At 45.4% G+C, this 144,179-nt stretch overlaps 1 protein-coding gene across 9 annotated transcripts; it reads right to left on the bottom strand.

Annotated features, from left to right (window-relative positions):
- Positions 1 to 26,169: 26,169 nt before the first annotated feature.
- GAPVD1 (GTPase activating protein and VPS9 domains 1) lies at positions 26,170 to 127,696 on the bottom strand. 9 transcript variants are annotated; one of them, XM_073590738.1, is made up of 27 exons: positions 127,516 to 127,695; positions 101,026 to 101,237; positions 98,872 to 99,715; positions 88,129 to 88,215; positions 87,012 to 87,146; positions 86,312 to 86,498; positions 85,441 to 85,521; positions 82,468 to 82,619; positions 62,044 to 62,173; positions 59,871 to 59,996; positions 59,615 to 59,788; positions 55,756 to 55,896; positions 55,232 to 55,366; positions 55,025 to 55,144; positions 53,348 to 53,500; positions 49,701 to 50,062; positions 49,364 to 49,451; positions 48,168 to 48,245; positions 47,955 to 48,077; positions 40,484 to 40,613; positions 39,699 to 39,808; positions 36,360 to 36,519; positions 34,947 to 35,134; positions 34,138 to 34,351; positions 32,428 to 32,500; positions 31,755 to 31,952; positions 26,170 to 29,865 (listed from the first exon to the last, which is right to left on the bottom strand). In XM_073590738.1, exons 1-27 carry the CDS (start codon positions 127,693 to 127,695, stop codon positions 29,725 to 29,727), a joined length of 4,722 nt encoding a protein of 1,573 aa, XP_073446839.1. In that variant the 3' UTR covers positions 26,170 to 29,724. The 9 variants fall into 9 exon arrangements, 8 of the variants coding, with proteins under 8 accessions (XP_073446839.1, XP_073446841.1, XP_073446840.1 ...); XM_073590740.1 differs by having other exon boundaries at positions 53,348 to 53,431; XM_073590739.1 differs by having other exon boundaries at positions 55,232 to 55,363.
- Positions 127,697 to 144,179: the final 16,483 nt, after the last annotated feature.

Genomic DNA, 144,179 nt, shown 5'->3' with positions numbered 1-144,179 from the left:
TCATTCGTTTTTGCATGCGTTTGCAGTTTTTATGCGCATTTGTTCTCTAGGTGTTAAACCAGTGTCTACACATGTTTACTCGTAAAACACATGCGTACGCAAACGCAGACGTACACATGTTCATGCGCACGCCTGCGTTCCCATAGACTGTAATGCATTGTTATGACGCATTCCGTGCGCAAGCGAATGCATGCTTTTTTTGACGCTTTTGGACAGACCCAAAAATGCAGCAGGTTGCTTCTGGCGCGTCTAGATGCACACCTTGAAAAAGCACATGCGCACGAAAATGCAGACGAACGCATGCAAACGCAAGACCATGCGTACGCCATGTTAAACATAGGTACGCATGACGGATGCGCACGATGTGCTGCGCAAAAAACGCTAATGTGAAACCAGCCTAAGCAGTACTCTACAGCCACATATGTGGTATTGTGACGTTCAGCAGAAATTATGGGACAGATTTTTTTACCATTTTTTACCATTTTCCCTTGTGAAAATATAAAATCTGGGGCTAAAACAAAAGTTTATGGTAAAAATGTACCGAATTATTTTTTTTCTCCACTGCCTAATGGTATAAAATTCTGTGACCTATCTGTGGTGTCAATATGATCACTGCACCCATAGATGATTTAATTGAGAGGTGTAGTTTGTAAAATGGGGTCACTTATGGGGAGTTTTGCTCTTCTGGCACCTCAGGGGCTCGGCCAATGTGACATGGCACCTGCAAACCATCCTTTACATACTAAAAAATTGAAAAATTAAATATTCATCCCAGAAAATTATTGCAGTTACATATGTTTTGTTATTCACTTGTTTATTTCGTTTGTGTGTATTGTAACAACACAAAAAAACTGAAAAAAGAACAAATTGGACATAATTTCACACAAACCCCCATAAAGTGGAGATGTTGACTCAGTCTTTGTACTGTGTGTGCCACACTAAGTGTGGAGAACAAAAAGAGAAGAAGAGAACTGTTTGAGGACTTGAGAACCAAAATTGCTGAAAAATATTAACAATGTCAAGGTTACAAATCCATCTCCAGAGATCTTAATGTTCCTTTGTCCACAGTGCGCCACATAATTAAGAAATTTACTATCCATGGCACTGCAGCTGGACGTGGATGGCAGAGAAAAATTGATGAATGGTTGTAACGCAGGATAGTCCGGATGGATAAGCAGTCCCAATCGAGTTCCAAAAAAATTCAAGCTGTTCTGCAGGCTCAGAGTGCATCAGTGTCAGCGCAATCTATCCGTCATCATTTGAATGAAATGAAACGCTATGGCAGGAGACCCAGGAGGACCCCACTGCTAACACAGGGACATATTAAGAAGCTAGACGCTTTGCCAAAATGTACGCGAGTAAGCCAAAATCCTTCTGGGAAAGCGTCTTGTGGATAGATGAGACCAAGATAGAGCTGTTTGATAAAGAACATCATTCTAATGTTTGCTGATAACGGAATGAGGCCTACAAAGAAAAGAACACTGTACCTACAGTCAAATATGGTGGTGGGTCAAAGATGTTTTTGGGTTGTTTTTCTGCCTCTGGCACTGGGTGCTTTGACTTTGTATAAGGCATCATGAAATCAGAAGATTACCAAAAGATTTTGAGTTTGTAATGTCCAGTGGGTTTGTGTCCTATGTTATGGGTCTTCCTGCAGGACAATGACCCTAAATATAATTCAAGAAGCCCCCAGAAATAGATGGCAACAAAGCGCTGGAGACTTCTGAAGAAGCCAGCAAGGAGTCCGGATCTAAATCCCATTAAACACCTGTGGATAGGTCTTTAAATTGCTGTTGGGAGAAGGCGCTTTCAAATATGAGAGACCGGGAGCAGTTTGTAAGAAGCGCGGTCCAAAATTCCAGCTGAGTGGTGTAAGAAGCTTGATGATAACCATCAACAAGCTTCTTACATAAGAAGTGATTGATTGCAGTTATTTATTCCAAAGGGTGTGCAACCAAATATTAAGTTGAGGTTGCCATCAATTTTGTCCAACCCATTTTTGGGGTTTTGTGTAAAATTATGTCCAATTTGCCTTTTTTTTTATTCGTTTTTTTTTTCACTTATGAAAAAAATTGTCTGACGTCTGAATGAGTACTAAGAGTTAGTCTGCAGTCAGATGGCCGTATTAGTTGCAGGATGATTGCATTGCATTGTATTGCATCGCAATCCTCAGACTAGCTGCCTGCTCTCCTGACCTGAGTGTCACAGCTGCATAGAAATACATGCTGTCACACTCCGGTAAGGAGAGCAGTCCAAGAATTGCGATGCTATCAGTGCGAGTAATGAGTCTGACTGACTATCCACTTATCCAGTCACTTGACAAAATGGAGACTGGTCTAGCCCAGTGGCCAGTTGGTGTGGGCATTTCTCGCCATTCTGATTGAGTTGCGATAGTAGCAGATAAGTGTTGGAACTGGGGTTGGGTGATATCGGAAAGGGTGAGCACAGCTTATTTTGTATGTTTGTTACCTAGCGCTGTGAGCTCCTGTTAAAATTTATTTGCACCTGCTGGACAACCCCTTTAAGGCTGTTGATTGTGGAATTTCTTTCAATCTTCAGGCTATGTGCACACGTAGCGTTTTAAAACGCTCACTAAAAACCGTACTCCTTCCCAGAAATCGCGCGTTTTTTTCCGCGCGATTTCACCACGATTTTACCGCGATTATGATCGCGATTTTCGCGTGCGTTATACAAGCACTTTCCAAGCGATTTGAAGCATCTCTTGGAAAGTGATTGACAGGTTGGTCACACTCGTCAATCATAGTGTTTGACAAGTGTGACCAGGTTTTTACTATTGAGGCCGCCTATGCGGCCTCAATAGTAAAAGATAGGATGTTAAAATGCTGAAAAAAATAAAAAAATCGGGGTATATTTACCTTCCGGCGTCCCGCGCTGCCATCCCGGGCCTCAGCGTTCCCAGTAATGCCTTGCGGCAAGGTCCTGTGATGACGTAGTCTCACGTTGCTAGAGCGATCTCGCGAGACCACTAGAGTCACGTGAGACTACGTCATCACAGGACCTTGCCGCAAGGCATTACTGGGAACGCTTAGACCGGGAAAGCTGTGCGTGACACCGGAAGGTAAATATACCCCGATTTTTTATATTTTATTTTTTTTTTTACAGGGGGATGGTACCCAGGGCCTGGAGGACAGTCTCCTCTCCTCCACACCGTGGGTACCAACCGCACATGAGACGCTTATCTTCGCACATGGTGGGCATAGCCACATGCGGGAAGTAAGCGATTCTCATGCATTCCTATGGGTGCGGAATCGCGGCAATTCTTTGCGATTCCGCACAAAAGAATGAGCATGCTGCGATTTTTTCCGTGATGCGATTCCGCCACGGAAAAAAGCGCAGCATTAGCACAGCATGTGCGGAATACCATAGGAATGCATGGGGGGTGTTCTGTACACGATTTTTAAGCGTTTTCGCGCCGAAAATCGCGGCAAAAACGCTTAAAAATCGCTACGTGTGCACACAGCCTCAAAATGGACCTTGGTCTAAACCTCTGAGTTCAAACAAGTGTCTCGGAAGCAGCCTCTTCCTGTGCATGGCAGGCATAATCTTCCGGTTGTATGTGCTTGCAGATTAATGTATGTTTGTGTGTGGTTTTTGTTCATTTGTTCTATCAGTTTGATGGCTAGAAGATGATGGTTGCATCAACAGACCACAAGATTATGGACTGTATAGAAATTAGCACGTTATAAAGCAGATCTGTCACCAGATTTCAGTATATAAACTGCTTACACTAATAAATAGGTATCTTAGACCTGATAAGATAGGTGTACTTACTTTGAAAATTCCCATCTGAATGACAGTATAATCCTGCTATTAAAATGAACATAATACAAGTCCAGCTAAGGAGGAGAGAGCTAAGGGGTCCAAGCCTATTCAGTCTCTCCCAGCCGCCCCTCCTGCCCGACTAACAGATGCAGTTTGCCTTGTGCAGTGGGAGACCTCAGCAGCAGCAGGGAGGAGGGACACTGAGCAGCTGTCAATCAGGATAGGTGCGCAGAGATTGAGTTTTAGGCCACGCTCACACTATCTGTATTCGGTCAGTATTTTCCATCAGTATTTCTAAGCCAAAACTAGGAGTGGGTGATAAATACAGAAGTGGTGACGTGTTTCAATTATTCTTTTCCTCTGATTGTTTCACTCCTGGTTTTGGCTTACAAATACTGATGTAAAACACTGACCAAATACTGATAGTAGGAACATGGCCTAAATATTTGAATAAAATTAACAACCATTGTGATCTGAATTCTCACAGTAAGTACACCAGCCTCATCAGGTCTAAGATATTTCCCATGAAGTCTGCATCTTGTATTGTGAGATCTAGTGACCGAATTGCTTTCAAGTGCATCCATCACCTTTCTCCCTTTTCCGTTTCTGGATGTTATTACACATTTCATGAATCGTTCGTGTGTCTTCTTAGTGGGCTGCTGGAATAGGACTTGAACGTATTCCCTTCCCAACCTACGTATACCCGGGAAATCTGAAGGCTTTGATCAGATCACTGTTCCCAGAGAATATCTGCAACTATCCTGATCCTGATCATGAAAAGGTAACGCTTCAAAACCATTTCCAGAATCCTGCACGTCCGAGTTATTTTTATTGAGATGATCAATGTCGCTTTCTAATTATCATTATTGTACAATCCTTGATTTTTTGGTGGATTCTATTCCCCATTCAAGGACTTCTCCAAGTATTTGTGCTTGTTATCTGGAAAATGGTTTCTGGAAAAGTAATAACCAAATAATCGTCCCCCTCCTGGATCCAGCGCAGGTCACTCCTGCCACGGACATGTGACCTGAAAACATCCAAGTCACCTGACTGCTGAAGCAGACCAATGGTGCAGACCACAGAGCAAGCTACGCTGCATCCAGGAGGATGAGTGGTGGTTATCTCTGCTTTAATATGTGGGAACCAGGAACCAGGTTCAGATGTGGGGTGGGGGGTACAAGAGAGGTTCACGCAAATCTGATGGAAGCAATGCTGTCGACATTGAGACCTTGCGCAAGCGCCATCAGTCCCCGAGAGGCACATGTGCAGTTAGATTCCGATGATGATGCCAGAGCCGGACTATCATCTTCCAAAAACTTCTTACACGGTTTCTCTCAAGTATGGCATGCCCTACATGTGGGGGATCTTCTATTACTTCAAACATCCCCCGTTATTACGTTATACAATTAATAATTAATATTGAGCATAATTAATTTTGATCTATTGGTCTGTCCCTCTACAGCAGTCACGGTCTCTCATGTGGCCTATTGGGAAAATTGCCCACCCCTACTCTAGAGGAATTCCTTGAGGTCTTTTTGGAGTTGTATGTTTTGGCACCTCAGGTCCTTTACAAATCTGCATGGTAAAATATCCTAATGAAAAGAAGACCCCAAAAACCCACAAGATGTTCCCAGTGGCGGATTAAGTGGACCATGGGCCCGGGGCTGTTCATAAAACCTGGGCCCTAGTACCCCCCTTCCCAGGAAAACATTTTCTGTCAAAATTTTGTGGCTCTTCTCACAAAAACACTGCATATGCTGATTTTTAGGTATACAAATTGTAACATTTATTGGACCATAAAAACAAAGAAAAATTACTTTTTTCTCACAAGAAATTGTATTGTATGGTCAAACAATATAAATAATATTAAATATTCCTCAAAATCAACAGTCAAAGTATATAATGTGGTATATACTGGCCTGTATTTCTTCATACAAGGTAAACATAAGGCTACATTCACCGTACCACATGTAAGTGCAAGTAAGAACATTTAAACATAATATTAAACAATAATTCAACATAATTATTTATCTATACAGATGTATATCTGTGTGGGTGGTAGCCTAACAGGAAAAGTGCAATGAGCACAGGCAACAATTTCTTAATGGACTAGAAACTCGGATTTTTTTTGACACTGAAGATCATAAACTGCTCACAGACTTTTTCGGCGAGATTTTTTGGTGCTAAAGTCGTTGATGATTTCTGAGAGGTCTAGACTCTTCAAAAGCTCTTGTTCAATGCTCATTAAAGAGAGATGATTGAGTCTGTCTTGTCCCATTTGACTCCTCAACTCATTTTTAATTCGTTTAAGTTTTGAAAAGGATCTCTCACCTGTGCAGTTTGAAACCATCATGCATAAATACAGCTAGCTGAGCGCTGCGGTCCTCGTGCGGGAATTGACAGCCGTACGGACCGCAGCACTTGGTTTGCTGCGGGTCCGTACGGAAAACCCGCCACCATTCCGCCACGTGTGGACATGGCCTAAAAAGATGTTGCACATAAGCTGTAGGCCTACAGCCAATACGCACAAAATCGCCCAACGTGAACCTGGCCATAGGGGACGTGATGTGAGGACCTGAATGGGTTACGTTACATAATGCGTGCAGTGCACTGCTCACTGGTCCAAGGCTGTTCCTAAAGTCTGGGCACCCGGCACCCCTCTTGACCAAGGCCCCCCCTGCCCACCCCCCCCATGCCCCCCACATCCACATAAAGTAGGTGAGAGAAAGATGTGGTAGGCAACTAAGGGCTAAAACACGTGTGCCGGCGATCAAGGACGGAGGCCCAGATGTTATGCGGTGTACTCTTAGAGGGTAATCATCAATAGGCAGGAAATGTACATTCAGTTTATAATATTTAATGAGCAATCAACATAGGGCTAAAATACATGTATAACAAAGAGTGTTTTTCCCCACATCCACATGAGTCAGTCATGACATACCTCCGCTCCACCCTGCTGCGACTTACCCCCAAGTTCGGAGAGGTGAGGAACAGGCAGTGCTGCTGCTGCTGCTGCAACACTGTCCACCAGGCACCAGAGAGTTCTTCTTCCTCCTGTGATACACGGCGTCGACTGGGCTGTCAGTTGCCGTGCCCCGCTGTATCTATGGACACCAACGAAGGGGAGGGAACAGAGGAGCCGCTGCCAGAGTGTGAGTGGCCAGCGTCAATCTGATGCAGCCACGTGATGCCAGTTGCTGGCCGGAATGAGCGCGGACACTGCGGAGAGAGGGGAGGAGGATCAGGTGACTGAGCCAGCCATTCAGCGCGCCGCAGCCGCCGACAATTGCCGCAACACGCGACTATTGGGGGAAGCCAAAAAGCTCCGGATTGGCCCCTGGGCCCCCAAAAAACCTTGGGCCCGGGGCGACCGCCCCATCCGCCCCTATTAAGATCCGCCACTGGATGTTCCTTCACTTTATGAAGCCTGCGTTTGAGTCAGTTAGGGCCACGTCGGGCACATTTAATCAGAGTAAATATTACGCCGTGTTTCTATGCTTTAGTATCAGCAAAATAATGTCAACATTTTAAAGGATAAAATTATTTTTGCAGTTTTTATTAAAAATGTAGAACCTTTTGACTTTTGCAGTGTGTGCTTCACAGTATATACTGTAGAAGACTGTGTAATGAGCTAGCAGTGAATCTGTCAGTGAGCTCCTTCAGGCGGCAGGGACTTGAGGGGAGTGAGACCACCGGATATTTCTAGGGGTATGTTCACACCTTGGAGCAAATCCGCTTCAAAATCCACATAAAGAGTCTGCTATGAGCAAATAAGCTGTTCGCTTCCTCCAATAGTGACAGTGATTAATATGACATTAATAGGAAATAGGTGCAAGATTGCCAAATATCCAAAGTTGTCAGAAAAATTTGAAGTTTATGTGTAAGAGTAAAGGGAATATTAATATTTTTTTTATAAGGTGTATTTTTTATCAAGCAAAAAGTTTTTTAAATAGTGTAGGAATCTTATAGTTTGGAGGCAATTTGGAGGAGTGCTCATATAGGGTCCCTCCCTATTGCTGAAGCTGCACAGTTCTCTCTCTTTCTTTTCCAGCTCCACACTGATCTATCCGATACGTGCGGGGCAGGAGGGGAAGCTGAGTGGACCATGCACAGGTCCCACCTTGCTGCAGTTCCTAAAAAGCACAACCACCCAACATCTTCACAGAAGGAAATCAATGGTGTCTGTATTCATGAGTCTGGTGGGCGGTCCTAGTAAGTGGTGGCTGTCAATCACCGAGTAGGACCGCCCAATGGACTTTGGCATAAAAACACTTGGAATTTCAAGGAGTATAATATCAGTAAGTGAAGAGTCAAACTGCCGCATAATTTGGATAGGGATCGCAATGCAATGCTCAGACTGGCCGTCGGCTCTCCTGACTGGATACTGACAGCTGCATAGAAATGCATGCTATCACTCTCTGGTAGGGATAGCCGACAGCCAGTCCAATAATTGGCTGGGAAACATTAATGCATCCCCCTCTGAGATTGTGTTAAAAAAAATCTAATTTCTGAAGTGTTATTTGATCAATGTCATTGCCTCCATCTGCTTAGAAGACGATGGTTAGTGTAGGGTACAATGCAAAGAAAATGAAGGGTGACTACTACTAGTGATGAGCGAGCATGCTCGGCCCTCGATCATGCATCGGGGTGCTCGAGCGCCATGCTTGAATCCCCGCCCTGCAGGTTTTCGCGGCTGTTAGCTAATAAACATGCGGGGATTGCCTGCTGTATGACAGGCAATTCCGCATGTTTGTTGGCTGTCTTACAGATGTGAAACACGCGGGGGGGTGGAGACTCGAGCATGACATTTGAGCACCTCGATGAATGATCGAGGGCCGAGCATGCTCGCTCATCGCTAGTGGCTGCCTAAAATATCCTTCCATGCTGCAGGGGATTAAGTAGTATTACAGAATTGCCATTCTTGATGAATTTAGAGGATTTTTCAGCCGCAGTGCGCCGCAATCAGAAATGAACACCAGTCCCAGATAGGCGTAAACTGTTGTAATAGTACTTTTATTTTTGGCATAAATGATGAATTTGTTGGATGCTCTCGCCCACGACCGCTCTCGACAAGCGTAAAAAAAAAAAAAAAGCGATATTATGCCAGAAAACTAAATGATGAATCGGAACCAAATATTTGAATGACTCCAGATCAGACCAATTGAAGGTATGACTTATTTTATATCATTGCCTTAGATATTTCAGAAATCAGTAAGAACGCTCCAGCTTTCCATATTTACTTCTACATCCAAAATAATTCTGAGAATTTGTCTTGACTTCAGACATAAAATGGTCAGCACAATATAAAATACTTATTTAATAGATGTTAAAATATATATTTTTCTTATCTAGCCACACTTATAACATTATCTACTTGTGTGTTCCTAACAGGTTGTAAAGGTGACGATGGAAGATCTGTTCCTGGTGAGCAATGAAAAACCTTTTGAGCCTTTGGTGAAACGTGTGAAAGCAGATTCAGAATCGCAACAATAGAAGTAACAGAAGAAAAGGTGTAAAAGTCAATAAAATCCAAATTTCTTACAAATACCAGGTTACTTTACCATTCAAGTGTTTCATGGATTGAAGTTGGTTGTGATCAGGGAGAAATTGGTCTTCTGTATACCGGCCTTACATAGATTTGCATTGAAGATGCTCCAATTTTACTTTGCCCGCCTTGTGATAACTTGTCGCTTCTTTCTCTTCATACAGTATCTTCGCCTGTATTGGAGATATCATTTATGTCTCTAGCTGGCAAATCAGACTGATGTTGGCTCAGCCCCTTTCTGCATTGGTAGAAGTTAAAAAGTTGCACATTTTGCACAAGTTACGCAACCTTTTTTAGAAGAAAACTAGTGTAAGCTATTTCAATTCTTTGCCCATCAGGGTCTACAGCGACATCACCACTGCCCCCCCCTCATGGTGATAAGTTCAGGTATGTAATACTAGTTGCAGAGTTGGACTGGCCCACCATAGAACCTCAGGTGGGCCCTGGCTTCTTCTTCAGGAGAGTTCATAGTGCAAACCTTGAGTGGGGGAGGAAGGTGGGCAGGGGCGCCCCTATAATGAGGCAAGTTGAGCCAGCTTAACACCACAGAAAAATCAGTATACTGTGCCAGTAAAAACATGTACTTTATTAATATAAATAAAAAGTGATTCACAAGTAACAATGCAAATTTCAGATAGATATAGTTACAAGGTCACTATTTCATAAAAGTGGAGGATTCCACCATCAAAAAAGGGCCTGATCAACAACCCATGTAATGAATACATGTCCATTTGTTCAAAGATAGCCACAGCTTCTCTATTACCCGGTACCATGAGCGTCCGACCAGGGCTACATACTGAGTCTGCGAGGTGTACGGAGAGAGCCGTGTGTGTACGAGGTGTACGGAGCGGAGCCGCGCATGTACGAGTTGTACGGAGTGGAGCCGCGCGTTTACAGAACAGAGCCACGTATGTGCGAGGTGTACGGAGCAGAGCCGCACATGTGTGAGGTGTACAGAGCGGAGCCGCGCGTGTACGAGGTGTACGGAGCGGAGCCGTGCGTGTACGAGGTGTACGGAGTGGAGCCGCGCGTGTACGAGTTGTACAGAGTGGAGCCGCGTGTGTACGAGGTGTACGGAGCAAAGATGTGTATAGAGCGGAGCCGCATGTGTAGAATCATAGAGTTGGAAGGGACCTCCTGGGCAATCTGGTCCAACCCCCTACTCAAAGCAGGATTCGCTAAATCATCCCAGACAGATGTTTGTCCAGCCTCTGTTTGAAGACTTCTATTGAAGGAGAACTCACCACCTCTTGTGGCAGCCTGTTCCACTCATTGATCACTCTATCAAAAAGTTTTTTCTAATATCTAATCTGTGTCTCCTTACATTCAGTTTCATCCCATTGCTTCTAGTCTTTCCTTGTGCAAATGAGAATAAAGATGGTCCTTCTACAATATGACAACCCTTGAGATATTTGTAGACAGCTATTAACTCTCCTCTCAGTCTTCTCTTCTGCAAGCTAAACATTCCCAAATCCTGCAACCTTTCCTCATAAGACAGGGTTTGCAGACCGGTCACCATTCTGGTCGCTCTTTTCTGAACTTGCTCCAGTTTGTTGATGTCTTTTTTAAAATGTGGTGCCCAAAACTGGACACAGTATTCCAGATGAGATCTGACCAAAGAGGAGTAGAGGGCAATAATGACTTCACGTGATCTAGACTGTATGCTTCTGTTAATACATCCTAGAATTGCATTTGCCTTTTTTTGCTGCTGCATCACACTGTTGACTCATATTCAGTCTGTGATCTATTAGTATACCCAAGTCTTTTTCACATGTGCTGTTTTTTAGCCCTATTCCTCCCATTCTGTATATGCGTTTTTCATTTTTATTGCCCAGATGTAGTACTTTGCATTTTTTCCTGTTAAAAACCATTCTGTTAGTTGCTGTCCACTGCTCCAGTTTATTTATATATTTTTGAATCCTCGCTCTCTCTTCTCTAGTATTAGCTATCCCTAACTTTGTGTCATCAGCAAATGTAATCAGTTTACCCTCAATTCCTTCATCTAAATCATTGATAAAGATGTTGAATAATACAGGGCCCAGGACAGAGCCCTGTGGTACCCCACTTGAGACATTCTTCCAACTGGATGTGCAGCCATTTACGACCACTCTTTGGGTCCGATCACTAAGCCAGTTATGTATCCACCTAACAGTTGCCTTGTCCATTCCATACTTAGCCATTTTTTCAATAAGGGTTGTGTGAGATACTTTGTCAAATGCTTTGCTGAAGTCAAGATATACTATATCTACAGCATTTCCCTGATCCACCCAATCAGTTATTCTGTCATAGAAGTAAATTAAGTTAGTCTGACATGACTTATCAGTTACAAACCCATGCTGACTCTGTTTAATCACTTCATTCTTATCCAGGTACTGACATACATGTTGTTTAATATTTTGCTCAAAGATCTTTCCTGGTATAGAAGTCAGACTCACCGGCCTATAGTTGCCTGGGTCCACCTTTCCCTTTTTGAAGATAGGAACAACATTTGCTCTTGTCCAGTCTTCTGGGACTTCTCCTGTTCTCAAAGAATTTTCAAAGATTATGGAGAGGGGGTTCAAAAATTTCTTCTGCTATCTCCTTCAGTACTCTGGGGTGTAATTCATCTGGACCTGGAGACTTGAATTCATTTAGGTTAGCTAAGTGTTTCCTCATTATCTTTCTGTTTATAGATATCCTGGATTCTTCTATTCCCTTAATAGGACAGTGAAGAACAGTTGATGTTACATTTCCTTTCTGAGAGAAAACAGAGGCAAAATAGGAATTTAAAAGTTCGGTTTTCTCAACATCCTGTCTTACCATTTCATCATTTTCATCCTGTAAAAATCCTATAGCATCTTTGACTTTTACTTTTGACATATCCCCCAAATCCTTTATTATTGCTTTTGACGTTGTCATGATTTGTAGTTTTGCCCTGTCCTGTATTTTGTATAATATGTCATTTAACTTTTCCCTGGTTGTATTTGCTGTAAATTAACCATGTCTCCTTCCCCCAATACTTTGCAATGTCTTGTTATGTACCTGGACCATAATCTAATTTAGGCTTGTGTCAACAGCTAGTGGAACTGTGGCTATTGTTTTCCTAAGCAAAAGATAGCCTACAATACACATCCTGTAGACTCAGTGGAGCCCTTACATTTCTAGAATCTTCTGATGGACCAAACCATTGAATAGTAGGTGTGACCCTTACCCCCCTTCAGATGGGCTGATCCCAGGAGCCCTGACAATACATTCTTCTTTTAAGATCAGTTGTGATTTGAGTGCGAACGTGAAGGAGTCACGAACTGAGTTGAGGCCAGCTCGTGACGTTCGTGGGATTGTGTGGAATCCTGTGGACTATTGCAAGGATTGTTGTTATCGTATCTGGCACAAGGACTATCGTGAGGTGCCCAGATTTGTTTCCATTGTGTGGACTTATTGTGGACTTCTCATGGACTCCAAGGACATTATGGATATTTGATGTTGTATGCTCCCTGCCTTAATAAATCTCGTTGGATCGTCCCTCGGCCTGTTGTCCCTTCTTGCTCTGTTGTATACCCCGTCACAGATGTCTCTTGCAAGCCTCAATTCATTGTCAGCTTTAGTAATCTGATTTGTGCCCTGCAAGTTCTGCAGACAGCATTATATTCTTCTTTAGGTGTACGGAACGGAGCCGCGCATGTACGAGGTGTACGGAGTGGATCTGTGTGTGTATGGGGCATGCAAAACGGAGCCCTATGTGTACGAAGTGTACGGAACAGAGCCGTGTGTGTACGGTGTGAAGCCGCGTGTATATGGAGCGGAGCCGCATGTGTGCGAGGTGTACATAGCGGAACTGCATGTGTACGAGGTGTATGGAGCAAAGCCGCATGTGTACAAGATTTACGGAGTGGAACCATGTGTGTTATGAATGGGAAACCGAGGAGGAAAAAAAGACAACAAGCTAAGTCTCAGAAAACCAGAGAAGTTGGTAACTATGCAGATTGCAGATCCCTGATCTTAAACGCACAACTAGCAGCAGTCGTGGAGCGTTCCTACGTTGGTCCTAGATGCCTCATCACAACCGGAGAACTACATAAGCCTAAAGCAGGAAAAGAGGAAAGCTAACTGCCCCAGAGCAGACCCCAAAGGAAAGACAGCCCCCCACCTGTATTGACGGTGAAACAAGATGAAAATACAAACAAAGGCAGGAAAATAGGCTGAGCAAACGATGGGGCCTGGCTAACTAAAAAGGACAGAAAAGGAAAGACACTGTCTGCAATCTGCCAAAAAAAACCTACAAAAATATTGTCCAACACTTCTGATAGCAAAATTAACCCTGAAGTCACTAGACTTCTAAACCTATATCAGCACTCTGAAATATTCTGAGACAGAGCGAAAAATGAGGCCAATCTAATAAGGGACAAAAAGCAGATTGGCAAATACTGATTAATAGGAGTGGAATTTCAGCATAGCCCCAGCAGAGGCAGGCTGATTACACAAAAAACTGAATTGACCAACAAGCGCAAGTGTGAACAATATCAAAAAACAAACTTAACTTGAGAAGACTGGAAGAGAGCTGAAGTCCAGGACCTGAGAAGCAGACTGAATCACCAGCACCCGGATAGGGCGTCGGCTGTCTTATATCCAGTCTGATACTCCAGAGATCCAATCGTTATCTTCCTCATCAGGTGGCAGATCACTACCACTTAAACCAACCGCACTACCTCCTGTCACCACCAGAGGGAGAACGGAAGGGGAACTCTCAACTGGTGGAGCAGAAAATGAGTTCATGACACATGTGTGTACAAGGTGTACAGAGCGTGACCACGTGTGTAAAAGGTGTACGGAGCAGAGCCGCATGTGTACGAGGTTTACGGAGTGGAGCCATGTGTCTACGAGGTGTACAGAGTGGAGCGTGTGTGTACAAGGCATAAAAAGTGGAACCGTGTATGTATGAGGTGTGCAGAGCCATACGTGTTCAAGGTGTATGGTGAGGAGCTTTCATACCTCCCAGCGGGACAGTCCCGATTTTGAGAGTCTGCCCCGGCCTGGAGCTTACTTTTCCCGCGATCACAGGAGTACACAGCAGAGCCCCAAGGAGCACTTTAAAATTCGCACGTGATATTTCACTGGAAGTGACGTGCTAAAACCTGACCGGAAATGAGGTCATTACAGGAGGAGATTGTGACGGAACCATGGAGGCACTTCAGGTAATGCTTCAGATCCATCACCGTGTCCTCCGACAGCGTGGAAAGCGGGATTGCCTTGGACTCGGGGATGCCGGCCATGTGAGCGGATCATGATATTTCCTGCATCGGGAGGCTCAGGTGGACACTACAAAGGGAGGCGGGCTGCTATAGTATCTTTATGGAATCTTTCTCTGTTACTTTCTCTCTCTAATCTTTCTTTTTTTTCTTTCTCTCCCTCTCTGTTCTTTCTTTCCTCTGTTCCTTTCTCTCTCTGTTTTCTTTCGCTCTGTTCTTTCTCTCTCTAATCTTTCTTTTTCTGTTTTTTCTTTTTCTCTGTTTTTTCTTTTTCTCTCTCCGTTCTTTCTTTCCCATCTTTCTTTCTCTTGCTCTGTTCTTTCTTTCCCCTCTTTCTGTTTTTTTTTTCTTTCTCTCTGTTCTTTTTTTCTGTCCACTCTTTATTTCTGTTCTTTTTCTTTGTTTCTGTTCTCTATTTCCCCTCTCTTTCTATTCTCTTTTTTTTTTTAAACTTCTTTTTTATTGAATTTTTATCTAATACAACATAAAGACCATTATATACAATGCAATAGTATAGAGCGTATCTCTTACATGCTAAACGTATATAGGCTTAGGTCAAACAAATTTAACTTACCCAAACATCCAAAACTTATCCTCATATGCCCATAATTCTACCAGCCACACATTGACCAATCAATTTTCTGTCTGTAAACTTTCTGATGTAATTACTCAATGACATATTTAAGTTTACCCAAATTATCTCTTAAGTTTTCTAATAGATACCAATCTGAGTTAATGAAAGACACCATTATCCGCTGTATTTCTCCAGTAGACAACATCAATTCCATGAACATTCTCCACGTTCTGAAAAACTTTTCTGTCATTTTATCTTTATGTCTTTCTGCCTCTTTTTTTTCCAAATACAAGACAGAAAGCAACCCTGCCTTACCTCCTTCATCCCTGGAAGCGTTTTGGCAAGCCAATATTGCAAAATTAGATGCTTTGTTACCAGTGTCACAGTGTGAAATAGCTCGTACAGTTTTCCACCTCTTGTTTTGCCTGTCGTATAGTGGAACAGCCAGCTCAATGGATCGATATCCACCCAAATCCCACACATCTGTAAATACATGTCTTGAATCTTAACCCAGAGTTCTTGTGTTTTAGGGCACGACCAAATTCCATGCTCCATGTCTGTTTTAGGTGTGTTACATTTAGGACCACTCGTTTGCCTGTCAGGTTTCTGTGGAGTTGGCTGTATATTGAATCTGCATATTATTTTGTGCATTATCCTAAATTGGTTGTCCCTCCACTGTTCATTGATAATGTTTCCTTACCAGTTCCCAACCCTGTAGTATTTTATGATCAAGGTTGCCATCTTGTATGTGTTTTCCCCATTTGTGAAAAACTCTCTCTGTTCCCGATGGACGTAGCGTGTTCCTCAGTTCCCCATATATTGAGATCGATACTTCCCCAATGTCCCTGGTAACCATGTTGCCCCATACCTAGGAGTCAATTTCCCTCCACATCCTGTAAATTATCTAATACATAGTACTTTATTTGACTATAGAGCATCAGATGGAAGCGTGGCAATTTATATTTGTCTATCACCTCTTGTCCCGTCAGCCAACGACAGTCCTGAACGTGTATTAGGTCATCTAGCGTCTGTATACCTTTTTGGATCCATTCCGTGTATAATTTATTTTCTCTACCCAATTTAAAGGCTGGGCACGCCCAGGGATTAAGATGCTTTGATACCCTCCATGACATTTTCAGTTTTTTCTGTACTGCCTTCCATGTGGCAATGGTGTCCTTACAAATTACCGAGTGTTTAATATCTGGAGGAATATGTGACAATGGTGTGTGAAGCAATGCCGTAAGGTCCCATGGACCGCAAAATTCCGATTCTAGCGCATAGTCGGTGTAACGCCCCGTCTTTTTAACCCAATCAATTACATTTCTCATTAGACATGAGAGATTGTAACCTCTATTGTTTGGAAATCCTACCCCCCCCCCCTTCGTTTGAGCGCATTAAAACTCTCAAAGCAAGTCCCGCCCTTCTCCCTCTCCATATGAACTTAGAAAAGGCCTTATTCAGTCTTAGCACATCCACGTGTCTGATCAGCATTGGAATAGTCTGCAATGGGTACAGCAGTCTTGCAAAACTTGTCATTTTGATTAGGTGGCATCTTCCTAATAGTGAGAGGGGTAAGCTCCCCCATCTTTCCAATTCTTTTTCCATTTTGTCAATAATTGGCTTATAGTTTAGATCATATATCTGTTTCGGCGATCTCCCCAAATTTATTCCCAAGTATTTTATAGATGTTGTCGCTTTCGGAATACCCACTATATTATTTTCCTGGCTTAGTTTCTCTACATTTCTCATGAACAAAATCTCACATTTACTCTTATTTAATCGAAAGCCCGAAAAAGGAGATTTTTGTGTGCTCACCGTAAATTCTCTTTCTCTTAGCCTCTAATTGGGGGACACAGAACCATGGGTGTTATGCTGCTGTCCACTAGGAGGCGACACTATGCATAATCTGAAAAAGATTAACTATGGCTCCTCCTCTGCAGTATACACCCCTGGACGGCATCAGCTTTCTCCAGTTTTGTGCAAAAGCATTAGGAGGAAGTTAACAGAAATAACATAACCATGCCTGTAATAAGGCCACCATGTACGAGCTCAAATAACAATATGAGAACTCAACCGTAACAACAGCCCGTAAGGGCAACAGGGTGGGAGCTGTGTCCCTCAATTAGAGGCTAAGAGAAAGAGATTTTACGGTGAGTACACAAAAATCTCCTTTACTCTGTCGCCTCTTTGGGGGACACAGAACCATGGGACGTCCCAAAGCAGTCCCTGGGTGGGAAGCAATGGACGAATATTGTGCAGACAGGTCCCTAAACTTGGGGCACTGCCGCCTGCAGAACCCGTCCACCCAGGCTCGCATCCGCTGACGACTGGGTATGAACTATGTAGTGTTTCGTAAACGTGTGTAAGCTAGTCCAAGTGGCCGCCTTACACACCTGTTGTGCCGAAGCCTGGTGCCAAAAGGCATAGAGTGTGCCGTGATACCGTCCGGAAGAGAATTGTTAAGGCGGTAAGCCTCTTGTATGGTGGACTTGATCCACCTGGCAAGGGTAGCTTTGGAAGCCGGCAGACCCTTGCGAACAACTTCCGGAAGAAGGAAAAGGGAACCAGACTTCCGGAAGGGTGCAGTCCTAGACACGTATATACGCAATGCCCTGACGAGGTCAAGCGTATGCAGAGCCTTCTCCACTCTATGAACCGGAACCGAGCAAAGGGATGGCAGTGAAATTTCCTCACTGACGTGGAAATTGGACACAACCTTCGGAAGGAAGGATGGGACTGTACGGAGAACCACCTTGTCCTGGTGAAAGGCTAGGAAGGGCTGTCTGCAGGAGAGTGCTGACAATTCAGACACCCTTCGAAGCGAGGTGATTGCCACCAGAAAAACCACCTTCTGTGATAGAATGCGGAGTGGGACTTCCTTAAGGGGTTCGAAAGGTGGTGCCTGCAATGCTGTCAGGACCAGGTTGAGGTCCCACGTTTCCAGTGGACGTCTGTAGGGGGGAACCAATCTGGAAACCCCCTGGAGAAAGGTCCTTACTTGCGGCTTGTTAGCGATGCGCCTCTGAAAAAGTACTGAGAGCGCTGACACCTGGCTCTTAAGCGAGCCCAGGGATAGCCTGGCGTCCAGGCCCGATTGGAGAAAGCCAAGGACTTTTAGGAGGGAATAAGGGAGTGGAATCTGGTCACGAGATTCGCACCAGGTGAAGAAAGCTCTCCAGGTACGGTAATAAATCTTGGCGGAGGCTGGCTTCCGTGCCCTGATCATGGTTCTAAAGACGTCCGTTGAGAGTCCTGCCTGGGTTAGAACCCAGGTCTCAAGGGCTACGCCATCAAATTGAGAGCCCCTGAGTTCTGGTGGTAGAACAGGCCTTGTGACAGAAGATTGGGATGGTCGGGGAGACGCCAGGGGACGTCTGCTGTAAGTTGTACAACGTCGGCGTACCATGTACGTCTGGGCCAGTCTGGCGCGATGAGGATGGTTGGAACTCCCTCGTGTTTGATCTTCCTCATGACTCTGGATATCGGGGAGAGGTGGAAAGATGTACAGAAGCTGGAACTGGGTCCAGTCCTGAACCAGTGCCTTGTCTCTGGGAAGAAGCACCAGACCCCTGGAGGTGTCGAATAGCATCCCCAGGAAGGTCAGAGACTGACTCGGGGTAGTCAATGACTTTTGTAAGTTGACTAACCAGCCCAGGCGACTCAGAGTGTCGATTGTGATTGAGACGCTGACCTCACAGTCCTTGAAGGTGGAAGCCTTGATGAGAAGGTTGTCCAGGTATGGAACGACTACTATGCCTCTGGAGTGTAGAACATCCATGGTGGCAGCCATGACCTTGGTAAATGTTCTGGGAGCCGTGGCGAGTCCGAACGGGAGAGCCACGAACTGGTAGTGGTCCTGGTCGATTGCGAACCTGAAAAATCTCTGATGGGCGGCAGCAATCGGTATATGCAGGTATGCGTCCTATATATCTATGGAGGCGAGATATTGTCCTTGCTCCATGGATGCAATGATGGCCCGAAGGGACTCCATGCGAAAATGACGAACTCATACATACTTGAGTTGTTTTAGGTGTAGTATGGGCTGGACGCTGCCTGCTTTCTTGGGGACTACGAATAGATTGGAGTAGAACCCTCGGAAACGTTCGGCTGCGGGAACTGGTACTATGACTCCTGCTTGAAGGAGAGAGGAAACCGCTTGGTGGAAAGCACGAGCCTTTTCTGGCGGTTTTGGTGGAACAGAGAGGAAGAACCGGTTCAGTGGACTGGAAGTGAACTCTATCTTGTATCCAGAAGACACTATTTCCCTGACCCACCTTTCTTCTGTAATAGGCAGCCAGACTTGCTGAAAGAGTAGAAGTTGTCCGCCTACGGGTGGGGTGTCTTTTGGAGTTCGTGAGTCATGATGAGAAATTCTGAGGTTTTCCTCCTTTGGGCTTCGCCTGGCCTGTTTTCGACTACCAGGTCCTGTCTGGCCTCTGCGCTGCCCGTGGGTTGTCCCTGCATGGAGAGCGGTTACGATTTTGTGCTGGACACGAGGCGGACCAGCCCGAAGAATTCCGAAAGGATCGGAATCGTGTTTGGTTACGCCATTTGAATGTGCGTTTAGGTTTTAGTTGAGGGAGGGGTACTCTTTCCCCCAGTGGCATTGGATATCATTGTGTCCAACTTTTCACCGAAAAGCCGTCCACTGAGGTACGGGAGATGCGTGAGGGACTTCTTTGAGGCCGCATCCGCTTTCCATTCCCGCAGCCAGAGGATACGCCGAAGCGTGATCGCGTTTGATGCTATCCCCGCTACACCTCTTGCGGAATCCAGGGCTGCATGAAGCATGTAATCTGCTACCACTGCTATTTGAACCGCTTGGTCCGACAGCTCAGGATTTGAAGCTTGGAGGCCAGTTTGCAATTTTTTGGCCCAAGCCAGAATGGCCTTGGCCGCCCATACTGAAGCGAACTCGGGAGCCAGGGAGGCCCCTGCCGCTTCGAAAACTGAACGAGCCATGCGTTCTACCTGCCGGTCTGCATCGTCCCTGAGGGTTGAGCTATCTGGCAGTGATAGGAGGGTCTGTGCTGCTAGCCTAGAGACTGGTGGGTCCACTTCAGGCAGATCTGTCCACTCCTAGGTGTCCTTTTGTGGGAAGGGGTACCTAGCCTCCAAATATTTGCGATTGGTGAATTTCTTCTCAGGCTGCGAAAACTGCTTAGTAAGGATCACCTGAAATTCCAGGTGGTTAGAGAAGACCTTAGGTGGTTTCAGAACACCTTTAAAGCAAATCTTGTGTTCTGGGGCTTCCGGGGTTGGATCGGAAATGTCCAGCACCCGAATGATGGAAGAGATTATGTCCTCAACTAGCGCTGTATTGCTAGGGGGACAAGGGACCAGAGACCTCTCTGTTTTGTTGTCTGAGTCAGTCACAGATGCCTTCCGAATCCTGCGTATCGCTGAGGCGTTCCCTGGTGGGCGAGCTGGGGCGAACCCCCCTGTATCTATCCTGATCATTTAGATATCTCGACAGGGGTTCTATTGCCAGGTTAAACAAGAGGGGATAGAGGGCACCCCTGCCTCGTTCCTTTTTTCAGCTCGAAGGTTTCTGACAAAAATTCGGGCATATATATCCTTGCTCTTGGGTTATGATATAGAGCTGTCAAAAAGTCCCTAAATAGACCCACCAGATGTATTCTATCTAGTACTTGACCCAGCCATGGCCACCTCACGTTGTCAAATGCTTTTTCTGCGTCTAGTGTGACCACGGCAGGTTCTTCTCCCCTTTCCAGGCGCTTATTTCTAGTCACGTCTAGTAATAGTATAGCTTTCCTAATATTAGTAACGGCTGACCTTCCCTTCACAAAGCCTGTTTGATGTTTCAAGATTAACCTAGGTAGTATCCTAGCCAGTCTATCGGCCATTATTTTTGACAGGAGTTTGACATCTTGGATTATTAATAATATTGGCCTATATCCCGAGGGATCTTCTAGGTCTTTCCCTCCCTTCGGGAGGGGTTTTATGTAAGCCGTATTCATAACTTCTGAAAGGACTTCCCCTTGCAGAATACTGTTAAATAAATCTTAAAGTATGGGGGTTATATGTCCATTTAATGCTTTATAGAAGGAACCATTAAACCCATCGGGTCCAGGAGCTTTATTGGGCCCCAACCCCTTTATTACCATACTTATTTCTTCCTCTGTGATATAGCCATTTAAGTCTTGTAGCTCCTCATCCGTAAGTTTCGGGATATTAATTTTGACAAGCCATGAGTCTCCTGTTGCGTCTTGTTGTCCTCTATTCTTTCTTTCTCTCTGTTCTTTCTTTCCCCTCTTTCTTTCTCTCTCCCTCTGTTCTTGCTGTCCCTTTTTTTTCTGTTCCCTTCCTTCTGTTTCTTTCTCTCTATTCTTTCTTTCCCCTTTCTTTCTGTTCTTTCCCCTTTCTCTTTCTTTCCCCTCTTCTTTCTTTCCCCTCTCTTTCTCTGTTCTTTCTTTGTTTTCTTTTTCCTCTCTCTCTGTTCTTTCTTTTCGTCAGTACCAGTGTGCCCACAGTACCAGTAGAATAAGAGGGGTAGGAAACTAAGTGGCACTGGTCACATAGAGCCTCTCATACTTTTTAATGGTGTATAATCATATGCCCTGAGCACCCCCTTAAAGTGGGCCAGCCCCAGACAACAGGGTACAAACAATTCACTATTACTATCAGTCCAAGTGGACAATTATATACGTAAAGTTAATGATGTCCCTGTGCCAAGCAGTGCGGAGGATCAGAATACACTGAGACCAGAGCAGCGGGGTATGGGGAGAATTATATGGGGCCCATTATGCTGTATGAAGTAATATATGGTGCCCATTATACAGTATGAATATATGGGGCTCATTATGCTGTATGAAGTAATATTTGGGTCCCAATATACTGTATGGAGCATTATATGGGGCCCATAATACTGTAAGCAGTAATATATGGGGCCAATAATACTGTATGGAGCATTATGTGGGGATAGGGGATGACTTTGTTGTGGATCTGACCACTGGGACACCCATGATCCTGGGAAACGTAGCTTTGAAGAGCACCATGTAAATGAAGCTGTGGTCAATCATACATACTGTGGTGCCATTCACATGTGGCTCTTCAAATAACTCCTTTGAGTGATGAGGGGACGACAAAGTATAGCAAAAATTTACTGATCGGGGCTGATGAGTGTTATAGTTTGTGGGCTGGTGGGATTTGTGTGGCAGGGCTACATTCCTGTCCCAGTCCGGCCCCGTGCCAGGCCTATTATTGCCCTTGTTCTGGATACTTCTGTGTTGTTCTTGTATGTGCGTGTGTTGGCGCTGACATCCTTGTGTTTGGACACTTTTTTTTTTTTTCTTTTTTGCCATTTATCTAAATCAAAATGTCCACTATTGTACTCAGTTTTACAGGATAGATATAAAAATTTACTTTGTGTGCGCGGGGGGTGAGGGGGGCATCATTTTGCTGTTCGCCTCAGGCAGCAGAGAAGCTAGGATCACACCTGAAGGTGGGCCCTCAGAATTAAATCCTCTGGTGGGCACAATGTTCTTCAGTCTGACACTGACTAGTCGTATGTTACAGCCACTTACCCTTAACTTTTATAGGAAATAGTGCACCTGTCTTCACTATGTTGTATCTGTTGCCCCAACAGCCATAAAGAACTTTTCCCTGCTCATGACATATCGGTAAGACAGGGGGAGGCAATTTTTCTCTTCCACAGAGCAAAGTCGTACTTTAAGCCATTACCTACTTACAAAATTGCAGTTTGGCCCCATTGAAGTAAATGGAGCCCAGTTTGTGACCAGGAGTGACGCCATGAATGGCAACTTACTCACGTAGGGCTTAAAACTTATCATGGGGCCACCTTTTTCAGATTCAGTGACAGCAGCTGGGCCAAAACTGAGGACATTCGATGATATACAATTCTGCAAACACTTATTTATTTTTTTTTTTTTAAATTAACTAATTTGTGGTTTATTATTAACCCAGAAAAGAACCATTAGCATGAACAACAGTAAGGGCTTGTACCCTTCTTTATTAGGATAATTATTCTATGCCTCAAAAGGTTCGATAATGATGGTGGCTTACATAAATATACCGTATTTTGCGGATTATAAGATGAACACAAATGTAGAGGAGAAAAATAGGAAAAAAACTTTTTTATTAATAAAATAGCTGTGGTACTCTGTGGTGAGGGCTCCTCCGACATTTTGTGAAAGCCTGGAGTCCCCGGCATATCCATTACTGAGATGCGGTAGCCTCCGGGAAAATGGCCTCTGGTGGTGGCGCATGCTCAGATTGAGGTCTCTGCAACGAGATCTCGGGTGTTGAGATATTGTCTCCCGAGATCTCGGGTGGCGAGATCTCAATATGAGCATGCGCCACCACCAGAGGCCATTTTCCCGAAGGCTACCGCATCTCAGTAATGGATATACCGGGGGCTCCAGGCTTTCACAAAATGCACAGAGCTCCGTAGCCATTTTCAACCGCAGTGGCGCACATCAGAACACCCACTCATCGCAGCCTGCAGCAACGCGCCACTCTTTCCTCCTCCAGCAGCGACCCTGGGACCCTGCTCCACCACGGCCACTAAGGTATTTCCACATTATAAGACGTACCTCCATTGTCCCCCAAAATTTTTGGGGGAAAAGTGCGTCTTATAATCCGAAAAATACGGTACTTTAATTTATCCGTTCGATCAGATTCCACCCCAAAATATATTCTACACTTTCTGTAGACCTCCAATGAGGGTGGCTTTCCTTATTCATCTTTGGATGACACATGGCATAGCAGGGTTTTGGAGACCCCAATTCTGCTAACATTGTTTACGGGCTCAATGGACCCAATTTCAGAGACATGAATATCGTCAAGCATAGCCACGTTAGGCAGTTGAACTGGTAACCTAAAAACAGAACATGGACACCTCCATGGGCCAGTCAACAATGGGTGTTTTGGGTTTTCTTTTCTAAGCATTATTGGTGATTTACATATTTGCTTGATTATACAAAGAAGCAATGCCAACTTCATTAAAAGGCGAACAACTCGGAACTTAGTGCATATTGCTCCAGCGAACCACTGATCAAGATTGGTGCACTAGTCACCAATCTTTATCAGGACGATGGATGTTTCATTGCTATAGACTTAGAGGGAACCAGTCATGTAACAAAAAAAAACAACACACTATTAACCTGTAGAATAATCCCAAATCTGCAGGTTAATGATGTTCCAAAGCTGCTCAGCTACTGGGAAAAAATGAACTTTAATCCTCCCTGCAGCTTCTGGCTTTCAGTTATAGAGGCACAGCTTTAATTACTGCTCAGTGCATAGTGAGCGATGGCTGTAACCACACACCGGCACTGACTGACAGCCGGATCTACAGTGCATCAGTGCAGAGGCGGTCGTCAGTCAGTACCGGTGTGTGATTACAGTCTCCCTCACAATGCACTGAGCAGTTAATAAAGCCACGCCTTCATGACTAAAAGCCAAAAGCTGCCAGGAGGAATAAAGTTAATTTCTTCCTTGCAGCCAAGCAGCTTTAGAACATCATTAACCCACAAATTAACACCATATTTAAAGGATTTTTTTTTTTTTTTTTTTAAATGACTGGTTCCTTCTAAATAGAATACGACAGATTCCAGCGATGTGGCCCTTTACTGGGCTGTTTTGATAAAATCAGTGTTTAATCATGTAGTGATAATTTCCTGCTGATAAATTGTCTTGTGCCTCCTAGTCCAACCACGCCCCCACCACTGATTGGCTGCTTTGAGTACTATGTGCATAGGCAGAAATCTGCCAATCAGAGGTGTGGGGGTGGTTAGACAGAGCTCAACATTCAAGAGCTCTGCAGCAGAGCAAACTGATTCCATCTAAACTGCACTCAGTAAATTGACTCATCACTGGAATCAGGGTCTCTGCTGTCAGATTACATAGCAAAAACCTGCTTATAAATGCTGTTTAAAAGTATGGTAAATCGCTCATGTGAAAAAAATGTGTGCATGCATTGATCTTCTTTTGATACTACTTTCTCCCCCATTCTTAGACTGTAGCTTTTCCCCATATTATAAAAGAAATATCAGACGCATGTGAAATAATAACGACACTGTGCATTACCGATCAGTTTTTATTTCAGGTTAATCATCAAAAAATATATAATTTTTTTTTATTACAGCAAAGCAGAGGAATCAGTTTAGTTTGGAAACACTTCCAGATTCTCTCTAGAAACCCTTTATGAAGGACTATGGGAGAATCTGAACCAGACATGAACTACTTCTTGGCAGTTACATGACATAAAAAAAAACAAAAAACTATCTAATCCTTTGGGAACATGTGAAAGCATGAAATCCCTTACCAGGTTGTCCCTTCGATAAGATTGTGCACCATTATTCTGAAAATTAGGAGACTAGAAGAAACCTTCAGAGTTTGAGTACAGTATTGTCCAAGATAAAATGAAAAATGTTGTTGTGGATCAGGCATGTCGAAATTCTTCTGTTCTCCAGAGGTGTCTGGCAGGAAGGGATTGGCCATGTGGAAATCTTTTCTCTCCCAGACACCTGCTGGCAGGAGAGAGTCAGTACACCCCTATACACAGTAGACCTGGCTCAGAAATTGCCTGGTGTAGGAACACCAATTCATGCAATGCAGGTGGAACGGCGCCCTCTTAGGTATTTTAATGGACAGCACCATTGGTATAATATGTTAGATTCCAGTTTTTAGGCTTGGAATAAAAATTATTATATACACCTTACATAGCTGTTACCAGCTAATCTTACGCCATTGCAGGATCGAAAAACGAGATAACGACGAGTTCCTGTAAATGGAGGAAAGTAAATGTTTAGTGCCAAGACAAGCTCAGGATATTTCTGAGGATTTCCCGATTTGGCAGAGATGTAACATGTGTGCCGCTGAACGGAAATGACAAAAAAAATATTAAGGCCGGTTTGACCCATCGATGGAACATGGACCGTGCTCGGATTAGAAGACCAGACTGCAGGGTCTCCAGGCGCGAGCTACATGCTTCATATACGGCTGTGAGATCGGGAGACCTGGCGGTCGGGCGAAACCTTCCAATCTGACCACGGTCCGTGTTTTGTTTTTTTTTTAAAGAGAACCAGTCAAGCTTCGATGTCCTATCTGCTGGCAGCAATGTGCTTATGTGTCCAGTGGGTGGCGCTGTTCTTCACGGTTCCTTTATAAGGGGAATGCTTTCAATAAATAAGTGTTATAGCGATGTGGGACATTAATCTGCGGAGATCCCTCCTGCTCTACTCCATGCTGTCTGCAAAGAGAAACCCTTAGCTCAAGGAATCACAAAGTCAGAACTTTGAAAATTTGGTGCAGTAATAGGAGGTACAGGAATGATTACATTTCCCTTGGTGAACCACCATAGATGTGTCACTTTCTAGCCCTACAATGAGCCCTAGAGAGGAGCATGTTAATGTAATGTAATTGTACCACCTAGTTCAGTGGCATTAGGACATTATAGATATATAATGTCTAATACATACACCTTGTGTAGCAAGATCTTAAAGAAAAAAAAAATTGTCCAGGATTAGAAAAAGTTCTACTTTTCACCCCAGAGACAGCGCCACTCTTGTCCACAGATTGTGTCAGGTATTGAAGCGTCTCTTGTGAGATAAAACCGATTGAACGATAGAGCTGGAAAGTTCCTTAGAAACAGCAGTCATCTTTCACAACTGAGTAAAGAATTGTAGGTGACAGGATGGGTTTCCTTCAGAATGTTTATTAGAGCAGCGGAGACACTGGGAGCTTCTTAGGAAACATTACAGAAAACAACCATCTGTTCTTCGCTACCTCAAGATTACTGATTCTACATGATAAATTCTGTAATATAGAAAAAAGTTACTCAAACTGTGCAGTGTGTGTGTGCAGATAGAGATACGGGAACATAGAAAAATCCTTCTATAGAGAACCTGTCCGGGCCCCCGACTGTTCCCACCCACTAGTATAGAGGTATACACAGGGACTACTGAGTGAACGTGCCTTGGGGCTTATGAACTCGGCAGGCTTTGACACTGGCAGATTAAAAGATAAACTTCACATTCACTAATGAAGCAGGACTAGTCCAAAATGGCATGTCTTCCCCCTGGACTAGTCTTGCCTTTCCACGTGTGATGGACAGCCTGCATAATGATCCATCTTTCCCAGGACACGTGATTAAAAGATCTAAGGCAGGAAAAGCCCAGGGGAAGAGACGCCCTTGCTGGACTCGGCCAGGGGAAGAGACGCCCTTGCTGGACTCGGCCAGGGGAAGAGACGCCCTTGCTGGATTCGGCCAGGGGAAGAGACGCCCTTGCTGGATTCGGCCAGGGGAAGAGACGCCCTTGCTGGACTCGGCCAGGGGAAGAGACGCCCTTGCTGGACTCGGCCAGGGGAAGAGACGCCCTTGCTGGACTCGGCCAGGGGAAGAGACGCCCTTGCTGGACTCGGCCAGGGGAAGAGACGCCCTTGCTGGACTCGCCCAGGGGAAGAGACGCCCTTGCTGGACTCGCCCAGGGGAAGAGACGCCCTTGCTGGACTCGCCCAGGGGAAGAGACGCCCTTGCTGGACTCGCCCAGGGGAAGAGACGCCCTTGCTGGACTCGCCCAGGGGAAGAGACGCCCTTGCTGCACTAAGCCCAGGGGAAGAGACGCCCTTGCTGCACTAAGCCTAGGGGAAGAGACGCCCTTGCTGAACTCGCCCAGGGGAAGAGACGCCCCTGCTGCACTAAGCCCAGGGGAAGAGATGCCCTTGCTGCACTAAGCCCAGGGGAAGGGACGCCCTTGCTGGACTCGCCCAGGGGAAGAGACGCCCCTGCTGCACTAAGCCCAGGGGAAGAGACGCCCCTGCTGCACTAAGCCCAGGGGAAGAGACACCCTTGCTGCACTAAGCCAAGGGGAAGAGATGCCCTTGCTGGACTCGTCCAGGGGAACAGAAGTTCTGTCTCAGAGAATGTAGTGCTTGGAAGCAGTCAGGGGGCGGACAGATTCCCTTTAACCCAACATCAGTTATGACTATTCCAAGAGTCAAGCACCGACACGCCTATTAATCCAGACTCTTGCACGTCTAGAGTTGGAAGACTGATCGCAAACTTTGTTAAGCTTTACCTGGATTCAGATCTTCCTAAAGGATCTGGAACATCTTTCACCAGATTCCAAATATGAACGGCATACATTATTAAAGGCGTTGTCCGGTGAAAAAAAGTTATTGCCCATTGACAGGATAGATGACAACTTACTGAATGGGTGGCAACCCCGAGGACAAGCACCAATTGGAAGGACGGGGAATATTTTTCCCAGTGACAAAATGGAACGACCGACTGCCTATTAATTTTCTATGGGGCTGTGGCAGGAAAAAGCCGTGCGCTGTGCTCCACGGCCCTATAACTATGAAGGGGGGGGGAGTCGAACATGTGCACTGCAGCTCCATACAAAATTCCTTTAATGTCAGCATGTCCCGGCGGTCAGATCTCCACCGATCAACCTATGGACAGTTGATAACTTGTTTTCAATAAATAACCCCTTTAAATAGATCTCATATCTCCAGGGACTGTTGTACTTACTTTGAAAAGCCTTCTTAATATGGTTGTATAAGACAGTATGAAAATTTCTCCCTAATGCCAAAATCAAAAAGCTGTGTTTTGTTTCCATGAATACATTCACTCTGATATGGATTTTCAAAGTATGTCCAACTGCCTCATCCGGTCTGAAATCCAGATATTGTGAAATCTGGTGGAATGATCAAGTAATGTCAGATTAAATGAGTTTCACCATGTGTACATATGTCCAGACATACACACTCTACACTTCCACCTATGGTACAAGATTTACAAGGCATTTGTATAGGACCAGACTGGGCTTTTGACCAATGAGTATTTACTGGCCCTCGACATGTACAATAAAGAAAACCCTGTGATAGTTCTTCCGTAGAAGTGCTCGGATTCACACCTCCCGGCGGGCATGTAGTCATATAGTAATCTTTATACACAGATTGTGCCTCAGTGATGTCAATAATTAACATTAAACTGCATTCTGACTATATCAATTTACAGATGGCTACTAAGTAATCTAGAGTCCTGCCATCTTTTATGTCAAAGACTAGAGAAGCAACCGATAAAAAAAAAACAAAAAACATCTCGTTCACATTCTACTTTCGGTAATATTTAGGAGGAAGAATGGTCAACCACTTCTCATTGTAGCCGAGCGTAGGTGCGCTTTACTTTACTCCCAACAGGCAGTAAAGCGAGACTTTCCTGTAATTGCCGCTAATCCCTATAGATACTCTGATAATAAAGTGATCACAATCATGAAGTTGTGGATCTGCAATCTAAAATACTTGAAAACATGGTCCCTTTTTTTTTTTGCATTTAGAAACCCCCTCTGCCCCCACCAAAGAAAAATAAATAAAAATCCAAGCAAAATAAATGTTATTTCTGTATTAAGTTTAAAAGGATGTAATATTAGAAATGGGGACGGGATGTCATGAAGCAAAAACAAAACCCCAACCCAATGCACCGCAGGCCTCTCATACCCAGAAAGGGTCCGCTAACGCCTCTCTGTACAGCTATGATACAAGACGCGGGGCTCTGCTGCCCTCTGCTGGCAGGCAGATGTCACATCCTTTCTGAAAGCAGTCGGCCGTCATTACTTGCGATCGTCGATGGTTTTAATGAACTCCACAGCAGCCGTGAACTGCATCCACCAGTACGACTCTTCTCCGGTTAGACGGTTTGAGTAGAAGTTGTTGATGTACTGTACAGTGGACAGGAGGCAGGGCGGGTTAGCCTGAAAAAGGGAACATAGGTAAAGTGTTATCTGCACATAAAAGCATCCATAGAAAGCCCCTCACGTGGGGCGACGTGGTTCCTCGTCATCGCTGCCCCTACTGCATCGCAGTCCCATTAGCTTGATGCCAAATCTAAAAGTGTAAGGGATAGGGAATCAATATAATACCAAGAAAACACCTTTAACACCAGTTTACCCCTACCTGACCGGGCAAAATTTTACAATTCTGACCAGCGTCAGTTTATGTGGAAATAACGCTAATATCATAGATTCTTAGAATGTTTTTTATGACACATTGTACTTCACGTTAGTGTTATATTTTAGTTGCAATAATGTGCGCTTATTCATGAAAATATCTAATATTTGAAGAAAACATTTTGGAAAATTTTGCCAGTTTCAAATTTAGAATTTTTATGCCCTTAAAACCAGAGAGTTATGTCACACCAAATAGTTAATAAATAACCTTTCCCACATGTCTACTTTTACATCAGTATCATCAGTAACATTTTTTTTTTTTTGTTAGGAAGTTAAACAAGTTAAAAGTTAATGAGCAGTTTCACATTTTTCCAACAAATTTTACAAAATCTATTTTTTTTTTTTGGATCATCACGTTTGAAGTGACTTTGAGGGGACTATATGACCAAAAAAAAAAAAAAAGTGACACCATTCCTCAAACTGCACAGCTCCCAACCAAATTCAAGAAGTTTGTTAAACCTTCAGGTGCTTCACAGGAATTAGAGCAATGCGGAAGGAAAAAAATGAAAATGTTAATTTTTAACCACAAGCAAATGTTGCTTTAGCCCCAAATTTTTAATTTTTACAAGGGTAACGGAAGAAAATGGATCACAAAATGTGTTGTGAGTTTTCTGAGCCGATACACCATATGTGGGGGAAAACTACTGCTTGGATGCTCAGCAGAGCTCGGTAGGGAAGGAACAGTGTTTAACTTTTAGATCACAAAATTGGCTGGAATAGAATGCGGATGCCATGCGGCGTTTGGAGAGCCCAAGATGTGTTTAAACAGTGGAAACGCCCAACAAATGACCCCATTCTGGAGACTACACCTCTTGAGGAATTCATCCAGGGATGTAGTGAGCATTTTAAAGGGAATCTGTTACTAGGATCAACCTTCCTAAGCTATCTATACTGGCATGTAGCTAATAGAAAGATCATTAAAATGACCCTTTGAAATCTGCAATCCGATGTTTTATTCCAGAGAAATTCATGGTTTTTTTTTATATGTAAATGTTTTTTATTTTCTGATGTTTTTTTCTTTAAATATGTTTTGATAATTTCTCTCCCAGTCTTCCAAATGCTGTTATTGCTGGAGCTTGGCTACCATTTAAACCGAGCCCGGTGGCAATTGTGTATTGACATTTCCTGTGCCCGCATGATCACCATGATGTACTGGTTCATCCATTTGCGGGAAAGGGGCTGTCTTGTCTAAATGGGTGAAATTGTAATGTCTTTGTAAAAGCACTTTGCAATGCAATTTACCACTAACTAAAAGTATAGATTTATTATCATATGTTGTTATTATAACAGAGGGTTTTTTTTATTCTATAGCTTACTGCTCATTAAGTACCAACCACCTCTATCATCAGTGGTCAATCTCCTAGGCAAGGAGTGCAGAGTTTACAAGCTCTTTGATATAGATCTTGCAAGCGACGATCTGAGACAGCCTCAGCTACTCGGAAGGGTCACAGCCAAAGTGGTCTCTGCTTGCAGCATGGGAGAGGGCACAATTTGGATCCCTCATTAAGGGAAATACAAGAATCGGCGCATTGTAGGGGATGTGGAGGGCTGTAAAAATAGTGAAATTCATGTAGTATGTATTGTGTCAATGCAAAGTAAAGTGGTACAAGCAAAGCAGCCCTCTAGATCCTCACCTTAATGAGGACGAACACCAGAACAGGGACAAAATCATCCGCTCCGGGGACGGAGTACTCGTTGGCGAGACTGAGAAGGTTCATGATGGTAGAGCACATGCGCATGATACACTGCACCTTATCGCTGGGGGTCTTGTATGCACTAATAGTGCGGATCTCAGCCTGTGCCGAGGGCCAAGGAGCCTCCCTCAAGTAAACCTAAGGAAAACAGGAATTATTAATCAGAACCTGTGAAGGAAGCAGCCATACACTATATCAGCCACCCCTTATGCTAAACTACACACCTCCCCTTATGCTATGCTGAACAACATATCTCCCGCTTCCCATGACACTAACCCCCATACGCTATACAACACACCTCCCATGACACTAACCCCACCATATGTTATACAATACACTTACCATCCCGACAGTAAACCCCCCATACGCTATACCGCACACCTCCCCTCCTGCGATACTAAACCCCCAATACGTTATACAATGTACCTCCTGTCCCGTAACACTAAAGCCCCCATATCCTATACAACACACCTCTCATCCCGTGACACTAAACCCCCATAAGCTGTATAACATACTTCCTGTCCTGCAATACTAAATCCCCCAATACACTATACAACACACCTCCCTCCCGTGACCAATATGACTGCACTTTACACATGATCTGGGAACTGACCTCCGGGATCTGCAGCGCTCTGTGATTGGCGGTCACCACTTTGGCCAGTCTTTGGATGTGCTCGTAAAGGACCCTGTTTGGGGGGGGAAAGGCAATGAATGAATGGAGAACAAGTCCTAGTAAATCAGAGCCGGACCAGACAGCTTGCTCCACATCTTACCAGTCTTGGTTAATCTTCCCTTTTGAGTGAACTAACTATAATAAAACCTCTAAATCAGCGCTGTGCAGTCAGTCTATGATATAAGGGGGTCTCGGTCAATTAAGCATTTTTAAAAACTGCTCAGAAGGGTGGAAAATCACATGTCATCTTACATAATTCCTCTTCAGAAGACTTCCCAGGTTTCCTGCTGGACTGACATGTGACCGCTGAAGCCAAGCCATTCACTGGTTGTAGTGGTAAGGTAACTTGTGAGTTACTGCTGTGTACAGTGATTGGCTGCAGAGGTCACATCTGTACAAACACAATTGGAATATTAGAGACCAGTAGGAAAACCTGTGAAAATTTGGACGGAACAGGAGTAGTGGGGTGGGGAATGGGTAAAGTATAACTTACAATACCTTTGGTAAGCACCAGGGGGAGCCATAACTAGTCTAACAGCAATATAATTTTTTTTATTTCTATATCGCCAACATATTCCGCAGCACTTTACAATTTTTAAATGATTAAAATTGCTTTTTTTCTATGTTTCATTTTATTATTTTGCAAGATTCAATAGCAAGAAGTAAACTAATTGTGGGCCAACTCCTTAAAGGGACTGTCAGCAGATTATGGCTATATAATTTGACAGCAGAATAACATAGGTGCAAAGACTCAAATTCTAGGGATGTGTCACTTGTTCAGCAGTTTGCTGTAGTTTCAATACAATAGTGTTTTATCAGCAGAAGATTATCACTGCAGGACTAGGACTCATGTGCAAGGCAGTCAGTCTGTGTAACCCTGCCCCCACCACTGATTGGCAGGAAGCTGCCAATCAGTGGTGTGGGTGGGGTTATACACAGATCAGCATTTGAGCAATGCTACATCTACAACAGACAAAAAAAAAAAAACAAGAATTTTATCAAAACTACACTAAGCAGACCAGTAAAGGATACCTTGCTGGAATCAGGGTCTCAGCCACTACATCATAGTGTTCTTAGATTATATAGCAAAAATCTATTCCCTTTAAATGAAATGTTCTGCAATTTTCGTATATGCTTTTGAGGTATAGTAGAACGTTGCAGAACTGTATGATGATTATTTTGCTAGATCTGGAAAATCCCTTTCAGAAGTAACTCTGGTTTTTAAAGGTGTTTTCCCCCCTAACTCTGTCCCTATGCCGCTGATCTGAAGGGAACCCTGCTCAGAACTAGCAGCCCCTCTGCAGGAGCAGTCCCACCCATACATCTCACGGACAATAGTATGAATGTCGGCCATGTAAGGCTACATTTCCTTAGGACTGCAAGGTAATGTGCAGCTGCTTGAGGCTTCTTGGTCCTCACAGTCGATTGATGGGGCAACAGAGGCAGGACCAGTGGATCATCGTCTTCCAAGACTAGAACTGGCTTTTCGGATTACTCCCATCAGCTCGAACAAAAATCTTAAATATATTGGAATATTGCTGTGTATACCCTCAGTATAATGCCCTAAAACCAAAGGTACACCCCAAGAGTCTTCTGCCCCTCTTGCTGTCACTCACTTCTCCCATCTGCCTCCTTTTCCCTCCAACTCACTGGTCACGTAGGATGTCGGCATCCTGGTTGGGGTAGAAGGCTAGCTTGAAGATGCGATTCATCACGCTCCTCTCAATGGCAATTTGCGCATCTTGTAGCTGCTCCTCGCTGGCGTTTTGCCAAATCACATCTTGGGCCATAGCGCCGTACAGAGACTGTAAGAACTCCTCCACTTGTGCAGTTTTATCATCAGCGGCTGTTAGTTTCTGGAAGTCTACAAACAGAGAATAGAAGAACACAAAGTACACCCCTTGCAGCAGTACTCATACCTAGGGTTTCTCAGCTTCTGTATGCCAGTGCTGCAGGTGGAGTGAGGACCGGTGTCTGGATGGGCCAGGCGGCACGTGGATACAACAGAAAAGGAAACCGCTCCGGCATCCAGGCAAGTCAAATTAATGCAACTCAGATCTCATAAAATCCAGACACCCAGGTCCATGGTAATAGCAGCCGGAGCGGTCTCCTTTTCCAACACATCAGCAGCTCCCAATTGCATTGTATGGGCTCCAGAAGTGGCAGCAAGGGCCGGGTTGTGCGGCTGGAAAGTCAGTCATTGACAGCAGCATTTTAGGGGTTAGTGTAGTAAAAGTATAAATTGATGTATATGTAATAAAAACAAATGTACATCCATCACCAAACCACTTCAATAGATGAATTAAATAGTGTGGACAAATGCAAATAAATGCAGATGTGGCCACTAGTGATGGCCGCCGGTCACTTATGGGGTCTTGTAGGTGAAGAAATGTTTACCCTCCGACCCAAAACACAAAAATGACTTTTTGTGAGATAAATGTGCGAACAGAAACAATTACCTTGAATGAACTCCTGGATCTTCTTCTCTTTGCTCTCTAACAAGAGCCGGACGCAGACTGTGGTGAAGTAGCGGGTGGAGACCTCCTTGTCGCGCAGAACTCTCTGCAGTAGTCGTTCCAGGTGAGCCTGTGTGCTTTGTAGCCCCTGCCGACATCTTGTTAGATATGCAATGTATGAGGCTCTTTTCCTACAACGAGCAGCGGATCAATAACAATTCAGTGCAAAGCAAGTGTGAATAAGTATTCAGACAGATTTGACCCGACAGCCCCCTACTCTGGACCTTGTGATCAGCGGGAGCAGACCCCACTCTAGTAGACCTGTCCATGTGATACAAGTATTACTTCTTACACCCTCTGATAACAAATAAGTTCTGATTGCTGCAGTTAACCATTTACATGCGGCTGTTAATCTCTAAATCTCTTAAAACTGAACAGATGCCAGGTGAATTCAACTCCCATCGAATCCCCCAACACATGATCAGGGGCCACTGATAATTAACCATGGCAGTCGGGGGCCTTCTTGCTGCCATCTTGGCACTACTCTCTAAAAAAATACACTTAAAAGAAATCATGTAAATGGAACAATTTAAAAAAATTTAAAAAAAAAAAGTTATGGTTCTTGGAGGAAAAAGTGAAAGAACAAAAACGAAAAATCGCCCGGTCCTTAGGATTAAAGAAGAGGTTGCGGATTTAATTACCTGTGTGTAGTTAGTAAAAGAACAATCTGAGCCAAGACCCCAGGTACCTGTGGACAGGTGGGAGAGCACATTGCTATTTATCAGCACCACGCCATCCTGCTAAGCATGGACATGGATCCTCAGTCTGGATCGCAATGTGGCTTTCTTCAGCTAGAGGCGACTGCTCCAAAACAGACAACCTGCAAACCCCCTTCTACCACCACCTCTTATTGCAAGTCCACACAGGAAACTAGACATGCCAAATGTGCGGAGAAAGCGGAGAGGTGTGGAGGATTCTGCTGTCACAGATTTTACTTTACTCTTAGCAATTGTATTGAAAATCTCTCACACATTAAGATGCTGTGTATTTAATCTCCGCGCCATTTGTCAATTTTTTTGTCCACTTTGCTGGTACTATAAACCCCCCCAGAAAACATGCTGGGGGGTTTCCATTCTGACCTGCTCAGTGGAAGCATACTTTAACAGTTATATTAAAGGGGGTAACCGGCTCTGCTCACTTCCTCATGTGGAGGTTATCGGGGCCAATGACATATCTACAGACATCTGGCTCCTGTGCACATGTGGAAGGTGTCACCCCCTCCTGTACTGATTGTTAGCTGGGTAGATCTCTCCAAGTGTGATGGCACCAACCACGCTAAACTCCGATTTTTAAGTGATCGAAATCGGATTACCACTTTAACAGCCAACTTTTCTAAATGCCCGAGCCCTTCCATACCTGTAATCCTCCGCTATGGATGCAAGGATCTTGCTGCAGGTCCGGTTGTCAAATCGGCTCACACAGCGCATGGTCTCCTGAATCTGGGCCATGAGGTTCTTGTCCTGTAGATTAATGGCTTCTGCAAGCTGAACTTTCAGAAAGCACACAATCTCATTGTCTGTGGAACAACAAAAAAAAAAAATATTATATATATATATATATATATATATATATATATATATATATATATATATATATATATATATATATATATGACCACTGCAAAATTTTAAGTTTGAATGATTTTTCTCCTTCTAGGTATATTTTTGAGTAAAATGTAAATTGCTCTTTTATTCTATGAACTACTGACAATATGTCTTCGAATTTCCAAGCACTAAATTTTGCATTTATTTTCAGAAAATGAGAAATGGTGAAAAGAACAAAAAAATGCAGTGCTTGCAGACCTCAAATAATGCTAAGAAAACAAGTTCATAATCATTTAGAAACAACAATACTAATGTTTTAACTCAGGAAGAGATCAGAAATCAATATTTTGTGGAATAACCATGATTTTTAATCACAGCTTTCATTCGTCTTGGCATGCTTTCCATCAGTCTTTCACACTGCTTTTGGGTGACCTTATGCCACTCCTGGTACAAACATTTAAGCAGTTCTTTGTTTGCTGGCTGGTGAATATCCATCTTTCTCTTAGATTACATTCCAGAGGTTTTCAATGGGGTTCAGGTCTGGAGATTGGGCTGGCCATGACAGGGATTTGATGTGGTGGTCCTTCATCCACACATTGATTGACCTAGCTGTGCGGCATGGCGCACTGTCCTGCTGGAAAAAACAGTCCTCAGAGTTGGGGGAACATTGCCTGAGCAGAAGGAATCAACTGTTTTTCCAGGATAACCTTGTATGCGGCTTGACTCATACGTCCTTCGCAAAGATTAACCTGCCCAATTCCAGCCTTGCTGAAGCATCCCCAGATCATCACCATCTTCAACCAAATTTCACAGTGGGTGCAAGACACTGTGGCTTGTACGCCTCTCCAGGTCTCCGATTAACCATTAGACGACCAGGTGTTGGGCAAGGCTGAAAATTAGACTCATCAGAGAAGATTAGCTTACTCCAGTCCTCTATGGTCCAATCCTTATGGTCTTTGGCAAACTTCAGCCTGGCTCTCCTTTGCTTCTCATTGATGTAAGGCTTTTTTCTACCTTTACATGACTTGAGCCCTGCCTCTAGGAGCCTGTTAGGGACTGTTCTTGCCATGCACTTCACCCCAGCTGCCATTTGCCATTCCTTTTATAGGTCACTTGATGTCATCCTGCGGTTGTTGAGTGACATTCGAATAAGATGACGGTCATCCCGGTCAGTGGAGAGTCGTTTTCACTCTCTGCCGGTCAGTAGCTTTGTTGTCCCGAATGTCTGCTGCTTGACCTTGTTGTAATGGACTGCCGTCTTAGAAATTTTAAAGGGAATCTGTTATCTCATTTTTCACATATAAGCTGCAGCCACCAGCATTAGGGGCTTATCTACAGCATTCTATAATGCTGTAGATAATCCTCCGATGTAATCTGAAAGATAAGAAAAACAAGTTAGACTATACTCACCTGGGGGGGGGGGCCCGATGACGTCCTCTTCCTTGCTTCTGTCGCGGCTCCTACGCAGGCGTACTGATTTGCCCTGTTGAGGGCAGAGTAAAGTACTGCAGTGCGCAGGCGCCGGGCCTCTCTGACCTTTCCCGCCACCTGCGCACTGCAGTACTTTGCTTCTGCCCTCAGCAGGGCAGAGAATTACACATGCGCAGGAGCCGCGACAGAAGCAAGGAACAGGACGTCATCGCATGAAGATGAGAGGTGCCGGACTCGGACCTGCAACACTCATCGGTACCGGACCGCCCCTGGGTGAATAGAATCTAACTTGTTTTTCTTATCTTTAAGGTTACATTGGGGGCTTATCTACAGCATTACAGAATGCTGTAGATAAGCCCCTAATGGCGGTGGCCGCAGCTTATATGCGAAAAATGAGGTGACAGATTCCCTTTAAGGATGGAGGCAACATGACGCTCACAGTATCCCTCTGCTAGTAATGCTAGAATTGAGTCCTTTTTCTCACTCAAGACATTTCTGTTCTACGCCTTTGGCTTTGGTTAAAAGTTATTTTTTCATTCCTATTACTTTTGGAATATTACTAGCACTTGTTTTGCCATCCAGCTTGTCCTATTGCAAGAGGATTGTGAACACCACATCAGGGTTCTTCATACTTTCCTTCGTTAAATAAGATTTGGTTCAGGTGATCACCTAATCAGAAGCACATTAAGGCTGTGTGCTCACGTAGCGTTTTTTTAAGCGTTTCCGCAGCGTTTTTAAACGAGCAATTCTGCCGCGGAAACGCTTAAAAAAAGCATTCCATGCATTTTTAATACAAAACGCACATGTTGTGCCAATGGTGCGTTTTTTACCGCTGCGGAAAAAACGCAGCATGTTCATTAATACACATGACAAACGCTTAAAAAAGCGTGTCAAAAACCGCATGCGTTTTCCCGGGAGCAGGGTGTGCGATTCTGCTCAGGTTTATTCTGCATGAGAATCGCTACGTGGGCACATTGCCTAAGTAGAAAGAGGTGTACTCTGGTTGAAATTCAACTGACACTGGAATGGAATGACTGTCAGACATGTAGAGAAGCTGATTTTTATAAGGGTATCTGTGCACACGATGAGGATTCTGCTGCGGATTTTTCCGCACGGATTTTGCTAAATCCACAGGTAAAATGACCTGCATTTTACCTGCGGATTTAGTGCAGTTTTTGTGTGGATTTCCCCTGCGTTTTTACACATGTGGATTCCTATAATGGAAGAGGTGTAAAAACGCAATGGAATACGCACAAAGAATTGACATGCTGTGGATTCAAAACCACAGTAAATCTGCGCGGAAAAATCCGCAGCATGTGTACAGCCTTTTTCATGTTACATTGGTTAAAATGGTACTGTACCCCACAGCAGAATCAGCAACGTGTGTACATACCCTACATCCGGACCATGATGCACACAGCAGTTGCATGACTCCTGACCTGAAACTCTCGAGTTTGGGTCAGGAGACCGGAGGCCAGTGCATGTATCATTGTCCAGAAAAGGACTGCAAAACACAGTGTGAATCCTGCTTTATGGACAAAGTTTATAAAAATAAACAATGATGTCTGTCAGGACATGCTGGAAGTTGTAGTTTCACAACAGTTAGAGGATAGCAGGTTGGAGACTAGTGCTTTTATATATTTCTAATCACATAATATTTTGGGCACTGTTAAAATGCAATGTTAGTTGTAGGGGTAGTTATAAACATGTAAAGGTGTACCATCCGGGTCAGTATGATCGGGCAGGCCATTCCGCGTAGAGTGGGAAAGCATCGGGAATGCTACAGAGTCCGCAGAGCACAACGCTAATCGCAGCTTCTTTTTTGCATCCCTAGAGAAACAGAAATAGGATGTTTGAACCATTATACACTAATTATGTGAATACACCCCTCTTCACTACTATTCAAGACCAATTAAAGGGTTGTTCACCACACTTAAAAGTAACTTACAGATCGGTTTTGTGTATGACCCCTGGGACCCCACCGATCCAGAGAATACCACTCCACTCATTTTCTCTGTCACTGCTAAAGCTAGCAAAGAGCTGTACTCCATCTCTGGCAGTCCCACACAAAATAAATGGTGCATGTGCAGCCATCACTTCATGGGGACGAGGATGAGTGAGAACTAGTGATGATCGAGCTTGCTCGGATAAGGTGTTATCCGAGCATGCTCGTGTGCTAATACAGTGTCTACGGCGTGCTCGAATAATATGTTTGCGTTCCAGTGGCTGCACATTTGGTTGCTGTTCAACAGCTGCAACACATGCAGGGATTGCCTAACAAACGACATCCCTGCTTGTGTTGTGGCTGTCGAATAGCTGGGAGACCTGCGGCCGTGGGGACTCAAACATAGTATTCGAGACAGGCCGAAGTCACTCTGTTAGCGCCTGAACATCCTCAGATAACACATTATCCCAGCACGTTCGCGTGATAACCCTTAAATTGAATATGGAGACAACGAATTGAAGAGAAGGGTAATCACTTATTACCTGGAGTATTGCACCTACCTATACGAGAAGGAGGAGTCTGGAGGATGAGCTGTCTGGCTGGCAGAGTCCGGAAGATCGTCAGACGTCATATTATGCAAGGCTTCATCTCTAGGTGACTCATGAAGACTTTCTCCATCACCAACCACATCTGCAGACATTAAAACTACAGATTAGAGAATGGCAGATCAGTCTCCTTTGAAACAGTTAAGATACTGTGACAGCACAGCATTTTCTTTGAGCTAATTGTCTATTTTCAGCAAGCCATAAAGAATATTCCTAAGTGTTGACTTTTGAATGTGTGTTTCTTTCAGGTTGGTCAAGAAAACAGATTTTCTTTCGTGTAAGCTTGTAATATTGACTTGTAAGTTGACAATTTGTTGCAACATTGTACTTTTATCCTGGATGACTAGTGATACAAAGTGTGGAGACACAGAATTGTATCTTAATTAACCAGACAATAGACTTATCTATATGTTGACTAATAGACTTATCTATATGTTGACTTTTGAATGTATGCGTTTCTTTCTGGTTGGTCAAGAAAATAGACTTTTGCTTGTGTAAGGGTACCGTTACACCTAGCGATGCACCAGCGATCCCGACTAGCGATATGACGCGGTCAGGATCGCTGGTACATCGCTAGGTGGTCTCTAGTGAGCTGCCACACAGGCAGATCTCACCAGCGACATCGCTGGGGACGGGGGTCGCTACTTAACTGTCAGACGCGGCGATCCTGCGTCCTCCCCTCCTCGTCCACGCGTCGCTCGTCTCCACAGCAGGAAGCGCAGCAGGAAGTGGCCGATGAGGAATGGTCCAGGAGCTTCTCGCGCGATCAGCGATAACCAGCGGGGGAGTGGTCGGAGGTAAGTATCACACGTAGCGATATCGCTAGCAATATCGCTGCAACGTCACAAAATCGGTGACTATACAGCGATATTGCTAGCGATATCGCAGTGTGTAACGGGGGCTTTAGCCTGTAATCCTGACTTATAAGTTGGCATTTGATGTAAAATATTGTACTCTTATCCTTTATGATTAGTGATGTTTACTGATATGCCCATTATCCATTGTGTAGGCCAGATAGGTTTGTTGACTTTCAAAACAGAGGAGGAAAATCTATGCAAATAGATTACATAATCAAACAATACAACTTGGTGGTCACCATTCTTCCCCTTATCTGTGATGCTGAATTGAAGGACACTTGTTAAACATAAAATGAGGTGATATGTTTCTGAGAGAGAGAGATTCAGCCAAGACATCCAGAGACAGGACAGCAGCCAATACATCATGGCTCCATCATGAGGGACACAGATTTATTATTCTACAGGATGCCAGCTTAGGTGACCTCGGCCCCAGCTGGAAGCATACAGATCTACTCCATTGACCATCGTGAATCCATGGATACGTTTGAAGAAAGCAAGGATTGGGACCTGCTGGTCGACTATGGAGATGGCGATGTTCAGAGAAGCCAGATTGTGACTCTCAGGTCAACTAGCATTGTACCTCAATGGACTGTCATCTTCCTACACTTGTCATTACCTCCTCTCTGTGTGCGTGCCAGAGGTGAGGTAGTCAACCCTGAAGCTCAACAATAATACCTGCCATTATCCTGGCAATTCAACGGAAGGGTGAGACTCTAATGTGCACCATCTTGGGGGTATTTTGCTGGGACTGTTCTATGTGTTATCTGCCTGTTTTTTGGTTCAATAAAGCATTGCAACTGTTTTACCCTCACTCAGTGTTGTCCGAGTAGCGCTATGCTCATGTTAAAAGGAGAGTGGGTTTTCGGCGTGACAATCCCTGGTCCATGCGGTTCCTGTTAGGAGACCAAGGCACCTGCCAACCTGCCGTGTCTCCACACAAGGTCATGGAACAATGATGTTTGCTGATATGTTGATTACACATTGTCCAGGCCAGCCAGTTTGTTGACTTGTAAAATAGGAAGAGGAAAATCTATGCAAATAGATTACCGTATATACTCGCGTATAAGCCGAGATTTTCAGCCCATTTTTTGGGCTGAAAGTCCCGCTCTCGGCTTATACGCGAGTCATATCTGGGGGTCGGCGGGGGAGGGGGAACGGGGAGTCAGATCATACTGACCCCCCCGATGCGGTCTCTGCAGCCCCCCTGCTTGTCCCATGGGCCTGCCTGACTCCTGACCTGAAACTCTCGAGTTTGGGTCAGGAGACCGGAGGCCAGTGCATGCATCATTGTCCAGAAAAGGACTGCAAAACACAGTGTGAATCCTGCTTTATGGACAAAGTTTATAAAAATAAACAATGATGTCTGTCAGGAAATGCTGGAAATTGTAGTTTCACAACAGTTAGATGATAACAGGTTGGAGACTAGTGCTTTTATATATTTCTAATCACATATTTTGGGCACTGTTAAAATGCAATGTTAGTTGTAGGGGTAGTTATAAATATGTAAAGGTGTACCGCATATTCATGTCTTTAATGAGCGGTATCACATGGCCACTGAAGGCAGACGCCGAAGAACGGGGCTGCAGAGACCGCGCCAGGAGGGGGTATGTAAGTATATGCGATATTCACCTGTCCCCGTTCCCACGCTGCTCCCCGCTGTCTGCAGCGTCCTCTGTCAGTGATGTTCAGGTCAGAAGGCGCGGTGACGTGGTTAGTGTGCGGTGACGTGGTTCGTGCTCGCAGCGCCCTCTGCTGGCTGAATGTCACTGACAGAGGACGCTGCATACAGCGGCGAGCAGCGTAGGAACAGGGGACAGGTGAATATCTCAGGTGCCGTGTCCTGAGCCAGCAGCGACACCGGCACCTGGCCCCAGCGACGGAGGGGTATGTCATTTTTTTTTATTTATTTGCAGAAGCAGCAGCTTCAGCATATGGGGATTATTCTATGGGGCATCTTATGGGGGTATAATGTATGGAGCATCTTATGGGGGCATATTCTATGGAGCCTCTTATGGGGGCCTATTCTATGGAGCATCTTATGTGGGCATATTCTATGGCGCATCTTATGGGGGCATATTCTATGGAGCATCTTATGGGGGAATATTCTATGGAGCATCTTATGGAGGCATATTCTAAGGGGCACCTTATGGGGCAGCATATGGGACCTATTCTATGAAGCATCTTATGTGGCAAATTCTATGGAACATCTTATGGGGCAGCATAGTCTATAGAGCATCTTATGGGGCCATAACCTTTATGGAGCAGCATATGGGGCATATTATTCTATGGAGCATCTTATGAGGCCATTATTAACCGTTGTGCAGCATTATATAGGGTGTATTTTGTATGGAGCTTCTTATGGGGTCATCATGAACTGTATGGAGCATTATATGGGGCTCCTGATTGATATGGATATTCAAAAACAGTTAACCTACTGATGTCTCAATTAATTTTACTTTTATTTTTGAAATTTACCAGTAGCTGCTGCATTTTCCACCCTAGGCTTATACGCGTCGAGAAGTCTTCCCAGTTTTTTGTGGCAAAATTAGGGGGGTCGCCTTATACTCGGGTCGGCTTATACACGAGTATGTACGGTACATAATCTAACAATGCGAGATGGTCTTATCACCATTCTTCCTCTTTACCCGTGAATATTGGAAGTAGGACAGTTGTGAACTATAAAAAGAGGTTATATGCCTCTGTAACATGAGGCAGAGATTCAACCAGAACATCCAGACATCAAACAGAACCAGAGACTCCCTACAGGACAGCAGCCAAGACATCATGGCGCCATCACGAGGGACACAGACTGGTCATTCTACAAGATACCAGCTTTGCGGACCACCTCCCTGGCGGGAAGAATATAGATCTGTTCCATTGACCATCACAAATCCATGGTTATGTTTGTCTGGGCCAGTAATGGGACCCACCACTTGCCTAGCTCCATGGAGATGTTCGGAGAAGCCAGGTCGTGACCCTCTGGGTCAACTGGCCTTGTATCTCAACTGACTGTCAGCTTCCTAAGCTTGTTGTTACCTATTCTCTGCGTGTGCCACAGGTGGGGTAGTCGGCCCTGGAAGCTCTGAAGTCACGACTGCTCTTATCCCGGGGCAAGTCAGCGGAAGGGCGAGACTCTGTAATGTGCACCACCTTGGGTATTTTTCTGGAACTGTTCTATGTGTTATCTGCCTACTTTGTGGTTCAATAAAGGATTATCACACTGTTTCACCCTCCCGCTGTGTTGTCTGAGTAGTATTATGCCCCACATTAAAAGGAGAGCGGGTGTTTGGTGGGGTGATACCTGGTCCATGCGGTTTCAGCTAGCGGACCAGGGCACCCACCGAACCCCCCCCCTCCCCCGTGTCTCCACAGATCAGTTTCAGCAGATTTTTAACTGCAGATTTATGAGTGAAAAATCCGATGTCTAATGCAGAGAAAGTATTGACTGCCAGGGGTAACCAAGTTGTGCTTTGTTACCTCTGTCAGTTTCACAGAAAGGGATTTCAATGCTGATTGTAATATATAATGTAATAAATAATAGACTAGCTGAAAAGCCCGGCACTGCCCGGGCACAGTAACTAACTACGGTTAGTTATAACAAATTATAATGAAAAAAAAAAAAAAAAAATTATATATATATATATATATATATATATATATATATATATATATATATATATACACACACATATATATATATATATATATACACACATATATATACACACACACATACATACAGTTAGGTCCATATATATTTGGACAGAGACAACATTTTTCCAATTTTGGTTCTGGACATTACCACAATGAATTTTAAACAAAACAATTCAGATGCAGTTGAAGTTCAGACTTTCAGCTTTCATTTGAGGGTATCCACATTAAAATTGGATGAAGGGTTTAGGAGTTTCAGCTCCTTAACATGTGCCACTCTTTTTTTAAAGGGACCAAAAGTAATTGGACAATTGACTCCAAGGCTATTTCATGGACAGGTGTTGGCAATCCCTTCGTTATGTCATTCTCAATTAAGCAGATAAAAGGCCTGGAGTTGATTTGAGGTGTGGTGCTTGCATTTGGAAGGTTTTGCAGTGAAGGAAACATGCGGTCAAAGGAGCTCTCCATGCAGGTGAAACAAGCCATCCTTAAGCTGCAAAAACAGAAAAAACCCATCCGAGAAATTGCTGCAACATTAGGAGTGGCAAAATCTACAGTTTGGTACATCCTGAGAAAGAAAGAAAGCACTGGTGAACTCATCAATGCAAAAAGACCTGGGCGCCCACGGAAGACAACAGTGGTGGATGATCGCAGAATAATCTCCATGGTGAAGAGAAACCCCTTCACAGCAGCCAACCAAGTGAACAACACTCTCCAGGAGGTAGGCGTATCAATATTCAAATCTGCCATAAAGAGAAGACTGCATGAAAGTAAATACAGAGGGTTCACTGCACGGTGCAAGCCACTCATAAGCATCAAGAATCAAAAGGCTAGATTGGACTTTGCTAAAAAAAAAACATCTAAAAAAGCCAGCACAGTTCTGGAAGAACATTCTTTGAACAGATGAAACCAAGATCAACCTCTACCAGAATGATGGAAAGAGAAAAGTATGGCGAAGGCGTGGTACAGCTCATGATCCAAAGCATACCACATCATCTGTAAAACACGGCGGAGGCAGTGTGATGGCTTGGGCATGCATGGCTGCCAGTGGCACTGGGTCACTAGTGTTTATTGATGATGTGACACAGGACAGAAGCAGCCGAATGAATTCTGGGGTATTCAGAGCCATACTGTGTGCTCAGACCCAGCCAAATGCAGCCAAACTGAGTGGTTGTCGTTTCATACTACAGATGGACAATGACCCAAAACATAAAGCCAAAGCAACCCAGGAGTTTATTAAAGCAAAGAAGTGGAATATTATTGAATGGCCAAGTCAGTCACCTGATCTCAACCCAATTGAGCATGCATTTCACTTGTTAAAGACTAAACTTCAGACAGAAAGGCCCACAAACAAACAGCAACTGAAAACCACCGCAGTGAAGGCCTGGCAGAGCATCAAAAAGGAGGAAACACAGCGTCTGGTGATGACCATGAGCTCAAGACTTCAGGCAGTCACTGCCAACAAAGGGTTTTCAACCAAGTACTAGAAATGAACATTTTATTTACAATTATTTATTCTGTCCAATTACTTTTGGTCCCTTTAAAAACAGGGTGGCGCATGTTAAGGAGCTGAAACTCCTAAACCCTTCATCCAATTTTAATGTGGATACCCTCAAATGAAAGCTAAAAGTCTGAACTTCAACTGCATCTGAATTGTTTTGTTTAAAATTCATTGTGGTAATGTCTAGAACCAAAAGTAGAAAAATGTTCTCTGTCCAAATATATATGGACCTAACTATATAAAGCTGAGTGTAGAGCCCCGCCCATTCCACATAGCCACATTCACTGTAACATCCCACATCATCCCGTCAGCCAGAGCTACCGGACTACTACCCATAATATCCCACATCATCCTGTCAGCCAGAGCCACTGGACTACTACTCCTAATATCCCACATCATCCCATCAGTCAGAGCCACCGGACAACTACCACTAATATCCCACATCATCCCATCAGCCTTGAGTCAGAACCAGAGTGCTGAGTGGATTTACCCTGACTTCCATACCAATGATCCCTTTAATAGAAGCGTGAGGTGAGAATCAAAGCGCTGAGGGATTTACCCTAACTTCAATACCGGGGATCCCTTTAAGAGAGGCCTGGGGTCAGAACCAGAGCGCTAAGTGGATTTGCCCTAAGTTCCATACCGGGGATCCCTTTAAGAGTCGACTTGGGTCAGAACCAGAGCGCTAAGTGGATTTGCCCTAAATTTCATACCGGGGATCCCTTTAAGAGAGTCTGGCTTCAGTACCAGAGCATTTGAAGGCAATTGCCCTGAATTCCATACCGGGGATCCCTTTAAGAGAGGCCTGGGGTCAGAATTAAAGCGCTGGATGGATTTGCCCTGACTTCCATACCGGAGATCCCTTTAAGAAAGGCCTGGGGTCAGTACCAAAGCGCAGAGTGCATTTGCCCTAAATTCCATACCAATGATCCATTTAAGAGACCCTGAGGTCAGTGCCAAAGCGCTGGATGGATTTGCTCTGACTTCCATACCAACGATCCCTTTGAGAGGGAAGATGTGCCTACGGGATGGAGGATGTGTGATGGGGATATAGGCACGGGAGGGGGGGATTCATTTCTGTCATGTGATCTCTGCTCCTTTCAATGGCTGGGAGCTTATGTTCCCAGGGATGCTATATTTCTCCCACCATGTCAAGTGTCTGCTGAGGTGTTGTCAAGTGGGAAAACTGTTGGTCATAGCAACCAATCACAGCTCAGCTACTTTTAACCAGCTCTGGTGAAATGAGAGATGCTTAATGATTGTTTGCAAGAAAAACTGTTGCTCATAGCAACCAATCACATCTCAGCTTCTTTTGAACAGCTCTGGTGAAATGAAAGATGCTTTGTGATTGGTTGTTGATACACACATACACATTCATTTTTATATATAGAGATGAAGAAATGATACATGGTTTTACCTGCTCCCTCATAAGAGCCTGTAGCTCCATCACTTGGGCTGGTCCTCTTGATGGCATTCCTATACTTATCGAGAATGTCTTCTGCCGCCTGAGAATGGGGACCAAGTCTAGAGGTTGCATCATCTGTAAGTAAAAGGCCCAACGTCCCGTCAGGTATTCTGTGGCTCCTCTAATGGACATTAATGTACAAAAACCCGGAAACTGAACCTGCACCTGGCATGGAGAATCTGTCAGCGCCCAGTTCCTCCTTCTCTTTATCCTGCTTTTCCTTCTTCCTGAAGGGAATAGGAGCTGAGAAAAGATAGTCACTTAGAAGGAGGGGTGCCAGGCGCCATCTACAATCGCAAATGAAAATATCAACCCTCCCGCCCCCACATTGCAAGCCAAGTTTATTGAAAACAGCAGAAAGTTTGTCAAATTAGTTAATAAACAGCTAAAATATAACTAATACGTGACTTCTCCAAATTCACCATAAAATGCTAATTTTTACAGACTACTGTAGTATCAGAATTATTCACCCCTTTTATGGCAAGCATCTGTAGTACTTCAGGCGCCCTTCTGGCTGTTATAACCTGCTGCAAACGTGGCAACAGCTTCTAGCAGCTTTCCAGAGGAATCTTAGCCCATTCCTCATGGGCAATGGTTTCCAGTTCAATAATATTCTTAGGTTGTCAAGAAAGTGGTTCAAATACTGCAGGAAGCATAAAGTAACAGGACACTGACGACACTACCTAGATGTGGCAGAAAAAGGAAGCTGACTGCCACTAGATTACTGAGGCGGCAGGTGTTGTCACAAACCCTAAAGTGACTGCAAAAGACCTGCAGCAAGATCTGCTGGCAACAGCACTGAAAGATTAGTTTCCAAAGTAAGGCTGCTTTCACAGATTTTTTGGTACATGTGCACATAACAATAATTGTGCTAGTTCAAATGTGGGTTGTCTTTTTTTCTTTTTTTACGGACAGTCTGCAACAAAAACAACAACAACAAAAAAACACAGGGAAATGGCCCCATGAAACATAGAAAAAATGAGACTAGATATATGTAATCTGTGTGCAGCCCCCGTCTTGTATGGGTTAATGGGTGGAAGAATCTAAGAATATTTTCTTTTCATAAACGATAAACTTATGCAGCAAAGATACTTAAAAACCTGACAAAACAAAAAACGAGTCCAGCACACTGAAGAAATATGGATTCTGCATTTCATCTAGAACAGAAAAACAAACAAACTGAGGAGTGCAACCAATCTAAGGCGCCTATGACGAAGCATGGCGGGGGCGATGCAGCGCTTATGACAAAGCATGGCGGGGGGCTCGGCGGTGCCTCAGAAGTCTTGCAACACCTGTCACAATTGTCTGACTTGAAATTGTGTAGCAGGTTCAATAAATAAGCTGACCGAATAACAATGTACCTTTGGGCATCGCTGACACAAAGCGTTTCCTCCACCAAGGCTTGTTACGGTCTGAACGCTCGTCATCACTGTCTTTCCTCTCTTCCGGCTACAAAAATAATACATTTTTCTATTATCGATAAAATAACAAATTTTAGATGAGTAAAAAAATAAAATGACAAAGTGAAAACTGGTTTCTGACAGTCTGTTGGGGGGCTTTTTGCATATGTGCTTTCTGATGTCGATCTGTGGGTACTACCATTGGTTGTAGCAGATCAGTCCTGACCCTCAAAGCCAAAAATTGCAATACGCATCACACGTAAGATGGATGGATAAATAAGATTCAGACAGGATGTACCTCTCCCCTTGAAGAGTCCTTGCTCGGCGAGGAGGATGAGGACTGCGAAGCATTGATCCCGGCATATGCCCCCAATATGATTCCTCCAGGCGGCTGCTCTCGCTCTTCGTTTCCTGCTCTTCTTGCCCAGCCGGGATCACTCATGGGCCGCCGTATGGATGTGGCGATGTCGGAACTGCGGCTACGCACGAGCCTCTCGGGGCAAGAGTGCCTTTGTCTATAGGCATCGGAGTCCGTGGGAACAAAGACATGGGAGCCGAATGTGGGCAACCGAGCTTCATTGCCTCCTATAGCACCTTCCATGATGGGTGGATCTGGAGGGGGGTGAGAGGGTCTGGCATAGTGTACCTTAGGCCGTACCACTGAAAGAAATCCAAAAATAAGAAGTGGTTAGAAAAGAAATATACAGGGTGGTCCAAAAGTAGGTGACAGTAAGTAATAACAATTATTTTGATTTATATATAAAATTATATTTAGTAACACAAGCATAACATTGTGACCAATAATACAAAAGCCCTTAAATGTTATCAACACAGGTGCTCAAACTGTTTTCCATCACAATTTGCACAACTCTGAAGTCTGCCTCTTACGCTTCCACAAACATTTCTGCAGAAGTCTCTTTGGGTATTTCTTGAAATGCATCTCTTATGTAATTTTTCAAATCACTGACACTTTTTTGTTTTCGACTATAAACTTTGTCCTTGAGTACTCCCCAAAAGAAAAAATCCATTGGGGGTCAAGTCTGGTGAACGTGCCGGCCAATCCAGTGGTCCTCTTCAGCCAATCCATTTATTAGGAAATGTTTCATCAAGATACTCGCGGGCTACTCTTGAATAATGTGGAGGGGCCCCATCTTGGTGGAAATAAAGGTCATTTGAATTAGGCTGTTGCTGTAATTGGGGAACAACTTGATTCATTAGAATTTCAATATACTTATCTCCTGTGACTGTTCCATCAAAAAATGGTCCAAAAACACCAAAACTTGAAATACCACCTCAAACATTGACACCAGGCTCACTTAGTTGTTGCTCTAATGTTAAATGCATGTTCTCATTATACCAGTAAATACAATTCTGTCTGTTAATATGGCCAGATAATTTGAAAGTAGCTTCATCACTCCATAATGTTATCTAAAATTACTGGATTTTCTTCAATTTCGTTAAGCATAATCTCACTAAATTGCAGCCGCCTGTCTGGATCATCCTCCAATACACCATGAATTAGACGTGGACGATGAGCTTTCCACCCAATAGATTTCAGGATTCGCATGATGGAAGCTCGTGAAATTCCCAATTCTAAAAAGACTCTTCTGGTGGACTTTTTTGGACTCTGAACAAATGTTTCAGCAACAAGTTGTTTCTTATTTTCTGTACAGGCTGTTTTGGGTTGACCAGTTTTTGGAGCATTAAGGATTGAGCCAGTGGCATCGAATTTGTCACGAATGCGGTAAATGGTATGTCTCTTTGGGGTTTGAGTACCAAATGTTTCCAACCAATTTGCGCTACCTGTTTCAGCATTTTAAGATTTCCAATACTCTTTTAAAATCCATTTTCTTTGATCTGTATTTAAATTATCTGCCATTAGGGGTTATCTGAATTATCTGAAAAGAAAACAGATTTGGGGGAGATTTATCTGTGAAAACTGGATCTGTGAAACTGATTCAGTTGCCCTTAGCAACCAATCAGATTCCACCTTTCATTTTCCAAAGAGTCTGTGAAGAATGAAAAGTGGAATCTGATTGGTTGCTAAGGGCAACTGAGTCAGTTTCACTTTACACCATGTTTGATAAATCTCCCCCTTCATAACCCTATTACACATACTGTCCACCCACTTTTGGACCACCCTGTATATGGAGGACACCCCCCCACAGACCCCCGCATCGTGGGAGAGACGCATCTGTCTGGATAGTGACATTATATAAAGGGGAATTGCATATGGAGCACTTTCTTAATTTCGTGAACAGGCGTCTATACAATTGCCTTATAAACACTGTGTTCCAAATTATTATGCAAATGATATTATTCTCTGATTTTCCTAAATAGTTGGTACAAATGACAGTCAGTCTAATAAAAGTCATCACCTGTTAGAGTATACAAATTTTATTGAAGAAACCTCCCAACAATAACAGTATAATCTCCAAAATGAATAAAAACTCAAATTGCACTGTTCCAAATTATTAGGCACAGTAGAATTTCTAAACATTTGATATGTTTTAAAGACGTGAAAATGCTCATTTGTGGAATTTGCAGCATTAGGAGGTCACATTCACTGAACAAAAAGGATATTTTGGCGTTAAATAGCTTAACAGGCCAAGTTACATGTTAACATAGGAACCCTTCTTTGATATCACCTTCACAATTCTTGCATCCATTGAAATTGTGAGTTTTTGGAGAGTTTCTGCTTGTATTTCTTTGCATGAAGTCAGAATAGCCTCCCAGAGCTGCTGTTTTGATGTGAGCTGCCTCCCACCCTCATAGGTCTTTTGCTTGATGATAATCCAAAGGTTCTCTACAGGGTTGAGGTCAGGGGAAGACGGTGGCCACACCATGAGTTTATCTCCTTTTATGCCTATAGCAGTCAATGACTCAGAGGTATTCTTTGCAGCATGAGATGGTGCATTGTCATGCATGAAAATGATTTTTCTCCTGAAGGCATATTTCTGCTTCTTATACCATGGAAGACAGCTGTCAGTCAGTAACTCTATATACTTTGCAGAGGTCATTTTCACACCTTCAAGAACCTTAAAGAGCCCTACCAGCTGTTTCCCCATGATTCCGGCCCAAAACATGACGACTCCACCTCCTTGCTGACGTCGCAGCCTTGTTGGGACAGAGTGGCCATCCACCAACCATCCACTACTCCATCCATCTGGACCAACCCTGGATGCTCAACCCTCATCAGTAAACAAGACTGTAAGAAAATTAGTCTTCATGTATGTCTGGGCCCACTGCAACCATTTCTGCTTGTGAACACTGTTTAGGGGTGGCCGAATAGTAGGTTTATGCACCACAGCAAGCCTTTGAAGGATCCTACACCTTGAGGTTCGAGGGACTCCAGAGGCACCAGCAGCTTTAAATATCTGTTTGCTGGTTTGTAATGGCTTTTTAGTAGCCACTATCTTAATCCAATGAACTTGCCTGGCAGAAACCTTCCTCATTTTGCCTTTATCAGCACAAACATGTCTGTGCTCAGAATCAACCACAAATCTCTTAACAGTACGATGATCACTTTTAAGTTTTTGGGAAATATCTAATGTTTTCATCTCTTGACCAAGGCACTGCACTATTTGATGCCTTTCAGCAGCAGAGAGATCCTTTTTATTTCCTAAATTCCTTGAAACCTGTGCCCTGCTTAATAATGTGGAACATCATTCTTAAGTAGTTTTCCTTTAATTGAGCTCATCTGGTAAACTAATTATCACAGGCGTTTGAGATTGATTTCAGTGATCCAAAGAGCCCTGATACACAATACCATCTATGAGTTTATTTGAAAAACAAAAAATTACATCTTTAGGACACTTAAATCCAATTTGCATAATAATTTGGAACACAGTGTAAAAAAGCTGTATGGCTTATTTTTTGCGAGTTTTGCAAAAACAAGAAAACGGAGGTTACAATTCACAAACGTCTGTAACACTGTTATGTTACCTTCATTAGATGCTGGTGCTAAGGGATCAAACATGGCTAACAATGACTCTGCCTGGGATTGGGGAGACGTGGTATGATGGATGCCTGGAAATAAACAAGGCATATTACTCGTCTTTTTTTGCATGGGGTCCGTGGATGATCTCTGCGAAAACACTGAAGAACAGCAGCAAGTAAGAACTACAGTACTGGAACGTATTAATTATTCACTGTGCATTAGCCACATGGACATAGGAAAGTAGAGTGTGTGGAGGACTCAATAGTATCTACTGGAGAGTGCTGTGGGCATGTTCTATGATCTGTGCAGAAGTCACTGTGCAGGGAGGTGGAGGACACCACCTAGAATATTCTCTTCTTGTCTACATAAGCAATAACTTTCATTGTAATCCAATCTGTGAAGATGAGACTGCTGAAAGTGTTAGGTTTTTCTCCAGAAGAGAAAAGGGTCATACTAATATTAAAGGAGATGACCGGGGTTGGCTGGGACTTGTACCAATCGGCAGAATGGGGAAGTTTTATTCCTGTTAGAATAGAGCGGCAGTGCACATATTGGAACCTGCCCCATTCCTTCTCTATGTGGCTGACAAGAGCTTTTTGTGGCGCCGCTCCATTCCTTCTCTATGAGGGTGCTAAGAGCTTTATCCAATGCTGCTCCATTCCTTCTCTATGAGGCTGCCAAGCGCTTTTCCGGCACCACTCTATTTCTTCTCTATGAGCGTGCCAAGAGCTTTTTCAGGTGCTGCTCTATTCCTTCTCATTGAGGGTGCCAAGAGCTTTTTCAGGCGCCGCTCCATTTCTTCTCAATGAGGGTGCCAAGCGCTTTTTCAGGCGCCGCTCCATTCCTTCTCAATGAGAGTGCCAAGAGCGGTTTTAGGCGCTGCTCCATTCCTTCTCAATGAGGGTGCCAAGAGCTTTTTCTGGCAATGCTCCATTCCTTCTCTATGAGGGTGCCAACAGCTTTATCAGGCGCAGCTCCATTCCTTCTCAATGAGAGTGCCAAGAGCATTTTCAGGCGCTGCTCCATTCCTTCTGAATGAGGGTGCCAAGAGCTTTTTCACGCGCCGCTTCATTCTCTCTCTATGAGCGTCCCAAGAGCTTTTTCGGACGCCGCTCCATTTCTTCCCTATTAGGGTGCCAAGAGCTTTTTCAAGCGTTGCTCCATTCTTTCTCTATGAGGGTGCCAACAGCTTTTTTCGGTGTTGCTCCATTCCTTCTCTATGAGCGTGCCAAGAGCTTTTTTTAGGCGCCGTTCCATTCCTTCCCTATGAGGGTGCCAAGAGCTTTCAGGCGCCGCTCCATTCCTTCACTATGAGGGTACAAGAGCTTTTTCTGGCACCGCTCCATTTCTTCTCTATGGGGCTGCCAAGAGCTTTTTCCGGCACCATGCCATTCCTTCTCTGTGAGGGTGCCAAGAATCTTGTCCTGCAGCCCCATTGAAAAATATTGGACAACAAATCGAGCATCTGAACTGCCGCTCCATTTTATAACACAGGAATAAAAGTGCCCAGTCGGTGATTAAAAAAAAAACAAAAAAAATTGTCGAACCCCCACCAATCAAGTTAGTTTTTCAAGCCATTTAAAAAAAAGTTATTGGCGAGAACCAGATTTTTTTTTTTCTTAAATCATAGATTGTAATAATGAAAAAAAATACAAAAAACTCATAGGACCAACATTACTTACTGTGAACACAGTCCTCCACTTCAGGACTTGTTACTGAATCCTTTCCTCCAAAATCAGAGCTACACTCGGAGCGGAGGTCTTCGATCTTGTTGGGGATGTCCTCAGAAGTTGCACTGATGCCTTTATTAAAAGAAAAAAAGTCATCCATTTGGTAACTAATCTCTTATCAATGAGATCTGAGCATTATTTTTTCTTAATGTATCTTACCAGACACGACGCTCAGGCCTGGCGTGCTGGGTCTGGAGCTGACCTCTCGCACCTCGGTGTCGTCTGACGTACTCCCCAACCCCGAGCAGCTCTCCAGCTCCTGCAGCCGCTCTTCCTGCTTCAAGTCTGGTGCTTCTGGGAAAAAAGCTGCTGCGTCATCAAGACTGTAGGACTTTCACATAAGGCGATATCAAAAAATGATAGCAGATAGCTACAGACATCCAAAATTAGCCCTTTGTGAAGATTCTGACATTACTCCAGTAGGAAGATGCAACGTTAATCCCGCAGAACGCAACGCACTGGCTACAGGACGGAGGCCAAATTAAAGCTCTGGCCATTTCTGCACATGGAAAGCACTCTTTTACAAGTTCAAATAGAAAAAAAAAAAAAAGCAGTTTTTTTTTGCAATTAAAAAATAATTTTCGTAATCAAAGTTTGGGGAATCTTTTCTATGGGTGTTATATGATCACTTTCTTACAGTGGACTCATATAATCCGCATGTGATGCCTAGTACTGAGACTCACCCGAATCACTGGGCAGGACCTCCACACTCCAGGCTTCACTGGTGGTCTCAGAAATGGTGGATCCAGTACAAGGGTCTAGTAGTATGGAGCCTGACCCGGGCAAGCAGAGCAGACTACCCAGCATGTTTTCTGCAGCTGCACCTGGAATAAGATGGAGATTTACCGTCATTAATGAGAATGTGCTCCAGACCTCCTTATATGCATTGATTAATGGATTCTAGAAGATGGCAAAACGAAGCGAAAGCGAAACGCGCGTTGGAGTGCTGTGTGCTGGGGCAGTAGTGTGTCAATACCGGTTGGTACCTGTGGTATTTCCCTATTATATATTAATTATTGCAATGCATTTTCTTAACTTTGGCTAAATAATATCCATTTTTTAGTGTTTTAGCTTTTTTATTATTTAGTAACGCATGGCTGTGATATACATATATTGATTATATATTTTTTTGCACATAGCACTTTCCCATTCTTTTTCAGCACCTCATTTCCACCTTTTCACTTGAATGAATTGTGCTTATTTGAATATTTAGCACTATACCTTTGCATATAGATATATATATATATAGATAGATAGATATAGATATATCTATATACAGGGGTTGGACAAAATAATGGAAACACCTGGAAATATCAACAAAAGTTAGTTTAATATGGTGTAAGTCCACCTTTTGCGGCGATTACAGCCTCAATTCTCCGAGGTATGGATTCATACAAGGTGTGAACTGTTTCCAAAGGAATTGTAGCCCATTCTTCAGTTAAAACACCCTCCAGTTCTTTGAGCGACGATGGCGGCGGAAATCGACGTCTAACTTGAATCTCTAAAATCGACCATAAATGCTCAATAATGTTGAGGTCTGGGGATTGTGGGGGCCAGATGAGATGCTCAACTTCATTACAATGTTCCTCGTGCCATGCTTTAACGATTCTAGCTGTATGAATTGGTGCATTATCATCCTGAAAGATGGCGTTCCCCTCCGGGAACAGTGCTTGAACCATAGGATGCACTTGGTCGCCCAAAATGCCTAAATAATCGTGGCTGTTAATTCTTCCATGAAGGGATATCATTGGCCCGGTGGATCTCCACGAAATAGCACCCCAGATCATCACAGAACCTCCAACATGTTTTACGGTTGGGAGAAGGCAGTCTGGATGGAATGCTTCTTTTGGCTGTCTCCAAACGTACACTCGGCCGGAGGTCGGAAATAGGGTAAACGATGATTCGTCTGAGAATATCACGTTTCCACAGCTCGAGGGACCATTTCTGAAGGTTTCTACACCACTCTAAATGCTTGGAAACATTTGTCATTGAGAGCAGCGGTTTTCAAATTGCAGGAATATAATTTTTTATGAATATGCTTTTTGGGTTATGTATCTAGTAGTATGGAGCCTGACCCGAGCAAGCAGAGCAGACTACCCAGCATGTTTTCTGCAACTGCACCTGGGATATGATGGGGATTTACAGTCAATAATGAGAATGTGCTCCAGATCTCCTTATACGCATTGATTGAGTCATGGATTTTAGAAGATGGCAAAAGGATATTTTTGTGGGGGGAGCGGTTATTTTTGTAAACCTCTTTAAATAAGAAAAACCTAGATAAAACTAACTTTCATGTATAAACAAAATTAAAAAAATGAAATAATCAAAAAGTGCCCCTCTGCATCTTTACAGCCACAATAGGCTGTATTCCAAGGGGTTAAAGGGAATCTGTCACCCTATTTTTCGCCCATCAGGGGCTTGTAACCTGAAAGATAAAAAAAAAAAAAAGAGCCGTGACGGGAAGGAAAGAAGAAGACGTCACCGTTAGAAGAAGGGAGGCGCTGAACCGGACCCACCCCCCTCCGGTGAGTATAATCTAACTCTTTTTTCTTATCTTTCAGGTTACATCGGGGGGGGGGGGGGGGCTTATCTACAGCATTACAGAATGCTGTAGATAAGCCCCTGATGTCGGTGCCGGCAGTTGAGAGGCGAAAAATAGGGTGACAGATTCCCTTAAACAAAAAATTTAGCCAGTCTACAGTCCTGTACGTGACCACTAGAGGGAGCTGGGCAGTCACCAGAATTGTGCGGCGGAGGGTGACCGTCCATCGTGTCTTCAGCGCTTCCCCAAACTATTTTTAGAGTACACAATGCTCGTGACCATGCACAATAGCACCCGTGAAATCCGCTGACGTCAGTACTTAGCGCTGGCAAGGCGGAAAACAGGGAAACGACCAGAAACCCCAGATGGAACTTCTCTGGAGATGCTTACAAGGACATTTTTCATTGCTGCTGTTCATACCTCATTCTAGCAATATGGTGAGGAGTTTTCTCAAGTTTAAAAGTTATGCCCATATCCGTGACATAGGTGATAACTTCCAAACCGCTGTGTGTCAATCAACCGCACTGCCACTTCATTCATTTTTGCAGCCGCGCTGACGACTAGCCGAGCGTAGTGCTTGGTCAGCTCTGGTGCACCCATTAGGATGGACCAGAGCAGCAATACATATGATTGACTACTGCTCTATTCAAACAGTGTTCTCAGTCCCGGCATTCAGGATCTGTGGGTTCCCAACAGTCACATCTCCAGTGATAAAAACTGTTATTGCCTAGCAAATTGATAGAGGATAACTTTGAAACATGAGCATAATCCCTGAAGCCAATGAAGCATCACACACAAAAGCATGGACGTGTGTCGTTACCTGCTGACCACGCATTTACAGCCCATCTTAAAGGGGATCTAATGCCAAATTTCACAATACAAACTATAAATTATTATGTAGATCTTAGACGTGAGGCGGCTGTTGTACATATTTTGAAAATATATCAAAATGGTTGTATAATGCTGATTTTTAAAGGACCATTATTTGAGTCCAGCTATACAGTGAGAGTCCATAAGTCCAAACGTATTCAGTCTCTGCCTACAAAGCCTAACAGCTACAGCTTGTACTGAGCATTGGGTGATCTCAACATGAAGGACACTGAGGAGCAGTCAATTACGTGGGCGTAGATTTAACAGTAGGGAGGAAGGAGGACAAGGAGGAACAGCCGACCAGGATACAAGGGGGGCAGATTCAGCAGCAGTGAGGTGGGACACTGAGGAGCAGAAAACCAGGCTGGGTGGGTGGAGTTTCAGCAGCAGGGAAGAGGAGCACTAAGGAGCAGCCAACCAGGCTAGTTGGGCAGAAATTCAGCAGCAGGTAGGAAAGACACTGAGGAACAGTCAATGAAGCTATGTGGGTGGAGATTCAGCAGCAAGGAGGAGGGACATTGAGGAGCAGCCATCGAGTCTAGGTGGGTGGAGATTCACCAGCAGGGAAGAGGGGCACCGAGGAGCAGCCAACCAGGCTAGGTGGCCAGAGCTTCAACAGTAGGGAGGAGGGACACTGAGGAGCAGTCAATGAAGCTATGAGGATGGAGATTCAGCAGCAGGGACCCTGAGGAGCAATTAGTGAAGCTACGTGGGTAGAGAATAAAGTTCGGACTTACAGTGAAGATTATGCAATTACTCTGTCCCATGGCAGCCTTGTTTTTGGCAGAACAAGGTGTACACTTTATCATAATTTTAGGGCACTAAAATTTTTTAAATTGTTAAAAACCTATTTCTACCATCTTAGATGCATCGCATGGACTTCTAACACTAATATCTACAGTGGTAAGATAAGCCCTTGGGCCCCTTAAAAACCTTGCTACACATCAACACAAAGTGGTTTTTATCTACCATGTCTTACAGTTCACTATCCAGGCGCCATGTTTCCGAATCATTCATGTATAGATCATGCAAAGTGTACAGATTGATAAACACGTCATAAGTGACTCACTGAAGACAAGACAACCCCTTTAAGCCTTACAAACCACACAAGATCCTGATTTCTGCCTTACCAGCAATTTCTTGAAGTCGATCTTCATCAATATTGGGGTCAAAGTCGCTGCCGAGAACATCTGTACTCCACGTCTCACTGACCGTCTCGGAGATGTCTCTATCTTCGGTCAGTCCCATCATATCCCGAATTTCAAACTTGCGCAACTTGTCATCCAGATTGTCCTGTGTGGTGGCTGCATGAAATAACGATGCTTAGCCTGCATCTAATATAATCCCATTTTATCAGCAAGATGCTGGTAACAGATGGATGCTCACCTTGCTCGTGCTCCAGCAGCTGCAGCGCCTCCACCCCATTGCTGCCCAACGGCCCGGCCCCCAACTCCGACACAGACTCCCCTTCCAGGTCCAGGGAGGACACGGAGTTGGATCGGTTTGATGGTCCTGTGGAGACAAATTTTCTTTTATGCTATTTGAGTTAACAGCCAAAGTGTTGAAAACACATCTTAAAGGGGTGGTCTAGAACTTTAAACAACTGACGGCCTATCCTTATAAGAAACAATCCATACAAGATTGGTGGAGGAGGGAGGGTCTTATGCTTGACACCTCAGAAAATCAGCTGTTTGAAGGAGCGGTGATGGTCCCAAGTCCCCTTCAACTTTTTTTTTTTTTTTTTTTGCCTCCACTGCGTTACAGAGATGAGGGCTACTGATGTTCAGGGCCTCGAATATGCAGATTTCTCCTTCAACCAAAAGGGAGGTAACTGATTCTTTTCTGGAGGAGTTCACTTTTCCCCCTAAATGACGCTGAACTAACATAAGGTGGCGTGCTACAGGAGAGAGAAAAAAAAAAAAAAAACCTCCAGAAAAGATCAGAAACAAAAATTTTCAACATGATCTGCAGGTATATGGGCATAAGAAGATGGGACTTACTGAAGGTATCGAGGAATAAGAAGATGGGACCTACTGCAGATTTCGAGGAATAAGAAGATGGGACCCACTGCAGGTATTGAGGCATAAGAAGATGGGACCTACTGCAGGTATCGAGGCATAAGAAGATGGGACCTACTGCAGGTATCGAGGCATAAGAAGATGGGACCTACTGCAGGTATCGAGGCACAAGAAGATGGGGACTTACTGCAGGTATCGAGGCACAAGAAGATGGGGACCTACTGCAGGTATCGAGGCATAGGAAGATGGGACTCACTGCAGGTAACGGGGCATAAGAGCGGACCTACTGCAGGCAACGGGGCATAAGAGCGGACCTACTGCAGGCAACGGGGCATAAGAGCGGACCTACTGCAGGCAACGGGGCATAAGAGCGGACCTACTGCAGGCAACGGGGCATAAGAGCGGACCTACTGCAGGTAACGGGGCATAAAAGCGGACCTACTGCAGGTAACAGGACACAAGAGCCGACCTACTGCAGGTAACGGGGCATAAGAGCGGACCTACTGCAGGTAACAGGACACAAGAGCCGACCTACTGCAGGTAACAGGACACAAGAGCCGACCTACTGCAGGTAACGGGGCATAAGAGCCGACCTACTGCAGGTAACGGGGCATAAGAGCCGACCTACTGCAGGTAACGGGGCATAAGAGCCGACCTACTGCAGGTAACGGGGCATAAGAGCCAACCTACTGCAGGTAACAGGGCATACAGTCAAAGCTTATGCAGCAAATGTTACTTGCACGATGATTTTTACTGCTGTAATGACTAATGACAGAAGGAGACAGCAGGGAGATCTCAAGGTGATCAAGACAAACAACATTAGCAGATCACTCTGAGAAAGCTAGTTCTGACCTTCTCTGGGTGCATTTGATTGGACAATGTCATACAGGGGAAAAAAAACCAAACAAAATAAACGACCCCGGAGAAGAATCTCTGTTAATAGTTGAAGGAAAAATGTACATATTGAGCTTTCAACATAGCAGAGAAAAGGAAAAGGTTTTGTCAGGGCTTCAGTCACTTTTTAGAAATATAGAATTTAACGTGAACATGACAGCAAACACATACAAGCTGCCCCTTGAAAGGGGAGTACCAAGCCAAGCTCGACAATTTCATCGATTAATTTTTGACTGAAGTGCTGAAGCATTTCAGACAAAAATAAACTTAAGCCGCCAAGGACTGAGTTGCACAAGAGATTAATCAGAAAGGCAGGTCTCCTGCACCTTCTCCCCACCCGCTGTCCTGGAATGACAGGTCTCTCCCTATACTTGCACGCAGGGAGAGAGCTGTCAATCCAGGGAAGAGTGCAAGAAAGCTCTGCCGAGCACCACATGCACATCCCAGTGTCCGGAGCATGCAGTGACCTCATTCAGCTGATCTTAGGGGTTGATCACTCACTAATAACTTGTTTAATGAATGGTTCATCAATTATATTACCTGGAAAATTCTCTACCAGCATATAGAAGAAAAAAACTATGTAAAAGGGTTCTTCTCTGGACATGCCATACATGTCTGTCATGAGACCGTCCCTTTAAGGCCCTCACCTTCTGAGATGCCTTCCAAGTTATCACTACAGAGAGAAAATCGCAAGGTCTTGTCAGGCTTTCCATGAAGCTTTGTTTCATCCACGGGAACATCGGCTTGTCCGCCATCCACGAGCTGCATGTTCATAACCTGAAACCATAGAAAATAAGAAGTACAGGTGCATCTAACACAATAAGTGGCCAGACAATGGACACACTGCTGTAGTAGGTTTTAACAAACAAAAAAAAAAAAAACCTTTGCCCTACTCACCAGACCTGGGTCTAGAGCTGAGTTTATGCTGCTGCTCACGGAGTCTTATTGCCTGCAGTGCTGATGTTATATCAACAGCACTGCAACCAATCAATGAGCTAGGCGGCTCATACAGTCAACTCAGGCAGATCCGCCAAGCTCAGTTATTGACTGCATCTCTAAGTGACGTCAGTGCCGCAGCCAATACCGGACACTAGGAGCAGCGTGAAGACTCAGTGCTGGACCCAGAAAGGCTGATTGTAACCAAAGTTTTTTTTGTTTTTGTTTTTTTAAACAAACTGCAGCTGAGAGACAGGGGATTTCCAAAAAACAGACAACCCCCTTTAAATCAAGTACATATCTGAACCAAACTGTTGGTGAAAGATAACGTGAAGCCCTTATGTCCCGATACTTAAAGGGGTTGTCCACTACTTGGACAATCCCTTCTCATACCCCCACGGTTAGCCCCAATAAAATAAAAATGCTTATACTCACCTCCAATGCCGGCGCCATTCCAGTGGTGTTGGCACTCACAGTCTTGTGTGGTTGCATAACTTTTTATACTTGGCGTCCAATCAGCTCTGGAGTTACTTTCTGCACCTTCGAACAATTTGAAAATGAAGAGGAAGTCTGAGAGCAGCTGCACCCCGAACTTCCTCTTCATACTCAATTTGTCCGAAGGCGGGGACAGTGACTCCAGCGCTGATTGGGCGCCGAGCACACGTCATACCCTCACAGGAGCCCCAGGACCGCAAGTGCCGATACCGTGGGAATGGCGCCAGCATGGGAGGGGAGTATTAGCTTTTTGTATTTTATCAGATCCAACAGTGAGATCTGACAAGGAGTTGTTCTAGTAGTGGACAACTTCTTTAATGGGTATTCCCATCTCCAAGAGCCTCTATAATAATAATAGAAAATACCTCTAATTAGAAATGTAGTACAGTTCTTATGATTGGCTATGTCACTTACCCCATGACAATGGCATAGCAGTAGCAAAGGTATCTATGGTTATGGCCACTGATAAAGTGACATAGTGACAGTTAGTTGCTAGTGCTCTTAGCCATGGATACCTGAGTTAATGCAATGGCCAGCACATGGGGTAAGCGACATAGTTAACCAGAAGAATTATACAATACTTGTAACTGAAGGTATATATACACATACAGTGGGGGAAAAAGTATTTTTTTTTTTAATCAAATATTTTTTATTACAACAGATGACCATATTGTAATACAGTCTGACACAAACTCCAGACAGATACAAAATGTAATGTAAAAAGCAAATTAATACATTTTACTTTTTTAACATAACTAGCCCCTTAACTCAATAACGGGGAAAAAGTATTTAGTCAGCCACCAATTGTGCAAGTTCTCCCACTTAAAAAGATGAGAGAGGCCTGTAATTGACATCATAGGGAGACCACAACTATGAGAGTCAAAATGAGAAAACAAATCCAGAAAATCACCTTGACTAATTTGGCAAGATTAAATTTGCAAATTATGGTGGAAAATAAGTATTTGGTCACCTAAAAACATGCAAGATTATCGGCTCTCACAGACCTGTAACTTCTTTAAGAGGCTCCTCTGTCCTCCACTCATTACCTGTAGTAATGGCACCTGTTTGAACTAATCAGTATAAAAGACACCTGTACACAACCTCAAACAGTTACACTCCAAACTCCACTATGGTGAAGGCCAAAGAGCTGTCGAAGGACACCAGAAACAAAATTGTAGCCCTGCACCAGGCTGGGAAGACTGAATCTGCAATAGGCAAGCAGCTTGGTGTGTGGAAGCAATAATAAGAAAATGGAAGACATGCAAGACCACTGATAAACTCCATGATCTGGCGCTCCATGCAAGTTCTCACCCCAGAACCACACGGGGGATCTAGTGATTGACCTGCATAGAGCCGGAACCACTGTAATAAAGGCTACCATCAGTAACACACTACGCCACCAGGGACTCAGATCCTGAAGTGACAGACGTGTCCCCTGCTTAAGCCAGTACATGTCCGGGCCCATCTGAAGTTTGCTAGAGAGCATTTGGATTATCCTGCAGAGTATTGGGAGAACGTCATATGGTCTGATGAAACCTACGTAGAACTGTTTATTAGAAACAAAACTCATTGTGCTTGGAGGAGACAGAATGCTGAGTTGCATTCAAAGAATACCATACCTATTGTGAAGCATGAGGGTGGCAACATCATGCTTTGGGGCTGTTTCTCTGCAAAGGGACCAGGACGACTGATTTGTGTACATGAAAGAATGAATGGGGCCATGTATCATGAGATTTTGAGTGCAAACCTCCTTCAATCAGCAAGAGCGTTGACGATGAAAAGTGGATGGGTCTTTCAGCATGATAATGATCCCAAGCACACTGCTAGGGCAATGAAGGAGAGGGGTGGTTTAGCCAGTCTCCACATCTCAACCCCATAGAAAACCTTTGGAGGGAGTTGAAGGTCCGTGTTTCTCAGTGACAGGCCCAAAACATCACTGCTCTAGAGGAGATCTGCATGGAGGAATGGGCCAACATACCACGAACAGTGTGTGCCAACCTTGTGAAGACTTACAGAAAACGTTTGACCTCTGTCATTGCCCTCAAAGGATATATAACAAAATATTGAGATGAACTTTTGTTAATGACCGAAAACTTATTTTCCAACATAATTTGCAAAATAAATCTTGCCAAATCAGTCAAGGTGATTTTCTGGATTTGTTTTCTCATTTTTACTCTCATAGTGATGGTCTACCTATGATGTCAATTACAGGCCTCTCTCAATTTTTTAAGTGGGAGAACTTGCACAATTGGTGGCTGACTAAATACTTTTTTCCCCACTGTACAAAAAATAAAGGGAACACTTAAACAACACAATGTGTCAATCAACTATGAGTCAATGTTGAGCAAATGGAACAGACAACGGGTAGAAATGATAGGCGATTATCAAGACACCCCCTATAAAGGAGTGGTTCTACAGAGGGTGACAACAGACCATTTCTCAGTTCTCATCCTTTTTGGCTGTCTTGGTCACTTTTGCATTTTGTCATTGCTCTCACACCTAGAAGTACTGTACAGTAGCATGAGGTGGTGTCTGCAACCCACAGAAGTTGCTCAGGTAGCGCAGCTCATCCAGGATGGCACATTAATGCGAGCACTGGCAAGAAGGGTAGCTGTGTCTGTCAGAACAGTGTCCAGAGCTTGGATCAGATAACCAGGCGACACCAGGAGACGTGGAGGGGGCCGTAGGGCAACAACCCAGCAGCAGGACCGCTACCTCCTCCTTTGTGCAAGGAGGAACAGGAGAAGTACCAGAGCCCTGCAAAATGACCTTCAGCAGGCCACTAACAACATGTGTCTGCTCAAACTATCAAAAACAGACTCCATGATGGTGGTATGAGGGCCTGATGTCCACAAGTTGGTGTTGTGCTTACAGCCCAACACCGTGCAGGGCAACTGACATTTTCCAAAGAACACTAAGACTGCCATATTCGACATTGGCACCCTGTGCTCTTCACGGATGAGAGCAGATTCACACTGAGCACATGCGACAGATGTGACAGTATTTGGAGACTCCGTGAAGAATGTTCTGCTGCCTGCATCATACAGCATGACCGGTTTGGCAGTGGGTCACTAATTGTGTAAAATCACATCTCTTTGGAGGGCTGCCCAGCCCTTCATGAGCTAGCCACAGGTACACTAAATATCATTAGGTATTGGGATGAGATCCTCAGACCCATTGTGAGACTATATGTAAGTGCAGTGGACCCTGGGTTCCTTCTGATGCATGACAATGCTAGGCGTCATGAGCTGAAGTGTGTCAGCAGTTCCTGCATCATGAAGGCAATGATGCTATGGACTGGCCTGCCCAGACCTGAATCCAATTGAGCATATCTGGGACATGATGTCTCATTCCATCCACCAAAGCCATGTTGCACCACAGACTGTCCAGAAGTTGACTGTTTTAATCCAGATCTGGGAGGAGATCCCTCAGGAGAACCTCATCAGGCACATGCCCATGTATTGTAGGAAGGTCATACAGGCACGTGGAGGCCACACATACACACTACTGAGCATCATTTCCTTATCTTGAGGCATTTCCACTGAAGTTGGATCAGTCTGTAATTTGATTTTCCACTTTGATTTTGAGTATCATTCCAAATACAGACCTCTATGGAATATTAATTTTGATTTACACATGAATCATTTTTAAGTTTTATTGTTCTCAACACATTCCACTATGTAATGAATGATAATTTGCAACGAATATATTTCATCCAGTGATATCTAGGATGTTGGCTTTTAGTGTTCACTTTATTTTTTGAGCACATATATATACATACACACACACACACACATAGTGTATATATATATATATATATATATATATATATATATATATATATATATATATATATATACACACACACACACACACAGTGGGGCAAAAAAGTATTTAGTCAGTCAGCAATAGTGCAAGTTCCACCACTTAAAAAGATGAGAGGCGTCTGTAATTTACATCATAGGTAGACCTCAACTATGGGAGACTAACTGAGAAAAAAAAATCCAGAAAATCACATTGTCTGTTTTTTTTTTCATTTTATTTGCATATTATGGTGGAAAAAGGAGATTTTTGTGTACTCACCGTAAAATCTCTTTCTCTTAGCCTTTAATTGGGGGACACAGAACCTTGGGTGTTATGCTGCTGTCCACTAGGAGGCGACACTATGCATAATCTGAAAAAGATTAACTTTGGCTCCTCCTCTGCAGTATACACCCCTAGACGGCGTCAGCCTTCTCCAGTTTTGTGCCAAAGCATAAGGAGGAACGTAACCAAATAACATAACCATGCCTGTAAGAAGGCTACTATGTACGAGCTCAAGAACAATATGAGAACTCAACAGGAAACAACGGCCCGTAAGGGCAACAGGGTGGGAGCTGTGTCCCCCAATTAAAGGCTAAGAGAAAGAGATTTTACGGTGAGTACACAAAAATCTCCTTTACTCTGTCGCCTAATTGGGGGACACAGAACCTTGGGACGTCCCAAAGCAGTCCCTGGGTGGGAAGCAGTGGACGAATATTGTGCTGACAGTCCCCTAGACTTGGGGTACTGCCGCCTGCAGAACCAGTCTACCCAGGCTCGCATCCGCTGAGGACTGGGTATGAACACTGCAGTGTTTCGTAAACGTGTGTAGGCTAGTCCAAGTGGCCGCCTTGCACACTTGTTGTGCCGAAGCCTGATGCCGAATGGCCCAGGAGGCCCCTACTGCCTGTGTAGAGTGTGCCGTGATACCGGCCGGAAGAGGGGAACTGTTAAGTCGGTAGGCCTCATGTATGGTGGACTTGATCCACCTGGCAAGGGTAGCCTTGGAAGCCGGCAACCCCTTGCGACTACCTTCCGCAAGAATGAAGAGGGAATCGGATTTCCGGAAAGGTGCAGTCCTGGACACGTAAATCCGCAATGCCCTGACTAGGTCAAGCGTATGCAGAGCCTTCTCCACTCTATGGACCAGAACCGGGCAAAGGGAAGGCAGTGAAATCTCTTCGTTAAGGTGAAAGTTGGACACAACCTTCGGAAGGAAGGATGGTACCGTGCGGAGAACCACCTTGTCCTGGTGAAAGGCTAGGAAAGGTCGTCTGCAGGAAAGTGCTGACAATTCCGACACTCTGCGTAACGAGGTGATAGCCACTAGAAAAACCACTTTCTGAGACAGAATGGAGAGTGGAACTCCTCTAAGAGGTTCGAAGGGTGGAGCTTGCAATGCTGTCAGGACCAGATTGAGGTCCCACGTATCCATCGGACGTTTGTAGGGAGGAACCAATCGGGAAACTCCCTGGATGAAAGTCCTTACTTGCGGTTTAATAGCAATGCGCTTTTGAAAAAGGACTGAAAGCGCCGACACCTGACTCTTAAGCGAACTTAAGGATAGCTTGGCATCTAGGCCCGATTGAAGAAAACCTAGTACCTTCGGGAGGGAATAAGGGAGTGGGACTTGTCCATGAGATTCGCACCAAGAAAAGAAGGCTCTCCAGGTACGATAATAGAGCTTGGCGGAGGCAGGCTTCCTTGCCCTGATCATAGTTGCAATGACTGCCGGTGAAAAACCTGCCTGGGTTAGAATCCAGGTTTCAAGGGCCATGCCGTCAAATTGAGGGCCCCTGAATTCTGGTGGAAGAACGGACCTTGAGACAGAAGGTCGTGGCGGTCGGGTAGACGCCAGGGGGCGTCTGCCGTAAGTTGGACGATGTCGGCGTATCAAGTACGTCTGGGCCAGTCTGGCGCGATGAGGATGGTCGGAACTCCCTCTTGCTTGACCTTCCTCACGACCCTGGCGATTAGGGGGAGGGGTGGAAAAATGTACAGGAGTCGGAACTGGGACCAGTCCTGGACCAGGGCATCCGCTCCGAGCGACCGCGGGTCGTGTGTCCTGGCCATGAAATTGGGAACCTTGGTATTGAGATGGGATGCCATTAGGTCCACATCCGGGTGTTCCCCATCGTTGACAGATCTGGTAAAAAATCTCGGGATGGAGAGACCACTCCCCCAAGTCCATTCCTTGCCTGCTGAGGAAGTCGGCTTCCCAGTTTTCTACACCCGGAATGTGTACCGCAGAAAGTACCGACCTTGTGTCTTCCGCCCAGCGGAGGATATGAGCCACTTCTCTCATCGCCTGGGCGCTGCGGGTCCCGCCTTGGTGATTCACGTATGCCACAGCCGTGGCATTGTCCGACTGTATCCGTATGTGCGAGGCTGCAAGCAAGTGATGAAAGGCTCTCAGTGCCAAGAGAATGGCCCTGATTTCCAGAACATTGATGGGCAATATCACTTCCCTCGGTGACCACTTGCCCTGTGCCCTGTGATGTAGGTGCACCGCCCCCCAGCCTGTCAGGCTTGCATCGGTAGTCAGGATCTTCCATTGTCCTGAGAGGAATGGCTTCCCTCGTGTAAGCGAGGTTGGTTTGAGCCACCAATGCAGGGACCTCCTGGTTGATGACGTCAACCTGAACTCCCTGTCGAGGGAGAAGGGGTTCCTGTCCCAAGATCTGAGTATGGCTAGCTGAAGGACCCTGAGGTGAAACTGGGCAAATGACACTGCCTCTATTGCTGCTGCCATCCTGCCGAGGATTCTCATGGCAAACCGGAGAGATCGAGGAGGACTGCGAAGGAGTGTGCGAACTCCCAGACGGATGGCCAGTGTCTTGTCCTTGGGAAGGAGCACCAGGCCCCTGGTGGTGTCGAATACCATTCCCAGGAATGTTAGAGTCCGAGTTGGGATGGTCGACGATTTCTGTAGGTTGACTAGCCATCCCAGGCGACTCAGAGTGTCTAGAGTGATTGAGACACTGACCTCGCAGTCTTTGAAAGTGGGAGACTTGACGAGGAGGTCGTCCAGGTACGGGACGACTAGAATGCCTCTTGAGTGCAGGACGTCCATGGTGGCCGCCATGACTTTGGTGAACGTTCTTGGAGCCGTGGCGAGTCCGAACGGAAGGGCGACAAACTGGTAGTGGTTTTGGTTGACCGCGAACCTTAGAAACCTTTGGTGGGCGGGAGCAATTGGTATGTGGAGATACGCATCCTGTATGTCTATGGAGGCGAGGAATTCTCCCTGCTCCATGGATGCAATGATGGACCGGAGGGACTCCATGCGGAAATGACGGACCCGTACGTAATTGTTGAGCTGTTTTAGGTCCAGTATGGGTCGGACGCCGCCTCCTTTCTTGGGGACTACGAACAAATTTGAGTAGAATCCTCGGAATCTCTCGTTCGCGGGAACCGGCACCACAACTCCTGATTGAAGAAGAGAGGAAACCGCTTGGTGGAAGACACGAGCCTTTTCTGGTGGTGTTGGAGGAACAGAAAGGAAGAACCGGTTCGGTGGAACGGAAGTGAACTCTATCTTGTATCCGGAAGACACTATTTCCCTGACCCACCTGTCTTCTGTAATAGGCAGCCAGACTTGCTGAAAGAGTAAAAGTCGGCCGCCTACTGGTGGGGTGTCTTCCGGAGGTCTCGAGTCATGATGAAGTGAAGTTCTGAGGTTTTCCTCCCTTGGGATTCGCTTGGCCTGCTTTCGACTGCCAAGCCCTGTCCGGTCGCTGCTGCGTCCGTGGGTTGTCTCTGCGTGGAGAACGGTTGCGGTTTTGCACTGGGCGCGAAACGGACCAGCCCGAGGAATTCCGAAAGGATCGGAATCGCGTCTGGTTTCTTCGTTTAAACGTGCGTTTCGGTTTTAGTTGAGGGAGAGAGGTACTCTTACCCCCGGTGGCATTGGCTATCATGGTGTCCAACTTTTCGCCGAAAAGTCTACCAGTAGAATACGGAAGTCGCGTGAGGGACTTCTTTGAGGCCGCATCCGCTTTCCATTCTCGCAGCCAGAGGATGCGTCGGATCGTGATGGCGTTTGATGCTATTCCCGCTACACCTCTGGCGGAATCCAGGGCTGCATGAATCATGTAGTCTGCTACCACTGCCATCTGGACCGCTTGGTCCGAGAGTTCAGGATTTGAAGCCTGAAGACCCTCCTGTAGTCTTTTGGCCCAAGCTAGGATGGCCTTGGCTGCCCAAACTGAAGCAAACGCAGGGCCCAGAGAGGCGCCTGCCGCTTCGAAAATAGAACGAGCCATGCGTTCTACTTGCCGGTCTGCTGCGTCCCTGAGGGTTGAGCTATCCGGCAGAGAGAGTAAAGTCTGCGCTGCTAGCCTAGAAACCGGAGGGTCCACTTCAGGTGGATCTGCCCATTGTTTGGTGTCTTCCTGTGGGAAGGGGTACTTCGCTTCCAGATATTTGCGATTAGCGAATTTTTTGTCAGGCTGCGCAAACTGTTTGGTAAGTATTTTCTCAAACTCATCGTGATTAGGGAAGACCTTAGGTGGTTTTTGAACACTTTCGAAGAAAATCCTATGTTTTGGGACTTCCGGGGGCGACTCTGGAATTTTTAGCACCCGATGAATAGAAGAAATTATGTCCTCAACTAGCGCTGTATTGCTAGGGGGAGAAGGTACCACGGACCTGACCGTTTCATTATCTGAGTCGGAGTCACAGATGCCCTCCGAATCCTGTGCCTCACTAAGGTGATCCCTGGAGGGCGACCTGGGGCGGGGGTCTTCTGTGGTGGGGGATCCCTGTGGTAAATTGCACTGTCTGTCTGTGGCAGGGGACTGCCCAGGAGACCTGGAATGACGCTGTCTCTCCCTAGAGGGGGACGACCTTGTGCTATAGTGCGACTCAGGTGATCGAGACCTGTGAGTCCGCTTACGTCTGTGAGTCGGAAGCAGCATGTTCCTGAGACAAGCTGTCCGTTTGCTGTGTACCGTCCATAGCCGGGGCCCGACTCTGCAGAGCTTGCAGCAATGTAGCAGTTAGGTTGTCTATGGACTGTGACATAGACTGAGACATCTGAGTTGCCCATTCCGGCGTGGCCTGTGACACTGAAGCGTCAGTAGGGACTCCCTGGGGTTCTGACCCAGAGTTCTGGATGCAGTCCCGGCAGTGCGGATACGTGCTGCCACTAGGGAGCGTGGCTTTGCAGGCTGTGCAGAATGCATAGAAACATTCCTGCCTGGTTCTCTTCCTTGAGCCCGGCATAGTGCACAGAGGCTGACTATAAGGGATCGTACAGGGGTGGCTACGCAGAGGGAACCCACAGAAAGCCTTATAGGAAGTATAGATTCACAGCTGAGTAATGAGAACCCAGCTGTGAGCTTACCCCACCGGTGTGCCCCTAGGTCCAGCGCCGACAGATCCAAGTTCTGTGCCCCCCGGAGACCGCTGTGATGCTTTTCTCCTGGATCTCATCCAGAAAAAATGGCCACCGGGGCTCTGAGGAGAGGGAGGAGGGGGCGGAGAGCTGAAAAGGGCGCGCTGGGCTGTGTAAAAACGCCCCCTTTCTGCCTCAATCCGCCCCTTCTATGACACTCCAGTGTATCATTTTGGTCATCCGGGGGGCGGGCCGGGGGGCGGGGAAAAGGCGGCGGCTTCAGCTAGGCCGAAGCCGCGGTCTAAATTTGAAGCCTGATGCCCAGGAGGGCTCCAGAGCGGCGCGGTAGTCCAGGGGGGGGGGCGGATTTGTACCAGACCCCCCCAGAACGGTCGACTGGATAGCGGTGGGGGTAGCAGGGGTAGCGGTTTTTGTATGGGGGGCCCCTGAAGGGCTATGGAGCCGCTGCTGCTGCAGAGACAGGGACGCAGAAAAGCCCTGTTTCTGCTGTGCCATCCAGTCCGCACCCTCCCCCGGCCCCCACAGGATCCCTCAGCCGGCCTGGGGTCCCTGGAAGCTGCGGAATGCTGCCTGATCTCCGACCCTACCTGCGGCGTCTCAACCTAATACCCCCTGCGGGGGATTAGGGAGGGTGCGTCTGTCACCGTCAGGGGGTCTTCATCCTCGCCTCAACCTCAACCCAGACCCCAAAGGGGTTGGGGAAGGAGGGGGGTCTCGACCTCGAACCAGGACCCGAGGGACTGGGGAGGGAGCGACATGGGGAAAAAACCACCTCAACCTCAACCGGGTACCCCTAATAGGGGACCGAGGAGGGAGCCATGCCGGGAGTCTCGCTGGAGACCCACTTTTCTTCATCTGTATATCCGTGAAAAAAAGGAAAAAAAAAAAAAAAAACGGAAGAAAAAAGGTGTGCCTCCTTGCGACACTAAGCAAAAACTGGAGAAGGCTGACGCCGTCTAGGGGTGTATACTGCAGAGGAGGAGCCAAAGTTAATCTTTTTCAGATTATGCATAGTGTCGCCTCCTAGTGGACAGCAGCATAACACCCAAGGTTCTGTGTCCCCCAATTAGGCGACAGAGTAATAAGTATTTGGTCAGAAACAAGCAATCAAGATTTCTGGCTCTCACAGACCTGTAACTTCTTCTTTAAGAGTCTCCTCTTTCCTCCACTCATTACCTGTAGTAATGGCACCTGTTTAAACTTGTTATCAGTATAAAAAGACACCTGTGCACACCCTCAAACAGTCTGACTCCAAACTCCACTATGGTGAAGACCAAAGAGCTGTCAAAGGACACCAGAAACAAAATTGTAGCCCTGCACCAGGCTGGGAAGACTGAATCTGCAATAGCCAACCAGCTTGGAGTGAAGAAATCAACTGTGGGAGAAATAATTAGAAAATGGAAGACATACAAGACCACTGATAATCTCCCTCGATCTGGTGCTCCACGCAAAATCCCACCCCGTGGGGTCAGAATGATCACAAGAACGGTGAGCAAAAATCCCAGAACCACGTGGGGGGTGTGACAAACAGCCCACGGCCGTTCGTCCAAATACGGGCGACTAACGGGGGGTCCCGCTGCCACCAATATGCGACGGACAGCGGACCCTGTGTCACCACTATGTCACAGTCCCACCACTGACACGGGTGTATCAGCGGACGGAGGGACGAGACACACTGCCGGCACACGGCTATCACAGGCACAGTTGGGGCTTATCTTAGTTATCCCACCACTGGCACCATGTGACCAAAATATCCAGCAAGCTACTCTCGCTCTACAATTTGCTGCAGGGGGGTTTTATTTTGGATGCCCCACCACTGCTATCAACCTTCCAAGTACTGCGGGGATTTATGTATATCCCACTTTCTCAGTTCCACTTTGGAACTCGCAGCTCTCCGGCGCCCCCCTTACCCTCGGGTCAGTCAGGAAACTGCACCTAGGATAATTGGTCGCCGGACGGGCTGCCTGTTGTGAACCGGCAATTAGGCTTCTGCAGTAAGGGAATTATCAATGCTGTGGCCGCAGACCCTTATTCAGCAATATAAGACCCTTCTGGACTGCCAGCAAGCCGCAATAGCCGTGCACAACGCGCTGCCACCAGTCACGGTTACTTAATTCACAGTGTTAAATTAAGAGGGTCCGTGGCAAACCCCTTGAATTAGTAGCGATTATCTATCAAAGGCGTATAGTTCGATTCTTAGAGCATGGAGACAGATCTAAATAATTATTTCATTTATTTTCCGAAAGAGGACAGTGATTACAGATAAAAGTTGCTATAAAATTGAGACATAAAATAGGTACAGTACAGATATAAAATAAAAGGATTAAAAGGGTAGAAATCACACTCACATGTGGTCAGTTGGCATCCCATGTGGCTTTAAGGGGGGTGGAGGCGGAGCTGCACTTCTCCGCTCATCTGCGGGTCTTTCTAGCACGACGACTTGAGCTGTTCTGAGCTGGTTCTGCCAGGGAATGCCTTATAGACTTTCCTATGTGACATCACAGAGAGGTGCATTCTGGGTTGATCCCACCTCTCTTATCCAAGTTATGTTTTGGCTACAAAACTTAGATTAGCTATAACTTTATGGGAGAAGCTGGTATGGACTCATCAGTGGTATCATGTTTCCCAGCGTAATGAGCCTATCAAGAAAACATCAAACATCTATGCGATATGACCGTCCATTTGGGCGCAAATCCTATCATGTTCTGGACAGGGTAGAACTTCGAAAGATACGCGGTATCGAAGCTGGGACCGCTCAGGTTACAAAAATATGATTTTCATATCTCTACTTGGTACGGTTTTCGCAGGACAGGCTCTTAAAGGTTTACTACTAACCTTTATTTCAAACAAAGACCTTTTCCCGCATTTTTCAGCTGAGAGAAGGAAACAAATGGTTGTAACAGCAGGGGGGTCTCCTATTACTAGTGCGAACACAGGCTGTAGAGGAGGGGGGGTGGCACTGCTCTGTGTGTGTGTGAAGGGAGGAGGGGTGAAGCTGCAGAGCTAGCAGCCTGGATTGTCATATGTGCCGAATCTTTCTGGAAAGTTACAACAGAAAACATCATATTTTGTGGACAAAACCCCATACCTCACAGACATTGTACATCACACCTCCCCCCTTAAGAGGGCACTAAGGAGGCATTACCTCTCGGTAATCGGCCATGCGCACCTCAGCGGGTTCGCCCCGGCGGGACAACCCATCGGCATTGCCGTTTTCACTGCCCTTCCTGTGTTTTACAGTGAAGTCGTACTGTTGAAGGGCAAGGCTCCAGCGGAGCAACCTTCCATTGGTTCCGGACACTGTGTGCAACCAGCTCAGAGGGTTGTGGTCAGTTACCACCGTGAAGGCCCGCCCGTACAGGTAGGGCTGCAAACGCTGCAGTGCCCACACCATGGCCAGACACTCCTTCTCGATAGTCGAGTATGCCACTTCCCTCGGCAAAAGTTTCCGGCTCAGATACAACACGGGGTGCTCTTGGTCCCCCGAATCGACCTGGCTAAGCACAGCACCGAGGCCAAACTCGCTGGCGTCGGTCTGTACCAGAAACGGGCGACTGCTGTCGACTGCTCTCAACACTGGAGAGTTGCACAGGGCTGCTTTCAAAGCTTGGAAAGCCGCCTCACAGTCATCTGTCCAGTTGACTGTTTGGGGTAGCCTCTGCTTGGTGAGGTCAGTCAAGGGTTTGGCAAGGGCGCTATAGTCCTGTACGAACCGCCTATAGTACCCTGCAGTGCCCAAGAAGGACTTCACTTGTTTCTTGGTCCTGGGGGTGGGCCAGGACACGATTGCGTCCACTTTTTCTGGCTCCGGACTCATGGAACCCCCGCCTACCCGGTGCCCCAGGTAGTGGACCTTGCGCATGCCTATCTGGCACTTCCCCGGCTTGATGGTCAGGCCTGCCTGGTGAAGACGCTTGAGCACCTCCTGGAGGTGCTGAAGGTGTTCCTCCCAGGTGGAACTGAAGACGGCAATATCGTCTAAGTACGCCACTGCATACTCCTCCAGTCGCCGAAGCAGGTGGTTGACCATCCGCTGGAAAGTGGCAAGGGCATTCTTCATGCCGAAGGGCATGACCGTGGACTCGTACAGTCCAAAGGCGGTGATAAAGGCGGATTTCTCCTGCACCTCAGGGCTCAGGGGAATCTGCCAGTATCCCCGACTCAAATCCATGATGGATATGTAGTTGGCGTTTGTCAACCGCTCGAGCAGATCCTCGATGCGCGGCATTGGGTGGGCATCAGAGGTTGTGATGGCGTTGAGCCCCCTGTAGTCCACGCAGAACCGGGTGGTTCGATCCTTTTTAGGCACGAGGGCTACAGGTGAAGCCCACGCGCTTTTTGACCGTCGAATCACCCCCAGCCTTAACATCTCATCGATCTCTTGGCGCATGACTTGTTGCACCGTTTCAGAGATCCGATAAGGTGTTCGCCGTAATGGGGCGTGATTCCCGGTGTCCACGTCATGAACCGCTAACTCCGTCCTCCCAGGACGGTTGGTGAACACGGGCCGGAAGAGTTCCAGGGTGGCCATCAACCGCAACCGCTGGGATATGGTTAGCGAACCACTTATCTCCATGTCCTCAATGGACCCATCGGCCTTGGCCTGGGCCAGCATGTCCAGGAGGGGATCTTCCTCCCCATCCTCTGGCAGATTGCAGACCGGTAGGACGCAAGCTTCACGTTCGTAGTGCGCCTTCAGCATGTTGACGTGAAAGGCCTTGCGCCTACCCCGAGCATGGTCAAGCGTGACTACGTAGGTGACTGGGTTGAGCTGTTGGTGGACGACGTACGGGCCTTCCCAGGCTGCCTGAAGCTTATCCGTTGGTACAGGGACCAGCGCCCACACCTTTTGACCCACCTGGTAGGTCCGCTCCCGGGCGTTCTGGTCGTACCAGCGCTTCTGGTCAGCCTGAGCCTGCGTCATGTTGTCATGCACCAACAGCGTCAAGGTCTGCATCTTGTCACGGAAGCGCATGACATAATCCACGATGGACACTTCTGTGGGGTTTGGCTCATCTTCCCAGGATTCTCTTATCAACCCAAGGGGTCCCCGGACTCGCCTGCCATACAGGAGCTCGAAGGGGGAGAACCCGGTCGAGGCCTGCGGAACTTCTCTGTAAGCGAACAGCAGGTGTGGGAGGTACCGCTCCCAGTCGCGCCCTTGGGTCTCAACCAGTATGCGGAGCATCTGTTTGAGGGTACCGTTGAAACGTTCACACAAACCATTAGTCTGTGGGTGATACGGACTCGATACCAGGTGCGTCACCTGCATTTTCTCACAGAGAGCCTCCATTAGGCGAGATATGAAGTGGGGCCCTTGATCGGTAAGCATCTCCCTGGGAAATCCTACTCTTGAAAAGATGGTCACCAGTGCGTCAGCCACCTTATCTGCCCTGGTTGAAGACAGAGCTACTGCCTCTGGGTACCGGGTAGCGTAGTCTACCACGGTGAGAATGTATCGCTTTCCGGAGCTGCTGGGGGCAGACAGCGGTCCTACAATGTCCACCGCGATTCTCTGGAAAGGCTCCTCTATCACCGGCAAAGGAATAAGGGGAGCCTTAAGAGCAGGCCCCGCCTTACCCACTTTTTGACAGGTGGCGCAGGAGCGGCAGTAGTGTGTTACATCTGTCCCCATCTTGGGCCAATAGAAGTGTTGAGACAGCCGTGCCTTTGTTTTGCTGATGCCCAAGTGTCCAGCGAGTGGAATCTCATGGGCAATCCGCAACAACTCAGTTCTGAACTGATAGGGGACGACCAGCTGTCTTTCCCTCAACCACTCCTTTTTAGGATCTCCGGGTACTGTCTCCCGGTACAACCTTCCTCGTTCCCAGAACACCCTCTCCTTATCAGGCTTGGAGGTGGGCGTCTCGGCGAGACCTCTCAATTTCTCCAGGCTGGCATCTGAGTGCAGAGCAGCCTGGAACTCCATGCTGGAGGCAGCCAGAAGTGACGTCAGGGTACCTCCTTTACTGTAGCAGCAGAGGGTCCAGAAGACAGTGCGTTACCTGCGATCTGGGCACTCTGACTGCGTGAGACAGCTGCTATGTATGCTGTCTCCCTGGGGATTTCTACAGACCCACCAGCCGGTGCTGCCCTGGGCTCTACCTCCCCATCCACCCCCAACACTTCAGGAGCAGGGCTACTTATGGGCCAGTTACCTTCCTCGGTGGCACTGGTCAGCTGCATGGCATTACCTTCCTCATGGTCCCCATGCACCTCCCCATTTCCTTGAGCACCGTTGCTTACTCCTGCCAGGGGTTCCTCAGCAGTCTCACTCCGCAGAGTGACGGGACTGAGCACTTCGGTACCTGTGGACATATCTACTGCTTCAAAGAAAGGGTTAACGGGTTCAGTCGGCACAGATACATCAACATCATCATCATCCTTCCTAGGAGAAGAATGGTTATCAGTTTGCTTTGGTACATTCACATCAGCATCAGCATCATACCTGGGGAAAGAATGGTTGTTAGTTACATCATTACTCATCAAGGCATTAGCAGGTAACACATTCAGTTTCCCATCATCAACATCATCAGGGTTAACGTTACCCTTATTATCAGTTTGGGGAAGGGTGTCAGGGACATAGTATGCAACCATCCTCCCCAAGTCAGTCCCCAATAAAACATCAGTGGGCAGGTTTTCAGACACTCCCACCTCCCTCAACCCGCTCCCGGCACCCCAGTCAAGAAAAACTCGTGCCACTGGCAAGGGACAACGGGTGCCTACAATCCCGGTGACAGTCAGGGTTTTCCCCTCAACAAACTCTTCAGTGGCCGCCAGTCCAGGACGGATGAGGGTTCGTTCAGCCCCGGTGTCCTTGAGGCCTGTAGCAAGACGGGCCCCCACATGAACAGGTTGAACGTTGTCGTCAGCCCTCCCAACCACACCTCCCACCAAAAGAACAGAGGCGTTGGGCCCGGGGGCCTTGGCTGGGGGGTTCTTCGGCCTATTCGGACAGGCGTAAAAGAAGTGACCAGGCCGCTGGCAGTGGTGACACAGGCGACTGTCAGTAGCCGGCCTGCTGTTGGCAACAGGGACTGGGCCTCCGGAGGGACGGCTAGCTGGGGCACTGGGGTTGGTTGCTGGCTTACCCCCTTTCCAGCTGGTGGCGACTGGCCTCCGCGTCTCGGGCTTCCGGTTGGCCTCGTAGTTGTCGGCGATCTGCGCCGCTTTGTCCGCGGTCCAGGATGAACTGTCGGACCTCAGCTGGGCAGAGATGCAGGAACTGGTCTTTGATCATCAGGTCCCGTAGCTGCTCAAAGGTTTCAACGGACAGTCCATGGATCCACTGGTCAAAGTGGGTCCTGAGTCCTTGCACCACATCACTGTAGCTATCGTGTGGGCCACGTTGGAGGTGCCGGAACTTCTTTCGGTATACCTCAGGTGTCAGCCGGTATTTGGCGATCAGCGCCTGCTTTATGGCGTCATAGTCGTCATCGGCTTCTGGCGGAAGAGAAGCAAATGCCTCCAGGGCTTTGCCTTTTAGCCCTGGGGTCAAGTACCTTGCCCATTGGTCTCTAGGCAGCTGGTACTGTCTGCCGGCTTTCTCAAAGGCTCGCAGAAACGTGTCCAAGTCCCCGTCCTTTTCCATCATGGGAAAATGCTCTAGCCGGGGTTTAGGAGTCTGGACGCTGCTGGGCTCACTGCTTCGGGCTGTGGGGGCATTCCCACCCCGCTGGAGTACCTCCAGTCTCTTCGGGGGCGTGGGTTCAAATCCCACCGCTGCCACCAATATGTGACGAACAGCCCACTGCCGTTCGTCCAAATACGGGCGACTAACGGGGGTCCCGCTGCCACCAATATGCGACGGACAGCGGACCCTGTGTCACCACTATGTCACAGTCCCACCACTGACACGGGTGTATCAGCGGACGGAGGGACGAGACACACTGCCGGCACACGGCTATCACAGGCACAGTTGGGGCTTATCTTAGTTATCCCACCACTGGCACCATGTGACCAAAATATCCAGCAAGCTACTCTCGCTCTACAATTTGCCGCAGGGGGGGGGTTTATTTTGGATGCCCCACCACTGCTATCAACCTTCCAAGTACTGCGGGGATTTATGTATATCCCACTTTCTCAGTTCCACTTTGGAACTCGCAGCTCTCCGGCGCCCCCCTTACCCTCAAGTCAGTCAGGGAACTGCACCTAGGATAATTGGTCGCCGGACGGGCTGCCTGTTGTGAACCGGCAATTAGGCTTCTGCAGTAAGGGAATTATCAATGCTGTGGCCGCAGACCCTTATTCAGCAATATAAGACCCTTCTGGACTGCCAGCAAGCCGCAATAGCCGTGCACAACGCGCTGCCACCAGTCACGGTTACTTAATTCACAGTGTTAAATTAAGAGGGTCCGTGGCAAACCCCTTGAATTAGTAGCGATTATCTATCAAAGGCGTATAGTTCGATTCTTAGAGCATGGAGACAGATCTAAATAATTATTTCATTTATTTTCCGAAAGAGGACAGTGATTACAGATAAAAGTTGCTATAAAATTGAGACATAAAATAGGTACAGTACAGATATAAAATAAAAGGATTAAAAGGGTAGAAAGTCACACTCACATGTGGTCAGTTGGCATCCCATGTGGCTTTAAGGGGGGTGGAGGCGGAGCTGCACTTCTCCGCTCATCTGCGGGTCTTTCTAGCACGACGACTTGAGCTGTTCTGAGCTGGTTCTGCCAGGGAATGCCTTATAGACTTTCCTATGTGACATCACAGAGAGGTGCATTCTGGGTTGATCCCACCTCTCTTATCCAAGTTATGTTTTGGCTACAAAACTTAGATTAGCTATAACTTTATGGGAGAAGCTGGTATGGACTCATCAGTGGTATCATGTTTCCCAGCGTAATGAGCCTATCAAGAAAACATCAAACATCTATGCGATATGACCGTCCATTTGGGCGCAAATCCTATCTCATGTTCTGGACAGGGTAGAACTTCGAAAGATACGCGGTATCGAAGCTGGGACCGCTCAGGTTACAAAAATATGATTTTCATATCTCTACTTGGTACGGTTTTCGCAGGGCAGGCTCTTAAATGTTTACTACTAACCTTTATTTCAAACAAAGACCTTTTCCCTCATTTTTCAGCCGAGAGAAGGAAACAAATGGTTGTAACAGCAGGGGGGTCTCCTATTACTAGTGCGAACACTGGCTGTAGAGGAGGGTGGGTGGCACTGCTCTGTGTGTGTGTGAAGGGAGGAGGGGTGAAGCTGCAGAGCTAGCAGCCTGGATTGTCATATGTGCCGGATCTTACTGGAAAGTTACAACAGAAAACATCATATTTTGTGGACAAAACCCCATACCTCACAGACATTGTACATCACAGGGGGACCTAGTGAATGAACTGCAGAGAGCTGGGACCAATGTAACAAGGCCTACCATAAGTAACACACTACGCCACCATGGACTCAGATCCTGCAGTGCCAGACGTGTCCCACTGCTTAAGCCTGTACATGTCCGGGCCCGTCTGAAGTTTGCTAGAGAGCATTTGGATGATCCAGAGGAGTTTTGGGAGAATGTCCTATGGTCTGATGAAACCAAACTGGAACTGTTTGGTAGAAACACAACTTGTCGTGTTTGGAGGAAAAAGAATACCGAGTTGCATCCATCAAACACCATACCTACTGTAAAGCATGGTGGTGGAAACATCATGCTTTGGGGCTGTTTCTCTGCAAAGGGGCCAGGATGACTGATCCGGGTACATGAAAGAATGAATGGAGCCATGTATCGTGAGATTTTGAGTGCAAACCTCCTTCCATCAGCAAGGGCATTGAAGATGAAACGTGGCTGGGTCTTTCAACATGACAATGATCCAAAGCACACCGCCAGGGCAACGAAGGAGTGGCTTCGTAAGAAGCATTTCAAGGTCCTGGAGTGGCCTAGCCAGTCTCCAGATCTCAACCCTATAGAAAACCTTTGGAGGGAGTTGAAAGTCCGTGTTGCCAAGCGAAAAGCCAAAAACATCACTGCTCTAGAGGAGATCTGCATGGAGGAATGGGCCAACATACCAACAACAGTGTGTGGCAACCTTGTGAAGACTTACAGAAAACGTTTGACCTCTGTCATTGCCAACAAAGGATATATCACAAAGTATTGAGATGAAATTTTGTTTCTGACCAAATACTTATTTTCCACCATAATATGCAAATAAAATGAAAAAAAAAACAGACAATGTGATTTTCTGGATTTTTTTTTCTCAGTTTGTCTCCCATAGTTGAGGTCTACCTATGATGTAAATTACAGACGCCTCTCATCTTTTTAAGTGGTGGAACTTGCACTATTGCTGACTGACTAAATACTTTTTTGCCCGTGTGTGTGTGTGTGTGTGTGTGATATATATATATATATATATATATATATATATATATATATATATATATATATATATATACACACACACACATATCACATACATGTGTATGTGTATATGTATTCCTGATAGACCTAATTCACAAGCTGGGTGCGACTGTGCATACCTCATTCTCGGACATCATGCCAGGTGTAAGTTGTGGCCCCGTTCCCAGTGAAATTACAAGTACTTCCTCGAGTTGATCTTGGGGCGCAGCGTCTTGCGGTGGACCCTCGTGTTCAGCTTCCAAAAGGCTCGATTTGCTCCTGCTGCGAGTCACTGCAGTCAGAGAATATGAGAGATATTAGCAGTGATGAAGTATGACACGTGGTGAAAAGTACAGAGAGTCCCACACAGCACAACTGTCCACTTCTCAATAACCCAGACATAGAAAAGCAATTTCTTCTTTTTTCAATACAAATGAAAAAACCTGCAGAAGTAAAACTAGATTTAAAAAAAAAAATCTGTTTGCTTTTTTTTGCACTAGAGTAAACCTTTTTTACATTAATTTAAACAAATTTGTTGCATATTTCACATACGGTACCTAAATGTGCTGCCAATCGGTGGCATTAAGATCCACAGACCTGTATCGATCACTCTAGACACTGCTGTGATGCTCTCAGCTCTAGCATGGGAATGGCGCGTGGCTCACAGCGCGGCGTCAGCAGCGCACGCGGCTCACAGCGAGGAGTCAGGAGCGCGCGCGGCTCACAGCTCTCGTGTATGGGAACCTTAAAGATGGTCTAAGCAGTCAGAGCAGCCAAGACCCATTCACTTGAGATGTGGTAACATGACAATGTATGAATATCCCTTTAATAAGGAACTAGTTATTGGAGCTCGTAGTCCCCAGCAACTTGTGATCTAAATGTTCGTGATCCATACAAATCGTATGAAAAAAGAAGAATTCATGTACAGAAGGATGCAATAAAAGCCACAAGGACTGATATAAATATACTATAAAAACTGGCACGGAACATCCGACACATGGACGTAGACATTTCTCACAGTCTGAATGACACAGTTATGGACACGTGCGTGATGAATAATGCAGGCTGCCGATGCCAGGATGATGAGCTTCAGCAGAGAGAAACCAGACGTAAGCCAGGCTTGCCAGAAATAACCAAGCGCCAAGGAGCATGCCAGGTGGAACAGTGGAAAAAACACTGAAATCTCTCCAGAAAGATTTCACTTATTAATTTTGAAAGAATTCAGAACATCAGATACTAAAATGACCATATGGTAAATAAATGGCACCTTCAAAACATCCAACCGACATTAAGAGGTGCTGTTACTTTCCCCATAGAGAAATTTTTCTATTCCTTTAAAATTAATTATAAGGGAAAAGGAAAACTTGAACATTTTTCTGCAAAAAGTGGGGAAATCCACTGCACTTGGATCAAACCGGACCCTGCAGTGGTTTTTGGCACCACGTGTTATATACAGCTCTGGCAAAAATTAAGGGACTACTGCACAGTTTTATAAAAATCAGCTTCTCTACATGTCTGACAGCCATTCCATTCCAGTGTCAGTTGAATTCAAAGCAGACTACACCTCATTCTGCTAATTTTGGCTTTACTAGCAAAGGGATACAGTGAGCGTCATGTTGCTTCCATCCTTAAAATTTCTAAGACAGCAGTCCATTACAACAAGGTCAAGCAGCAGACATTGGAAACAACAAATCTACAGACCGGCAGAGAGTGAAAACGACTCTCCACTGACCGGGATGACAGACATCTTTTTTGAATGTCACTCAGTAACCGCAGGATGACATCAAGTGACCTACAAAAGGAATGGCAAACGGCAGCTGACGTGAAGTGATGGCAAGAACAGTTCGTAACCGGCTCCTAGAGGCAGGGCTCAAGTCATGTAAAGGTAGAAAAAGGCAAAAAAGCCTTTCATCACTGAGAAACAAAGGAGAGCCAGGCTGAAGCTTGCCAAAGACCATAAGGATTGGACCACAGAGGACTGGAGTAAGGTAATCTTCTCTGATGAGTCTAATTTTCAGCTCTGCCCAACACCTGGTCATCTAATGGTTAGACGGAGACCTGGAGAGACGTACAAGCCACAGTGTCTTGCACCCACTGTGTTTTTTAGATGGAGGATCGGTGATGATCTGTGGATGCTTTAGCAAGGCTGGAATTGGGCAGGTTAATCTTTGTGAAGGACGTATGAATCAAGCCGCATACAAAGTTATCCTGGAAAAACAGTTGATTCCTTCTGCTTACGCAATGTTCCCCAACTCTGAGGACTGGTTTTTCCATCAGGACAATACGCAATGCCACACAGCTAGGTCAATCGATGTGTGGATGAAGGACCACCACATCAAATCCCTGTCATGGCCAGCCCAATCTCCAGACCTGAACCCCATTGAAAACCTCTGGAATGTGATCAAGAGGAAGATGGATAGTCACAAGCCATCAAACAAAGAACTGCTTACATTTTTGTACCATGAGTGGCATAAGGTCACCCAAAAGCAGTGTGAAAGACTGGTGGAAAGCATGCCAAGACCCATGAAAGCTGTGATTAAAAATCATGGTTATTCCACAAAATATTGATTTCTGAACTCTTCCTGAGTTAAAACATTAGTATTGTTGTTTCCAAATGATTATGAACTTGTTTTCTTAGCATTATTTGAGATCTGCAAGCACTGTTTTTTATTGTTATTTTGACCATTTCTCATTTTCTGAAAATACATTCAAAATTTAGTTTTTGGAAATCCGAAGACATGTCAGTAGTTTATAGAATAAAAGAGCAATTTACATTTTACTCAAAAATATATCTATAAAGAGAAAAATCAGACAAACTGAAAATTTTGCCAGAGCTGTATATTTGGCCGACTACTAGATCGGGATTTTGCTTTGATCTGTTACGAAATGGAAGCAAAGTGCAATGGTGAACAATTACCGCGACACCGATATTGGCATACACATGCATAGCAGGTACCCAGCCCTTCAAGATGATGACTATGAAAAGCAATGCCACATGACACATGAGTGACATTTATTTCTACTAATATAGACTTCTCCCTCCACATCAAGCTGTTACATGCCGAAAATGGGTAAAGCTCCTGTCACGACAGAAGGATTTCCGAATTACACACCAAAAGGAGTCACCAGGTTTATGTGCGCGGAGAGGTTTGAAGTGGACGTGTCCCAGACTGTCATGGCTGCCAGCTGCTGCCCTAAGAAGTCAATACAGTTTATTTTGGAGTTTGCAAAAGAAAGAATAAAATTAAATAATTGAAATATCTGACACATAAAATACCTTTAAGTAAAATATTTTCCCAGTGTGCACTTAGCCAAAGTTAGGCTCCTGTTTACACTGCACTGATATTGCTGTAGATGAGAATTTTGACAGCCAAAACCAAGGACTAGTGGTGAGAAAATATAGTGTGATAAGGTGTTATCTGAGCATGCTCGGGGGCTAACCGAGTGACTTCGGCACGCTTGAAAAATATGTTCGGGTTCCTGCGACTGCATGTCTCGTGGCGGTTTGACAGTCACAATTCATGCAGGGAGCCCTAACAAACAGGCAATCCCTGCATGTGTTGCACCTGTTAGCCACGAGACATGACGCCGCGGGGACTCGAGACATGACGCCGCGGGGACTCGGGACATAATTTTTGAGCACGCCGAAGTCACTTGGTTAGCAGCCGAGCATGCTCAGATAACACCTTATCCCAGCATGTTCGCTCATCACTAATGATGTCAGTTTATGACAGATCGTGGCTTATTGGATTAACATACACAGACCTAGCTAACCACATTTTAAAGGGGAATTCCGCCTCAGTATCGGGAGTTGAGCAGGGATAGCTGAAGACATATCTCACCCTTTAAGTAATCTGTATAAGGCTACGTGCCCATCGGATGAATCTGTATCGATGCCACCGAGTACATGTAGCTCTTATGTCTCATGTGGCATAAAGGGAGATTTGCTGAGAGGTATCGAGACTCATAACACCTCACCCTTACCTATAGGGAGTCTGTTCTTTCGACAGGCCGGAGTGGTGGCTGGAGACAATTGTGGGGTGCTGTAAGGCGTACAGTCATAGTTGCTTTTGCCTGGCTTTGTTTGCGGCACAGTAGCCAGTAGGTTTTCCAGGGCCATTCTATCCTCATCTCGCAGCTGATCAGATATGACGCCACGCAGGAAACCAAGCTGTAGGAAAAAGCAACATATTACATTGTCTTAAATGGGTTTTCTGGATTCAGATCACACTTCCAGCCCAGGCGCAGTTTAATACATTTTTTTTACTCACCCTCCCCAGATCCAACACTGAATCTCTGCAGCACTAATGTCATGTCGACAGCGCTGCAGCTAATGATAGAACTCAGCAGCTCTGCCGCTTTGACAGCATGAGTCACTGAGCTCATAGATTGGTTGCAGCAGAATCATGGCTGCAGACAATAACAAGGGTCGAAAGAAGCAGTCGAGACTCCGCAGCGGACCGGTGGAGGGTGAAAATGAGACTATACAAAACTGCTGCACACACAGACTCTGGCGCCAACGCTACGGAGGCACGTTTGGGAGGTGTCTAGTTTAGTAGAAATTAACGGCCATGTTTATCCAAAAGTAGGATGAAGCCAAAATCTCACGAGACAGGATGAATTACATATCCAGGCCAAAGAAAAAGCAGATGAAGTAGGGAAGAAAAAAAATTCCAGTGCTCACCAAAGTAATGAGCTGGCCGTACGTCATATACACAACGGTGCGACTTAACCCTTCTAGGAGATTTATAGAAGATAACGGAGGAGTTTCCACGGCCCGACCTCCAATAACTACATCCAGGAAAGCAGCAACGCAGCCCTAAGGGGGAGAGGAAAGAAATCCGGTTACATATAGATACGGGCAGGAGATATTGCAGGTTAGAATGGTTCCAGTTTATCCCATTACAAAGGAAACAACTGGGGAAATGTGAACAGAGCCCACCACCTTTGTGACCCCTCAAGTCGGCCGCCTGGGTAATCTTCCTGAGCCCTCTAACGCATTCACTGACCCATAACCTAGAGAATTCAGGTCAAACTATTACCAATGTCATACCGGGCTGTCCATAATCTATCTTCTCTATAGCCATGACCTAATGCCCCGGATACCTCCTCACAAGACCTCTCCTAATATCTGCTCCCCACAAAGCGTCCAAGATTTCTCCCGTGCTTCCCATGTACTCTGGAATGCACTACATCAGCACATGGCACCAAGCTTCAAGAAGTCTTCCCTCTCAACAGCAGTTTAAAAAAAAAAAAAAAGCAAACACCATTCCCAGGTCCAGCGAGGTCTCTGACGCTGCTCCCAGTCTGTTATTGTCTGCAGCGCTGACTTCATGTCAACAGCGTTGCAGCCCATCAGTGAGCTCAGCCGGATTTGACAGCATGAGCCGCTCAGCTCACCGATTGGCTGCAGTGCTACAGACATGATGTCAGTCCTGCAGAAAATAGCACGCCGAAAGCAGTGGCGGCGACTCAGAGCTGGACGCGGGGAGGATGAATGAAACATTCAAAAATGGATGAGGTTTACTCCTGCTCCTTACTGAAAACAAAATCTAAGTCCTTACGACTGTTTGTTAGGCAATCCTTGCATGTGCTGCGGTTGTCGAACAGCCGCGAAACATGCAGGCATGGGGACTAGAACATATTACTCGAGCATGCCGAAGACACTCAGCACACGAGCTTGCTCAGATAACACCTTCCCCGACCACATTCACATATCACTACTCTGAAGGAAATCTCTGTCACTAGCGGCTGAGGAGTCAGTGCTTCAATCGTCTTTGTCTCCCCATTACATTACTTACTTTGTCAAATTTACTGAGATTGTTCCTGCTGCGAGAATCCCCTTCCTCGAATCCCGTCAGAGCCAACTGCTGCAGAAGGCGGCCGACCTAGAGCACCGGGGAGAAGAGACAAGGAGCTGAATGGCTGGTTTGTTATATCCAGATTGGCCGTATTCATTGACTGCAGCGGACGCTGCCAACAGGACTCCCATTCAGGCTGGCTTTCCTATAATGATTTCTTTGACACGATATCAAAAGGGAAACAGCAGACTGGGGATTAGATTTATTAGTTGAGGGGGGAGGTCTTCATGCCTCCTCAGATAAAATGTGACTTGTGTGGTTCCAATCTAAAGGCCCCGTCACACTAAGCGACATACCAGCGATCCCGACACCGATATCAAGGTGTCAGGATCGCTAGTAAGTCGCTATGTGATCGCTGGTGAGCTGTCACACAGACAGCTTCACCAGCGATCAGCACAGCGATGCCGAGCGCCCGGCATCACTGGCCATCGCTGAAAAAAATAGAATCAAAATAAAAAATATAGTTATTCTCACCTTCCGACGTCCCGTTCAGCCATCCTGCCTCTCTCCACGCTCCGGTCCCAGTGATCCTTTGCACGAATGACCGCGAGATGTCACGGTCTCGAGGAATAAGAAAGTCTCGCGGTCATTTGTGCAACGGATCACTGGGACCGGAGCGTGGAGAGAGGCAGGATGGCTGAACGGGACGTCGGAAGGTGAGAATAACTATATTTTTTATTTTTTTTATTATTTTTTACACCTGATCGCTGGTCTCCCGCCTTTCACACACAGCGATGCGTGCTGGTCAGCGGGAGACCAGCGACCAAAGAAATGTCCAGAGATTTCTTGCAGCGATCAGCGATACCGGCAGGGGGGCCGCTCGCTGATCGCTGTCACAAATAGCGATCTCGCTGGTGAGATCGCTGTTACGTCACAAAAGTTGTGACTCAGCAGCGATCTCGCTACCGAGATCGCTTAGTGAGACGGGGCCTTAACACAATGGCCATGAAGGTGCCTATTACACCCAGCAGCTCTTATCGGAGCCCAGATACGTCAATGATCCAATCTTTTTGTGTGCATTTAGAAACAAATTTTTACACCACATTTTAGCCCCAAAATTCTGTGCTGATCAAATCCAGGTGTCTGAACTATGTAAAACCGCAGCCAGCACCCTCAGCCCCGGCTCAGAAGACATCAGCCACAGAAGTGAAGACCGCCATGCTGGACTAGACCAGGGCAGTGCAAATCTTTTTGCTTAACTCTCTGGAGGAAAGGGGCAGACTGTTATACATCGTGCGGACAGTAAGAAATCTTTAAGAGGTTCTACCATTTCATAAAGTTCTAGGAGCGCCACCAATCATGAGGATGAACAAGATGCTCTCAGTCTTGCATGAGGTCAGAATCGGGAGATATTTAGTAGATTGCAAAGTGAAATATTACTGTTACTGCACAAAATCAGCTAAATCTAAATGCAAACATGCGGATTGGATCAAAGAGGAGAACATTTTAGCAGGGATCATCAGTGGAGCTACAGTGGGTACGGAAAGTATTCAGCCCCCTTTAAATTTTTCCCTCTTTGTTTCATTGCAGCCATTTGGTAAATTCCAAAAAGTTCCTTTTTTTTCCTCCTTAATGTACACTATGCACTCCATCTTGACTGAAAAAAACAGAAATGTAGAAATTTTTGCAAATTTAATAAAAAAGAAAAACTGAAATATCACATGGTCATAAGTACTCAGCCCCTTTGCTCAGTATTGAGTAGAAGCACCCTTTTGAGCTAGTACAGCCATGAGTCTTCTTGGGAATGATGCAACAAGTTTTTCACACCTGGATTTGGGGATCCTCTGCTATTCTTCCTTGCAGATCCTCTCCAGTTCCGTCAGATTGGATGGTGAACGTTGGTGGACAGCCATTTTCAGGTCTCTCCAGAGATGCTCAATAGGGGTTAGGTCAGGGCTCTGGATGGGCAAGTCAAGAATGGTCACAGAGTTCTTCTGAAGCCACTCCTATGTTATTTTAGCTGTGTGCTTAGGGTCATTGTCTTGATGGAAGGTGAACCTTCGGTCAAGTCTGGAAGAGGTTTTCATCCAGGATATCTCGGTACTTGTTTCCTTCAATTGCAACCAGTCGTCCTGTCCCTGCAGCTCACAAACACCCCCATAGCATGATGCTGCCACCACGTTTCACTGTTGGGATTGTATTGGGCAGGTGATGAGCAGTGCCTGGTTTTCTCCACACGTACCGCTTAGAATTATCACTATTTCTCATCAGACCAGAGAATCTTATTTCTCATAGTTTGGGAGCCCATCATGTGTTTTTTAGCAAACTCTATGCTGGCTTTCATATGTCTGGCACTGAGGAGAGGCTTCCGTCGGGCCACTCTGCCATAAAAGCCCGACTGGTGGAGGGCAGCAGTGATAGTTCCACAAAGTCAAATTTCTCCCATCTCCCTACTGCATCTGTGGAGCTCAGCCACAGTGATCTTGGGGTTCTTTTTTTACCTCTCTCCACAAGGCTCTTCTCCCACGATTGCTCAGTTTGGCTGGACGGCCAGGTCTAGGAAGACTTCTGGTGGTCCCAAACTTTTTCCATTTAAGGATTATGGAGGCCACTGTGCTCTTGTCCTTCTTATACACCCGTTGAAAAAAGGAAAAGACACATACAACATGAGGGACAAGAAAAGCAGGAGGTATTAAAGGTAATTAACCTTTCACAACATCCCTTGTCAGTATCACAGATAGAGGTGTTGTCTAAAGGGCTTTCATTTTCACCGGTGGAGGGCTCTGATTGATTTACGCTTATTAAAGATCTCGAGCTCTTTGCTCGCAAGTTGATTCTCAAAAACATTTTACAAATGTTGACAATTCCACAATGCATGTAACGGAATCACAAGCATTGAGTGATTTAGAATGGCTTGCAGCAGAAAGTTCCTCGTCTAGAATCCCCCCTACTCCCATGCATCTCCACTCACGCTCTCAGACTTTTCCCCCCTTGTCGGCCTGACCTCAGGTAGAAATCTTTGTCAAACTGGTCAGCGAGGACCTTGACAAACTTGATCCTCATATTAGTGATAATTTGTCTAATCTCCATAGAACAACTATCAAAACATTGAGAGATTTGAAGGATATAGTTATTAAACGTGCCGACAAGGGGGACAACGTAGTTATTTGGCCTGTGGAGATGTACGAGGCGGAGGCATTCAGGCAGCTCCATAATAAAATGTGCTATCAAGGATTAGATTTTTTTCCTACCTCTAAATTCAAATTGGAACTAATCTATCTCTTGGATAATGGACTAGAGGATAATGCCATTTCTGCCAAAACGCGAGAAGCACTGTTACCGGGTTTTCCGGTTGTCCCTACATTTTATTACCCAAAGTTCACAAGGACCCTCAATGCCCACCGGGCAGGCCCATTGTCTCGGGCATTGGGGGTCTTTGTGAGCCGGCATGTCGATTTGTTGACTTTTACCTTCAGGGATGTGTGGAGACACTCCCGTCATTTGTTAAGGATACCACCGACGTATTGAGAAGACTCGATGGTTTAATTTCGGAAAACGATATGTGGCTTGTCACCTGCGACGTGGAGTCCCTCTATACGCCGATAGACCATAGCCACGGGATGCAGGCTGTACAATTTTTTCTAAAGATGACCAATTTTGATCCAGCATTAATGCGACTCATTTTGAATCTACTCAATTTTATTTTGACACACAATTATTTTGTATTCAAGGACCGCCCCTTCCTACAGCTCAAGGGAACAGCAATGGGGGCGTCTTGTGCCCCCTCGTATGCTAATTTGTTCCTGGGGCTGTGGGAGAGGAATACGGTCCTTGGTACACCCGGTCATGGTTCTATCGTCTCGTGGCTGCGGTATATCGACAATGTATTTTTCATCTGACAGGGCTCCACGTCGCAGCTTAACAAATTTTTGGGCCACCTAAATGACAATATTTACAACATAAAGTTAACCTGGAAATACAGTCAGACTTCCATCGACTTTCTGGATCTTCAAATTCTTAAATCGGATGACGGATCCATCTGTACCGATATTTTTCGCAAGACTACTGCAACAAATACACTTTTACATTATTTATCTTCACACCCTCCAAAGCTCAAAAGCTCGATCCCTATCGGGCAGTTTTTACGAGCATGCCGTATTTGTTCTGATGACTCGATGTTCTTGAAACAGGCAAGGGAACTGCATTATAGATTTAAAAACCGAGGATACCCTAATAGGGATATCACCCGTGGCTATTCCCGTGCCCTTAATACTAACAGGACCAGTCTTTTAATAAATCAACAATCGAATAAAAATAAGACAAAAAAATTCAAAACGAGATTTATTACCAAGTTTAATGCTAACTGGTCAGAGATCAGTCAAATTTTCAAAAAGCACTGGTCAGTTTTATTAACGGACAAGGATTTACAGAAACAACTGACTCCGTATCCATCTATAGCATGGCGCAAATCACAGACTTTAGGAGACATGTTATGTAGGAGTCATTATATACCTCCAAAAAGCCCCCTTTTTTCCAACAATTTGAAAGGTCCTCCTTGGGGCTGTTTTCCGTGTGGCGACTGCTCGGCCTGCCGTTTAATCATTAGAACTAAAGACTTCACAAACTCTACAGGTGATAAAAACTATAAAATAGTACATCATATAACCTGTAACACGGAGGCTATAATATATCACGCTAACTGTCCCTGCGGCTTTATATAGGGATGACTACAAGATCTTTTAAAGTCTGCGTACAAGAGCATGTTAGGGACATCAAAAATGCGGCTACTTGTTTAGACCCTCAGTCCCTAAAAACAAACCCTAAGCATTTTTTTGAAGCGCATGACTGTGATCCTAGAGGGTTCACTGTCCGTGATATTGACAATGTCTATATGGGCATACGTGGCAGCAACCTTAAGAAAAAACTAATACAAAAAGAAACACGATGGATGGTCACACTTGACACTTTGGTCCCTAAAGGCCTCAATGAGGCCATCAGTTTCAAGTCCTTCTTAGAACATCCTAATTTTAACTAGTGTAAGGGCATATCTGTTTTTAACCTTTTCTCTTTGTTTAGTGTATATATATATTAATATTGATTTTTTGTTGTAGGTTGATGTAATTGCACATTGACTCCTATCACACCTCTTTTTGGATTCGTCCTAATCGCTGTGAAGAACTCCATCGTTGAATAAGGGGGACGGCGAATAAATTTCATCAACTTACATTTATTTTTCTAAATTTGATTAACATTATCGAATATTACTATCATATCTTGTATAATGTGATGGCGATACATTTACACTAATGATTATTTTAGTAGTCACTGTTTTTCGGCTCATTGCTTAGAATGTTGTATTCAATGCTATAGTTTGATTATTACAATAATTATATGTAATGTCTGATACCATCATGCATGACTTATTGATATATTGATATATATACCCTGCATCTTCTATACGGAGGAACTATGATGTGATGCAACAACATATACAGTGCCTACAAGTAGTATTCAACCCCCTGCAGATTTAGCAGGTTTACACATTCGGAATTAACTTGGCATTGTGACATTTGGACTGTAGATCAGCCTGGAAGTGTGAAATGCACTACAGCAAAAAAGAATGTTATTTCTTTGTGTAATTTTTTTTTAAATTGTGAAAAGTTTATTCAGAGGGTCATTTATTAGTCAACCCCTCAAACCACCAGAATTCTGTTTGGTTCCCCTAAAGTATTAAGAAGTATTTCAGGCACAAAGAACAATGAGCTTCACATGTTTGGATTAATTATCTCTTTTTCCAGCCTTTTCTGACTATTTAAGACCCTCCCCAAACTTGTGAACAGCACTCATACATGGTCAACATGGGAAAGACAAAGGAGCATTCCAAGGCCATCAGAGACAAGATCGTGGAGGGTCACAAGGCTGGCAAGGGGTACAAAATCCTTTCCAAGGAGTTGGGCCTACCTGTCTCCACTGTTGGGAGCATCATCCGGAAGTGGAAGGCTTATGGAACTACTGTTAGCCTTCCACGGCCTGGACAGCCTTTGAAAGTTTCCTCCCGTGCCGAGGCCAGGCTTGTCCGAAGAGTCAAGGCTAACCCAAGGACAACAAGGAAGGAGCTCCGGGAAGATCTCATGGCAGTGGGGACATTGGTTTCAGTCAATACCATAAGTAACGTACTCCACCGCAATGGTCTCCGTTCCAGACGAGCTCGTAAGGTACCTTTACTTTCAAAGCGTCATGTCAAGGCTTGTCTACAGTTTGCTCATGATCACTTGGAGGACTCTGAGACAGACTGGTTCAAGGTTCTCTGGTCTGATGAGACCAAGATCGAGATGTTTGATGCCAACCACACACGTGACGTTTGGAGACTGGATGGCACTGCATACGACCCCAAGAATACCATCCCTACAGTCAAGCATGGTGGTGGCAGCATCATGCTGTGGGGCTGTTTCTCAGCCAAGGGGCCTGGCCATCTGGTCCGCATCCATGGGAAGATGGATAGCACGGCCTTCCTGGAGATTTTGGCCAAGAACCTCCGCTCCTCCATCAAGGATTTTAAGATGGGTCATCATTTCATCTTCCAACAAGACAACGACCCAAAGCACACAGCCAAGAAAACCAAGGCCTGGTTCAAGAGGGAAAAAATCAAGGTGTTGGAGTGGCCTAGTCAGTCTCCTGACCTTAACCCAATTGAAAACTTGTGGAAGGAGCCTCAAGATTAAAGTCCACATGAGACACCCAAAGAACCTAGATAACTTGGAGAAGATCTGCATGGAGGAGTGGGCCAAGATAACTCCAGAGACCTGTGCCGGCCTGATCAGGTCTTATAAAAGACGATTATTAGCTGTAATTGCAAACAAGGGTTATTCCACAAAATATTAAACCTAGGGGTTGAATAATAATTGACCCACACTTTTATGTTTAAAATTTATTAAAATTTAACTGAGCAACATAACTTTTTGGTTTGTAAGATTTATGCATCTGTTAATAAATCCTGCTCTTGTGTGAAGTTTGAAGGCTCTAACTTATTTGCATCTTATCAAACCTACTAAATCTGCAGGGGGTTGAATACTACTTGTAGGCACTGTATATAACAGGGTCATCTTTAAATAATTCATATGGCCGAATTCATGTCACCTGTCTTTATTATATTTATGCATAGTATAGGTTATTGCACGGATAATTTTGGATATTAAAATCAAACCATATATATAGGGGTAAAAAATAGCAGTAGCATAGCATTTATGCATCTATGTATTATGACAATGGGCTAGCCTTTTCTTACCTGCATAATGAGAAGCCTGTTCCATCATTTTGGGCTGTATATGTTTTTCCTTTAATGTGGCTCATTTTATTCTATGGGCTATTTAAATATATTATATTCATATGCATATATGTTGAGGTGCCTGTGGGATATATGTACACTCACTGGCCACTTTATTAGGTACACCATGCTAGTAAGGGGTTGGACCCCCTTTTGCCTTCAGAACTGCCTCAATTCTTCGTGGCAGAGATTCAACAAGGTGCTGGAAGCATTCCTCAGAGATTTTGGACCATATTGACATGATGGCATCACACAGTTGGCGCAGATTTGTCGGCTGCACATCCCTGATGCGAATCTCCCGTTCCACCACATCCCAAAGATGCTCTATTGGATTGAGATCTGGTGACTGAGGAGGCCATTTGAGTACAGTAAACTCATTGTCATGTTCAAGAAACCAATCTGAGATGATTCGAGCTTTATGACATGGCGCATTATCCTGCTGAAAGTAGCCATCAGATGTTGGGTACATTGTGGTCATAAAGGGATGGACATGGTCAGCAACAATACTCAGGTAGGCTGTGGCGTTGCAACGATGCTCAATTGGTACCAAGGGGCCCAAAGAGTGCCCAGAAAAAATTCCCAACACCATGACACCACCACCACCAGCCTGAACCGTTGATACAAGGCAGGATGGATCCATGCTTTCATGTTGTTTACGCCAAATTCTGACCCTACCATCCGAATGTCGCAGCAGAAATCGAGACTCATCAGACCAGGCAACGTTTTTCCAATCTTCTACTGTCCAATTTCGATGAGCTTGTGCAAATTGTAGCCTCAGTTTCCTGTTCTTAGCTGAGAGGAGTGGTACCCAGTGTGGTCTTCTGCTGCTGTAGCCCATCTGCCTCAAAGTTCGACGCACTGTGCGTTCAGAGATGCTCTTCTGCCTACCTTGGTTGTAACGGGTGGCAATTTGAGTCACTGTTGCCTTTCTATCAGCTCGAACCAGTCTGCCCATTCTCCTCTGACCTCTGGCATCAACATGGCATTTCCGGCCACAGAACTGCCGCTCACTGGATTTTTTTTCTTTTTCGGACCATTCTCTGTAAACCCTAGAGATGGTTGTGCGTGAAAATCCCAGTAGATCAGCAGTTTCTGAAATACTCAGACCAGCCCTTCTGGCACCAACAATCATGCCACGTTCAAAGGCACTCAAATCACCTTTCTTCCCCATACTGATGCTCGGTTTGAACTGCAGGAGATTGTCTTGACCATGTCTACATGCCTAAATGCACTGAGTTGCCGCCATGTGATTGGCTGATTAGAAATTAAGTCTTAACACACAGTTGGACAGGTGTACCTAATAAAGTGGCCAGTGAGTGTATTTTGTATGCACACATAGATATGATTTATTACATATGATCATTTGCATATCATAAGTTATGCTGTCTGTGTTACGCATTGTGGCACATATATATGTTCCCTAGTACAAAAGTAATCTGCTTATGATATGCCGGGACAAGTATCTTGATGCCCCTAAGGTACTATACTATTACACTCTATCATATGCAAATGTTATACCTTATTGAGTTAAATGCAAGTTTAGTATTGTGTCAGCATTCAGTAATGGGCTATTATAGGAATGTTTACCGCCGTCCCCATATATCGCGTCACATAGACGCGCCCTATACATGCGCTGTGCTCGGCCCGTGGCGTCGCGGGCGGGACGCGTTGCCGTGGCGATGTTCGGCGATGACGCACGTCGCACGCCTGCCCGCCCCTTCACGGGGCGGTACAACATGTTAGAAGACACGCCGATTGGCTGACGAATCCAACACCACCCCTATTTAACTCCATGCCCTTCTGATTTTAACCACGCCTCCTGACGAAAACAAGGACGGTGAAACGCGCGTCGGGGCTTCAGCGCGTCTCTGCAGTGAGCTGGGATCATGTCGCAAGGTAATTAACCCTACACGCTACAGTCGGTTGGCGTTATTGCTCTGTATTTCTTGTGGCCTTACATACAGGGACTTATATACAGACGCTCAAGTATCCCTCCTATAGCTTGACATAGAAACATATATGATTATTATATATGGGCTACTGGACTATCTGTATTTCTGCCCAAATTATAGGCTATTTAGCTTTAACACTTTGAGTATATTATAACTAGTTAGGCCTGTTTCACACTTCCGTTTTTGTGTCCGCCAAACGGATCAGTTTCCGTTTTTTTGACGGAAACTGATGCAAACGGATCCGTTTTTTTAAAAACGGATCCGTTTTTTTGACGGATCCGCGGTAACCGCTAATGGAAGTCTATGGGACAAAAAAAAACGGATCCTGAAAAAAAAATGGCGGATCCGTTTTTTTATGGAAACCAACGGATTTTGACGGATTTGAAAAAACGGAAGTGTGAAACAGGCCTAAGGAGTATAGCCATATGACTAGTCAGTTTATACTCTGGTTTAACCATAAAACCTAAATTTGGGGCTCAGAGCATGCTTAGAAAATACTGCCCAGTATAATCTGACTGTCTATTATCTGATTTTTGTATCTAGTCTGTTCATTTGGGATCTGTGTTGATTTACTTTATGTATGCCCTAGGCTACTGCTATTATAGCATTTTGAATCTGAATCTTTTGCTACCAGTACCATAATCTCATGCAGAGTTTAGCCCTGAGACGCTCCTTCTGTCTGGCACCATAGTCGTCATCTATGTATTTTGCCATTATTTTTTAGTTGCTACGATTTATCTACCTCACCACAAAGCACTTTGCATGTCTTTATGAAATTATATATGTAATAAAATTGACATCATTTAACTAAATCCTCTCTATGTTTTGTGATGATCTTGTCTACCCCTCAGTCACTGCACTATTTATTATATCATCAGTAATGCTATGACTTTTCTAGCTGGATTTTGGGGGTTGTTTTTTGTTTTGGTTGTACTACAGCACTTTGTAACCTTGGTCAGATCTGTGCCTTGCCACAATTCTGTCTCTGAGCTCCTTGGCCAGTTCCTTTGACCTCATGATTCTCATTTGGTCTGACATGCACTGTGAGGTCTTATATAGACAGGTGTGTGTCTTTACAAATCAAGTCAGTTGAATTAACCACAGCTGGACTTCAATGAAGGAGTAGAACCATCTCAAGGAGGATCACAAGGAAATGGACAGCATGTGACTTAAATATGAGTGTCTGAGCAAAGGGTGTGAATACTTATGACCATGTGATATTTCAGCTTTTCTTTTTTTTAATAAATTTGCAAAAAATTCTACATTTCTGCTTTTTTTCAGTCAAGATGGGGTGCAGAGTGTACATTAATGAGAAAAAAAAACCTTTTTTTTTTTTAATTTACCAAATGGCTGCAATGAAACAGAGTGAAAAATTTAAAGGAGTCTGAATACTTTCCATACCCACTGTATTCTAAACATGTTCAATTGAGGGTAACACTGTGCCGAGACTCTCAGCGGCTTACATACCTGCATCAAGTTGAATCGAGCCACTTCATTGATTGGTGCATCAGAAATAATCCCATACTGTTCTGGATTCACTATGGCGGGGCAGATGAAGCATGTCAGCAGGAGGTCGGTGCACATAGACCTCACCTCCCCAACGTCCTGACCTTCCACACATGACAGCGTTTTGTACATCTGAGATACGATCCATCTCAGGCTGTGTGGAAAGCAGTACGTATTTTGCTTTAAATATCCAATAAACTTGTTGACAAGTGTGACCAGTTTGGCTTCATTGGACTCGACCATCTCTTGGACCCTTTGTCTGAAACGGTCACTGCCCTTCTCCCCGAATAATTTTTCTTGCTGCGCAGGGGAGAAGCGCTCTGTTAGTTTGCTTGGATCTATCTCCAGATGGTCTTCATCCTCAACTAACAGCTGCATGATGGGTTCATGGAGAGTCGCAGTTAGGAAGAGCTTGGCTGAGAACAGACCCTCCGAGAAGAGTTTGAAGATTATGCTAAAAGCACAGGTACCTTTCCGGAGCAGACGACGAGGATTGTCGCTTTCCTTCAGCTCAAACTCAATCAAGTAGCGTAACACCTGGAGCAGGTAGCTTTCATCCTCCTGCATGATACAGTTTCCATAAAGAGACGTGAAGACCGTGTGGATAACGCTCTGAGCATTTTCCTGGTTTAGCTTCTCCCCAGCCACAAGACAAGAAGCAATCAGTCTTGGGTTTTCACGAAGTCGGTTAAGAAACTCGCCATATGCGGTCTCCTGAAATCCGAGCTGCTTGTAGCCATCCACAAACTGGGTGTCCTCAAGCTCCTTGGCATGCTGACAACATTCTGCAGGTGACGCTTCAGCACTAGGAATAAGAAATAATAATAATAATCTTTATTTTTATATAGCGCTAACATATCCCGCAGTGCTTTACAATTTGCACACATCATCATCACTGTCCCCGATGAGGCTCACAATCTAAATTCCCTATCAGTATGTCTTTGGAATGTGGGAGGAAACCGGAGTACCCAGAGGAAACCCACGCAAACACAGGGAGAACATACAAACTCCTTGCAGATGTTGTCCTTGGTGGGATTTGAACCCAGGACTCCAGCGCTGCAAGGCTGCAGTGCTAACCACTGAGCCACCGTGCTACCCATAGAAATAAATCAAATGACTTTTTATGCCTTGTATATGTGATGATTAACAGAAGAGAAACGACAAAAGGTACCACCGACGGAAGAGAAACGACAAGAGGGACCACCGACGGAAGAGAAACGACAAGAGGTCCCACCGACGGAAGAGAAACGACAAGAGGTCCCACCGACGGAAGAGAAACAACAAGAGGTCCCACCGACGGAAGAGAAACAACAAGAGGGACCACCGACGGAAGAGAAACGATAAAAGGGACCAACGACGGAAAAGAAACGACAAAAGGGACCAACGACGGAAAAGAAACGACAAGAGGGACCAACGACGGAAGAGAAACGACAAGAGGGACCACCGACGGAAGAGAAACGACAAGAGGGACCACCGACAGAAGAGAAACGACAAAAGGAACCACCGACGGAAGAAAAACAGACAAGGGAACGACAAAAAAGACTAGAAACTACTACTAACAGATGAAAAGGGACAAGGAACCACTAGCAAAGGGTAATGGTTGACAGACACATTGGGGCAGATTTACCACTACAGTTTTAAAGTGTACGCAGCGTAGATTAGACTACGTCACATTTACCACAGCAGCTCAAGCTGGATGATCACTCAGTCAACAACTTTACACCACCTCTTGGTTGGCTTACAATAGACAATTAACTTTTCCACAGCAAATTTTAAAAACATTAGTAAATCTCCTAATTAAGATAAGATTTATTTAAATTATTAACTTTCCTCCAATGTTCGCAAGTGTGTGCCAACTATAAAAAAAAAAAAAAAAAAGTAAAAAATGAAGTTTAAATGTAGATTACAGTGATTTTTAGTTGCACAATGTTCCCCCACACCCCTAGTAGGAATATTTTGTGGTAAATTTTAAAGAGTCATAAACATTACACTGTTCCATCTTATCCTGGAAATGTGTAACAGAGCAAATTGAACAAAGATGGGATGATTGATCGGATTTGTGAAAACACCCAGAGTATAATGTATCCTCATTCACTAGTCGACAGGATACTTTACCTAGTGAGTATAAGTCTGTCCAAATTTATTCTCTGCTGTTTAGAAATCCAAGATGTGCGGTACAGCTTCTCTGCCGTCTTCAAGACGTCTGCATTCAGCCTTTGGATCAGCTGCTTTTCCGAATTGACGTAGAGGCGTTCCTGCTTGAGATGGCGGGCGAGAGTGTGGATATCCGGCTTCACCATTTTGGGACACAACGAGAACCGCTTGACCTACAACATACATACATATATGTCAGTATGACAATATTAGTCTTCATAGACAATCCTGCACAATTATGAAAGATCGTCAAGCGAGATGCAAAATCTACATTTTTCAAAAAAATAACATTTTTGGTCATTTCATGTAAAATAAAGGTTTTTGAAACATTTAAGGTTATATAAATTTCCAGCAAAATCCTACTTATCTAGTGATCACACTGCAGAGATCTATGTGTTCGCTACTTCCCCTGGACCACCTTGCATGACGCCGTGTGATCATCTACCCGTCCGTCATACCAATAAATACTGCCGCTACTATATATATATTACAGCAGGAGTCGTCTGAGGCAGTATTTATTTTTACCAGTGAGTTTATGACATTACTCTGGGGGTGGCAGTGACAGCATCAGGATCTGGAGGAAGCAGAGAATCCCATAATAACTACATTATTAGACTCTGTGGATGATGATGAATAGGCTCCTTTCACACTCAACTTTTTCTATAAACTTTTTGGAAAGTTTTCTGGTACTCATTAAAGTAGAATAAGTTAGAACTGATTTGTGTGCAGTGGGGAACTGCGTAGGCGTATACACGGCTAACACATAAATTGTACAAAATGCCTGTATGGATTGTACCCTGAAGCCAAACTTCTGAAAAGAGAATGCTCCTCTCCCATCTCTTTCCCTCTGCCCCAAAAAGTCTCCTTACACTTTTGATATGTCAGTTGTCTCAGAAGTTTTGAGACACCCACTGATTGAAGATGAAGCCTATGACTTCAATTCTGCAAGAGTGAACAACTCCTTTAAAGACAAAACAAACAAAAAAATTCTCCTTATCAAGTAGGGAGGTGTCCAGTGCAAGATGCCGACCCACTAGACTGCGGCTCAGTGCTAAGATGTGTTTTAGCATAAATCCTGCAATCCACTGACAAAGGCGACATTGTGCTGAGCAAAACAAGTCGAGTTCCTCTTCTGAAAATTCAGTAGCGGAGGAGGGAATGGATTAAATCGGGACCAAGGAGGGAATTTATTACTTTCCTTATGACCAATTTGCCGGAGTACAGGAATAAGACCTCATGCCGGGTGTCTTCCCCCCGTCATCCACAACAATCATTCTATAGTACAGATCTTTCCCTCTGCATCAGTCTTGATAAATCCTACTTCCCCCCCATGGGATTCAACCGAGGTGGTCACCGGTGTATTGAGGTCACTACGAAGGTTATTACATTTACCTTTGGTGAACCTAAAAGAATATTCTAAGGAACTGCAAAAAATAGACGTTGACTTTCTCCCAGCTGGCCTGCTACGTTATCTGAAGCCGATCCAATAATAATAAATTAGGAATCTGCTATTTATGTCATTGCCTAAAATATCCGCGCAGGTTCATTACAGTTGAACCTCTGATGGCGTCTGCGGCTCTGTTCACATTGATGTCCTGGTTTTAAGTTTGTCAAGTTTCCACAGCCCATCGACTCACAGTAGACTATGCTACTCTGACCGGTAAACAAAACCCTAATGCACACATTGCAAAACAGGTCAAAATTACCCTGGAAAAACTGCGCCCCAAGCTGCGCTGCAAAACGCAGCTGGCCTCGCCTAAGTGAAGGGGGCAGCGCTGCAGTTTTTGGCCAGGAGCGCAGCTGTGAAGGGCAAAAGAAATTAATGCAGCGCTCTCGTTCTCAGGATTGGTCAGGATCACAGAGGGTGAAACCCCACCATCATTTTCTTGTCTTGAGGCATTTACACTGAAGTTGGATGAGCCTGTAATTTGATTTTCCACTTTGTTTTAGAGTTTTGGAAGGTCAGGTTGAAATTATAACTCTTTTCATCAATGATATAAGTAAGCAGAAGAATCTTGGGAATATATTTTATTACAGAAGAATACCTCTTTCTACTTAATCTGATTTTCAGCCAAGTGAGAACTTCAATTATATGCTACCTGTAGAAGTCTATGAAGAGGAATGCAAAAACAGAGACAGGAAGATATACAAAAATGCAGGTTTTTAGTAGGTGTTTTATTGCACCCCAGTGCTACATTTATAACTAAATTGCACATTTCTGTTATACAGTCTCCTCCATGCTGCTGCAGGCATGATAGAGAGATAGGGGAGGTGCATATCCTCTTCTCTGCATGCTGGGTATGGGACATGCAAAATGCCTCTTCAGTAAGAAGACTAGAACTCTAGTACCACCTACTGGAAGTAGCAATCCTAAAGGTCAATAATCAACCCTATAATGGATTATTGCCAAATGACTTATGATAAAATCCAAATCATAATCTCAATTCGCAGACACGTGTTTTGGGGTTTTGCCACTCCACAGTGCAAAGCACAAGATCTGATTTGCCGGTATGAGAGGACTCAGAGTAGGATCTAAGAGGTAACGTATCGCATTGTGGAGAATGACATGCCAGGGTAAGGAGGCTTATACGTCATGCAAGGCATGTCCTATAAGTCTCCTTACCTTGGCACGTCACGCATTTCACTCTCCACAAGGAGAAATGTTATCTCTTAGAACACAGTCAGAGGCCTCACATACAGCCAAATCAGATCTTACACTTGGCACTGAGGTGGGCAAAACCCCAAAACACATGTGTATGATTTGAGATTCTGGTTTGGCCTTTATCTTGGGGGTGAGGTTTCTCCTTGTGGAGATTGACAAGCCTGACATGCTAGGGTAAGGAGACTTTTAGGCCATGCATCGCATAGCCTATAATTCTCCTTACCCTGCCTGGCATGTAACTCTCCACATGGGAAAGTTACCCCTTAGACCCTACTGGGTATGGGAGACATAGTAGTTAGTCTCCACTCACTAGCCATGAAACAGAGTCTGCACAGGTGAAGGGAAACAGGTGAGAAGGCAGGATGCACGTAATATAATGGTCACGCATAGTGGTATTCCTCATGTTCACAAAGTCTCCTAAAATGACAAGAATACTAATGGTCAATGTATTTTTGGATCACAATTAATAGCTTTCGATAGGATGGAAAAATACTCAGAGCAATGAACATAATGAGTCTGCATTCTCTGAAGGCGCAGAATCATTGGGTACAGCCTGTCAAATCCCTACAGAATCACGATCACTGGAGATGGATCTGTTCTCACACTCTTCGCCTACATAATACAAGGTCTCTTTGTGCAGGTGAAGATTTGCACATTAAAAACCTGCTTTATGTTCCCAAAACTGGTCACCTACAAAAACTGAAAACTATTTTCATTACTGCCACAGAAACCACACGTTTTCATGAATCAGAGCCAGTAAGTAAATATTAGCTTATGGGAACCGCTTCCCTTTAGATTCAGATACCTATAAGAAGTGGTACTCCTCCTTTTACTTAATTTCCTACGGTGCATTTTGGTATAAAAAAAAAAAAGTGACTCTTAGATACCAGAAAATTCTAATATTGGAGACAAGTTCAACAGGAAGAATTAGAGCGCTAACTTCAATCCTCCTTCCTCCTGGTGGAGAGCTATTTTGAATGCCTTACACACAGGGAGTACTACCTGGCCAATAAGTCTCCCTACATCAGCTGCAATTTCTATAAAGGAGAAACACTACCCCTCAACCTTAAGTTAGGGTTGTCAGGAGCGCCTTGTACCCATACAGAATTGCCTGGCTAAGTCTCAATACAAGGAAAAACAGGGCCCCCCTAAACCTTCACTTGGGTACATCGCGTTTCCATCCACATAAAATAATGTGTGGATGTGCAACAACCCAATCCATATTGAGCGATCCATTCCAGGTTGCACACTTGTTATTACAGTTTATCGGTGCAATACATGAAAGTTACAGCCATAACAAATGGAGTGGGGCACAGCTTTTTGCCAAGGCTATCAGCAGTGTCAGAGATGGTTGGTTTCATGGGCATGAAGAGTGCTTGCTAGCAGCTATACAGCTTGCAAGAGCAGCTTTGAAGCTGGCTGAATTGCTGCCTACATTGCGCTTTAGTGCTCGTACATGCCTCTGATCTAGCAGAGTGAACGCTGCCTCTGCTAACAGCATCGGAATACACACAATCAGGGACGGTGGCTCAGCAATGTTGCTGGCCTAAATTGTCAATGATCAAGAGCCCTAGTGAAAATAAAGGTCCAGCTTCCCAGGTCAAAGAAAAATCTAATATTCCTTCTGATGCATAACAATGCTAGGCCTCATGTGGCTGGAGTGTGTTAGCAGTTCCTGCTAGATGAAGGCATTGAAGTTATGGACTGGCCCACCTGTTCCCCAGACCGGAATCCAATCGAGCACATCTGAGACATCATGTCTCGCTCCATCCACCAACGTCACGTTGCACCACAGACTGTCCAGGAGTTGGCGGATGCTTTAACCCAGGTCTGGGAGGAGATCCCTCAGGAGAACATCCGCCTCATCAGGAGCATGCCCAGGCGTTGTAGGGAAGTCATACATGCACTACTGAGCATTTCCTTTTCTTGAGGCATTTCCACTGAAGTTGGATCAGTCTGTAATTTGATTTTCCACTTGGATTTTGAGTATCATTCCAAATCCAGCCCTCCATGGGATATTAATTTTGATTTACATTGATCATTTTTATGTTTCACTGTGCTCAACGCATTCCACTATGTAATGAAAAAATATTTGCAACAGGAATCATTCAGTGATATCTAGGATGTGGTATTTTAGTGCTTCATTTATTTTTTTTTTGAGCTCTGATGTCATCTGTGACAAAGTGGTATCAGTGGTGGAATCAGTGTGATCCATCGGCCTGTTATCCCTGACAAAATTGAATAACACATTGCAGTAGTCAGAAAGCCCTACACCTTCTTGTCTTCCCAGCAACAGATCATCACCAGGAGCACACCATCTCCCAGCAAGCAGAGAGGTATGTGATCAGTGCGCTCCTGAAGAATAAAAGCAAGCAAACATTTAACAAAGAAACAAGCACATAAATATAATTCATCACTAACCAGAGGACTCCCCTGCAAAAGGCCATGATCAGGAGCACACCATATCCCAGCAAGCCAGAGGCAGGTAATCGGTGTACTCCACAAAATAGAAATCGAGACAAATCTTTTAACAAAACAAGAACATAAACAATTTATAACTAGTAAGGGACCAATACCCAGCAGTTTTAGTGACACCCTGGCAACACTCCATACTACATACTGTAGTCAACAGAGAAGCAATCTGAACTACAGGGCAGTGCCCATCACTGTGCCGCTGTGAACTGCCCAGTTTTCTGTCTTGGCATGTGAAGTGGAATTTCCACTGTAACAATTTTGTTTTCCAAGGGGGCGGTGGTCCCAGGGTAATTATGCAAAGCAGCGTAAAGCCACACCCCAGAGGATCCAGTGACATACTTCTCCTTGATAGTACCATAAAAATTCACAAAATTAAAGGCCCATATCGCAAACTATATGGCGGATTTTAAAGAAGCAAAGACTGGATTATTCAGGGAAGCAATGAGATTATTAACAGTCCCCCTATCTTGAGCGCGTACTATACGTCTTTAGCATTGGAGACATATATATTTGGCTAATGAGCGCATACACACAATGTCTCATCCAATAGTTACATTATGTTGACAAGCGAGGCTGGAGCAGAATGATTTCCGCTGCCCACCGGGTCTACGCAAGGCCACACTAAGTTGTTGTGCACATTCCTGTGCCCGCCTAAAGCTCAAGGTGAATAGGACGGGAGGCGAAGTGTTCATTTGTCTGGCCAAGACCAATTGGAAATATATTCTACAAGAGATACATTCTCAAGCTCCTTCGCGGCATAAAAGGGGTTAATAATTGGTGCAGGTGTGAAATCCGGAGCCCCCAGTGATCAGATGGGTGTAGGCAGATAATGGAGCTGGACAGCACAGCTCTGTACATTACGTAGTGCTCACTGCCAGCAGGAATAGGAGCTGAGCTTTCTCATGTGTGCTACAAAATCCATGCAAATCTTCAAATAAAAGAACAGCATGACCCCAAAAATACCTATGAGTGTATTGCTGCTTCATTTAGGGAAAAAAAAAGCTTCTTAAAATGTCAGAAGTCGTGTGAAATATAGCGTGCACTACTGCAGGGTGCACAAGTAGGTTTCCCAAACCAAAGAGCAATAATGAAAATTACTTGGCACTCAACTTATAGCGTTCATGAAAATAGAAAAGAATTTTATTTGTGCAGTTTGCAAAACGTTTCGGCCTACATGGCCTTCATCAGTCCAACTGCTTTAAATAATTTGGTAAAGAGATAATGAGGTAAGTAATGGGCCAACTCCTGTTGTAAGGACTGTAATGGTGGGCTATCCAGCTCCCTGTCCAGGCAAAAATCTTTTATTTTTGGTCAGGGTGCCTGTATAATTGGCCCTTGTGAGGCTATTGCGTGAAATGATAAGGAATGTAGTCCGGCTTGCTGCTATGTCAGAGTTCTCTCTGCTCGCTTGTTTCACATGAGTGTGTCAGTACAGCAGGTCCTAATGAGGCACTGGTGGTTAGTAGAAGTGGGCATGGGTCCGGACGCAGGAAGGATTGGAAGGAAAGAACGAGTTGTTCCGGAAGTGATGATCCGGTCCCCGTAGAGCCCTGATCTCACATCATTGAGTCTGTCTGGGATCACAGGAAGAGATAGAAGGATTTGTATAAGCCCAATATACAGAAGATCTGTGGTCACCAAGATGTTTGGAAGAACCTGTCGAGTTCCTGTGCACAAGTACAACTATTGAGAAATAATGAAGACAAAGGGCGGTCACCAAATATTGGGGCGACTTACATTTCTCTTTTGTTCTTTCACTTTGCATTTTGTTAATTGATAAAAAAAAACAAAAAAAAAACAAAACACACTTCTGTTTTTTTTTTAGAACATTCTTACTTTGAAGCATTGTTTTCACTCCAAACATTTGGACAGTATTGTGTATGTAAATACTTTGCAAGAAAGTTGCTTCATTTTCGATACATTGGAGTAGGAAGAAAAACTGCTGGGACAGAAGTACTCTTCTAGCATCATATGTTATCACTCGGCTCAAGCTGGATCTAAAGGAAACACTCGGCTACATCCACAGAAGACTGTGACCGCACCTAAAACATGGAGTGACATCTCCGGTAAAGATGTGCGACCCGCGGAGAAAAAGAATTCGCTAAACAGCACCGCAGATCTCGGCTTCTTGGAAACACAAGAAAAATTCAATGTTGCCATCTCAGTTACTTGATCACTTTTTGTGATAAAGTACTTTTCATAAAATACAGCTAAAAACGACTTGTCACCAGATTACAGTTTACAGTTGTTTGGTTTGGTTTTTTTTGGTGCTCATTTTTACAGTTTACCAAACAGTGAGTGAGATTGCCACAGGATCCTCTGGGGAGTGTCAAAGCAGCTCTGCATAATTACCTGGTGAGCCATACCCCTTTGGCAATGGCCTTTAAAAGCAAACAATTTAAACCGTTCCATATTTCTGGAACTGTAAAATGGATTTTAAAACCAAAAATGGAATACTCGGGGAGCAGCGAGAATAAAGTAAGAGCAAAACTGGGAATTTTCTGGTGTCAAGTTCTTTTTAAAAGCTACAGCATCAGACGAGTGTTCCAGTTCTCGCTTTCCATGCATTGGATTTAATAGCCCCACCCACCTGCTGCTGATTGACAGCTTTCTCCCTATGTATAGAAGGCTGTTAATTAGCGTTTGAAGGGCGGGCCAGCCGCACATGATTACAGAGACTGTATACTCAGCCTAAGACACGATTTCATGATTAATAGTAGATGAAAAAATGTGATCCAGTGATGGAATCGGGGTGTCTCATTACTTTATGTTGCTCTTACACAGGGCAACATAAACCTGGTGACCAATTCCATTAAATATCTGGGCACACCCTCGATTCTGCGGGAAGAGTAGTTTCAGAAAGATGAAAAATAAGATTCCTAAAATAAACAAAACAAATGCACTGACCAAGCATCATGTATTTTCAGAAGACAACTTGCTGGCTGCAGGATGAGTTAACTGATAATCTATCAAAGATCTGGTTCTGAAGGGAGGGTGTATACATTTGTCCAAGCTTCTCTAAGCAGACTGAGGACCACAAAAATCAGCTCAACTTTGGCTAAGAGGAGCTCAGAACAACAACAAAAAAAAAAAAAAAAAGCTATAAAAGCTCTTAATGAGCTCACTGATAGATTCTCAGTTAACTCATTCTGCAGCCAGTAATAGAAAATTCAATACAGAAACTATAGAAAGCCAAACTATGCATGAATTTTTAGGAAACCCAATTGAACTCATTTTTAGCTAAAATAAAATATTGCCCCCGAAGGAGACCATGTCCCCAATTAATCATTGTCTTTCCGCCTTCTTTTGGGGAGTAGGCATGGTTAAAACTTTTATGCTTATTTAATTTTTTTCTTGGGTTTGCATTTTTTTGTCATGATTTGTCAGGACTGGCGCGACGTGACGCACAGATGACGTCACGCCAGTCCTCGCAAATAAAAAGGTGACCCACGGACGCCAAAAGGTAGACTTGTGAGCCTCCTGTCTAGCTGCCAGGTACCACTGACCTGGACCGGAGTCCCGGGAATTGATCCACTTATCTAGAGTCAGATCCTTATCTCTCTAAACTTCAACTGTCAGCGGAAAGTTTCGAGGTCTCTATGCACATCAGACTTTCGGCCAAGTCTGCTGATATCGACAGGCTCAGACGATACGCTAATGCATGTTTGTTAGGAAATCCCTCCTAAAAAAAAAATCTAAATTGATTTTCACAGCAGATTTTGCCCTTTGCAATCTGTGGTATCTGCACAAAAAAATCAGCAAGAAATCAGCATGTAACAGCCGTCTTTGCAGCAAAATTAGCAGCAGAAAATTTGTATGTTCGGATATACCTTAAGAGCTAATTACACAGCAGGAGTCATAAATGCATGAGCCACAAACACCCAGCATTCATCAATGACAAAGCAGCATCCCCACGCAGCTCATTATGTGACCCAACCCGCAAAACAGCCTGGAGCGCACACAACGCCCACTAGCAAATTCCTACAGTGATTAGTAGTCAGATTAGAGGGGTTCTATACTATAAACCAGCGCTGAAAGAATGGAGCCGGGACAGGGTGTAACGAATATATATCACCCGTTCTCATTATACCAAGCATTCTGATGGAAAATAAGAGATGGTGACCATGGTAGCGAGGTGTGCACATGCTCAGCGCCATAATAGGCTCCAATCACATGGCCAGATTCTAACACATGGACTATATCCATACCCTAGTATGGTCATTGCCAACTCCACAATAACACCAAGAAACTACTAGCTATCACCAATCGCTTATACAGGCTGATTGGTCATCCATTTCACGTAGCGTATGACATCAGGGGAGCGGTTTACAGAGCAACAGGAACAGAGCTATTAAATTGTATATATTTAATACAGAAAGGTAGGCAGTGTCTATAAAAAATGGGAGGTTACAAAATGGGCAAAAAACAATATGGTATACAAATTACATGAGATAAAAGGGAAAACAAAAGAAAAAAGTACTAAACCGGTCACGGAAGAGGCTCAGAACTTAGTGGAGGAAGGTATTTCTTAGGAAAATTGATAAAACTGCAGCAAGCTGTACCCTCCTGGATTGACAAGAAAAAAAAAACTGTTATTTTTTATTATATCAAGGTTAAGCCCATATACCTCCCCGTGGTGAACTCATGAGGGGGCTGTTCGTGGTATGAGCTAGATCTTTTAGAATATCTTCAACCCTAGAGGACCCAGGTGGGAGATACAGTTAGGTCTATATATATTTGGACAGAGACAACATCTTTCTAATTTTGGTTCTAGACATTACCACAATGAATTTTAAACAAAACAATTCAGATGCAGTTGAAGTTCAGACTTTCAGCTTTCATTTGAGGGTATCCACATTAAAATTGGATGAAGGGTTTAGGAGTTTCAGCTCCTTAACATGAGCCACCCTGTTTTTAAAGGGACCAAAAGTAATTGGACAATTGACTCCAAGGCTATTTCATGGACAGGTGTGGGCAATCCCTTCGTTATGTCATTCTCAATTAAGCAGATAAAAGGCCTGGAGTTGATTTGAGGTGTTGTGCACGCATTTGGAAGGTTCTGCTGTGAAGGAAACAGGCGGACAAAGGAGCTCTCCATGCAGGTGAACCAAGCCATCCTTAAGCTGCAAAAAAAGAAAAAAAAACATCCGAGAAATTGCTACATCAGAAGTGGCAAAATCTACAGTTTGGTACATCCTGAGAAAAAAGGAAAGCACTGGTGAGCTCATCAATGCAAAAAGACCTGGGCGCCCACGGAAGACAACAGTGGTGGATGATCACAGAATAATCTCCATGGTGAAGAGAAACCAAGTGAACAACACTCTCCAGGAGGTAGGCATATCAATATCCAAATCTACCATAAAGAGAAGACTGCATGAAAGTAAATACAGAGGGTTCACTGCACAGTGCAAGCCACTCATAAGCATCAAGAATAAAAAGGCTAGACTGGACTTTGCTAAAAAAAAACATCCAGCACAGTTCTGGAAGAACATTCTTTGGACAGATGAAGCCAAGATCAACCTTTACCAGAATGATGGAAAGAGAAAAGTATGGCAAAGGCGTGGTACAGATCATGATCCAAAGCATACCACATCATCTGTAAAACATGGCGGAGACAGTGTGATGGTTGGGCATGCATGGCTGACAGTGGCACTGGGTCACTAGTGTTTATTGATGATGTGACACAGGACAGAAGCAGCCGAATGAATTCTGAGGTATTCAGAGCCATACTGTGTGCTCAGACCCAGCCAAATGCAGCCAAACTGATTGGTCGTCGTTTCATACTACAGATGGACAATGACCCAAAACATAAAGCCAAAGCAACCCAGGAGTTTATTAAAGCAAAGAAGTGGAATATTCTTGAATGGCCAAGTCAGTCACCTGATCTCAACCCAATTGAGCATGCATTTCACTTGTTAAACACTAAACTTCAGACAGAAAGGCCCACAAACAAGCAGCAACTGAAAACCACTGCAGTGAAGGCCTGGCAGAGCATCAAAAAGGAGGAAACACATCGTCTGGTGATGACCATGAGTTCAAGACTTCAGGCAGTCACTGCCAACAAAGGGTTTTCAACCAAGTACTAGAAATGAACATTTTATTTACAATTATTTAATCTGTCCAATTACTTTTGGTCCCTTTAAAAACAGGCTGGCACATGTTAAGGAGCTGAAACTCCTAAACCCTTCATCCAATTTTAATGTGGATACCCTCAAATGAAAGCTGAAAGTATGAACTTCAACTGCATCTGAATTGTTTTGTTTAAAATTCATTGTGGTAATGTCTAGAACCAAAATTAGAAAAATGTTGTCTCTGTCTAAATAAATATGGACCTAACTGTATTGTTGTCATGTTTCCAATCACAATTTTACCTTTCTGTAGAGATGAAACATGGCATGGATAGCATCATACATCTGACCCATTAATAAGTCAGAGGTGTTAGAATGACTTTACGGTGATGTGCGTGAATGCGTTATGTTCATCCAATCGCTACATCGACAAAAACATATCTCCCGTAAAGATCGGATCGATGCAAACCCCAATATTCACTAAACATTGGCTCCAGAGTGTTTGAGATAAATCTTCTGAACAGACAAAGCCCCTGTACTTCGATGCCTTAAAGTACACAACACAAATAGTAGGCTTATAGGCTGGTTTTCATCAAATCCCCTGTGGGACTTGGCTGTTCAAGGCAGGAGTTCCTACTTCAGTGGAGTATGAAGTGTCATCTCTCAATTCCCAGTTATAATTAATCCCATATGTTCACTGTGAGGGTGATGTGTCCTCTCTCCTGAGATGTCTTTATGGATTTTACAATTTTTCTCTACGACATCACCAAAGGGGGTTTAGCAGCAGCTAGAGGTGCAGGTGGTCAACAATCGGCGAAGCTCATTCCCCATTTTAGGTACGTGCAAATATGCTGGCAATCACTGGTTAAACAGGCAAAACACTAGTTCATGGAATTATTGGATCACTTATGCTGGCATTAAAAAATAGGGATTTTTGTGCACTCACCGTAAAATCCTTTTCTCCGAGCTAATCATTGGGGGACACAGAGACAGTGGGTGTTATGCTGCTGGCCACTAAGTAAACCATAACAAATTTAACTCCTCCCCTGCAGTATACACCCTCTCGTTGACTGAGATTTCTCCAATTCGGTGAAAAAAGCAGTAGGAGCATAAATAGGCAACAATAACCATAACTATGTCAAACCCTAAGAATGCTACAGTGAACCAATAGGCTAAACAGGGTGGGTGCTGTGTCCCCCAATGATTGGCTCGGAGAAAAGGATTTTACGGTGAGTACACAAAAATCCCAATTTCTCCTACGCCTCATTGGGGGACAGACAGTGGGACATCCCAAAGCAGTCCCTGGGTGGGGAGCATAAATCTGCTAATACCCCATGTACCACTGAGTCAACACTGAGGTACTGCCGATTGCAGGATGCGTCTGTCGAGAGCTGCATCCGCAGAGGCCTGAGAATAAATTAGGCAATGTTTGTAAAGATATGCAGGCTGGACCAAGTCGCTGCCTTGTGGACAGGCCTGAGAAAGAATTTGGTAATGTTTTGTAAAAGTATGTAGACTGGACCAAGTCGCAGCCTTGCAGACCTGTTCTGCTGAGGCCTGGTGCCAAATGGCCCAAGAAGCGCCCACTGACCGGGTAGAGTGCACTTTAATCACCGCTAGGACAGGCGCGTTCCTGACACGGTAGGATTCCTGAATCGCTAAGCAAATCCACCTGGCTAGCGTTGCTTTTGATGCGGCTAGACCCTTCCTATGCCCCTCTGGAAGCATGAACAGGGCATCTGACTTGTGGAAGGTAGCCGTCCGCGAGATGTACCGTCTCAGCGCCCTAACCACATCCAGGGTGTGGAGTGCCTTCTCAATGCGATGCACTGGCGCCAGACAAAAGGAAGGCAAAACAATTTCCTTGTTGAGATGGAAAGAGGAGACGACCTTGGGCAGGAAGGACGGGGACGTCCTGAGAACTACCTTGTCCTGATGAAAATTCAGAATGGAGAATGACAGGACAGGGCTGCCAATTCCGAAACTCGTCTGATTGACGTAATTGCCACTAGAAAGACCACCTTCCAAGAGAGGATGGTCAGTGACACGTCCTGCAGCAGTTCGAAAGGAGCCTCCTGTAAGGCTCCGAGAACCAGGATAAGGTCCCATGATTCCAATGGCCTTCTATAAGGAGGCGCCACATGGGAAACTGCCTGAATGAACGTCTTGACCTGAAGTTTGGTGGCAATTTTGCGTTGGAAAAGCACTGACAAGGCTGAAATTTGGCCCTTGAGCGAGCTAAGCGCGAGGCCTGATTTTAATCCGGATTGAAGGAATTCCAATATGGCTGGAAAACACCAGAGGTGATCGACCATGATCCTTGCACCACGAAAAGGTTTTCCAGGTGTGGTGATAGATGCACATGGACACAGGCTTCCTAGGACTAATCATGGTGGAAATCACGTCGTGAGAGAACCCAGCCTGTGCTAAAATCCAGGATTCAAACGGCCACGCCGTCAAAGACAGGGCCCCGGAGATCTGGTGGTAAATCGGGCCCTGCGAGAGTAGCTCCATGCCATCTGGAAGTCGCTAGGGGACGTTGGCGACTAGTTGTATTAGTTCTGCATATCATGCTCGGCGCGGCCAATCTGGCGCGACTAGGATCACTGGTACTCCCTCCGCTCTGATCTTCTTGATGACCCTCGGAAGGGAAGAGGGGGGAAGATGTACGGGAGCCGGAACGGATGCCATGGCAGAACTAGGGCGTCCGCTCCGATGGCGCATGGATCGTGCAATGAACCGAGGAACCTTGTTGTTTAGTCTTGAGGCCATGAGATCCACATCCGGAGTCTCCCAACGATGACAAATCTGCTGAAAGACTTCAGGATGAAGAGACCACTCTCCCGAGGCAATGCCTTGGCGACTGAGAAAATCTGCCGCCCAATTTTCTACGCCTGGGATGTAGATTGCTGAGATGGGCGAATGGTTGGTCTCAGCCCAATGGAGGATGTGACTCACTTCATGCATGGCCATCCTGCTCCGGGTACCTCCCTGGCGGTTGATATACGCTACAGCCATGGCGTTGTCGGATTGGATCCCAATGGGGTGACCAGCGATGAGATGGTGGAAACTCCGTAGAGCTAATCTGATCGCTCGTATCTCCAAAATGTTGATGGGGAGACGTGACTCTCGAGTTGACCAACGACCCTGTGCCGTGTGGTGACTAAAGACCGCAGCCCAGCCAAGAAGACTTGCGTCGGTGGTTACTACCAACTGTCTTTCTGGAAGAAAAGACCTCCCTTGATTCAGGGAGGACTTCAGCGTCCACCACCTGAGGGCTTGCCTGACCCGCAGGGACAAAAGGATCCGACGGTCCAGGGAGAACGGGTTCTTGTCCCAAGCGAACAGCAACTCATGTTATAAAGGGACGGAGGTGGAACTGTGAAAATGGAACTGCTTCCAATGCTGCCACCATCTTTCTGAGAACTCTCATGCTGAAACAAATGGAGTGAGAAATAGGTTGGGAAAGAGTCCGCGCTGCCTGTGGTAAGGCTTGGGTCTTTTCTGGAGGGAGAATGACCAACCTGTGGGAAGTGTCCAAGATCATTCCTAAAAAGGAAATCTGCTGAGCCGGTTTTGGGAAAGACTTTTCGAAGTTTATCTTCCACCCCAGGCGAGAAAGTTTATTTACTGTTATATCCACGGATTCCTAGCAGGCTAGAAGGATGGACCCTTGATGAGCAGGTCGTCCCGATACAGTAACATCACCACTCGCTGACAAAGACCCTTGGGGCAGTGGCGAGTCCAAAGGGCAAGGCAACAAACGAAGTGTTCCTAGTGAATTGCAAAACGCAGGAACTGCTGGTGGGACGGGCAGATCGGAATGTTAAGGTAAGCGTCCTTGATGTCGATGGATGCTAGGAACTCTCCTTTTTCCATGGAAGCGACAATTGATCGGAGAGATTCCATTCGAAATCGCCGTACCTTGACAAACTGATTTAACAGTTGGAGATCGAGAATGGGTCGCATCGTCCCATCCTTTTTTGGAACCACAAAAAGGTTTGAATAAAATCCCCTGAACCTCTCGTGATGAGGGCCCGGAATGATGACTCTGTCCCTTAGCAGAGCCTGAACAGGCCGAAGGAAGGCTCTTGTCTTTTTCTTGGGGGGAGAGGAAAGGAAAACCTGAGATGGAGGGGGAGAAGAAAATTCTGTCTTGTATCCGGTGGACACCAGCTCCCTGACCCACTTGTCGTGGACAACCGCGATCCAGGTGTGGCTGAAGGAAAGTGGGCGACCGCCAGCTTTTTCGGTGTCCGCCGGATACCGCAACAAGTCATTGGGTAGATCTATGAGATCTGGCTCCCCTAGATCCAGAAGCCCTAGGCCTGGGTTTCCAAGAGCGGTTAGGTCTGTATGAGACCTGGGAGCCTCTGTCGCCACACGGGGACCGACCTGATCCGGAAGAGAAGGTAGAGGAGGACCAACCGGAATTGTTGCGGAAAGATCGAAAACGCTTCGGCTGTTGGTTGCGAAACGGCCGAACAGCCTTTTGTTGAGGAAGGAATTTACTTTTTCCCCTGTATCAGAAATGAGCTGGTCCAGTTTCTCTCCAAAAAGACGACCCGTTTGAAAAGGGAGAGAAGTCAACGATCTTTTAGATGTGGCATCCGCCCGCCAGCCGCAGAGCCATAGGGCTCTTCTAATGGAGATCGCATTAGCGGCAGTTTGAGCCGTGCAATTGGCGGCATCAAAAGAAGCGTCTACTACAAAGTCCACTGCGTGAATTATCTGCCTGGCGACAGTGGTTGCCTCCGGAGGAAGATTGGTGCCCTGGAAGGAAGTAATCAAGACTTCTGCCCAAGCGGCCATTGCCTTTGTGACCCAAATTGCCAAGATGGAAAAAAACACTGCTCCTGAAGCTTCAAAAAACTGAACGGGCAAGGTAGTCAATTTGACGATCGGAGGGGTTTCTGACTGAGGAACCCTCAGAAACAGATAGGAGCATTTTAGAAGTTAGATGCGATACAGGAGGGTCCACCGAAGGGGACTATAACAATCCTTCATTAGGTCTGGAGCAAAAGCGTATTTAGCCTGAGTAGACTTTTGCCCTGTGAACCGCTTATGTGGCCTATCCCTATGTTTCAGGACAATTTCCTTAAACACCGGATGGCTGGTAAATAACCTGCGCACACGCTTGGTATTCTTAAATGAAATAAGGTGTGCTGGAGCGGGAATATTTTCCTCATCCAACTTCAGAATCCTGTTGACTGATTCTATAAGAGAATCAAGCGACTCCTGATCAGATGGGGGATTCTGAGGGGCTGAAATGTCAGATTCGAATTCAGAGTCATGCTCGCTGTGAACCTCAGGCGAGGGAGAGCGAGAGACAGGAGTCGTCAATGCTGAGGTGGGAACGTGACTAGGGGACGCGTCATGGGTCCGCTTTCTAGAGACCTGACCATCCCTTGAACGAGTATGGACCCTGCTGGTCGACGCCAGAGCCCTCCTCGGGAGGTAAGGACGCTTTCTGACTTAAGAGTCCTCCCGGAGGGAGAATATAGCCTGAGTCAAAGACTCCACCGTCTGTGACAGGGACGCAGCCCACTCAGGGGTACTAAACGCAGGAGGCCAGTCAGCAGCGGCGGCCGGCGAGGGGCGTTGGAGCACAGGACGGGTCGCAGTCTATGCATAACGGATTAGTCTGTGCACTGGGTAAGGCAGACTTGCAAGTGGTACACACGGTAAAAAAAATGCAGTGTGCTTCTTAGCAGCCTGTTTAGCCTCCTTAGATTGAGACCCTGAAAGGGTTAATGGCAGAGTGTCTGCAGCTGCAGGGAATGTGTCGGGAAGGGGTTAAGCTTTAATCTGAGGGTAGATGCAGCTTACCCACAGTCCTGTGTCCCCCGGGAGGAAAGCGGTGGCCCTGTGGTGTCACCCGGTATCCGGCTGTCCAGAGCAGGCATAGTGCTCCTGAAAGGGTTAAAGGCAGCTGAGGTAAAAGGCATGGCCCCCGAGATTAGAATTGCGCATCTCGTAAGGAATGAGATTCGCCAAGAGGAGGGGGCAGCGATGTTAGCGCGGGCAGCGCTATTCAAATTGCAGCCTAGTAGGCCGGAAAAGCAGGGGACTAAATTTTTGGCTTACCCGCGGTAGGTGCTGGGAGGGGGGGGCGGCGCTGGTGAGGGCGGCGCCATTCAAACTGCGGCCTATTAGGCCGGAAAAGCCGGGGATTAAATTTCTGGCCTCCCCGCAGTAAGCGCCGGGCCGGGGGGGGCGCGACCGGGCGCCAGTGTACCACCCGCTGATGCTAAGTCAGCGCTTCTCCCGGGGACAAGAAGGACCCGACCCCATACCTCCACTCCTGTGCTCAGGCAGGTCGCGCTGTCCGAGGTTTTCCAGCTGCAGGTGTCATCCTCCGGGCGATGTAGCAGAGCTGGGAGGTCTTAAAGGGGTATTGCTCAATCGGTGGTAGGGGGATGGAGAGCTCTGGGGCTGATTCAGGGCATCTGAAAAGCGCTGCTCAAGTCCTCTCCATGCACTCCTGTGCTTTGTCCTGTTGCGCTTGCCCTTATATCCGTGGAGTACCGACGGTAAGGGGACCATCGTCAGAGGAATCAGTCCCATTCGTCGCAGGAAAGTGTACGGGGAGGTATACTCCGCGTGCTTGCCTGTTGGTTCGGGGGAGAGTGGGCCGTAGAAAGGAACCGTCGCCCCTTTCACTCCGTTAATTAAAAAATAAAAATTTACAGAAACTCAAAAATGAAATTAAAAATGGTGGGGTCTGAAGCCAGACCCAAGTGCCTCCTATAGACAATAAGCAAGAACTGGAGAATCTCAGCCAGCGAGAGGGTGTATACTGCAGGGGAGGAGCTAACTTTTTCTGGTTTACTTAGTGTCCTCCTAGTGGCCAGCAGCATAACACCCACTGTCTCTGTGTCCCCCAATGAGGAGTAGGAGAAAAATCCTTTATATCAACTTCACTTGAGTGCTGCGGAATATGACGGCGCTATAGAAATAAAATTATTATTTATTCACTTGGTGATAACAGAGCATGCGATGTCGAAATCACGATGCTGAATGGGGAGAGAGAAAATCACATTAAGGCTATGTGCCCACGTAGCGTTTTTTAACCGCTCAGGAAATGGGTTCTCCTTCTCAGAAGACGCACATTTTTTTTCCACGTTTTTGATGCGTTTTTTTCTGTGCGTCTTTTGGACTATAGGAAATAGCCAAAAACGCGGACCTAAGCGGAAATTAATGAACATGCTGCGTTTTTTACCGCTAAGCGTTTCCTTAGCGGTAAAAAACACATCCATTGGCACAAAAAGGCCAAAATGCATTTAAATGAATGGGATGCTTCTTTTAAGCGTTTTTGATGCGGTTTGACCCCAAAAAAAACGCATCAAAAACGCTTAAAAAAATGCTACGTGGGCACACAGCCTAAGGCTATGTGCCCACGTAGCAATTCTGAAGCAAAATAAACCTGAGCAGAATCGCACACCTAGCTCCCGGGAAAACGCATGCGTTTCTTGATGCGCTTTTGTAAGCGTTTGTCAAGCGTTTTTGCATGCGTTTTCCTAAACGTTTTTGCCTATATAATCGATGGTATGCGGAAACGCGTGCGACTCCGCAAACTTAATGAACATGCTGCGTTTTTAATCGCTAAGCGTTCCCGCAGCGGTTAAAAACGCACCATTGGCACAACATGTGCGTTTTTTATTAAAAATCAATTGGATGCTTTTCTTAAGCAGAATCGCTTGTCTAAAAGCGCTGCAGAAACGCTTAAAAAACGCTACGTGGGCACACAGCCTAACAATTGTTCTGTTCCAGTTAGTATTCGTTGGGCAATCAGCCTGTACTCGTTAGCTTGCCGAAATGGGTCCATATAAAAGGGAGCTCTCCTCCAGCACCTCTAGAACATATGAAGTCATGCGAGTGCGCAGGGTACATTCAGAAACTTGCAGCTATCCAATGTGGTAATCCAAGACCACTTACGTCTACTGATATCTGCAGAGTTGCATGCATCCATTATATACCTACCAGCACAGCTCAGCTGTGCTCAGCACTGAAGATACCACTGATAATGTAATTAGGTGCAAATATAGTTATCCAATTCATAATAAACAGATGCACCCATGACCCAATTAAATAAAACAGACACCATCACGGCACTCTCAGCCCCAACAGCCGTGTTGTAGCACAGCTCTGCGATCCTATGCTCAGCTCCACTAAACATTCAAGGGAGAGCATGATAAAGTGCTAAAAAGCCTCTTGAACCAGCATTAAAATATGAAGTTTGGTCCAATACTGTGTCATAGTCACTACATTCAAAACCATCAATGGTCATCTCATCCATATAAATTGCTTATGCTGGGATCTCTCTCCATTACTAAAACTATAGAAACATTCAAACAAAAAAGGAAGCACACTGTAGCGCCATAACATGCAAGTTTAGCGCATAAAATGGCCAAGTTGTGTGTACCTGGAAGACACGATAAGGCATTTCTCGTTTTCCAGGACCCTATCTATGCCAATCCTCACTTAGACTAAGGGTGTGTGCACACGCTGCGGATTCTGCTGCGGATTGATGCGTGCAGGATTTTGTGAAATCCGCAGGTCAAAAGACATGCGGATTAGCCTGCAGTTTTGCCCTGCGGTTTATCACCTCTACAATGCAGTAGATGGTAAACCGCAGCGGAATCCGCAGAAAGAATTGACATGTCAATTCTTTCTGCGGATTAGAAACCGCGGAAAAATCTGCACTGTCTACACTGCGGTTTCCATTTCCCATAGGATATTATGGTACTGTACACCGCAGCAGAAACTGCTGCAGATCCGCAGGACCAAAACCGCTGTGGATTTGCAGCAGAATCCGCAGCGGGTGCACACACCCTTAAGTCTTCATCTGAATGGGGACCTATGCAAATCTTCTGTTTACACTGAAGTCTATATCTCTGTGGAAGGGTAGTGGCCCTGCTTTAATTAAAAATGCCTGCGGCTAACAGGTGGAGTGCTCAGTCAGAAGGTTAATGAATACAGATTTCAAAAACTGACCGTCACATCCAAGTATAAGCATAGTGTGAACAGGTGCTTAACCTAGTCACCAACTCATATACATTTAAACAAAAAAGGAAGCACACTGTAGCACCATAACATGCCAACATGAAATATGAAAAATGAATTGCATTACTGCATTGAGAAAGTTTAGGGCATAAAATGGCCAATTTATGTGTACCTGGAAGCCACGGTAAGGCATTTCTCCTTTTCCAGGACCCTATGCCAATCCTCACTTAGACTGACGTCTTCATATGAATAGGGTCCTGGAAAACGAGAAATGCCTTACCGTGGCTTCAAGGTACACATAAAATTTGCCATTTTATGCGCTAAAAATTCTCAATTTTTCATACTTCCAATGCAGTAATGCAATTCATTTTTCATATTTCATGTTTGCATGTTATGGCGCTACAGTGTGCTTCCTTTTTTACTTGAATGTATATGAGTTGGTGACTCTAGGTTAAGCACCTGTTCACACTATGCTTAGATGTGACGGTCAGTTTTTGAAATCTAAAACTATAGAAACGCATAGAGAAGAGCATGCAGCACAAAGAAGAAGCAGGGTGCTGCTGGAAAATGTAATTATAGCAGATTATAAGACTGTCACTTGAGCTATGTTAAACTGGATGAACAAAGAGGAAAGATGGAAAAAAAAAGTCACAGAAGGTACATGGTCTTGCACTGAATATTAATAGTCATGCAGTAACTATTGCCATTGCGGGAAAAACCCTTTAAACTTTTCAATATTACCAGCAATAACTGCATGTTGCACGTAAGTTGTAGTGTACGGAGCACTTTATAAAGCGTAGTTACTAATCATGTGGTAAATACACCCCATGATCCACGCCTTGCACTGTACTACATACACATCTTGCAAAAAAAACAACAATTGGTATTTCTGCCCGACTTGTGCACTGGTCCTCAATCGTCACTTACTCTTACAATGGATTTCCGAGAGGAAATGTTCTTGACCGTGAGGAGAAGATTTACAGGAAGATTATATCTCCTATGATAAACAAAACCTTCCTGTGCCCCTCTGTCATGTGGAGCACCACCAAAATAATCAATGTGCGGAGGACTCTCTCTTCCTGGAAAGGTTCCTCTAGTTCCTGCTATTCGATCTCATGGGGACAGTCATTAATGGTTCTCATATGGAGCCACCTCCAGTCCTAGGTGTCCCTGATTAGTACCATTACTGATGACATTCATCGTGTAGATAAGGAGTCCCCAACCTGTGGCTCGCGGTCCCATGAATTGTGGCTCGCGTCTACCTGCCAGCTTGGTGCATTAGCTGCAGATCTAGCAAACAGGTATGAAGAGCACATCTTAAAATGAGAGGAAGAAAAAAGTTGTTGGCTCACACAGCTGAATAATCAAAAACAATTCTTATTTCACACCATCATAAAAATGTGATGACTATGACTAAGGGCTGATAGCCAGAAACGCGTAAGAATGTGACTCGGTTTTTATCCATTTGTGGATATAGCTACACGTTTTTATGATGGTATGAAATAAAGAATTGTTTTTGATTATTCAGCTGTGTGATCCCACAACTTTTTTCTTCCTCTCATTGTGATCCGACGATCAGATGGAATTTTTTGGATCGCTGCTGACAAATTCAAGGCTACCAGGCACACTGACATGGTGAGGCATTCCATTTTTCAATGTATTACATTTCAAAATGGTGAATTTTTGAGTAGCCCTGCACAGAAGAGCAGATCTGGATGCACATATATTGGTCTTAGCGGTTTAGAGATGGTTTAGGTATGGTACGCTGGAGGATGGTCCTACCTGTTAGAGGAGGTGCTCAAAGCTTGATGTGACAGTGCATAGGGAGTCCTTGACGGGAGAATACTGAATGGGGATATTGTGGGAACCTCTGGACCTCAGTGTTCTGCTTAGGAGTGATTTTTGTGGAAAAGCTTAGGTTATCATTATACCTGTAATGGCGGTTTGGTTGACACTACTTTGAAGCAGATGGGAGCTGTATGTGGCTCGCGATCCTCTCTCAGTGCTACATGTGGCTCGCGACTCCCTCACAGTGTTCAATGTGGCTCTCAAGCTCAGAAAGGTTGGGGACTGCTGGTGTAGATGGTGAAGACACCATAGTTGGATTTGTAGTACCTATCTTGTGACCACCATGTTCAGTTAGGAGCTAAGCCTGCTCAGTAAAAGGCAATTGCCGGCTACCTTATACAGCCAGCACCTGCCTCTAACAGCAGTGATCAGAGCTAGCTCTGAGCACTGCTGTCAATCTATGTCAGTAGCATGTAAACGGTGCAACTGTGTGGCACAATAATTCCTGCGGTCATCGTTCCACCCTATAAGCCTACTGAGGGCCCCAGCAGCATCATCTTATTTCTTCTATGAAACCCAGCTGCAGGTGGGGCTTTGTTATGATTAGTGATGAGCGACCGTGCTGGGATAAGGTGTTATCTGAGTGTGCTTGGGTGCTAACCGAGTGACTTCCGCGTGCTCGAATAATATGCACCTGCATGTCTCGCGGCTGCATGTTTCACTGCTGTTCGACAGCCACAACACATGCAGGGATGACCTAACAAACAGGAAATCCCTGCACGTGTTACAACTATCGAGCAGCGGTGAGACATGCAGCCGCGGTGACTCAAACACAGTATTCGAGCACGCCGAAGACACTTGGATAGCACCCAAGCACACTCAGATAACACCTTATCCAAGCACATGCGCTCATCACTAATCATCAGTAATTTTACTATACTGTTATATTGCAGTATATAGTACAAGCAATCAAACCAGAGGAGTAAAGAAAGTCTCGATAAATATGATATAGTTTAAATTAATTAGCTTTTCCCAATTAAAAAGAAAAATAAACCAAAACATTTAGTATCGCTATGCAAGTAAAAGTCAGATCAAACTCCTTTTCTCCCTTACCTATTTTTCCCTCTTTTTTCCCTTCTTCCTCGCCCTAAACCAACCCTTACTTAACATTTCGCCAACTATACCGGAGAACTGGTGTTGTGTTTAATGGTGATGTTTAAACTTTCAAAATAAAGAATTTACAAAAAAAAGTCAGATCAAACCGTAACATGAGGCCTAACAGTATATGGACAGATGGCAATAAACATTCAATTGCCGGGGGGATCCCTCATTATTGGAGAGATTGGTGAAAATGTCACGTGTATAACTAGCTCTACTATTAAAATAAAATGTTCAATATATATATATATATATATATATATATATATATATATATATATATACATACATACATACACACACACACACACACACATATATACACACACACACACAGTACAGACCAAAAGTTTGGACACACCTCATTCAAGGAGTTTTCTTTATTTTCATGACTATGAAAATTGTAGATTCACTCTGAAGGCATCAAAACTATGAATTAACACATGTGTAATTATATAATTAACCAAAAAGTGTGAAACAACTGAAAATATGTCTTATATTCTAGGGTCTTCAAAGTAGCCACCTTTTGCTTTGATTACTGCTTTGCACACTCTTGGAATTCTTTTGATATACACACACACACCTCACTCTTACTTGGCTCCTGCCGGCGCGTATTGTGGACGGCTCGTTTGGTGGTAACCGGACCTTATTCGTGTGAATTGAGCATAAGATGAATCCCTGTTTCTACAATTTAGGACCCAACCTTATACAGAAAAAATCTTGATAAAAGCTAAATAGCCGAAACGTCGACAATTGATTATCTGTATGATATATTTTTGGTCCAGTTGCTTGTTTTTTCATCTCTTTGGAATAATGAATTCATCAAATATTGTGTGCCGAAGTTTTTCTAGACTAATATATATATATATATATATATATATATATACACACACACGTACCTATATATACACACATGCATATATATATCTCCACAGTGTACTGCATCTGAGGTTTTCCCTATAGAAATGCCTAAGTTCACTCTCTCGGCACCATCATAGTCTATGACCCCGTCGGTGTATATACCGGATGCCCGTTTTGTAGGAAGATTTGTGCCTGTATGCAGCATGAACGCACCCTATAGGATTTACGACTTTTGATGTAAAAAAAAAAAAAAAAGTCACAAAATCTGGTTAAAAAAGGAAGGGGAAGAGTTTTGATCCTGTACTAAACTCAAATACTGCTTGCGCCATTTTGAAGAATTTAGTGCAAAAAAATAGAACTTAAAAAAGGCCCTTTAATAAACAGCAAATGAAGAGTTGGGCCCTTAGAAATAAAGGAGGCACACTTGCCTCCTTCCATTCTTGTAGTGGAATGTTGTGGCTGTTTTTTTTTTTTTTTTTTTTTTTCGGGAATCCAAAACAGATCCAAGAAAAAAAAAAGGGCTATAACTACTGGACATCGGAAAAGAACCCAGGCTCTCTTCAATGTCCGTTTATTTTTTCTGCTTCAGAAAAAAGGAATTAGAATCTCAATTCACATCACATCCACCAAAGAATGACTGTTTTTTTTTTTTTGATGTGCAGGATTCTTTTTATTTCATCTTACTAAAAAGTCCAGAATGTAAAACTTTTTCAATCTGAGAAATAAACAGAAAACAGCCGGACCCCAAATAAAATCAGAGCCCCATAGTGTTTGCTGAATTACGCATTTACAAGACGCTAAAACTGCTTACATTGTCGTTTGTCTGAAACAGGAAAGATAAAGGGACATGTGAACGCTGCCTTATGAAGTGAAATCCGGGCCCTTAGTGTCCACATCATTAATAATGGATGAGCTGGAAATATGACCACTTCTCTGCTTCCTTTCCATGACAGTGGACCCCGCACCCACAGCTGCAGGAAGAACAGTTCTCCGATACAAACACCTGACGTTTACAACAAGGGTAACTATTGTGATTGCAACAAAAACACTATCAAAATGGAGCTACGCAGAAAAGAAACAAAAAGTGCAACATTAGAATAAATAAAATACAATCCAATACCAAATCATTCCAATACACCGAGCAAGGCAGGAGCGGGGCACTAGATCCAAAGATGGCGTTCTGCTATGGGGGTAGTCTACCCAATGAATCAAAATGCAAAATAATCCCAGGGACCACCAAAAAGATCAATTATTCACCTGTTGCTGCTTCCTTGGTAACATAAGCCCAAAATGAGTGACCTGACCTACAGCAAAAACATGCCGCTGCAGTTGTTATATCAGAGCGCAGGGTGCACGGAGACCAATGACCAACTGTGTGCCATCAGTTCCAATCAGAGAAACAATCAATTTTTCTGCATACAAGAAACACTGATAAAATACTGATGGTAGAAACTGGCACACTGATCAAACACGGATGACAAAATGACCCAAAACACTGATGAAAATCGGTCCATTTTTCCATGCGACAGAAGAACCAAAACAAACCCTTATCAATGGGTCCCCTCTACATCACGTGACCGTATCCTAATATGAGGTTTCACCACGGATTGTACCTCTGCGACACTAAAGGAGGCGAAACCCGCGAGGTGGAAAAAAAACAGAGGTATAGTCACCCTTCCCAGGTCCGGCGCTGAGTCTCCGCCACTGCGCCCAGTGTCTGTTATTTGTCTGCAGCGCTGACGTCGCATCAAAAGCACTGCAGCCAATCAGTGAATTCAGCCGAGCGGACAGTGCAAGCCACTGATGGGTGGCAGCGAGACGTCAGAGCTGCGGACAACAACAGACATCAGGAGCAGAGATTGAGAGCCAGTGCTGGACCCAGGAAGGGTGAATAAAGCACAGGTAAACTGCAGCTGGGGGAAAAGCCATAAGATCCTTTACTAAAAAATTAAAAAAAAAAAGGCAGGCAGGTCAATGTCATGGATATTACTGCCCCATCCACATTCTGTCGCGGATTTTATCACCTACAGGTAAGATCTGTAGGTTTTTTCCCCCTATATCAGGTTAGATACATAGTTATGGCGACTACACAAGCTGTGTACAGCGCTGCGGACTATGGTGACGCTACATCCTTTATTTTCCCATAGCTGGACCCCACACTGCAGTCAGGGCATTGTAATCATTCCCTACTACCACCCCCACCCTCTGCAGGGCACAGGGAGGCAGTGGAGAACAATGTATATACAATGTAACCAGGCACCTGGGCGCACATATGGAGTATGGTCACTGCCCTATGACAACCCTGACGGTGCCCTGTCCCAACAACCCCCATGTCCCATCACTACACACCCTGCCCCGGCACTAAGACCACGGAAACACAAAACTACAGACATGCACCCCCGCAGAACGCCCGACCCCACAAGCAGCGCTCACACGGATCTCTCTGGCCCGATCTCCGCCCTCCGGTGCTGCCGGAATCCTTGTCAGCCGCAACCTCCCAGACACTGTGCTCCGCGCACGCGCGGGAACCAAAGGCAAAGCCCGCATGACGCATGCGCTAGATGGTAAGCGCCGCACTGCTTGTTGGTCATGTGCAGCAGACTCGCAGAGCATGCGCAGTACGGATCTTAGTGTTTATGTGACTACGCATGCCTGCTGGAAATTCGATAACGTAGAAGGTTGGGTAACCCGGAAGTAGACGGCACGTGGTAAGCGCATGCGTACTACTACTAACATAATAACACTTCAATTGTCACCGCGTTGCTATAGTTAGTGTGAATTTGGCACTGTAGAGCTGCGTGTGTGACTTTACAATTACCAGCCTGGACAGGCAGTGCATGCTAGGACATGTAGTTTCTCAGCAACCTAACAGAGCCACAAGTTTGAGGCCTCTGCAGTGCACAATGGCTAATGGATGACTTGTGAGTGTGACATTATTATGTAAAGGTAGAAAATCTGCAGCAAATTCACACTAGCGTTTGCTGTGTGGACGTCTGACCAGCTGATCTGTTTGGTCCCACCCTTAAAGGGGTTGTCCATTGGATCTAATACCGATCACCTATTCTCAGAATTAGATCAGTGGTGGTCCGACACCTCCACCGATCAACTGTTATTAGCTCTGGGGGATTCCAGATATCTAAACTTTGTTCACTGTGTAGAGACCACTGCCTAGAACTGTCAGCCAGCCCCTATTCTCTGCAGCAAACCTGCTGATCTGCAGGTCTTGGCAGCAGCTGCTAGACAGCGAGCGGAGCCATGCTATTCAGTGCATCTGGTCAGAGACCATACACATCAGGTAGTTTAATATCCTGAGGATAGAACATCAGTATTTATTACACAGATGTTACCTATCATACAGTGCCTACAAGTAGTATTCAACCCCCTGCAGATTTAGCAGGTTTGATAAGATGCAAATAAGTTAGAGCCTTCAAACTTCACACAAGAGCAGGATTTATTAACAGATGCATAAATCTTACAAACCAAAAAGTTATGTTGCTCAGTTAAATTTTAATAAATTTTAAACATACAAGTGTGGGTCAATTATTATTCAACCCCTAGGTTTAATATTTTGTGGAATAACCCTTGTTTGCAATTACAGCTAATAATCGTCTTTTATAAGACCTGATGAGGCCGGCACAGGTCTCTGGAGTTATCTTGGCCCACTCCTCCATGCAGATCTTCTCCAAGTTATCTAGGTTCTTTGGGTGTCTCATGTGGACTTTAATCTTGAGCTCCTTCCACAAGTTTTCAATTGGGTTAAGGTCAGGAGACTGACTAGGCCACTCCAACACCTTGATTTTTTGCCTCTTGAACCAGGCCTTGGTTTTCTTGGCTGTGTGCTTTGGGTCGTTGTCTTGTTGAAAGATGAAATGACGACCCATCTTAAGATCCTTGATGGAGGAGCGGAGGTTCTTGGCCAAAATCTCCAGGTAGGCCGTGCTATCCATCTTCCCATGGATGCGGACCAGATGGCCAGGCCCCTTGGCTGAGAAACAGCCCCACAGCATGATGCTGCCACCACCATGCTTGACTGTAGGGATGCTATTCTTGGGGTCGTATGCAGTGCCATCCAGTCTCCAAACGTCATGTGTGTGGTTGGCACCAAAGATCTCGATCTTGGTCTCATCAGACCAGAGAACCTTGAACCAGTCTCTCTCAGAGTCCTCCAAGTGATCATGAGCAAACTGTAGACGAGCCTTGACATGACGCTTTGAAAGTAAAGGTACCTTACGGGCTCGTCTGGAACGGAGACCATTGCGGTGGAGTACGTTACTTATGGTATTGACTGAAACCAATGTCCCCACTGCCATGAGATCTTCCCGGAGCTCCTTCCTTGTTGTCCTTGGGTTAGCCTTGACTCTTCGGACAAGCCTGGCCTCGGCACAGGAGGAAACTTTCAAAGGCTGTCCAGGCTGTGGAAGGCTAACAGTAGTTCCATAAGCCTTCCACTTCCGGATGATGCTCCCAACAGTGGAGACAGGTAGGCCCAACTCCTTGGAAAGGGTTTTGTACCCCTTGCCAGCCTTGTGACCCTCCACGATCTTGTCTCTGATGGCCTTGGAATGCTCCTTTGTCTTTCCCATGTTGACCATGTATGAGTGCTGTTCACAAGTTTGGGGAGGGTCTTAAATAGTCAGAAAAGGCTGGAAAAAGAGATAATTAATCCAAACGTGAAGCTCATTGTTCTTTGTTCCTGAAATACTTCTTAATACTTTAGGGGAACCAAACAGAATTCTGGTGGTTTGAGGGGTTGAATAATAAATGACCCTCTGAATAAACTTTTCACAATTTAAAAAAAAATTAAACAAAGAAATAACATTCTTTTTTGCTGCAGTGCATTTCACACTTCCATGCCGATCTACAGTCCAAATGTCACAATGCCAAGTTAATTCCGAATGTGTAAACCTGCTAAATCTGCAGGGGGTTGAATACTACTTGTAGGCACAGTATATGTATGTTCTCCGGGTAGGGGGGAGGTCAGACAATCGTCGACCTAAATCAAAACCGTGTACTGAGTACAGTGACAGAGTGGTCTCCTCTATTTTAGGGGTCAGAAAATCGCAGCGTTTGGCTACATGCACGCCTGCACTGGTCGGACCTACTTTGCTCTCCAGTCAGCTGTGCAGAGTTACCTTGTTCTTAATTCTGTTTGTCTCCTACAGCTTTCTGTCCTGAGTTATCTCAGCTGCTCTGACTTCTGCACTCCCCTCTGGAATAAGTACTCGCCTCTTAGCTTGGGTCGTTTCCAGGGATAGCTTACTATATCTTGGTATCGGTATGGAGGTGTGAGCCATGGAAAGAAAGGTCCTCTGTGAGACCATGGCGGCGGAGTCTGAGTCCTGAAATATATAATAAATTGGGTTCAGTACAGAGGCGTAGCTAGGGTTTTGCTTTGGGGGGGGGCGAAACTTCTGAGTGGGCCCCTAACTAGGTAACTTTGATTACAACTCGGTGACGCACCCTAATAGTGGATGTAGAAGATGACTGCGCTGTTACTGAAAATAATCCCTATATAAAGACCAACATGGATATTACATGGTCAGTGGTAAATACCAGTCCTACAAAACATACAAGTGATTACTGCACAGTTACAGATCGTGCCTTACCGCTGACGTTCTTTCTGATTGAATCGGTAACTTTTCATGTCTTTTCCATCGGGCCCAGACCGACATGACAACTTCTCCAGCCACGACTCTGCTACAGAGAATACAACAAAGACATGTTTCACTTCTCATATTCCAGCCCCATCACCATCTATCCACAATCTGCACAAACCTATCATCCTGCTGCTACCCCAATACTGAGCCGCTGCTGCCGTATGTGTCCCTATTACTGCACCTGATACCCCAATGCTGCCGTATGTGTCCATATTACTGCACCTAATACCCCAATACTAAGCCGCTGCTGCCGTGTGTCCCTATTACTGCACCTGATACCCAATACTGAGCTGCTGCTGCTGCTGTATGTGTCCCTATTACTGCACCTGATGCCCCAATACTGAGCCTCTGCTGCCGTATGTGTCCCTATTACTGCACCTGATACCCCAATGCTGAGCCGCTGCTGCCGTATGTGTCCCTATTACTGCACCTGATACCCCAATACTGAGCCGCTGCTGCCATGTGTCCCTATTACTGCACCTGATACCCCAATACTGAGCTGCTGCTGCCGTATGTGTCCCTATTACTGCACCTGATACCCCAATGCTGAGCCGCTGCTGCCATTTGTCCCTATTACTGCACCTGATACCCCAATACTGAGCTGCTGCTGCCGTATGTTTCCCTATTACTGCACCTGATACCCCAATACTGAGCCGCTGCTGCCGTATGCGTCCCTATTACTGCACCTGATACCCCAATACTGAGCCTCTGCTGCCATGTGTGGGGTATTCTTCCGACAGGTATGTCCATCCACCCAGCTCTCCTGCTCTCCTGCTGTCTGTCTATGAAGGACACACAGTGCGTCACCCAGCTTTGCACATAGACTTGCCTCTGCACCTAGCATTCACATGGTATGTCCATCCACCCAGCTCTCCTGCTCTCCTGCTGTCTGTCTATGAAGGACACACAGTGCGTCACCCAGCTTTGCACATAGACTTGCCTCTGCACCTAGCATTCACATGGTATGCCTTTCAGCTAACCCCAGCTTACCCCAGTGTTATTTATGACCTTGTTTACTCTGGCTTGATCATATACATCTGGTCCACTCTTAATTGTCTGGCCAAGATGAGCAGAGACCATTCCTCTCTGCTTCACACCTGACTGCACTTAGTTGTACATATATTGCAGAGTACAAGTCTGCATAGACTTCAGTCTGCATTGTGATTGCTATAAGTGTGTGCTAGAAGTGTGAAGATTAATTTAAGAATTAAAACCAGAATTGAACCAGAAGGGAACTGAAGGTAACTGGACACAGTCACTGTAAACAATGTTTCTGTTTGTTTTCACCCCTATAATCCTTCACTTTCTGCTAATTCCCCTAATCCCTACTCCTAGTAAGGAACTGCTCATCTCTTCTTCAATCCTCCCCATCCACCTCACCTCCGCCTCAAAACTGTTCCTTAACATACAATCCTCTGTCTCCAAACACAGACAGCCCCCTCATGCGCTCTCCTGCTCCCACCTGCTAACACTTTCTCTGCTCCTTCTCACTGCTGGTGATATCTCTCCAAATCCTGGTCCTCCTCACCACATTCCCACAGTCATTTCTACCTCCCATCCACGCTCTATCACAACCTTCCGTAACCTCTCCAACCTTATACCCATTCACCCAGCCCCCGCTTCCCCAGTCCCACTAACAGGAGCTCTGTGGAACGCTCGCTCTGTCTGCAACAAGCTTTCCTACATCCATGATCTTTTTGTTACTACCAAACTCTCCTTCCTCGCCATCACCGAAACCTGGCTCACCCCTTCTGACACAGCCTCTCCTGCTGCACTTTCGTATGGCGGCTTCCACCTTTCTCACACCCCCCGCCCCAGCAGCAAACATGGTGGAGGAGTTGGTTTTCTCCTGTCAGATACCTGCTCCTTCACCCCAATCCCACTGCCACCCTCTGTTACCCTCCCTTCCTTTGAGGTGCACTCTGTGCGCATCTACTCCCCCTCCAACCTCCAACTGGCTGTCATCTACCGCCCCCCAGGGCCAGCCACCACCTTCTTTGACCACTTCACCACCTGGTTACTTCATTTCCTTTCCGCGGACATCCCTACTATCATCATGGGCGACTTCAACATCCCCATTGACACTTCCCTCTCAGCTGCCACTAAACTTCTATCTCTCACTTCCTCCTTCGGCCTCACTCAATGGTCTTCTGCAGCCACTCACAAAGATGGCCACACACTAGACCTCATCTTCACCCGCCTCTGCGCCCTATCTAGCCTCTCTAACTCGCCTCTTCCTCTCTCTGACCACAACCTGCTCACATTCTCTTCCCTCTTCACTCCATGTCTACAATCCCCACCCCACAAACTTTCACACCCTCGCAGGAATCTTAAACACCTTGACCTACACTCATTCTCCGAATCCCTCCTCCCTCTTACAGATATAAGTTCCTTACACAATGCGGATGACGCTGCCGCTCTATATAACACCACAATAGCTGTAGCTTTGGAATCCGCTGCCCCACTTACACATACCAAAACTCGCAAAATCAACAGACAGCCCTGGCACACCAGCCTGACCAAAGAGCTGAGGCGAGCTTCCAGGGCTGCTGAGCGCAGATGGAAAAGATCCCACTCCAACGAGCATTTCATCGCATTCAAACAGTCCCTCACTACTTTCAAGACCACACTCGCCACAGCTAAACAAACCTACTTCTCATCTCTCATATCCTCCCTGTCTCACAACCCTAAACAGTTATTCAACACCTTCAATTCTCTCCTCCGCCCCTCAGCACCTCCTCCCTCCCCACTCATCTCAGCTGAAGACTTTGCCTCATTTTTCAAGCAGAAAATTGATAACATCAGGGACAGTTTTGGTCAACAACCCCCAGAGCCCTTCCTCCCGACTTCCCAGCCCTCCACCTTCAAAACCAACTTCTCCACCATTACAGAAGATCGACTCTCCACTCTACTCTCAAGATCACATCTCACCACCTGTGCACTCGACCCGATCCCATCCCACTTCATCCCAAACCTCACCACAGTCTTCATCCCAACCCTAACCCATCTCTTCAACCTATCACTAACAACTGGTGTTTTCCCCTCAAGCTTTAAACATGCCTCCATCACACCTATCCTCAAAAAGCCCTCTCTTGACCCATCCTCTGTATCTAGCTATCGCCCTATATCACTTCTCCCATACGCCTCCAAGCTACTGGAACAACACGTCTACCTTGAACTGTCCTCCCATCTCTCTTCTTGCTCCCTCTTCGACCGCTTACAATCTGGCTTCCGGTCACACCACTCCACTGAAACTGCCCTTACTAAGGTCACCAATGACCTCTTAACTGCCAAGAGCAAGCGACACTACTCTGTCCTCCTCCTCCTGGACCTGTCGGCTGCCTTTGACACAGTGGACCATTCCCTATTATTACAGACCCTCTCATCCCTCGGCATCACAGACTTGGCCCTCTCCTGGATCTCATCATACCTAACAGACCGGACATTCAGCGTCTCCCACTCACACACCACCTCCTCACCTCGCCCCCTATCTGTCGGAGTCCCACAAGGTTCAGTCCTAGGGCCCCTGCTGTTCTCTATTTACACCTTTGGCCTGGGACAGCTCATAGAATCTCATGGCTTTCAGTATCATCTTTATGCTGATGACACACAGATCTACATCTCTGGACCAGATATCACCTCCCTACTAACCAGAATCCCTCAATGTCTGTCCACTATTTCATCCTTCTTCTCCACTAGATATCTGAAACTCAACATGGACAAAACAGAATTCATCATCTTTCCCCCATCTCACGTGACCCCCCCTACGAACCTATCAATTACAGTAAATGACTGCCCACTCTCCCCAGTCCCACAAGCTCGCTGCCTCGGAGTAATCCTTGATGCTGATCTCTCCTTCAAACCACATATCCAAACCCTTTCCACTTCCTGCCGACTTCAACTCAAAAATATTTCACGCATCCGTTCATTCCTCACCCAAGAATCTGCAAAAACCCTAGTCCATGCCCTCATCATCTCTCGCCTTGACTACTGCAACCTCATGCTCTGCGGCCTCCCCTCAAACACTCTCGCACCCCTCCAATCTATTCTAAACTCTGCTGCCCGACTAATCCACCTGTCCCCCCGCTATTCCCCAGCTTCTCCCCTCTGTCAATCCCTTCACTGGCTCCCAATTGCCCAGAGACTCCATTACAAAACCCTAACCATGACATACAAAGCCATCCACAACTTGTCTCCTCCATACATCTGTGACCTCGTCTCCCGGTACTTTCCTGCACGCAACCTCCGATCCTCACAAGATCTCCTTCTCTACTCCCCTCTTATCTCCTCTTCCCACAATCGCATACAAGATTTCTCTCGCGCATCACCCCTACTCTGGAACTCTCTACCACAACATATCAGACTCTCACCTACCATCGAAACCTTCAAAAAGAGCCTGAAGACCCACCTCTTCCGACAAGCCTATAACCTGCAGTAACCACCGATCGACCAAACCGCTGCACGACCAGCTCTACCCTCGCCTACTGTATTATCACCCATCCCTTGAAGATTGTGAGCCCTCGCGGGCAGGGTCCTCTCTCCTCCTGTACCAGTTATGACTTGTATTGTTTAAGATTATTGTACTTGTTTTTATGTATACCCCCCTCACATGTAAAGCGCCATGGAATAAATGGCGCTATAACAATAAATAATAATAATAATGTGTCCCTATTACTGCACCTGATACCCCAATACTGAGCTGCTGCTGCCGTATGTTTCCCTATTACTGCACCTGATACCCCAATACTGAGCCGCTGCTGCCGTATGTGTCCCTATTACTGCACCTGATACCCCAATACTGAGCCTCTGCTGCCATGTGTCCCTATTACTGCACCTGATACCCCAATACTGAGCTGCTGCTGCCGTATGTTTCCCTATTACTGCACCTGATACCCCAATGCTGAGCCGCTGCTGCCATGTGTCCCTATTACTGCACCTGATACCCCAATACTGAGCTGTTGCTGCCGTATGTGTCCCTATTACTGCACCTGATACCCCAATGCTGAGCCGCTGCTGCCATGTGTCCCTATTACTGCACCTGATACCCCAATACTGAGCAGCTGCTGCCGTATGTTTCCCTATTACTGCACCTGATACCCCAATACTGAGCCGCTGCTGCCGTATGTGTCCCTATTACTGCACCTGATACCCCAATACTGAGCCTCTGCTGCCGTATGTGTCCCTATTACTGCACCTGATACCCCAATGCTGAGCCGCTGCTGCCGTATGTGTCCCTATTACTGCACCTGATACCCCAATGCTGAGCCGCTGCTGCCATATGTGTCCCTATTACTGCACCTGATACCCCAATGCTGAGCCGCTGCTGCCATGTGTCCCTATTACTGCGAAGCAAAAAAAGAAGAAATATGCAGCACTCACCAAAGTAGCTGAAAAACTGTGAGTCTTTATTTCACATAATTTCCATCAAATGTGTGGACATACAGGACGTGGAGGAATGCTAGGGGAGGGAGGTGCCGGACAACGGCCGTTTCGCGACCCGTAGAAGCGAGTAATCGCGAAACGGCCGTTGTCCGGCACCTCCCTCCCCTAGCATTCCTCCACGTCCTGCATGTCCACACATTTGATGGAAATTATGTGAAATAAAGACTCACAGTTTTTCAGCTACATTGGTGAGTGCTGCATATTTCTTCTTTTTTTGCTTCATATTGAAATATTCATGTTTTTTCATGCAAGCACCTCCATTTTTTGACTGAATCATATGCCGCAATACTTCAGATAAAGAGCTCCATCTGGTAATGTGGTGATTTGTGTGCCCTAGTATGCCGTTCATCTGTTTGCTCTTTGCTGGTCCCTATTAGTGCACCTGATACCCCAATGCTGAGCCGCTGCTCCCGTATGTGTCCCTATTACTGCACCTACTGTGTGGTTCTGTGTCACCTCTAAATTCTAAAGCATCCCTCTATAATATAGTAATGCCGGGTGCAATTGCCCTAGAAAACAGTGCCCACATATTGTCTACTATAATGTAATATTGCCCTCTGTGTGCCCCGTTTGACAGTCACTGTAACCTGAGTTCCCCTATAACAATAAGTGCCCACTTTACATTTATTAATGTTCTGAGTCCCCCCCTGTACAGCTCCCCTATACACAGTAATATGCCCCCTCACTGTATACATACTGACCCCTTAGTATCCCCCAATGATTGCTCCAACACTGTATGATGGCCCCCTCAATAATCTACACATTGTATGATGGCCCCCTAGATAGCCTCCATATAGTATAATACACCAGATAGTCCTCAATATAGTATAATGCAGCCCCCATAGGCAGACTCTACAGTATAATGCAGCCCCCCCATGGGCAGACTCAATAGTATATTGCATCCCCCCATAAGCAGACAGTAATGTAAGGCAGCACCCCCCCAACCCCCCTATAGGCAGCCTGTATTATAAGGCAGCACCCCCCCCATAGGCAGACTGTAGTAAAGGCACCCACCCATCCCCTATAGGCAGACTGTAGTATAAGGCAGCACCCCCCCATTCGCTCCATACACCTTGTACATATACGGCTCCGCTCCGTACACCCCGTACACCCCGTACACACACGTTTCCGCTTTGTACACCTTGTACACAAACAGCTCCGCTCCGAACACCTTGTACACAAACAGCTCCGCTCCGAACACCTTGTACACAAACGGCTCCGCTCCGTACACCAACGGCTCCGCTCACGGTTCACCCCGTACATACGCGGCTCCGCTCCTCCGTACACCTCATACATGCATATCTCCGCTTCGTACACCTTCTACACACACAGCTCCGCTCTGTACACCTCATACACACACAGCTCTGCTACATCCACCTGGCTGTAAACCCCTCCCGACCCCACACATAAACTTCACCTTATCCAGCACCAATGCATGACAACTAGCACAGTAGAGTCCTGTAGCCAGCCACTGAAGTCCCTGATCATGTTACCCCCTGACTCCGCCCCTCGTGTGACCTCATCACAGGTCCTGTGCGCACAGATTAACTCAGGATGACATTGCTGGCTGTGAGCCCACTGCTGGCATCGGGGCCCCCCACTGCCTTCTCAGGGGCCCATAGCGGCCGGGTGGCAGAGTAGGGAGATCGATTCTCCCTGCTCTGCCGCAGAATGTAGCTGTATGGGCGCTCTGTGCACGCGGATACAGTTACATTAGTGTAGCTCCGGTGGGCCCCCTCAGAGAGCAGGGCCCGGGGCGACCGCCCCCTCTGCCCCCCCGGTAGCTGCGCTACTGGTTCAGTAGTTCAGTGCAGGATGTGATGTAAATGTTTTCATAAGAATTTGGAAAAGTTTTGAAATGTCCTATAAATGTCTGTTCTATTCCTCATCTAAGGATCTCAGCTTATAGTTGAGATGAATCTGTGCTGCACTTTATGTACATGCTCAGTAGTGAAGCATGTATGAGGGACTCGGGAGTCAGGGAAGTTGAGGAGTCGAAGGTTTGGCTTACCAACTCCACACCCCTGTAGGAGTGATCTCTGGAGATTGCTGTTTGGAAGTTTTGTGTCTTCCTTTTCTTCATCTCCCTTTTGGGATGCCTCACCCTTCCTTTCTCTTTATACCTTTCTGTACTGTGGGTGCGCTTATGATTGCTGTATCCTGTTACCCTTTGTCTGTGTCCTTTTGTGTCTTTATCATAGAGCAGGACTAGCGTTCCTGCTTCCCCACGCAGTAGCCAGGGCCGAGCTTAGGGTAGGAAAGGGATAGGACTGTTATCACAGCATGGGGTGAAAGAACACGTCTAGGGACATCAGGGTTGCGCAGGGCAAGTTTCAGGGGTTGCCTCACTTATTTTTCCATAGTGGCAGTGCTCCCCTTCATCTCACCATGTGCCATCTGGCTCCTTGCTGGAGTCTTACAAAAATGGTTTTGATTGGGAAAGACTTGGAAGGCTCAAATGGACCTTTAGTAAGAGCCACCTGGTCTAGAGTTAAAGTGGATGTCCAATGATATCATGTTTTCACTGATCTACAGTATAGGTGATAACTAATTGATAGGTGGGACTGTTCCTAAATGGCAGAACAGAGAACATTTATCGTCAGTCCTCATGTTAGACTTCTGAATCATTCATTCCCTATGGGGCTGCCAAGTTTTTTTTTGCAGCACCATAGAGAATAAATTGAATGGTCATGGGGTGTCCAACTTGATGCTCTATTTTGTAGCAGAGATAAAAGTTCCCCTATCTACTGATTGGTGCATGTCCCTTGTGGGACATTTGCCAATCAGCAAGTTACTGGACAAACCCTTTAAAGGGAATCTGTCACCCATTTTTAGTGATATTATGTAAAGATATCTGTTATGAATAGGTCACCGAGGTGGATAGCAGGAATAGGCTAGGCCACCAGGAAACCAGAAAGATTGGTAACTCAGCAGATTGCAGACCCCTAATCCTAACAACACAACTAGCAGTAGCCGTGGGGCGTACCTATGATGCCCTAGACGCTTCGGCACAGCCGGAGAACTAACTAAGCTTAAAGCAAGAAAGGTGAAATCTAAACTGCCCCAGAGTAGAACCCCAAAGAAATAGCCCCCAAACGTATATTGTCGGTGAGACAAGATGAGGCACAAACACAGGCAGAAAATAGACTGAGCAAAATGATGGGGCCCACACTATCTAGATAGGATAGGAAAGGAAAGACACTGTCTGCAATCACGCAAAAACCCTAAAAATCCAACATGTCTGATTTACAAAAAACACTGAGGTTTCATGACCCCTCCTCCACTATATCAGCATTCTGGTGTGAACTGGCAGCAAAGCAAAAGAGACTAATATAACAGGGGACTGAACAAACTGACACAAGCTGTAACATATGGAGCGGGGTCCAGCACAGCCCCAGCAGGGAGCATGCTGAACCTTCACAGCAAAGCAGAAAGAGACAAAACCAGATCAGATGCAAAGGATTAGCAAATGAACAACTTAACTGAAAAATGCAGGATCAGGCAGGAGACAGCAGACCTCAAAATGCACAGGAAGAAACCAATCACCAGCAGCAACTGAGGGAAGCCTGCTCACTTATATCCTGTATAAGGTCTGAATGGTTTCTGGGTACAACCATTGATTTTTTAGATTGGCAGTCCACCCAAACTGGGACAGAACTTTCAGGACTGAATCTTCTTGGATCTGACAATCAAGAGGTGACTTTCCCACTACCAGAAAGTAATCAAGTTAAGGGATAAAAAATATTTTCCTATATACCATATTTTAACTAAAACTATGTTCTTATAAACAATATTTTTTTCTCTCACATGTGCTGACGTTTTAGTAATAATTTTTGTAAATTCCATGCTAATTCCAAAGGGTAATGACTAGTACTAAAAATGATAAATCACCCCTTTCATCCTTATACCTACCTTTATCTTTATTTTTGATGATCTTTGAAAATTTGGATGTGATAATATGGGTCTTTTAGATGTATGACTGCCATGAACAATCTGGATACAGGAGATTGATCGATTTTATGGATTCCATTTTGAATGACTTGATGTTTACAAATTTTAGACTTTTAAGTTTTATGAATAGAATCCTGTCCCTTCGTCTTGTTTTGGGACCATGATTAATACTGCCCTGTCTTCTAGGTCTAATAATTTTTTTTCTAATGGCAACTGACCTAAATAAGAATCCTGATCTTTTGTGACTTCAAATGTTCTGCATTTACAATGTTCCAAACATAATATCCTTAATGGACTTAGAGGCTTTTTGCTTTTATACACTGCTCAAAAAATAAAGGGAACACTAAAATACCACATCCTAGATATCTCTGAATGAAATATTTCAGTTGCAAATTTTTATACATTGCATAGTGGAATGTGTTCAGAACAATTGTTAGGCGTCGGGTTTCTGCAGCGGTTCAACAGGAATCCAGAGCTTCACATTCTGCGGTCTCCCATTATCTTTCGACCGCAGAGGAGATTGCTCAGCAATCCCGGCTTCCCAGACGCTCTGCCCAGACCTGCTCTGTTGGGGCTGGCTATTGCTGCCACCTTTGGGTCAGCAATGGCAATGCAGGCTGCTCAGCAGCAAATCGCTCCAGAGGCTAAGTCCTTCTGTCACTCCACTGAGCATGCTCACGAGACGATCTCCCATTGGAGATCGGGAGCCACACGTACAGGTCCTTCTCCAGATCTGATTGGTCCATCTCAGGGATCTGGAAGCTTCCAGAAGGTCCTGGCTATAAAAGGTTCGCATGGCCGCTCGGCCATGCGCTAGTATAGTCTCTAGTTGCTACTGTGTGAATGGTGATGGATGCATGAACCTGCGAATGACTCATTAAGGTTCCCTCCCTCTGATATTACGAGTGTGTATAGGGACTTTGCTATAGAGTCAGCGCCAGCCAGTGGCAAGCTACAAGCCACTACAGCATCCTCCACAGTGCTAGCGTCTGACAGTGCGCCTGCTTCCGGGCATTGTCGACTAGCGGCAGTGTCTTTTGCTGCGCTGCAGTCTGCAGCTCCTCTTGGCGTCCGCAATTGCGACGCCGCACGCACGGTAGGTCTAGACGGACGCAGACCCTCTGCCTAGAGCCCAGCTCCTGTGACCATATACCGTGCGTGCACTTCTCTGAGACCTGTGACGCTAACAGGCTCAGCCTTTTTGTGTTTTTCACTTAAGGCATCTTTGTGAGTAAACAGAGATCACTCAGCGCACCTGGGTGACTTTCAACTCGCGTGCGCAATGCCACCATATTGCACGTCCGCCATTAGCTAGCAGCAGTGTTAACACCTTCTGCACGGTGGACCCCGGGCGGCGAACGCACTTTACATTATTTTAAATTTAGTGCGTTATGCCGTCCCTAACAACAATAAAACATAACAATTATCAATGTAAATCAATATGAATATACCATGGAGGTCTGGATTTGTAATGATACTCAAAATCAAAGTGGAAAATAAAATTACTGGCTGATCCAACTTCAGTGGAAATGCCTCAAGACAAGAAAAACATGTTCAGTAGTGTGTGTGGCCTTCACGTGTCTGTACGACCTCCCTCCAACGTCTGGGCATGCTCCTGATGAGGCGGCGGATGATCTCCTGAGGGATCTCCTCCCAGACCTGGACTAAAGCATCCGCCAATTCCTGAACAGTCTGTAGTGCAATGTGATGTTGGTGGATGGAGCAAGACATGACGTCCCAGATGTGCTCAATCAGATTCAGGTCTGGGGAACGGGTGGGCCAATCTGTAGCTTCAATGTCTTCATCTTGCAGGAACTGCTGACACACTCCAGCCACATGAGGTCTGGCATTGTCCTGCATTAGGAGGAACCGAGGGCCAACCGCACCAGCATATGGTCTCACAAGGGGTCTGAGGATCTCATCTCGGTACCTAATGGCAGTCAGTTTCTAACCGTTTGTGCAGACACATGCACATTTGTGGCCTGCTGGAGGTCATTTTGCAGGGCTCTGGCAGTGCTCCTCCTGTTCCTCCTTGCACAAAGGCAGAGGTAGCGGTCCTGCTGCTGGGTTGTTGCCCTCGTACGGCCCCTCCACGTCTCCTGGTGTACTGGCCTGTCTCCTGGTAGCGCCCCCAGCCTCTGGACACTACGCTGACAGACACAGCAAACCTTCCCACAGCTCGCATTGATGTGCCATCATGGATGAGCTGCACTACCTGAGTCACTTGTGTGGGTTGTAGAGTCCGTCTCATGCTACCACGATTGTGAAAGCACAACCTACATTCAAAAGGGACCAAAACATCAGCCAGAAAGCATTGGTACTGATATGTGGTCTGTGGTCCCCACCTGCAGAACCACTCTTTTATTGAGTGTGTCTTGGTAATTGCCAATAATTTCCATCAGTTGTCTATTCCATTTGCACAGCAGCATGTGAAATTGATTGTCAGTCAGTGTTGCTTCCTAAGTGGACAGTTTGATTTCACAGAAGTTTGATTTACTTGGAGTTATATTCTATTGTTTAAAGGGAATCTGTCACCCTTTTTTTCCCCTATTAGCTGCTGGCATAGACATCAGGGGCTTATCTACAGCATTCTGTAATGCTGTAGATAAGCCTCCGATGTAACCTGTAAGAGAAGAAAAACACGTTATATTATACTCACGGAGGTGGGCGGTCCGGTCCGATGGGTGTTGCGGTCCCGTCCGGCGCCTCCCTTCTTCATGCGATGACGTCCTCTTCTCCCGTCCTGTAATGGCTCCGGCGCAGGCACATTGCTCTGCCTTGTTGAGGGAAGAGCAGAATTCTGCAGTGCGCAGGCGCCAGACCTCTCCCGACGTCTGCGCACTGCAGGACTCTGCTCTGCCCTCAACAGGGCAGAGCAATGCGCCTGCGCCGGAGCCATTACAGGACGGGAGAAGAGGACGTCATCGCATGAAGAAGGGAGGCGCCGGACGGGACCGCAACACCCATCGGACCGGACCGCCCACCTCCGTGAGTATAATATAACGTGTTTTTCTTCTCTTACAGGTTACATCGGAGGCTTATCTACAGCATTACAGAATGCTGTAGATAAGCCCCCGATGTCTATGCCAGCAGCTAATAGGGGAAAAAAAGGGTGACAGATTCCCTTTATTTTTTTGAGCAGTATATATTCATGGTGTATCTAACAACTTTAACGAACAGAGTATTTACTGGAGAGAGCAGCAGAAAGATCTTTAAAGGGAATCTGTCACCCCTTTTTTGAGATATCATATAATGATATCCTTCAATTGTGTGTCACATAAGAATTCTCTTAGTACTTTTGCTTCCCCCTGACCCCGCACCTTTCATGCATAAATACCTTTTTTTATATCGGTTCAGATGTATGTAAACTGCCGCTGTCCGGTCCGCTGGGCGGGGCTTATTCACCTGCTCCCCCCCTCCCTGTCTTGCTCTACGCATTTCTTCTTGTGTAGCGCAAGACAGGGAGGGGGGAGCAGTTGAATAAGCCCCGCCCATCGGACCGGACCGTGGCAGTTTACATACATCTGAACCGATATAAAAAAAAGGTATTTATGCATGAAAGGTGCGGGGTCAGGGGGAAACAAAAGTACTAAGAGAATCCTTACGTGACACACAATTGAAGGATATCATTATATGATATCTCAAAAAAGGGGTGACAGATTCCCTTTAATTCAAACTATGCCTTTAATAGAGTTCTTAATTTCCAGTGACTAGATGGGCTTTTAGGACCTGTCCCCCTCCACGCTGATGAACAGCACTTGTAACTAGATGTGTATTTCCTGAAGGAAGTACAGATAGTGGTTTGAAATGGTGCCCGGTCTGCCCCTTTAAGAGAGACTTGCCTGCTGCCCCTGCAAGACTTTCAACTCAGGATCCGTTTTAAATGTGGGTGCCTCTCAGGGGCCACTTTGGCCTCAGGGTCTGATTTGGTGGGTGGGGCCCCTCAGGATCCGATTCGGTGGCCTGGGCTCCTCAGGATTTGAATTAGTTGCCGGGATTCCTCAGGGTCCAATTTTGTGGGTGTGGCCCCTCAGGGTCGGATTTTGT

Source organism: Dendrobates tinctorius, unplaced genomic scaffold (assembly GCF_039654945.1).
Source record: "Dendrobates tinctorius isolate UK_male_01 unplaced genomic scaffold, ASM3965494v1 ptg000120l, whole genome shotgun sequence".
Lineage (NCBI taxonomy): Eukaryota > Metazoa > Chordata > Amphibia > Anura > Dendrobatidae > Dendrobates > Dendrobates tinctorius.
This window is presented reverse-complemented; position numbering and strand designations above follow the sequence as displayed.

Bases quoted from the DNA above. Each gene is read 5' to 3' on its own strand.
- GAPVD1 (XM_073590738.1), bottom strand. From the start codon at position 127,695: ATGCTCTGCGAGTCTGCTGCACATGACCAACAAGCAGTGCGGCGCTTA. The intron at 34,352-34,946 runs GTAATTGTTTCT...CTCTGTTTGTAG, and splicing joins GATCCAGGAGTTCATTCAAG to ACTTCCAGAAACTAACAGCC. The intron at 31,953-32,427 runs GTCAGTTCCCAG...TGTTTTCCTTAG, and splicing joins GAGCGCTGCAGATCCCGGAG to GTTTACTTGAGGGAGGCTCC.